This window comes from Acipenser ruthenus, chromosome 25 (genome assembly GCF_902713425.1).
Source record: "Acipenser ruthenus chromosome 25, fAciRut3.2 maternal haplotype, whole genome shotgun sequence".
NCBI lineage: Eukaryota > Metazoa > Chordata > Actinopteri > Acipenseriformes > Acipenseridae > Acipenser > Acipenser ruthenus.
In genome coordinates, this window is record NC_081213.1 from 5302572 (window position 1) to 5441777 (window position 139206).

General features: G+C 39.9%; 3 protein-coding genes across 7 annotated transcripts; 2 read left to right on the forward strand and 1 right to left on the reverse strand.

Annotated features, from left to right (window-relative positions):
- The first annotated feature begins 5388 nt into the window (after nucleotides 1–5388).
- On the forward strand, nucleotides 5389–60190 carry LOC117414028 (ribosomal protein S6 kinase alpha-1-like). 5 transcript variants are annotated; one of them, XM_058999362.1, is made up of 23 exons: nucleotides 5389–6138; nucleotides 12877–12915; nucleotides 36938–36991; nucleotides 42270–42386; nucleotides 43568–43649; nucleotides 45892–45972; nucleotides 46648–46727; nucleotides 47130–47236; nucleotides 47888–47925; nucleotides 48823–48965; nucleotides 49690–49760; nucleotides 51336–51424; nucleotides 51653–51717; nucleotides 52325–52427; nucleotides 53140–53270; nucleotides 53544–53669; nucleotides 54012–54101; nucleotides 54776–54934; nucleotides 55706–55867; nucleotides 56019–56095; nucleotides 56668–56785; nucleotides 56923–57060; nucleotides 57283–60190. In XM_058999362.1, the coding sequence occupies exons 1-23, from the start codon at nucleotides 6076–6078 to the stop codon at nucleotides 57403–57405; spliced, it is 2256 nt and encodes a 751-aa protein (XP_058855345.1). In that variant the 5' UTR covers nucleotides 5389–6075; the 3' UTR covers nucleotides 57406–60190. The 5 variants fall into 5 exon arrangements, with proteins under 5 accessions (XP_058855345.1, XP_058855346.1, XP_058855348.1 ...); XM_058999363.1 differs by lacking the exon at nucleotides 36938–36991 and having other exon boundaries at nucleotides 5390–6138; XM_058999364.1 differs by lacking the exons at nucleotides 5389–6138; nucleotides 12877–12915 and adding an exon at nucleotides 36145–36262.
- A 6923-nt stretch (nucleotides 60191–67113) lies between these two features.
- On the forward strand, nucleotides 67114–72511 carry LOC117964025 (TMF-regulated nuclear protein 1-like). Its single transcript, XM_034906218.2, has one exon. The coding sequence runs from the start codon at nucleotides 67418–67420 to the stop codon at nucleotides 67910–67912; it is 495 nt and encodes a 164-aa protein (XP_034762109.1). The 5' UTR covers nucleotides 67114–67417; the 3' UTR covers nucleotides 67913–72511.
- Nucleotides 72512–121085: 48574 nt separating this feature from the next.
- LOC117413613 (terminal nucleotidyltransferase 5A-like) lies at nucleotides 121086–127551 on the reverse strand. The gene is made up of 2 exons (XM_058999645.1): nucleotides 126982–127551; nucleotides 121086–122701 (listed from the first exon to the last, which is right to left on the reverse strand). The coding sequence occupies exons 1-2, from the start codon at nucleotides 127135–127137 to the stop codon at nucleotides 121688–121690; spliced, it is 1170 nt and encodes a 389-aa protein (XP_058855628.1). The 5' UTR covers nucleotides 127138–127551; the 3' UTR covers nucleotides 121086–121687.
- Between the last annotated feature and the right edge of the window lie 11655 nt (nucleotides 127552–139206).

Sequence of the window (139206 nt, forward strand, 5' to 3'; positions counted from 1 at the left end):
GACCACCATCACAAAGCGCTGTGATTTGTTTTTTAAAAGAGTAGACATATCTTTTCCAGCGTTGTCTCAGGAATCAGAGCACAAACAATATCACTGTAGAAAAAAACATGTTACATACACAGCCAATATACAAGATTGCTTTTGTACATGTAAAATGTTTAGATCTGGTACCAGTATTTTTTATTTTATAATTCTCAACCACATAAAACATTATTTTTTTATATATTAGAAAAGTAGCACTATTTGATTGTATGAAGCTGACAAGGTGTTGCTAGTGAAATCAATAAATCTAATCTGGTAGAAAATAAATGATAATAAATGATAATTGATGCAATAATGTGTTGTATTCTTATTTGAGACAAGCTAAAGGTGTAGATTATGGGTGTAGCATAGCGCCATCTTGTGTAGCTAACTTGAAAAGCAGTCCACGTTGCACACACCTGGAAGGGGGGGTCCTCTGAGCTTCGTGGGGGTTCTACACAGAACCATATGACCGTTCCTTCGCTAGCATAATATATAAAATGCACTCGGGACCTGTGTGTGTTTTTTTCTTCTGTTAGCAACGTCTATTTGAAATCAAAATGATAATACCTGACCCCTTGCAGCTGAAAAGTGATAAAGCAGCTCTTAGAATGATTTGTTTATTTTTTTAAATTGCCCTCCTTTGAAACTGTACACACTTTCAATGTTTCTCTTTCAATTCAGTTACAGATGGATTTTTTAGTGAATGCGTTTGCTTGTTGAATGTTTTTCAATGGTGTGTGACTAAAGGTTTCATAAAAAGTAAACTGCTAATTTAAAGATGTAGTGCCCGTTTGCTTTTAGTAGTAGTTTTAAGCTAGACACATTTCAACATGGTTCTTATATAAAAAATACATTTCTCTTTGCCTTCCTGTAACTGAGCTACAGCAAAGTTTGCAAGTGCCATGGCAACATGAGTGGAGTGTTTGAGTAATAGACCAGAAGAAAGTAACTGTAGCTAGATGAACAGATTGTCAAATTGTCAAAACTAAAATTCTTTGGATTTTATCAATTAAGGCATCTTCATATTTTGAAGTGCAAAGGCACATTTTAAGACCGGAACAAAATAAGAAGAAGAAAAAAAGAAATACTGGCAGGAAGTTGCTTGCTAGTTTTATAGGCCCTTGATACTTAGCCAGTTTAAAAGGTCTGCCAGTTGCTTAATTTTACCTTGCAGAGTCCAAGCTAAGACGAAGCCTTTGGCAGGCTTTGTTTTTTTTAATTAAAAACAAATAGTTCACCTTTGTTTTCCTGGACAAACACACAAACAATACATACAATATGTAGCATGCACATTTGTTCAAATGGACTGTGCCTTGGTGAATCTTGTCTTTCAGTGGAGCACTTCATAGTGCATGAAGAGCAACATGTTTCAGCAGAACGGAATGGAAACTCTAGCTGTCAGAGAGCTCAGCTCAGATTTAGTTTTGCTTGGGGTTCACCAGATGTTTAGAGCTGTAGTGTCAGTACTGAAATTCCTCACATGCTTTTCCTGTGTAGGCACGCCTGAAGAAAGCACTGAGCCCTTCTCAAACTATGTGTAACCACAGATCTGCGATGATAAACTAATGCAAATGCTGTATGTTTTATAGCGGTGAAGGAGTGAGAACCAAGGCTTTCAAATCAGATCTTAGCATTAGCAACATTTTGCTTGTTTTTTTTCACACTTTTTATTGGGCATATGCCTGTTTGTCAAATACAACGCTGTAGATTAAATGGCTAAACGGCTCCTTCCTGGAACCTTATCACTTCCTATTATGTAAAGCAAACATATGCCAGCAGTCTAGCTACAATCAGATGAGCACAGGAAGTGATTAGGTACCAGGAAGCATCAGAGTAATCTATAGTATGGGACCAGTGATAATGTTCCTATGCTATTAAGAGGTCAGAAATGGATTTTAAAAGCTGGGTTGTCATTCTTTTAAGTGTCAAAGTAAGTTCAAGGGAACATAAAAATCGACAAACGCCTGCAATATGTAGCAATATGTGTACCTCACATTAATGTTAATTACTCCTTAAATGGGATGCCTGATGTGTATTCTGTAATATAAAAAGCAGCATCTCCCTGTTGCAAATTAGTTTCAGTCATGATGGGCAAGACAGCAGATCTAACAGACTATGGGCCATATTTTCAAAGAGTTTACTCCATTAATAATCTCCTATTTTTTCAAAGAGGTAAAACACCTCCTGTTAATTTTACAACACTAAGTTATACATTTCAAGACCTTTAAAGCACTTTGTTTTGTTTTTCATTTCATAGAATGAACATTATTTTTTTTTCTCATTTCATAAAACTGGAGTTAATTAAAGAATGGAGGAAACGCTTTGGAAATATGCCCCTGTGTGGGCTGATAGCTGGCTCTCTGTTGGCAGGTTGAACTATTTCTAAACTTCAGAAATGTGTGAGGAACACAATATGTCAATAGTGAACAATTGCTATATTGATGCAGGGTCATGCATCCACCCCAGAACAATTTAAACAGCTTGCAGTCTTGTCATGCTGAATGAGGCTGCACATTGTGACATTCTCCGTGATCTTTATGGTGAATGATAACTCATTTTCTGCTTTTTTACAGTACACGGCAACAGACAGTTCTGACACTAATATTTGTTGACACAGTTCTTTTCATTTTGACAGCTAGACATTCTGTTAACAGGACACATTTCAGGAACAGTAGCAAGTTGTCCAATATCAGACTGTAAATCAATGGAGGACAATGCTAATCAATGCAGCTTGATTTTCCTACACAGTCAGATAATGTTAAACAGGTGAGACTCACAAAGCACTGACTAGAGAACCAATGCCATCGAATTATCTGTTGCATTAGTAATTGTATTTTAATTTATGCAATCTCTAGGCAACCTGACATTTTCCTGTTAAATAAACAATACCGGCTATTTGGCAAAATTCCTATTGTTTCTTTAATTAGCGTCTGGTTGAATACATAACTTATCAAACACTAGAAGCGAAGCATTAAATATTCATAGGCTGTAGCTGCCGGAGTATTCACAGAATTATATTTTATGTTTGCTCCCTGCGTTATATGTAATAGAATGCAACATTCTATGCTGCATAGCTGGAACTTTTTTGAATCACAGAACAGCAAAACAGTAAGGGACTTTTGATTCAAAAGCCTCAGTATCATATCTTTAAAGGAGTGATACAGTTTAAAAAGGATTTTGTCTAATGAAGGTCTTGCAAGTTGGCCCAGGTGTTCTCAGGATATTTACAGTCAAAAGCCCACCTCTGCAATATTCCTAGGCAGTGATATGCATCCCTAGCAGGGAATAATAAGAGGTGAAGAAAAATGCATTGGTCCTTTGAGGAAGCCTTGGTTATCACGCATTCTCTCCAACTGAAAACAGCACACACACAGTCGCTCTGTTAAGCACACAGTTAATCTCTGGATCTCTGAGAGCGGAATGGAATCTCCATTGTGAACACCCTGAGCTCTGTCTCCTATCTCCGCTGGGACAGAACCTCAACTGAAATCAGAGCTTTTATTTGTACATCGTGTAAATAAAAGTGCTGAAATTCACACATCTCAGTTCTCTGTGTCTACCTTGGGAACTGTCAGAGTTCAGGCTGCCATATCAGTCCTCCGTGCTTCATTGTGGGAGCTTCTTCAATCTAAAGCAGTCAATATATACTGAGGGCCCTATGAGGCAAGTACAAAGACACATATCCTATATAAACAAGAAAGAAGAAACAACATAGTTTGATTGGCCTGTAATATTGATTGTGTGGCTATGGGGATGAAATAAGACTGCCATTGTATCGCAGTCTGAGCCATTGTAATTAGAGCATCTTAGCTTGCTACCAATATACTTTGGCAAAATAAACGCCCATTAAAATGTGGAATAGATCAAACTTCTATGCAATGGGAGTCTTATTTCCATCCCAGCTGAGTTCAGAATTAGAAGAGAACTTGTTCTCTTGTGGTATACTGTAGAGCCTATCTAGATGGCCCTTATTAAAGATTAGGGTGATATAAGAACAAAACAAATGTATTAAATGAAAGGCGGCCATTTGGCCCATTAATGTTTACCCAGTTCTTTGTCAAGTCAGGTCTGAAAGGACCCCAATGATTCAGCATCAACAATGTGGTCTGGTAACCCATGGTAACCCCTTCCACACCCTCACCACTCTGTGTAAAGAAGGGTCTCCTACCTGCCTGTTATAAAAATGATGATTATAGCATAACAAGGTGTTTTAAAGCTTATTGAAGGTATGGTGAGAATGTAAGAATTGATGAGCAGGCTGTAATGCTAATGCACCCGTCCTGACTGGAATCGACGAGGCAAAGCGTCTGCAGTGTTCATTGTTCTAATCTTGTAAGATTAAGCTTCTTTCACCATGAGCTCCCGACCCTCTCAGTACTGCTTGTGATTTGACAGTTGCAATTGAAACTTGCTCCAGCCCTCTTTTTTCCCATGTTTGGTGTGTGTTAATGGGGTTTACTGTGCAGTTCCTGGAAGACAGAAACACAACATCAACACACTGAGGTATTAGGAGTTCTTTGTATATCTCTCATGGAGGTCTCTGAGTCCATTGTTGATTGCTGTGTTTGTTGTGTACCTAAGTGGCAGAAGCAGAACCAGTCAGTAACTGAACAGTAATTATAGGGATAGGATTTTAAAGTGGGCTGTGTGATTATTTTATTAGATGGGCATGTATTTTGCTTTTGGCAGTGTGGGCTTTTGGTTTAGCATAATGTGCCAAAGGTTCATATTTCTTTAAGGTGGTATTTGTAGGTTGTTATATGATACATATTTGTCTTTGCAAATAGTACAGATTCTTAGCTAGTGATAACATACACTTCCTGGCCACTTTATAAGGACCTGTAGCTAATATGGGGTCAGCCCACAGCCTACTATCATGCCTGGTAGGCTGTTTGCACAGTGCTGCTGGAAGTGTATGTCCCAACACATGATCAACCTAATTTGCATTTATAATTAAGAGCTATGCCAAATCCAGTTGGGTAGACAGGTCCTAATAAAGTGGCCATAACGTTTCCTAGCAGTAAGATTAGCTGGCCACAGTATTAATATGCCAGCACACTGTTACTGCAATTGGTTACCAGTATGTATTGGTTTAATAGCATTTCAAACCATTGGCGTGTCAAAATACCATTTTACTAATAGCTCAAAGCATTGTAGCTGCCTTTGTGCTATCATGGACTCCATCGGAGTTGTGATGCATCGGCATTGAACATATAGGTTGTTTTTGTGAATGTATCTTTTCAATTGCAGACTGGTAATACGCACTCATAGTCAGTTGTTGATTGTACCACTGTGCTAATTGTGGTAATAAACCAATTCAAGGTAGATAATTGAATTTAAAAAACCTTTTTCAAAGTAATGTATCCAGCAGACCAGAAAAGGTTTGCAGTTTCTCCTGAAGAGGGCGACCTTGGCGGCACAGCGTTACATCAAGGGGGCTGGGTTTAGCGGTGCACGGGTCTGTCACTACTTGCTGCTGAATGCAGTTCGGAGCGCCACGGAGAGACGCTTTTAGGCGGCACGGGGGGACTGGGTTGGAAGCAGAACCCCGATGAATAAGCTTGGTTAGGATACAGAACGCACTAGTCTGTGGGGAGTCGCGTATTGCAGGGAAATTCTGCGGACAGTGGGTTAAGAATTTAAGAAGAAAAGGCTAGCTAGGGATTTAAGGTAGAGAGTTTCTTATCAGTGCATGTGCTGTGCAATCAGTTAAAAAAAAAAACCTGCCTGTACCTGCAAGGGAGAGGCAACCTAAAGCGGGGAAAGTGCGGGATAAGCAGCGAGGTTACACGGGTGAATTTGCCAGAGCATCGCTGAGTTAAAGGGGGAGACGCCAGCGTCGTTCATACACAGGGATTATTATTATTATTATTATTATTATTATTATTATTATTATTTGTAAACGACTGAATTGTGGGTTTGCGACCATCACGGTTGCAGGATCCGAAGGGCACCTCCTCGTACAAGCTGTAAGGTATCGTTGTTTGGGCAGCTGGAAATCTCGCTCGATTGCAGACGTTTCCGTGATCCTAGCTGTAGATACCGCTCAAGATGCCTCTTGCACAGCTAGCAGACCCCTGGCCCAAAATGGAGCTCATCCATCTGGAAACTGAGGTAAGGCAAAATACAGGTCACACATACGCTAAATCATTTTTGTATTATTATTATTATTATTATTATTTTTAAATACGTTTAAAATGTAGCACGCTTATTGGAATGGTCACCTGGATACAGGTAAGCTACATGTGCAATGGCAGAGCCACACACGGCATAAACATTTTGCGAAGTGTATTTTGTTGAATCCTAAACCGAAAGTCCATTTGGCAGTGTGTGTTTGGCTGTAGTCTGCCGGGTGAGGAGGGGGGACAATATGTGGTTTCTAGTATAGCTTGCGCAACAAAGCTATACCAGAAACCACATATTGTGTAGTTTTAACGAACTCAGTGGGGACCTTTATTTAATTATTTATTTTAAACACCTGGAGAAATGCAGTTATGAGTGTGCGATTGGAATTGAAGACTGGAACTGTTTCAGTCTGCAGTATACTACCATACACACTGTACTGAGCGAAAGAAAAGCATTGTGCATTATACATATGTTAGGAATGTGCCTTCTGAATGTACCGGAGGGGTCTTTTACATCTCCTAACATGTTACAAACGTGCCTTTCAAAAGCGCGTACAGTCGCTCCTTGTCAGATAATTGTAACATTGTGATATGATTTCAGAAGTAAGATATTAAATGCAAGTCTCTACTACTAAGTTCCCATCTATAAAAAATATATTTGGCATTTCACAAGAGAAAACATGGCATGTGTTTTTGAACTGTCATTTACATTTATTTATACAGCGCCTCATAACCACAGTATCTCAAAGCGCTTTACATATCGGTTAAACGGACCAAAAGCATGTAGTATCAAACAGTAAGAATATACAAAAGTAAATATAGTAATAATGATATCAATAATAACAAAAAATTGAAATAAAAACAATAAATTAATATGAACGACCGATAAAGCACAATGTCTAAAAACAGAAATAAACAAAGCAGAAACAATTATGTTTGAGTCAGAATCATTTTGCAATACACAACTTGCTGTGTGACTTGTTTACCTGCAGTAAAGCTACAAGTATGAGTAAAAAGGAAAAAGTTGCAAAAATGAAAGATGTGTGTGGTCTTTTCCCCAGGTAAGCCCAAACTGAACAGCGACTATATATGTTGAGGATTTCTTGTAGGGCTGCAAGCAATGTAGGTAGTTAGTATAGTTTACTGTATCTCCTTCTTTTTTGATACTGCATGCATTTGGTCTGTTTAACCGACATGTGCATTGTTTTGAGATACTGTGGTATGAAAGGGCCTATAGAAATAAAATTAATTGAAATTGTAGTTCAAAAACAAATGGTGACTCACATGTTTGCTCTTGTGAAATGGCAAATATATAGTGGTAGCCTCTGCAAAGATTAATTATGACGGTCTGTTTAAAATCACAGTAAAGAGCTGGTTCGATTTTTTTACAGTTGTTTGGCATGAGCACATTACATATTTACATATTGTTTTAGTCGAGACTTGCGTTTAGGGTAATATCTTACTTTTGAAGAACAATCCTATCGCAGTGTTTCAGTTTCCTGACCATGTGTGGCTGTAAGCACTTTTGAAAGTTTGCAACATTAAATGAGATGTAAAAACAGACCATTGTTTATAATGCAGTTTATGGTACAGCACTTAAGTTTTCTGTTGGTTTGCCGTTATCAAAATCATAGCCCACTGTTGGTGATGGAAATAAGACTCCTATTCCATAAACAGCTTCACCCATTCTAAGTTTTTCTGTGAGCTTACACAGTGTGCAGGTAACAAGCTCAGGTGTGTCTTATTAAACTTACAGTAGTAAAACCAGGTATGGATGAACATGCTGTGCAATGGGAGCCTCATTTCCATCCCTGTCTTGGAGAAAGGTGGTCTCCAGTATGGCTGAACTTGGCTGTTGAAAGGCCACAAAACTGTGACATCCTCGCTTCTGGTGTCCACGTTGGCATGGAAACCGTGAATGCTTGGAGATCTCTGAAATGATCCGAATTGATTTGAGTAATCTGGTGGAGATCTGCATAGGGACCGGTACACTGCAAGGCGATACTGTGGGTGGTGGTGAGTGAATGCTGCAGAGATTAGAATGATCAAAGTTCATTCAGTATCCAGGAGTTTATTGGACAGTAATATTTATTGGCAGGCTTGCTGGTAATTTGTCTCTCTGCCAGGTTATTTTCTGGCGAGTCACTCCCACTGCAAGTCAGTTTGAGTCAGTTTGATCAATGACAGCCAACTGGGTGTGTTCAATACCTGAAAATCGTATTGTGTGTTTAATGCAGAAAGATGTCTAAACTACAACTGTCTTCTAATCAAAGCTATTGCTTTCACGGGATAAATGGGCGTCTACACACAGTGCAATGGTGCAACACTTAAAAGGTGTCCCTCCCTTTTAACCTCTTGAAGAAAAGGGACCCTTTCTGACTGCTAAACCCTGACACTGCTGGGAATCTCTGTGCTGTATGGACCTGTCTCTGCTTGGATATAAAGGTTTCTAATACTTTTACATGAAGCATAGCCATTCACTCCATTAAGGATATATTGTGCTGTAGGTAGACATGTGTAACGTTTGTATTCAGCAGCATGCTGCTGAAAAAATATTATATTCCAGACCATGTCCAGCTTGCATGCTGTACGTTTACAGTACTTCCAAAAAACCAGATGGAAATCATTCTCAGAATTACTTGCACTGTTTATGCGCAGCCAGGGATAAACTATAGAATATAGTAATATTAATGCAAGGTATCATATTCTAGGATAACATTTAACTTGAATCCTGAAACACGTGCTCAACCTTTTAGCCACACAGAGCTGAAGAAGTTGACTTCATTAAGCTACAGGCACGTATTCTATGCACAAGTGAAATGGCCAATTACAGAAATGTTGTATCGCGTACATGCTGGAAATTGCCATTGCTGCTGACAATGTCTAGAATCCAGGTAGCGGTAATGAAACACTTTCCTGTGTAATTGTCACTTCTTTTGATAACAGCAGTACAAATGGCTTTTTTTAATGACTTTTTTCAAATGCAGCCTTCCCAGTCTTGCTGTTTATTTATTTATTTAAATGTGTGCGTTTAGTGCTCCTTAAAGGAGAGGGGAAACGCTGGCTATAGCCAGGGACAATCCTTACACAGCTCTGCGAGTGTAGCTCAGTTCTGACCTGAACTCCCCAGTCCTGGGTCTTTCCCAAGCAGTACCTGAAAATGTTTGCTGGTGTTGCGATCTTCAATAATGATCTTGCTTATAACAAAGAAACTATTTATTTGCTGATGCATTTTTTAATTCTGTTTATAAAATACTCTTAAGTACCCCCCACCCCCCCGAAGAGTCTGCCCAGACAGTTGAGCTGCATCATGGGCAGCAGTGTGGAGTAGTGGTTAGGACTCTGGACTCTTGACCGGAGGGTTGTGGGTTCAATCCCCAGTGGGGGACACTGCTGTTGTACCCTTGGGCAAGGTACTTTACCTAGATTGCTCCAGTAATAACCCAACTGTATAAATGGGTAATTGTATGTAAAAATAATGTGATATCTGTAAAATGTGAAATAATGTATAATGTGATATGTTGTAACAATTGTAAGTTGCCCTGGATAAGGGCGTCTGCTAAGAAATAAATAATAATAATAATAATTTTCAGTAAGCATGGTGTTCTAGAAAACCTAAGCTGCCTAGTGCAGTCGTCAGGCACTGTGGTTAGAATACTTACAACCCCACCATCGTCCTTCTAAAGAGCTGAGCATTCGTTTTGTTTATCTCATGCAGGAAGGATATGGTAAAGTGGTCAGAGCAATGTAATACATTGCTTACTCTAGTCTTTATTTTGGGTGTAACTTAAAGCGATACTTTATCTATATTTCATATTGATTTTTCCTGTTTCTGCTTAGATTAGTATGTGCCATTCTTGCACACTATTGTAGCACAGATTGCTACTGAAGGAACTCAACACATTTCCTGAAGTAAGGAGGGGACACATATCAGTGTTGCACGTACTTCAGTACATGGCGCAGTGTTGTGCTTATATGCTTCCCCATCTCGTCAGATAATCAGCAATGAGGAGCCTTTTCAGAGTAAATATTTGAACATTAAGCATAGCAAATAACGATCTCAACTGAATCAACAATTGAGATATTTAACAAGTGCAAAATGAAATCTTAGCAAAATGTAGATATTAAAGGTGTGTCACTTTGCTCCTATGGGGGAGAAATCCACAATTGGGCCAACAGATGTTATTGCAATGTTGAGGTTTCATTATGGCATTGGAAATCTGTATGTGACTTTGTAATATTAATATTACATACATTATATATTAATATTACAAATCATCTCATGTGCCTTAGGCACAGTTCTGCTGAGTACAGTTTATCACGTAAAAGGCTGTTTTGCTCGGCTCATTGAATCCAGTCTGCACATGGCATTTTCCTAAATTAATTTTTTGCCCTATAATATGTGCATATATATACTTTTCTCTTCCCCTCAATTGTAGTTATTTCCTCAATTAACTAGAATTTGTGTTAATTGCATCCACAGGGTTCATTATCCGCCTTTTAGATGCTCTCAAGTCTCGACTAAAATCTTTGTCTATGTTAAACTCTTTGGAGAGGGATATTAAAATGGCTCCTAGGTATTAAATCTGTCCTTTGCTGTAGGCACTGTAGCAGGGAGGTGAAGCAGCTCAGCAGTGTTTAATTTAGACCTAACAAATGATATACTGCTCGCAAACCTCAAATAAAACGCAGTGTTCGATTGTATCATTCCATTCTGTCTTGGTTGTACCAAGCGTATTGACATGAGCTGTATTATCAAACTAATCTCTGACATGCTTGTATGCTTGTCATGTAAAATCAGATATAGGAAATGTTCACTTTCCAATGGAGCCCAGACTTGTGCTACTGTGGCCCCAGCTGGTCCAATGAGCTTCAGCGGAATCTTGCAAGGCTGAACTTGACCTCCCAGGGGTCAGTGGTTTGCTGACATCCGCTGTTGAGCTCCTGGATATAAAGAGAGAATTGGCTTGGCGGTGGTATTGGGGAGAAAAAGGGGGTGAATAAAATAAAATAAAAAACATACATATAACATAAATGTGTAAAGTACGTCCTTTTCAGGTTGTATCTCAGTCAGTAAGTTATTCCTACAGTGTGCTTAGAGCGGCTTCAAAACAACCCCCACCCTCCAAAAAATAACTGTAGAGGAAAAGAAGTTCTGTCTAAGTAGATTACAGTCGTTCAGTTAATTAAATATCCCCAACTGAATAAACTGATCTGTGAAATTCAAATTAGTGCTGTGCTGTAGATCGCTTTTATCCCGTCAGTAATTTGTTTTTCTAATCCGTGTTCTGTGGGGAAGGGAAGATAAACGGGAACTAGGCCACGTTGGCGCAACTGGAAATGTTTCCACACCTTGATAAAGCAACAGGGCATTTAAACGGTTAGGATGGCTTTAGGCGCCATTGTAAAGATCCCACGAGCGTACATGCTGTGCCGCACAGGCACTGACACCCAGCTTAAGATGCCAAATCGATAAACTTAGCAGTCGGATTGTGCTGTTACTAGTAAAACAAAACCTTTGAATTGCAGTGACAGTACACAATTTAGTAATTGGTCCACAAAATAAATTGAGCCATAAATGATGTATAGTAAAGGAACATCTTGATCATAATGATTTGAAAGTACAGATACCTTGTCAGTTAATCCATATCTTTTGATGTAACAGTTTTCACACAGGACTGGGTGTTATGTTTTGCCGTTCTCTCACCAGATCAGTTTCAACAGCTCAGTACTTGAAGACGGTCTTCTTTCAGCACATATTATCTCCAGTTCTGAATCTGATTAGGATTGCTATTTCTACCGCAGTGTTGAAGCATTCAATCGAAATCAGCATTTATTGCGTGCTACTCTAATACATAGAGGTGTGTCGGTACTGTATGCAGTACAGTGCACTGGCCTGAAGTCATATCACCTTGAATTTTGATCTTGAAAGCTAAACTGCCTGAGTTTAGACCTCCAAAGAGAGCCTGTAAAAGGTGTCCAATCTAAAGTTAACACACTGATTGTGTTAATGTCTTTTTCTAATGAAAGAAGAAACAGATGGATGCAGCTCGTTAAGAGTTGAACCTTCATAAAGATAATGGCACCATTTGGGGTGTTGCTGTCCTTGGCTTCTCTTTACATGATGATGTACGTTCTATGGCCTGGTTACATCATACCCCCCCAGCCCCCCCCCCCCATGTGTTTTGGCACAGATGAAACATTTTCTTTTTTGTTTTTTCTTTTTCTTGAATGATCCAACCTTTTAATAGGATCATATGACCTGACCTGCAAGAGGAGCTCTCCTTTCCTTCAGTTTCCATATTTCAGCTGCAGAACTGACCTGGTGTACTGTATACAGCTACTCTGTTTTATATCCATGTTCATCTGATGCTATTGTTCCACTTTCGTTGTACTTCAAAGATCTGAACAGTAGCTGTGTATGCATGTCTATCAAAGTCACTTTTTAATTGGGGGGGTGGTTGTTCCACAGGAGGGCCCCGATATTATTGTTCACAGACAGTTGAACGGTCCAGTGTCCCATACAGTTTCTTTTAACATATTTCATAATAAAAACTTTTTACCCCCTCCCACTCTACAGGGGTAAATGTGCATTTACAAAGTTTTGGCAAGTGTTTGCTCCTGTGCTTCTCTAACACATACCTTTCCTTTACCGGTTTGCCCATTGCACAGGCTTTGTGTGGGTGGGTGGGTGTGTATCCTAAAGCCTGTTCCTTTCTCTTTACAGAATGGACAGGGCAGTGTGGAAGACGGTGTCCAACAAGAGGTAAGGCTCAATAAAAACCATTAGTGACTTGCTGGTGAAAGAACCCTGCTTCTAGTTGGTAACATACTCCTGTTTCAATGCTCTCTCTCTCTCTCTCTCTCTCTCTCTCTCTCTCTCTCTCTCTCTCTCTCTCTCTCTCTCTCTCTCTCTGTGCCTCTCTGCCTCCCTCTCTCTCCCTCTCTCTCTATCTCTCTGTGCCTCTCTGCCTCTCTCTCTCTCTCTCTCTCTCTCTCTCTCTCTCTCTCTCTCTCTCTCTCTCTCTCTCTCTCTGCCTCTCTCTCTGTGCCTCTCTGCCTCCCTCTCTCTCTCTCTCTCTCTCTCTCTCTCTCTTTGAACTGCATCCATCAAGACATTACGTCTTGTCCCTTGTGAAACAATTCTACTTTACTTCAGCAGCAGATATAATTCTATGTTGTTTCAAGTGTGCCGGCTGGGGCCCCCGATCTCTCTGTATTTTGTGTCAAGTGTTTTGTTTTCCTGGCTGCTCCTTTGACCGTCTGGGTTATATTACGTGCACATTGGTCTCCCTGCGAACGACGGCAGGAAGAATGTTTAAAATCCAAGTTAAAAGTGTGACGTGTGCAATAGCATTGTTTGTACATTAAACATAAAATACAGACACTTTACAAGAAGCAGGAAGTCTTTTTGTTTTTATTTATTTATTTATTTATTTTTAAGCCTTTTTACAATGTTGATATTTTAGAAACCGAATTGGCTTGGTATTAGAGACTGTACAGCTAATGCCCGGTCATCTGCCGTGTGGTAGTACCCTGCAATGGAGCTTTCTGATTGGTCGATTAAAGTTCTGAGGTTTCTAATTGGCATGAGCGATCTATTGCTTTTAATAGCCAGTATTGGTGTTTTTCACAACCTGTGTCTTGATTTTCAGAAATGGACTGTCAAATCACTTTCAAATAAGTATATAATCGTGGTTGTTTGCCCTTTTAAGGGTTATACTCGGTCTACAGATCAAGATCTCGTACAGTGAATGAAGAAAACAGTAGCTGTATAGATTGCATGCTATGTGCAGTGGATAAAAGCAGCAAGTCTTGTCTCAGGGGGTAGAGGGTTATTGGCAGTGGTTAAAAGGAAAGCCGGGAAGTTGCATGAGCTCACCTTTGTATTGTTTTCAGTGCAGCCCTTTAATTAAAGTGTTCTGATGAGGCTTCTATGGCAGGAGGCTGGCTTTGTTTTTCTCTCGTTCTCAAAACATGAGTGCTGGTTTTCTAACGGTCTACATTTTTAAATAGAAAGTAGTTTCAGATATAATTTTCATTGATTTTTTTTTTTTTTTGTGATGTTTTGCAATCATGCTGACTGGCTCTGTTGCTTCAATATTGACTGCTCATCTTTCTCTAGGTCTGTCTCTACCTACCTCCTGAGATTGTTTGAGCTTGTCTGGACGATCCTAATGGTCTGGCACCGAACAGACTTGATCATTCCATTCAAGTCATGCGACAAGCGGAACTATTAAATCTGCTGGCCCTCTCTCTGATACAGCCATATGCATATTATCTTTGTTGTATCAAATGGCTTGTATGATTATAGCTTGTATCAAAGGCAATAATTAAGATAAGTCGAACTGTGTTTAATACAAAATATATTGCATGGTTTGCTGTGCAATGGTCATTTTATCTTGTTACACAACATACAAAGTATAACCCCTCAGAACATATTGTGCTGTGAACAGCAAAGCATAATAACAAACGTGCATAACGTGCTGCATAGTGGGGCTTTAATTTACCATTCTCCCCCCATTGGGCAGCAGTGTGGAGTAGTGGTTAGGGCTCTGGACTCTTGACCGGAGGGTTGTGGGTTCAATCCCAGTTTGGGGACACTGCTGCTGTACCCTTGAGCAAGGTACTTTACCTAGATTGCTCCAGTAAAAACCCAACTGTATAAATGGGTAATTGTATGTAAAAAATAATGTGTTAAAAAAATTATGTAATATCTTGTAACAATTGTAAGTTGCCCTGGATAAGGGCGTCTGCTAAGAAATAAATAATAATAATTAGTAAAAAAATTATGCATTCAGCATTCCCCGAAAACCCATTCCAAATGTGATTGGATTTCTCACTGTGTGGGCTTGTTGAGAAGCAAGGGACTGCTGTACGCAGAGTATTATTATTATTATTATTATTTGTTTATTTAGCAGACGCCTTTATCCAAGGCAACTTACAGAGACTAGGGTGTGTGAACTATGCATCAGCTGCAGAGTCACTTAAAATTACATCTCACCCGAAAGACGGAGCACAAGGAGGTTAAGTGACTTGCTCAGGGTTACACAGTGAGTCAGTGGCTGAGCTGGGATTTGAACCAGGGACCTCCTGGTTATAAGCCTTTTTCTTTAACCACTGGACCACACAGCCTCCACAGAGTAGCCGGGATGGAAGCTGTTAGATAAGGGAAATATGTACAGTGTGCTGTAGAGATCTGAAGGCTCTTGAAGGATTTCTTTGGTAATTAAAAACAAATATTAGCTGTGGCTGGTGTTCATTTTCTAACACCCAGTTAAAGCACCGTAATGATTTGTCCATTTAAAGCCTTTCTGCCTTTTCATTCTTTCAAAGACATTACCTTGGAAGCCCCAGAATAATAAGTCTTATTGGTGCGGCATAATGCATGAAGACTCGCACAGAGTGTTCTTGGTGTATCTTTGTTTTATGGAATTCATTCTTCTGTTGATTCCCCCACTGAGATACGTTTAGTGGCACTAAGTGGCTCTCCTGGTGACGGAAAAAACGAATTTAAAAGCAGACTTTTTTATTTCAATTCAGTGGTTCCACTGCAGACAGCCATTTGCACAGGGGGTTAAACAGAGGTTTTAATCCAGCTTTAATAATTCAGCAGTCCAGATAATGCCAAGCATTTTCATAGTCTAGGGACCCAGCAGTCTGTGTCTTTTGGATACAGCCAGAAGGAGTGGTCAGCAATAATGTATTTATAGACCTTCTTATCAATCATTTATAAGCTATCCTTAATCTAAAGCGTTGCCAATCTTCCATTTGCCTTGCAGTAACTGTATATTATCGCTCTGTGCGGAATGCTTCCAGTTTGTTAATCGCAAACAGAACCCGAACAAACCTGATTTTGTGTTTCCAACTGTCAAATGCAATGAAGATCTAGTGTTGCAATGACTTTGAAGGTTTGTCGGCTACAGGAAAACCATTCAGTTCTATTGTGGGGGAAACGGCTTCATTAGTGAGGTATTATTGGCATTGGAAAGATATTAATGTTTAGAGATGTTCAGTGCGGCTTCACGTTTGTGGGAACACTTCACATTCCTTGTACACTGCAATTCTTGAACAAAGAAGGAAAAAAAATACAAATACTCAATCTAGCGTTTACAACTGCATGCCTGTCTCAATCATTTTGGTTGTGAATGCCTTCAAAAACCAAAACCACATGCAGACACGTTTACTACTGTTTCTATTGGTATGTCAGCGGTCATTCAAGCACATTCAGTCATTCTGCTTTGGAGTGCTGGTTTAGCTTCAGTGGATAAAGTAATATATTCTTATTATATCATAGATTGATCTATGATAGGCCTGCTTTCAAAGTTTAAAAGGGGAGAGGGAGGGGTGCTTTGAACTGTTTTGAAAAGCTAATCTCCTCAAAGGTTCACATTTTTCTTGCACTTCCTCATTGCAATAATGCTCTCCATGGTTACCAGTCTCGTCCCTCGGCCCTCTCGTGACGTCTATAGGGGTCCAAAAAAATTAAATCAATGTGATTCAATTGACACACACAAATCGTGTAGCTATTCCTAGCAAATCAAAAAGCCAAGTTTCAAAATGTCTAATTTCTTGATAAGTGTGCATGGTAGACTCCCAACTGACAAAATTTGAATAATATGAGTAATGGCATTGCTTATGTATTTTTAAATTAAAACATGACTTATTAAAGTATTAACAGTTGACACTGTATCTTGTGGTATAAGAGCCCTCTTGTCGAAAGAAGACGCTCTAATACCATAGGAGACTGGGTCAACAGTTAATATTATAGACAAATGAACCTGCATTCAGAATTGCTGTGAGGGGTCAAACTAAATGGATGATGTTGATAGCATTACAATGTTAAATGAACACTGAAAGCTTGTGCTACATGACATGAAGCCCAATGGCGGATGTTTTGAAACTGGGTTCTCAAAAAGCAAAATGCAGTAGACAGCAGGCATTACCTGGTCTAAATGATCTATAGTACACATCATCATTTTAAATGGAGTTCTGCTGTAGACGTGCACCATGTGAGTGAGGCAGTGGTGGCTTTGCAAAGCTGGTCATTGGCTTGTCCTGAGTACAGTATAGTATCACATGTGAATTCCAGGCTATCGAGGTAGTAGAAATGTGTCGAAAGAGAAGCCTCTGACACAAATATTTTTCTGTGCCTTAAGCAGTGACGAATGGGAAGACGGATCACTGAAGCCGGTCCAGTTGACACTGTGAATACGTTAAAATCGACTGCCTGGAAGGTTACTGCTGCTGCTGGTGCATTGTCATTGTTGCTCATGAAAGCAACAAAGTGTAACAGCATTACAGATCAGGCCTGTAGAGTGAAAAACGATGATTATCTATCGTTCACTTCAACCTCAACACATATATATACGTTTATATATATATATATATATATATATATATATATATATATATATATATATACACACACACACACAGTATAGATAGATATAGACATATATGATCTGTTAAAGCATGACATCCAAATGATGATGCTTTAGGAAATAATATACCCGCTCCAGACAATAAGTGATTGTAATGAGACTACAAAACAGATCCGTAAATAATTGGTGCAATGTAATTGAATTTCAAATCTCATTCAGTTATCGATAACCATGGATCAATTGTAGTACACATGTAGTCTCAGCACCCTGCACTGTTGCTATCTCGAATACAGTGCAGAAAAATTATTCTTACATTTCGGCACTAACCACTGCATTCAGGTATATCATTATTGAATCATTTAGTGGACCCTAATGCTCTGATTGTGTACTGTCACTTCCTTTATTTTTTAATCTTATAGATGAATATACTCTGAGATTGTAAGAACGCTCTACTGAATGAGCAATACATTACACAATACTGTATGTGATAAGGAGCTTGGGACCTATGCCAAAATAGGAAGTAGTTCTCATATTGAGCAATTAAAATGGCACACCAAAGAATTTTTTTATTTTTTTTAAACTGTTCTACAATGCGACATGAATGCTTTTCTTATTGCCTTTTAAAACATTTTTTTTTATATACTTGCCTGCTTAATGCGTGATTATAAATTGCTTAAAACTATCCAGCATCACATAGTAGTCCTTAGTAGGGCCTTCAAAATAGATGAAAGTTCTGAAAAGCCAGATCAGGGACGTGACAAATTATTGTCTTTTGTTATAGTCTCTGCACGAAAAACACCTGCCTCACCAATCTTGAAACTCATTAAAGCTGTCCTTTTATTGAGACCCAGTACAGCGTGTAATACCAGTCTTAATTCAGTCATGCTAGATTCCTGTTCAAAGCTGGAAATAGAGACATACAGTGATTCTGCTGTCTGAAGGACCTGGTTTCATGGACAGCTCTTCATAGCAGCCATAAGGTGTATTTGAAAGCTAGGGAACAGACAGCTGATAGCTACCTTAATGTTTACATCAATTCCTAATAGCAACAGATCAACAAAACACCTGAATATTCTCGTTTAATTGCTGTGCGAAATATTTATTCACCTGCATGTGCCTCCCAGCCAAACGTTGTTGGTCTGCAGTTATTTTAGCTTACAAACGATGGATGAGAAATCAGTTGGTGACGGTACATTTTGTGTTGTGTGCACTGTAGATGTCATACATTAAATACATTACCAGGAGAGGTAAACCCACACTATTTAACCCCTGTTAACAAGCAGCAACCAACTCCTTTACACCTCATACACACTGGCATTGATTGTAATTCCCTTAGTCAACTCATTCAACACTAAACCCCCATCCACACTGATGGGTCTCTTATGCGATTTCTAATGAGTTATAATTTGTATGTAGGCTGTCTCTCACAGCTTCCCTTCACTGTCCCCTGACCCACGATGACATCTCCTGTAAGAGAAGCCCAACGCTCCATGTATAATACATGCCCCTCTGGTACTGCTCTTGCAGCAAGGATTTTGAAGTGAAAGGTCCCTCTGGGTAGCACAGCGGCAAACGCGTGCTGCGTTTCTGTGTGCTTTATTTGCTGTAGTGTCATTCACATATGAAGTGGTAGGCGAGCATTGATTTAACCTGCAGCTACAGTAATTTAAAACGTTATTTTTTTTTTTGTGTTGCCATAGAAATGTTGATAACCTTTTAATGGATATAACTGGGTCCCCTTCTGTTTTTATTTTTTTCCATATAGATTTCTAAGATGCACCTCGGTTTAAACCGGCGCTTCCTTGTAGATAGTATGCTGTTTTATGACAAAGCAAAACCCAGGCAATTTCCAAATAAAATTGCATATCAGCATTAAAGTCAAATCCACTGCATAAAGGGGACCAGCATTGCTCAGTCAAGTCAATGGGGTCCAGTCTGATTTGGGTTGTTGGATTGAATGAGAAGACCACGCTAGGGTTTTTATGGAGACCTGGAGTGGTGATACAGTTCTTGATGCTGCAGACCCTAAGATAAGATATCCTTGGAAAGAAGGCAGGGTAGATAATAATGCTTACAAGCCTCTTGCAGTGTTTATAGAAGCTATCGGGCAGAATGGCGTTCACTAGAGTATACACTGTGGTCAGTCTCTGCAGTACAGCACCTCTGATGATGACTTCCACAATGCAGTCAAGCTCTTTTTTCAAAGAAGATCAGTTGGAACGGGAGTTTCACTGACAGCACCCTGCTGTGCATTAGATGGTGTTGGCACTCGCTGATATAAAAGCACTTTGGTTAATTCTAGTGTACGTTACATATCTATAGGAGGCAACTAGGACTGAAGAGCAGCTCCTTGTCAAAGCTGCTTAACACAGATGCGGCAAAAAATAAAACAAAAAACTTTATTATATTAGTATAATTTTTTTGCAATAAAAACAAGTTACAGATGCGTCTTTTTCCATGAGCCTGAGCTGCCAGTGTAAGTAACAAGCTCAGGTGTTTAATGAATCTTCTTACTGCATTGACAGTGTTGTGGCAGGTGTTTGAATTTTATCCAACCCTAGTACTGTACGTCCTCTGCTTTGTTTGATATGCCTGAATGTAAAAGTTCATTTGAGAACCAGGCTGATTTTTACAATTTGTTTGTAGCCTACGGAAATGGAGGATAATGGGGCTACTGTATGCCAACCATACATCTGATCTCTGTTTGCAAGGCATTTAGTTTTTATTACAGTCTCCTTTGCCATCTGCATTATTGCTTACAGCCCTAATATAGTTAGCTGCAGTTTTAGTTTTATTGCTGAAATATTGCAGTAACAAGCAAATGTCATTTAGCCAGCAAAACAGACTGACTGATTCTGCTGATACGATTGTACCTGGTGTTGAACTGCGTTTTGCAAAGCGCTCGACGGCAGAATGATAGCCGTTAGCCGAGGAGGACGTTGGAAAGAAAAAACAGTCAAGGGGGGAAAAAAGAAGAATGAAAAATAGGTCACTGAATTATAGAAACAATCTCTAATTAGAAATTCCTAACTGACAAGGCAAGAGCCAAGCTTTGAAGAATAACAACTTGCATGAGGAGAGGGAATTCTGTTGAGCTGCTCGCTTTATCTGTGCGCTTTTAATCTGAGCAGCGTTTTTGCTGAAAAAGTTCATATTTTTTAACTAGAATTATTTTTTTCTTTCTCCCTGTTTTTTTTTCTCTTCATATTCCAGGGTTTTGTGTTGTCTTCACAACCAAATACTAGTCCCCTTAAGAGGAAATGAGTGTGTGTTGATTATTGCACAAACTTGAGCCTTTGTGAAATAGGTCGCTTTTCACTCCTTGCTGTTCATTACATAGGCAGGGGACATGAAATGCAGGACTTAAGTTAGTCAGGTGAATTTACTCTTTTGGCAAACAATTTGATTAGAAGCCTGGTTCATATAGAGACGTTTTTACACATACAGTACAGTATTTCTTTCATTCTTTGTTAGTCATGCAGCTTCTTTCTTCATCTGTTTGTTTGTTCTTTTAAATGTGATCCACTTCAATCCTTTAATCTTAAGCCGACTGCCTTTATTTCCACTGAAAGGAAATGATTCGGAGGGTTTTAGCTTTCGCTGTCTTCACTGCTGGCTGCTGAAGGGAATTAAGTAAAAGGATTATATACTCCAGTATGGCGGAAATGCACATTAACGCATCGGCGTGCAGTATAAACTGGTTCTCGACTGGATCAGCCACATCAGGTCTTTTTGTCTCTGTTAACTCACTGTCTCCTGTTTTAAATAAGACTTGCTGCACTGTCATTGAGAAATCAGTGAGCCGTGACAGCCTAGCATCTATATCTCAAGAGAACCTATCCTCGACAATCACCCTAGGTTGTGTTAATTAAAATGCATTTATACTTTTAGACTAGGGTAATACAAATAAAAAATAACCTATAACAATCATTGGTTATTACTGGAAATATAAAATGCTACCGAGTTATAATTTAGTGTTCTACTGTTTATGAGGGCTTAAGGTATGGGTTACTTGTATTCATTACATGTGAACTGAAAAGCACATTCCTCACTCGGTTATTCTGCATCCATAAAAGGGTGATAATATTTGTGGCACTGCTTTGTTTGGGCTTTTGCACATATTTGAAGAGAAGGCAAATCTCCTGCAAGCTTCACCAATCCTAGCGCGACCAGTAGCATTCCTCACTTGACCGGGAGCGATTGTCAGCAATGCTTTATTATTGAGGTTGACTCGTCTCTGCCTGTCCCGTCTTGCAGTGATGAAGCGCTGGTGTCAGACTCGTTTGAGACTCGGCAGAGTGTTAAAGGGATGCGAGGGTAATCCATGTTGAAAGATTTCTTCTTTAACCCCTGCTGTGCAGAACTTCGCTGAGCACTCTTTCAGTGCTTTCTTGATTTGACGAGCCTATCTATATCATTAGCAAGAGCACAGTGTTATTCTGAGATCTAAAGACCCCTGCTGATAATTGATTATTTAAGGCATCTGCATTTTAAAAGATCAAACGGTTTATTTTTGTGTAAAAGGTTGCTTATCTTTTACGACTTGTTTCACACTCTGATTAGAACTAGTCTTGGACTACCTAACGTTAATTTAGGTAAGGCAGTTCTAGATTAGTGCGAATCTGGTTCTATTGTATAAAAATTACTCTTGGATTATTTTTATGGTATAACCTGTTTGCTTTAAACACTTATAAATATTTTAACTGTAACCCTGAAGCTGGACACAGCTGCAGCTCTGCCAGAATGCAAAGCAGTTTTGCAGATTAAATTCACATTTTTGGCTAAATTTATAATGGGAAAGAGTCCAACTGCATTGAACTGCCGTTTTATTAATTTGATGTTAAAAACAGCTGTGTTTCAGTCCCGGTTTTGGCACAGAAACATGAACTAGTTGAATATCTGCTTATGTCCTGATACACAAGCTGTACATTCATTCTAGGTTAGGTCTGTTGTAGGTGTTCTGTAAGGTTGCCCCTGGCAACAACCTTGGTGTGTAGGCCCTGGTTTATTTCAACCCTACATGTGTCTGTAGGCTTAGCATATTCAGTGAGTAACCCCTAGAGGATAGATATTATTGGCTGTAAGCCAGGTGACATGAAGACTGACCCAACACAGACTTTATTATGTAAAAATTATACATTTTACACAATGCATGAATTACATTTAATTCATTAAATAACAAACATGCTACCATACAGAAGAGCATGTCTCTCCTTTCAGAAGGGAATTGGATTGGGTGCAGGCTATTTTGTTCTTGAGAGATTTAATACTGGATTATTTTGACTCCTCTGTCAATGCCTTAAGACTGACGGCAGAGGGAATAGAGCCAAGAGGAACTCATTGGAGGATATGTAGTGTCTAATTTAATTACACAGCATGCATGTCAACAGTTGTCTTAACCTCCAAAGTAGCCAGCGTTCCCTTTTTTTTATGAAGAATAAGATCTTACTGTAGAAACATTTACACATGCATACTCTCTATAGAACCATAATCTAGCTACACCACCTAAAATCACATCTAATTATACGGTTTGCGAGTACTGTCAGGAACCAAAGAGAATCCAACAAGCTGTGCACCAAAACACACAAGATTCTTGGAGACTCTACAAGACTACTCCCAAAGTTCTCGCCACCTATTTTTTCTTTAAGGCTGGAAATGGTTAAATTCCTTCCCTCCTGGCCTCGCAGGGATGTCCCCACCTTGTTTCCTCAGGGCAAATATTAACATACCGCAGAGTAGCGCAAAGGGGAATGCCGAGTCCAGCCCACTGCTTTAGTTTTGATCTTACTGTGGCTGGTACCAGGGTTTTGTTTCTAGTAAAGACATGATTCATTTTAGTAGTGCAGCCAGCAAACAAACTAAACAAACAAAGTGTATGCATTATGGATAAAAACAAATGAAGCTCTTTTTAAACGTCTGATGTTTCACATTTAGTTTAACCACTAGGGACACCAATTAATACACCCGCTAATTAATAAAGAGTGATATTTATGCTGTAGAGTCCTGCCGGCATATTCCATATTCCAGTAAAAAAACTGGTTGAAGGAATCAGCCTGAACTCCTCCTGTTACTACCAGCAGTAGCAGGGCAGGTGTGAATCCCAGGCTGTATGCAAGAAGGTCTTTTGAAGCTGATTGCAACAGTTTGGGTGTTTTCTTGAAAAAAACAGTATAAGAAACAACTACAGCATGAAGCACTGAACCTTTTGAGAGTTCTCCATAAGAAAAACCAACAAACTGGAATAATAAAGTTTGACCTTTTTTTTTGCCACAAAGTGAGGACTAAAAAAACTTGGAGTACAGTAAACACAGCTGCCATCATCAGTACTCATGCTGAACCCCACTTCCGAGAAGCACACAGATACAGGTTCTTTTAAGTCAGCCATCAGCATTTTTGACTGGAATGTGCACAGCGGGCATGTGTTTCTGCAGAGCAAGATTTACTCCCGGGCTGTGATCCAGGACCTGCACTAGCAGTGCTTCCAGTGCCTGCAGGAATGCAGCAAAAACCTCAACTGCCTTTCCTTGTCTTTTGTAGGCCCAGGGGGCCAAAAATTGGATTTTGGTCAAACCTTGAAGACCCACCTGTATAAGAAAAACATTAACGTGTATGAACAAGGTGGAAGCTGAGAAAAAAAGGCAAGGAACTTGACCTATGTTTGAACAACAAACAATGCAAGATATTTAGAACTGGTGGGTTATTTGCCCCACTGTGGCAGTGTCGTTGTTCTAGCTGCTTTCATTGCAGTAGCTGTGGAGCGCGAGGGAGTGAAACAGCGTGGTTTGTGTCGTTGGGTTTACAGTTTGGAGGGTAAAGGTTGCACTGTTTGTTTCTGCAGCGCTGCGTGGAGTAAGGTGGAGTGAGAGCAGTGCCGGTGAAGGGCCAGGCAGTGGGAGGGCTTGGCGGTTAGTATAGAAAAGGCTTCTTGCTAGTTTTTATTCCCTTTTTAAAGAGTAAGTTGCTTTTAAATGCCACGATCCCTTCTATGGTGTGTGCAATCATCATGAGGGGTTCTTGTTATTGTGATCAATCAGATACTGTTTAAAAAAAAAAAAAAAAAAAAAAGGAGAGAGAGAGATCTGTGTTCAGCTGCTTTCAGTTCTTAGTTGTCTGTCCTTGGCAAAGTGTCTTTATGTTATTTAGCACTGGGGCCCTCTACTGGCTCTTGCTTCTATAAAAACACCTTAGCTGGTCCTAGACTGTGTTATATACAGTGTGTCTATGGCAGGCAACTACTGTAGAACTGAAGAGCAGCTCCTTAACTCGGGGCACACTGACTGATCAACAACAAATATTTTAGTTATTGCAAAGAACCATTCGAATAGCTCCAAACATCATAAAAGTAAAAAAAAAAAAAAAATCGACACTAATTACACTACTCTTAAATATTATTCTTTTTTACAAACATGTCTATTTCAAAATAGGACTTGAATTTAAAATAAAAATAAAAAAAGCTCTTGGATTATTTACAGCATGGAAAACAAGTCCTGTGTATTATCCTCACTATCTACTGTATAGAACTGTGCATAATTTATTTTGTAAAATGAATGTATCCTTCCTGTCCACCAAACATTATTAGAGGTGAGATTGTGTGTTGAGTCCCATTAACAGGACGCAAGGAGAGAGAAAGAGAATATGAATGGGTATAAATTGTATTGTACTTTTGGATTTTAGCAATGGAATGGTGACAGCGCTTAAACGGTTATCAAGGAAGCCAGAGCTGCTGTAATCAATCGGACCCTTGGACCCTGCAAGAGACAGAGAGAGAAGGCAGGGCTGTCTGTAACATGAACCCGTCACCACTGATGAGGGAGCAGACAGGGCTGCATTATAGCTGTGCTGTGGAGGGGTGGGGGTGGACAAATACAGGTTTTGATGGTGCAGTTCTGCCTCCCCCAGCAATATCTGAACCAAGAAAAAACAGGCTGGTTCATGGTTTGGGCATGCATTTGAATCAGCAAGTGATTTTAGAGTGCGTGGTAGCGTGCATTATCTCAGGGACGGTCTGTCCTGTGTCTTGCCCATTTGTTGATTTTCAGTTTTCTTTATTGTCCACTGCAGACCTTATCCTAGCCTAATGATCTGAGATTACATACAGCGGTAAAGTAATTCTCTGTGCTATTAAAGATGCCATGTAGATTTGGGGATTGACCTTGTAAATTGCTTGCTCAGAATATTTAATACTGTTTAGGGTTATGGTGAAATGAAGTAAACCTTTTTTTGTTGTGTAGCCTGGAATGTGACTTGTACTTGGCAGTGTATAAAACTGCATTCTTGTGGGCGGTTTTATGTATTTTTTCCCCCCCTCGTACTATCCAATTAATTTAATATACAGGCCTACATATTTTTTTTTTTTTTTAGATAATTCATGCACTCAAGCTCTTGTGTCATCTCGTTTTAATGATGTGAAAAAAATAACAGCCTTGTTCTACATAAACCGAACATCCTAATGTAAACAGACGTCTTGATTAGATTTCTTTTAGTTTTGAAGTTTTTAATATAATGTGTGTGAGCATCGAGCAATACCATTCTTCCTGTATACGGGATTGACAAACCCTCCGGTCTATGGTGCTGAACAGTCAAAGGATGGCTAGTTTGACGTTGAAGCGTCAAAAATGGTTCTACAGCTTTAATGTTAGTTTTATAAGGTGTCATAAGTATTACCAAGCTCAGTACAGTACAGTGGGCCAGTTTCTCAAAACGTTTTCTTCCAAATCGCCATTAGCACAGTATCTGAAAGACATTGCATTTCCAAAACCAACAGCAAACCCACTCAAGTCCACCACGAGCCCCTAAATGAATTAGTGTCACTATAGGGGTGCGCTGTTACTAGTTACTCCAACTCGGTATTGCTTTTTCAGCAGGTGTTCAATAAATCGATTCAGTAACATGTATATTTCAAAACAAGAAAATATGTGCGTCACTCAGTTGACAATTGAATATCAATCGATGGCAATTAAGTTCTGCATTGAGTGTTTTAAAAACCGATTTGGAAAATTTATTTTCCTCATCCAGGGACTGAAGCAAAATGTAACCAACCAGCTGCTTTCCTGATTTGACTGACATGTTGTGGAATTTGGAACATGCTTTGACCTCGCAGATTCTGCTGAAGTGGAATACAAGGCATGCAAACTGAAAACTTTCTTTAACTTCAAGAGTTCAGTGGATAATCAAGAAAGTCTAGCATGTCTGCCTGTTGTACATCCCTCTTAGACTCGCATGCCTGAGAGAGAGGCACCTCTTGAAAGTACAGGTTGCTTGCTGCCTTATCAAATTAGGGCATCTGGTGAGATAAGCAAATACACTTGAAATGGAAAGCCGTTCAGTCGGAAGTGGCTGGAACTTGCTGAGTTGTGCAGTTCTGTTCATAATTAGAAAGCTGCACTGCGTTCGTTTAGTTTCGTTTCATTAGGAGGAATTTAGAGGGGCACGGTGGATGTTTTTTGTTGCCCGAGCTGTAATCCAGTTTTCCAACAAAGCTTCTTTCTTTCTTTCTTTCTTTCTTTCTTTCTTTCTTTCTTTCTTTTTCTTTCTTTGGGCTTCAGCTGTTTAGAGAAAAAATATTTCATGAATTTTTTAAATGAACAGGCTGTGATATTTGGGACATTTGTTAGGATTCAGAGTTTGAAAATTTCACTCAAAGGGGCCTGGGATCAGTTGTTTGTCTTGTATTCTGTGGTGCTCGAAATAAAAATGTGTGTACGGTCCAGGATTGCTCCCGGTGAGTAGATACAGCTGTCACTTGGAGACCACACAATTCTGTTCATTTATTTCTGTGCGGCAGCTGCAGTTGCTAAAGAGCAGAATTTGCTTTACAAAGAGAGAAATTCTGATCTACTTCAAAAGCCTATCATCTTATTATTTTTTTATTTTATTTTTTACCAGAGGGAAAATACTCATTGACTCGTGAAATGCACAACAGTGTTTTTACAAAAAAGAAAAGACGATGGAAAAGCATGCCAAAACACTGTCAATCAGCAGTGAAGAGAGACGTGACCGAGCGTTCCTCGGTGAACCTCCAATTCCTTTGATAGAGCGTCAGGAAATTGTACTTTCTTTGCTATGGAATGAACTACCAAACAAAAGCGTACATATAGTCTCAAAGTCAGATCTGCTGTCTTGGCCATCATGACTAAAACTGACTTGCAACGGTGTGATGCAGTTTTTTTTTTATATCTGACAAAATACACAGTGTGAGTGACTGCTCATTTGCAGTGTTTTGCATAACATTTTGGCTCGTCGGTTTAGTATTCAGAATGAGCACAGGCAGTAATCTTCATCACAGTATGTTTTGAGCCTGTGAACATTATGAATTGAGTTCACAGTTAAGTCGAGGGTTGAGTAGGTAATGGAATGGATTTAATTTGTTTCAATAGAAGCGCGGCACTGTCAGTAGTCCAGACCCAGCTTCCCACTCACTCTGAACGGCCGCTGCGACGAGTCCTTTCAAAAGCAGTGACCTGTCTCGTCCCGCTGCCCTTCACTTCACACCCATGGGTCCCAGCAGAGCCATCCTGTGCAAACTTGAATCGACTCTCCTCAAGAGGAGTGAACCGCAAGCGCTTTGCAGAGTTAGCCTCTCCCAGAACTGCTTTTCCTGCCGCAGCGTCGCTGATAATACCTTAACTGGATCGACTATCTAAATGGATAGAAATAGAGGCCCTTATGGCACAGCAGCCCAAGCGTATGCCCGATACAATTCCCCTCATGTTAGTTGGAAACACTAAATTCTGCATGTATCATGATACACGTGATGCTTTGTATGAGGAGGGATGATGGATTACTTTGCTGAAAAGATACATTTAAAAGGAGAGAAGGGGAGCAAGCATTCATGGACCATCATCACAAAGCACTTTACAGAGGTAGGCTGTGAACTGTGCATTATATGCAGTCACAGTATTGATTTAACATCTCATCTGCAGGATGGCGCACAAGGAGGTTAAGTGACTTGCTCAGGGTCACACAGTGAGTCAGACAGTGGCAGAGGTGGGATTTGAACCGGTGACCTTCTGGTTACAAGCCCTGAACTTTTAACCACTGGACCACATCGCCTCCTCAGAGTTGATGAGTCATGATGTATTGATTCACAGTGCTCATGGGTACCACATTCAGTATTAAAGCCATTTGGGCTCCAGGTAGAGTGGTCAATATCTCATAAGTTGAGAGAGAAAGCTAACAGTACATTCACAATCTTGAAACTCTCTTGGCGACCCAGTCCAAAATAGAACCTAATAAAACATTTTGAATGTCATTTTAGTAGTTTACAGCCAGGTACGACAGTAAACATGTCGGTGCTCTGGATAAGGGAAAATATTTTTCCAATCAGCTTTTAAAATGAATTGCCATTGATTGGTACGCTGTTGTATGTAAATGTTTTGAAATACACACACCAATGACTGGATTTATTGAATCTAATTGAATACCTGCTTATTAAATACTTCTTAAAGATGATTCCAAATATCAAGTTTTTACATGTCCCTATAACTCAAGTTTTCTGACCTGTAGATAAATGATTTCTGTTAAGTGTCCTCTTTCGCTTCAGGGCACCTAACTGTTGCTGCAGTCAATTATCTTCCAGGTAATGACTGCTGTGTCGTTCATGCGTGCTTTAAACAGAACCCTTTCTGATTAAGTGTTATTATAACAGACTGCTCTCCAGTAGAATCAGAACAATAACTTGCATCCCATTAGCTTCTGTTTCCTGCTGGCTCGCACTGTCTAAATGTTACCCTGTTTCCTCTCCCATGTTCATGCTCTGTAGAGCAGACGTTTAGGAAAGTGAGTGTGAGGCACAGCTGGGTTTCTAATACCTGATGCAGTGCCATGTCCCCCGGTGGCACACATTTAGATGGTCTGTTTGATTCTCTGCTGTTCGTGTTCAGGTGAAACAATTTGGTTAGAGAAACAAGACAAAAAAAAAAAAAAGAAATCGTCCTATTTATAATGCAATTCCACCACGAATGCTGAAAGTTCCTGAAGACAAGGCTGTTTCATCTGGATGTACTTACCTCAACAGTAGAAATACACATAAATAAATAAATAATAATTGGAGCTTTTTGCAGCACTAAACAAAAGAAAGAAACAAAAAAGGAATATAAAATGTCCCCGTGGGAACCACAGTAACGAAATGTTAATAGAAACATGCAATTATTATTATGCATGCAGCGAGTAATGGAAGGGTTGTTATCTTGTGGAAAACAGTCAAACCAGAACCTTAAATGAAATGCAGGAAGCACTGATTCGGGCAGCCTGGGCTTCTTCACCAGTGTTCTGTGTTTTAATACACCGCTCTTCTTGCTGGCTGTCAAGGTTAACTGAGACATTTATGCCAAAAAGCATTTGTACAATGGGTTGTCCTTTTGTATACATACAGCTATGAACAAATGCTTTGCTTCGCCCCATGGAATCAACTCATTTTGCTTCATGAAGTTGAATAAACCTGTTGAATAGTGTTACATTAACATATTGAATTACACACTGCTTTGTAGCTTTCCATGTACTTAATGAAAAACTGAAAAAAAAGAAATGTGACATTTCAAATCTAGCATGAAATACTGTACTACTATTATGGCTTACTGTATGAGGAGAAGCAATCCCTGCCGGTTTCCCATCCCCCACCCCCTGGAGCGTCAGAGCCAATGTGACGCCCCCCTCGGGGTCCCCAGCAAAGTTTGGCAACTTTGCACAGCCTGGATGCGAACTGGTGCCATCCAAGCTGTGTGACTCATCCTGCGCTCCCAGAGGCAGCGCTTTAACTGGATGAGCCATCCCTGGGACCCCCTTTTATAATTGGACATTAATTGAGAGAGAAATAATAATTGTACAAAAAAGCTGATCTGTACAGCAAGGTCAAAATACTGTGCTGAAGAATTCTCTTTGAAAACCTTTTTTTTTTTTTTTTTTAATGCAGACTGACAATAGAATCACTTTCATATCTAGTATGTGGATTTGGGTCAAGGGGCTGCCATGGAAACCACTTAATGAGTAAAGGGCCAATACAGTGCATCTTTGTAACAGCATGGGTATAGTATAATCAAAGTGACAAGGGCAGCGGTGTTGAGAAAAGTATGGGAAAATTTACTGTGGTAAACTTGTATAAGGGAGGTTGAAATAAAATGGATCAAACAACACAGCACTACAACTGCACACCTCGGGGTTGCAGATGAAGGGGGCAGCAGCAGCAGGGCTCTGGAGTCTCTCGGCACTCTTCATCTTGACATTTAAAAGCCGTTCTGCGTTATTAGCTGACACGCTTGTTCTCCGCCTATAGGGGAATGCGCTGATGCTTGATAGTGTGTTCTCTTACCGTGAAACTCTGTTACGTCAAGAGGATTAACAGAAGCATGAGTCATCTTCAAGAATGAAGGCTTCTTTCCCACTTGTCTATTTTCTTTATAGACTGTATAGGGTAAAAAAAAATAGATATTATTCTTAAATGTGAATACCCCCAATGACCTATAGTTTGAAATATAAAAATATATATAATACCATTCTAATGGAGCCATAATAACGGAAAAAAAGAAAAATTGCTACATTTCTGACAAATACTGTGGTAACAACTACACTCTGACAATGCTTCAGTAGTGTTCTGCTCATTGAATGTGTTTTTTTTCTGCATTTTGACTGTACTGACTTCAGATTTTCCTTGCAGTCTTTTCAAACCTGTTAAATGTGTATTGGGATACTTCAAAAGATCTTTATATGGCTCCGAAGCCATCTTAATGGAAAGATGTATCTGAATAAGCTGTACCTACCTTTTTAACCTCTAGGTGGTGCTGTGTCAGTGTTTCAAATACAGTATTTCAACAGCGGGTGGGGCGTCGAAATTGAGAAATACATTTCCTAAGCTGCTTCAAGGGTTAAGGAACAGCACTGAGCTTGTTTCATGTAGACTGGGTCGATGCCTCAATGTCGGGAGCACTTGGGGGGGCTTTGTGACGGAGGGGAATCCAGGAGAGTTTAAAGACCAGGCTGTTTTAAAGACACTACTTGAAGCCATCTGCAGCCTTGCCTTCACGACTGAGAAAATGGGAAAATGTTGCGCTTCATGTTACAAAGTGCAGCCTTTTTGCATACAATTGGCTTAAAAGATTTATCTAAACCCGGGGTTTCCTAATGTGTTGCAATTTTAGTTTGGACTACTCCCAGCGCAAAACTAGTGCAGACACATTGAGGGACCTCCAATCGCATTTGTATAAAATCAAGAGCCTATTGGACTAGAGCCAATTACAATCCGAAACGTCTAGAAGAGGCTCGGGTTGTATGATAAAAAGTGAAGATTGGTGCACCAATCAGTTATCTAGTTCACGGACTGCAGTGCATAAGGGTCCCGGCTGTTTTAATGAGGACCCATAAACCAATGCATTTTCACAAATTTAAGCTAGTGATATTTAAAACTGCAGTCAACACTTCCATTGCGCAATGGATTGAGATCAAGGAATTGTGGTAGCCACGAAAGATGCCTGAAGTCTGTGGTCATGCTCTTAAGTTGTTGCATGGCTGATGGGTGCATCATTGTCTACTCAGATCTGTTTTGACTTGTGTTACCTTCTGGAGGTGTTATGCTGGCTGACAATCATTCAAACTAAAATGGGAGATAATGCAACAGCAACTATGATTGGCTGACGTACAGCATTGGGTTACCTTGGAAACATTAGAACTGGTAGCAGTGAGCGATCAGGCCATTCATTCAAAGGTGCCCATTCTTTAATATCTTCCTTTCTCCCCTGTTTTCAAAGACCTTGAGTATGAAGAGTTGTTGTGTGTGTTTTTTTTTATTAAACCATAATCATCTGAGAGATGTAATTTGCTCCTTCTAAAACTGAACAGCAAAGGATTTGTACAAAAAAAAAAAAAATATTTAAGGATTTTGGTGACCCAGTTTAATATTTTTTTTTTCCCCAGTCTTGAATAATTTTCTGACATCTGAAATAAGTTTTCTTTAATGAGCCTGTTCTGAATCACATTAAAGGGGATTTTGAGTTGTACTGTACAGTGGGGATTTGACCTTTAAGCATATTGTACAAAGTTATACAAAGGCGTTCTTCATTTATTTGAAATTGAGGGTGGTGGTATCTCTGCACAACAGTACAGTCCAGTGAGATTGTAATGGTGAGGACAAGCAATGCTGGAGCGCAGTGTGATATGTCTGTGTGCTTGCACATTTGTAGGTGCTTTACAATATCCGTTTTATCAATGATGCTGATGGACTGTAAAAATATCAGCAGTAAACAAACTTCAAACCAGATAATAATGGAGTCAACTGAAGTCATTGTTACACTGTTTAGTGATTCCATGCAGATAAATACATATTCCATGCAGTATGTGATAATATGTTGCTATTGGTTACCATTGTAATGTCATAATTAACAAGAAACGGTTCCTTTGTCCGTGAAGATTCTGTGTCATGTTTTGTGTTTGTTCCACATGTTGTTGTATAAAAATATTTGTGACAATAATAACTTGCTAAACACCTGTGCAGGAATGTTAACTACAGCACAGATGAGAATCGAAGAAAGATTAGGACTACTGGTGTATTGTCTAAAATTGAATTCTCTTTAAAATGTGATTTGCTTCTGGGTTTTTTTTTTTTCTTCATTCTAATAGGTTTTTAACGGTCCGATAAAGAGAATGAATTGCTGTGCTTTTTTGTCAACTTTTTTGGAATGGCTGTCTGTGCATTGACAAGGACATTGAGTTAGTAGTCGTAGTAGCTCATGTTTTGAAGGACATGTGATGGTTTGCTGTGGTTATCGATTATTCCAGCAGTGATTTTATTGCTTAGTGTTTTAATGCATAATTAAGATTGCGGTTTACAAAATTCAGCATTTTCAGATTCCAATTTTCAAATTGGAGGTCTCCCAATCATAGTATGGTCTTAGCGCTCCACCTAGTGGTCAGAGTGTAAAGACCGTGAACAGTTTGCCGCTCTGTGTGTTGCAGTAAGGTGCACTGTGCTTTTGATGTGACCTTCTGAAATGAATTTAAAGGCTCACCACACATGGATTTACTGCGGCTTTGTGTGTAATTTGTTGCAGAAGTATTTTCTTAGTCCAGCTGATTCACTTGACCGCTTGAAAAGTGGTAGTGACTGCATGAAAACGAAAATCTTTAACCTCCATTAATTTCAGCCCGCTTTTGTCTGAGTCATCTGGCTGAAGAGACTCTAATGCTAAAACCCTCTTTGCTGTAAAACTGTCTTCTAAATGAACCTGTACTGGGGTCTTATGTAAAGTACCAGCAGAAAAGCGTGAATGGAGAGTTTCAGGACCATTAATCCGCAAACCCTAATGCACATGTTTTCTTCTTTTTTTTTATTTAATCATCGCCAATGGTTGTGGTGTTATTTGCCTTGCTGTCGTATCATCTGCGGTTGCAATGCTGTTTCAAAGTCAGATTCTGGGCTGCTTCCACCCGTAACATTCTCATGCAGATTACCAGCTCACCCACAGTCTCTGCAATTGTCCAGCAGAGAATATAAATAATAAATAAAATGAATAGATCCATTGGCACAGATATTTGCTGAATACATTTGCAGAGTTCACATCAACATATTCCTGTCTTGCTGTTCTACATTTACAGCACACTGTGAGCACTGATAGCGACATGACAGTGCTTTCAGCACGAAGACAACCCTAGTTTCAATGTCAAAAGTGAAAAGAAACTGCTGTACTGCATTTGAGTGGATTTGTCTGTCTTGTATTAGACGTCTGCTGTTTTGAGATTTCAGAAATCTGTATATATGTCTATAAACATTTTTTTCATTGTGACGCACACTTCATTTCCCATACGTATGGTGTTGGTTCATTTTTCTCAGTATTGTAGTACCCCACGTTTCCAAAGTACGCTGTGAATCTATGGTTTTTGCATTGACAGTCAAACTGTAATTTAGCAGTAAACCACCTTAAACCTCTTTCACATTCAAAACTGCTGGCACTACCATTTAATATCCTGGCTGTATCAGTGGTAAGAGGAACAGATACTGTTAAAAGAAACATGCAGACTGGAGCAGAGCTGTGCTTGTGTACCAGTAACAGTACTCTGTGTGTTCTCAGACAGTGTACTGTATGTTTGTCAATCTGGAAACTAGTCCTTCTTGCTCTTCTGCAATTTGATGATAAATATACTGTAGGCAATTTTAGAGTTCCTGAAAAGTCAATTCTAATAGTTCTGGCTCCAGGCAGGCTCCAATGAGGTTTCCCGTAAACTCCCCTTGCCATAGTCCTGGGCCTATGTCATGTAGAAATTGCTGAATAGTGCAGTGGTTTTGTGTTGTGAATTACTGTAAACCGTAATTATATTATGTCCCCTGGCAGCCTTTGTGAAAGGAAGCTGGGACTGCAGCAAGAGTGGGTTCAGAATCTGTGTCGTTTTATTCAGTAAACTTGCAGCATGCCGTTGGATTTCTAGAGGTTGTGTTAAGTTCCTTTCTTGCAGAACTTACTGCAGTGTCTATCAAAATGCATACAGCAAGTGAAATAATAATGATGCATTCCTCCAGGTAACAAATCCTCAATGGATTATTAACAAAATAATATCAGGATCCGAATCGGTAACGGACCATTATTGGCTTTCTCAGTATTGGTCCAAAAAAAAAAAAACCCAATCGATACACTTTTCATTTGTCGCCAGAGTGTTTGAAAGCCAGGGCTCCAGAGGTGAAATGCATGAAAGAGTAATGTACGAACATATTGACCTACAGCTCATTAAAATGCCTCCCTTACAGGGATGGAAAGGGATGGAAACTCCCATTGCATAGCAGTTTGATCCATTCCTGGTTTTACTATCTAATAAGACACCTGAGCTTGGTTCCTATACACTGTGGCTAATCAGGCTCATAGTGAAACCTGGAATGGGTGAAACTGCTATGCAATAGGAGTCTTCTTTCCATCCCTGCAGTTACAGTGGAGGGTGAGCTGATATTGTAAGTGCAGATGCAATGAATTTTTTACACTGTGGTTTGTTGGGCAATGCAAAACATGTGACTGTGAAATGTGACTTCCTCTTTTTGCAATGGGAGTTTTATTTATAGCCATGGAAAGTATAATTTGTACTGCATTACATTTTAGAAAAAAAAAACTCTACCCTATCAAATTACATACATGTACAGTAAAATGGGTGTAATTTTTATTCCAGGCCTCACTGATGTACTTGTTTCCTTTGCGTGATGCCTTTTTGATACCTTCATTGATAAATTGTTATAGAACGGTTGTTTATTTTTTCCCACCACATACATTGCAAGCTGTTTTGTAATTGGAATTGTCCACCAGTATTGCCACAGGCTTTGTATTTTAAAAATGAACATGAATACCATATGCAAAAGTAATCATTTGCATCCAGGTTACAAATGACCCTCCAACCCCTGTAGCGCACAACAGAACTGGTGAACGATTGAGACTTGGATACTGAAATGGGGGTAGCACATTTATTAATACCGTATGTTTGCTTTTGAGGTGGCTGAGGAAGTATGACTAAGCAAATGGTTTTTATACGGAAGTTACATGTTTTCTATTTTAACAATTGCCAAACTAGAGGAGGCTACTAGCACAGGCTCTCCTTCAGGCATTGTACACCATTTGCATGTGGGTGGGTGTGTGTGCGGGTGGGTGTCTGTTTGAGAGGCTCAACAGACAGGACAGTTAGGCAGGCTGAAGATGACATGGGAGGTCATGACTGGGTGCTTTTGAAATGTGGAGTTTACTGTTTCGGACCAGACGTCGTTACCGTGAGGCAAGTCCTACTGTATCTTAATTATAATATCTTATAGCCCATTGCTATACGCTACTAAAATTTGTATTACCCTGTCATTATCCTAAAAGGGAATAGTGTGGCAGCCATAAGCAGTCAGTCTGATGCTCCATTATGTAAATCTCAATAAGTGATTTTCTTATTTGTATTTTATTTATTAAAGTAGGTCGCCTGAAATGACATTTTGTGAAGTTTTTAGTTAAGGAGCTTTAACTGAGTTGTGGTGCAGCTGTCTTCAGATCCTAGTTGTCTGTCTTAGACACATTTAACATGGGCTAGTTCAGCCAAAGTGACTTTTAAATTCGTAGCACCAGCAAAAAGGAGACTTGATCCAAAGTAACTCGAGAGCTAGACGACGCTGGCTCTTACTTCTACAGTATAAAAACACTGTGGCTGGCTAGCATATGTAACATGTGTCTATGGCAGCAACAAGATCTGAAGAGAAGCTCCTGAACTATAACCTTACCTTAACCCAGACTAGAAAAGAAATAAAAAAGAAACAGTATTTAAGTAATTGCAATAAAAAGGTCATTTTATTTGTAGCAAGCACACAGCAAAGACATGCATTGTCGCGGTTACAGTATGGTCCTGTGTAATCTAGAGTGATATTTTGTCTTGCTTTGTGTACTGACTTGTGTTTCCCCAACCTTACCACAGGATAAAACAGACATAACTTGGATAGAGAAGGACTTTGCCAATATAGCCACCACGGTAAGCTATATAAATACTGTATATATTGTGGCAGGGCAATTCCTTGCTTGTAGATAAATGTGTTGGTGGTTGGCAGGGATAGGGTTAATGTCTGTCCCTGCCTGATAAATGTGTGTGTGGCTGAGTTTGCACAGCCACAGGTGTAATGAGTTTGTCACCCAGGTGGGGCTTGTCACTTAACACAAGCAGAAAACCAGACATTTTCTGTTATTGCGCATGCTGTACAAATCTTGCAAATAATTGTTGTTCGCTTTAAATCCAGTGAGTAAAAAGCACCTGCAAAATGCAGAATTGGTATTTAAAAACACCAGATGCAGCAACGTATTTCCCCTAAGATATGCACTGCATTCACGTGGCCTAGACTTACAAGTTATTTCAAGTTTTTATCAAAGTTTGACCAAGAACCATCGTTTTCTTGACCTCAGACTGCACCTAGGAACTGTGGTTTCATAACACTGAAGTAAAAAACAGGGGCAGAACTTTCTTCACTTGCACTAAACCTTTGAAAATGAGGCCCAGGGCCTTTCCCTCCATAGTTAGTGTTGTAGCAGTGTGTATTGCCACCGGCTGTCTAACGCAGAGTCTTCCAGCAGGGGGCAGGCTTGTATACAGTACATGCAGCACTGGAAAGGAAACGGTCTTACTCTTCCAGTGCTTTATTATCTGATCGATGTTTGTTTCACCTTCACCTGAGATTGCAGTGCTGTGATCTGTACTTCCTCAGGAATGCTTTGTAACAAGCACACATTCTCCTGTCCGTGGTGTGTCTAGACCAGGGCTTCTCAAACTCGCTCCTGTGTCTGCTGGTTTTCATTCCAACCGAGCTCTCAATTACTTAACTAGACCCTTACTTGAACTAATAATTTGCTTAATTAGACCCTTTTACTTGTTTTCAGCTTATAAACAGTTGCAGTTCACGTTACTTATCAAATGTTACCGCTAACTTGAAATATGCAACTGTTCAAGAGCTGAAAACAAGCAAAAGGGTCTAATTAAACAAATTATCAGTTCAATTAAGGGTCTAGTTAAGTAATTGAGAGCTTGGTTGGAATGAACCAGCAGCCACAGGGGGTCCCCAGGACTGAGTCTGAGAAGCCCTGGTCTAGACTCTAGTGTTTAAAGAGATACATTATGCTCTATAACAGGGGTGCTCAAAGCTGGCCATTCCCCTCAGGGTCTTTGTTCCAACCCTGTTCTAAATTGTTTAATTAAACCAATTAAACTTCCATCCAGGCCCTGCAGTAATTTATATTGCTGAATCTCACCAGTCACAGACAGTCTGTCGTGTCTGTAGGTTTTGTTTTTCCTGTTTTTTCTTCATATGATTCAACAGTATTCAGCGTTACTAAGAAGCAAAGTGAAGTGCTGTTGATAAATCTTTTGGCTAGTGCTTCTGTTCGTGTGAGTGTTACTCTGCCTTGCCACTTCATTTCATCACCTGATACCCTGCCCGGTTAAGCCACAGCAGAATTGTTTCAAGTATTTTACAGCACTGGGGATTTTCTCAGGGTAAACCCCCTGGATTCCACCAAACATCTATCCTTGTTCTGGAATCACCTCTAAATATTCATGGGTGATGCAATGGGATTCCCTGGTGCTATAAAATCCAACTGTGGTTTATCAGAACGCTGTAGTTGGATCAGATCGGCCTCTTGGTTTCTTTCAAATTTTTTGACACGGAAAAAAAAATATATATTGATGTGTGTTTTTTCTGTTTACTATTGGGGAGTTGCTCACTTTTTGGAGGGTGGAGAACGAAAGCGTGTCCACCGTCTGTTTTGACGGATGTGGCTCAGTAACTTTGTGAAGCTGTGTGTGACTCTCTTTGCAGGTTCATTATTTAGGTCATAAACTTACACCATCTGCTGTTGCATCTTCCTTCCCGTGTGCAGTGCAGAGGGGAAAGAGGCCTGGTGAATTTTGTTGTGCGCTCGTTTGTGTTTTTTTTTTTATTTATTTATTTATTTATTTTAAATTGGGTGCTGGGGATGACAAGGCTGCCCTCTGGGGAGGGGGGCTCCAGGGCTGGCAGGGAGGGAGTGATGGAAAAAGAAAAGCGGAAGTTTAAAGTCAGAGGGTCCTTCATTTTTTACTTGTTCAGGAAACCTCAGTCCAAGCCTGTAAGAAACACCCCGGAGCCTGACAGCGTCCCGGGACCTGACGACATTGAGAACTCGGTTAGTACAGACACCGAAAGCGGTTTGAGTTGATTGGGAGCAGTAAGGGGCATGCTGGCTGTCTGCTTACTTTAACTTGTAAGCTAAAACTTATCAGAAAGTGGGGTCCTAATTACAAAGCTTTAACTGAAGTCACTTGAATAGCTTTTGCTGATTTTCATGAATTACAAAAAACTAAAATGATATTCCTGAAACTGTTTAGACTTTTTTTTTTTTTTCAAACACTGGCAGTATAGAACAGTTTCATGAATATCAATATTCTTATTCATAAAATTACTGTTTAAATAACTCCTGAGGTAACAGCTTCATGCATAGGGCTATAATTTCAAGTAAACAGAAGTCATTTAAAATATTTTTACTGACGTATTGTTTTTAAGCTGTGGATGTTGATTGGAACTGCGTATTTTAAAAGGTGCTCAGATTTTTCATGATTTGAGTAAACCATTATAAAAGCTAAACAGTGTAAAGCAAAAGTCAAAACCACCCCAATGAATGCAGGTTTTTTATTTTTTTTTAATTAATTGTAATTCAGAGTGAGTGTTAACATTTCTGGATGAATCATAAGTCATGGTACACTACATTATGCATATTATTAACTGCAAACTTACCATTATCCACTTTATTTTATATATTATGAATGAATAAAACACAAAATCATGAGCTTTTTAAAAAGTGTTTGTACAGCTGAAACCTTTTGTTCAAGAAACCAGCAACAGGCTACTGTAAACAGTTTGATGAATAATGCACTGAGAAAGACATTAGTAAATACAGCTGGGTTTTCTTTGATTGTTTTTCAGGGCTCAGTGTTTTAACTGAGTGCAAAAGTTCAAGTTTGAGATTTCTTCAAAACTAGAAGTGTCCGTTCAATCCTTTTGGGTTGTCCAGTGAGGCATGTGATTCTGCTTCTTCTTTAAGGACCATCAGAAATTAGAGTTTTTACTAGCGTCTCTTTCGCTGCTTACAAAAATAAATCCGAATTCCTTTTGGGTTGTCAAATCCTGCAGGTTATTCTACTGTACATATTTTGAGACAATTGCTTTCAGCATAATTCTGCAATTTGTGAGGCTGGAACATTAATGTATTTAACAAAGCACTTTACTGGTCTAACAAATGTGTTGTGTTGCATGAATTAATACATGTACTTACAAGAGTTCGTACAGTGTAGTGAATGTACCTCTATTTGGAATCCCAAAAATATATAATAGCACACACTGTACTGTATAAAGGCAGTCTTGATAAAAGACATTGTTATTGTATCATACGCATTAAAAACAACTGCTCATGAGACTTTTTAAAGCTGTGGGACATGTCTATATTGTACAGTTAAATCTGAATGAACTGGACATCTGTGTCTGCTTATTCAAGATGCCATCTACTTGTACTGGCGAGTGGTAGGTGTCCTTTCTTGTCAGAGCAAATTGTGCTCGGTTCAGGTGAGCGTACATCCACGATTTTACTGGGAATGGTTACTATAGGCAGGGGTGTCTGTTTCACTTGACAGGTTTGATGGTCGCTGTTGTAATTTTGAAAGAAAAAAAACAAACTCATAGAGTGTGTAGTGTGTTGTTTAGGCGTTGCTTCTCATATTAAAGCTCTTCATTAATTCTCTGTTGTAATATCCTATTTCTAGAACAAGCCATATCCTTTTTAACAGTAAACAGCTCGTATTTATCAGAGCCGGCATGTTCCTGTTTTTGGTTTCTGTTGCAGTTGTGTTTGCATGAGCTCCTCGCCAATGCTCTCTGGTGCAGGTGTATCAATGCAAGACAAAGGAAATGAACCAGTGAGGTTGCGCTCCGCTGTTTAAGGAGTACTGCTGGTATTCTGAATGCTTCTGGGTTTCTTTTCTCTCATATTGGGTTGTCAGTCTTCCCTAGCCTTTACCTTGCTCTTAGCTTGCTTGTCTGGGGTGTCTTAAGAGCTGGGAATAAAAAGCCTTTCTCAGTCCATTCAGAGCAAGTTAAATTGTGATCTTTTCAATTCTACACAGAGTTCAAAGGTTGTATTATCACATGATTTGAATGGAATGGAGAAGGCTAGTCCTGGCATTTAGGATTCTACAGACAAGCTCAAAGACAGATTAATGGCCGAATTAGAGAACAATGGTAATAATAATTTAATATTGGAGCAGCAGAACCACTAAATGATTACAACCAGCATGAAATAGGAAGGGGAAAATAAAATCGCAATTTAAATTGAAGCTACTTACCCTCTTAAGTAAGGTTAAAATGAGGGATTAGTGTTTTCCTTCTATTTGTTCCACAAATGTAATTCCCACCTGGGCTTCACACTTCAATACAGACCATAGCAAACTACCACTTTGAGTCCTTGTTCCTAAGCACTTGTTCCAAAGTTTTTTCCACAAACCATCAGTCTCTTTATAGCAGACCTGGCTTTTCCGGCAGTCCAGGTTACAGTATCTGAAGTGTGCTGTGCATTGGTGAGTTTATTCTGAGGGGAGTAAAGTGCAGCAAACTACTAACTTGAAACTAGTTCACTTCTCAGACTGTGTGTCTGTGCCTAGGAAGAGAAGAGTGCTATTTCACATGTGAGGTGTTAAATGTGTGTGTTTCTTTTGTGAGAGTCCTGGCACAGAAGATGTTTATCGAGTTCTGGTTTCTCGCGGTGCGTAAATAAAGGGCCTCAGGTATGTGGGCGATTTGTGGAAATGGTACTCTGGTTAGTAGTGTCTTATATCAAAGTCAAATATGGTTCCACTACATACAACAAAGTCTTAACAATAGTGGAAATGTAGAGTGCTTGCAAGTTTTCCCTTTTTCTATGGCTATTCTAGAGCAGTGGTTCTCAGACTTAATTACTTGGGACCCTCTCTGAAGTGGCTTTGGTGGTGTGACAGGAATTTCTATCAATACTTAAATCTAAATTAGTATTAAATTTAGTGCTGCTTGTTATGTGCTACCCAAGTGGTTACCAACTTTCCAAATACATTTTCATTGCTTTTCATTCTAGGGTTTAAACATTGAAGAAACTAAACCCCTCTTTGCATGTAACCGGGCAAGGCAAGCATGTGTCACTTTGGTCCCGAGTCTTTTTAGTTTGCCGTTGTGTGCTGAATGTATTTACTGATTTTTTAATTGCAGGACGATGGCGTTATTAAAGAGATCAACATCACCCACCATGTCAAGGAGGGCTCGGAAAAGGCAGACCCTTCTCAGTTTGAGCTTCTTAAAGTCTTGGGTCAGGGATCCTTCGGAAAGGTGAGCCACCCCCCCCCCCCACCCCACGCATTGAGGTCTGGCTGTGGCAGAACTACAGTAAATACCACTGCCAATTACATTCCAGCATAAAGCAGTCCTACTCACTATTGGTGGTTCCACTCCAGTTCAGTCCAGGTGGTTAATTGTTTCATCAAACGTCTATGTCCAGTTAAACTATCGGTCACCTGGCTGGAGCAAGGCTTGCAATCCCTGGCTTTTCTATCTCCAATCAGAAGTGTGAGGTCAAGATTTATAATGTAGATGCAATGATACTGGTCAGCGATTTTTTTAAGCAGCTCTGACTGAACCAAATTGATTTAAATCTAATAAAATGCAGGTTGGAAAATTGAACATTTTACTCCATATAACGTGATCTGGGCAGCCTTATTTTTCTATAATTTTGACATCAAAAGTTAAAAGCCTGTATTTCAGAAAACCATAAGCAACCCAATGATGGTGAGGGGGCGGAAAATCACGGCACTTAAAATTTTTTCAGAATGGATTTGTTTGAATAAGCAAATCTCTGCTGATTCTTTTTACAGAGGAGTAAAATGCACTTATCTTGCAAAACGACAGAGAGAATTGGTTTTTTAGAGTGCAATTTGAAATTGAGAGCTCCCTGAATGAGACGCGCGACTTTCACAGTTCATTTCTTGACAGTGATTTAGCGTATAAATTAAGCAAATTAAATGTTCTGAATTCAAAATGTTTACTCCCACAAGAGAAAACTTTTAGTTCTGTTGTTTTATAGTACCACTTAAAATCTGAGGACAAAGATCTTTGAGTTTGCCTCTTTAGAATTGTTTCTTTTCAGTAGGGAAATAATGTGTGTGGGAGGCATTTTGTAACATTTTCAGTAAATTAATGTTTCCACATGTCTTTGTAATCAAAAGACACTGAAAAATACAACTTTTATTAAATTTCATACAGTTTCATATTCATAACTTTGATGCCAAGAAAAAATTCCTACAAAAACATATTAATTTGGTTGCTTGTAATTCAGCTCGATTTTAATAGTGTGATGCACATGCCTGTTTATGCCCACTACTCGAGACTACAGCAAACAACTGTGTACAAATAATTGATAAGTGATTTTTGTACAGTTTTTCAGTGATTCCAGATGTCACCCTCTGTGTCGTCTTGTTTATACATATTCTCCCTCTTATGTACTGTTTTTCCAGGTATTTTTAGTCAGGAAAACCACCCCACCAGATGACAAGCAGTTATATGCCATGAAGGTGCTGAAAAAAGCCACGCTCAAAGGTAAACTTTGACTATCAGTACATGTATAATATTCAGAATAGTTTTTCTATATTTGTTTTGTACTGCACCCTTAAGTGCATTATGAAAGTTCACCCTTAGTAAAAGCATAACAAAGTGTAGTAAGTCATGGGGAAAGCATGGTAAAGCATCTTTGAAAAAATTATGGCAAACCATGCCAAGTGCAAAAAGCAAAACTGTAATTGTGTGGAAAACTGCGGTAAACTTTTGTAAGTGATTTCCTGTGGCAGGCAAGATGCACGCCAACATCTCTACTTTTTGGGAAGGGCAATGCTCATAAGAAGTCAAGGAACTACTTAGTCTGGTGGACAAGGGTGTCCTCGGCTCACTGCGCACCAGCGACCCCTGTAGTCTGGCCGGGTGCCTGCGGGCTTGCCTGTAAGCTGCACAGAGCTGCGTTGTCGTCCGACACTGTAGCTCTGAGGTGGCTGCATGGTGGTTCTGCAGTGTGAAAAGAAGCGGTCAGATGCTGGCACACGCTTCGGAGGACAGCGGTGAGCTGAGCCTAAAAATAATTGGCTATTCCAAATTGGGAGAAAAAATGAGAAATAATTGGCGACCTACTAAATTTATAAATAAATCTAATTTAGCAGCGTGTTACAGTATGTTAGCTACCGTCAAACTTTGCTGCATTTGGTTTTTAACAACTCTTAGAAAGCTGCTGAATTTGGTTATTTTCAGTAACAAAAAAAAAAGGAAGCATACAAAAATACTACTGAACATAATAAAAACACAAGCTAACTGTTATTAATATGGTCCACAGTTAATAAAATACACCTTCACATTTAATAGAATTGTTTGTGGTCTGGTTCGAGTTTGTGTTTGGTAGACAAATGAAAACTCAGTGTTGATTGGAACAACAGAACCTGAACCCTGCAAACACCATAAAATAGTGAGAACAAATATACTCTAACTGAGCCTGTGCTATAGGTTCAATTGCCAGCACAGAATGATGTGCCAATGACCGACTGCAGAGCAGAGCTCTGTACCAACCATTAATAATTATAATGAAGCATCCTCTGTCCAGTCCAGTTAATTCATGAATAAATGCATTCATTATACCCATTGAACCTGGAATAGAGTCTTTCAACTGATTGAATAGACTGGTGTTGGAGGGGGAAGGAATGTTTTGACTATTCCAGCTGTTGTCTGGGCAAGTTCCCAGTAATATTCATCCCAACAATGTGATTTAAATATCTATTGTTGGTGGCGACAGTTCCTGTCTCTGTCACCCTGGTGTTGTGCAGTCTTAGTTTCTGTTTTGTAAAAATAAAAAACTCTAGAAGTTCAGTGTAAAGTCTTCAGATTAACACCTCCACCCCTTTTGCTCTCTTTCATCAACAAGAATTGAAGCCATCAATGCAGGTATTCATTTTGAAATTGGGAGCCTTTTGATTCTTGGTAAGATTTGACCGGTCTTTGCCATACCATGGATAGGAGTTTGATACTGTGACCACGGTGGATTTCAGTTCTATACTGCTTACTTAGAGTAAGCAGCAGGGTTCCGAAAAATGTAGAGTTATACATCCCCATGTGTTGCTGCAACTGTTTAAATAATGTTAACATCTGGTCAACTTTTTACACTTAACTTTTAAAAGCTCTTTTCAAAAGGAGATGCTTGCATTGAAGGAAGTGGTTGGAAACCAACATAGTATACAGTACTTCATTTACAGTCAGCGCATATATACTGAGGTATTGTTTGTTTGCATGAAGTTCCTGTCTGTCATATCCCCCCTGTAAAAAGCTCAGTCAAGTTGCAGATTTTGTTTGGGGTCCCACGGGGATTGTTGCATTGGCCTTTGCACTGCTACAAGGCTAAGAAGGAAAATGAGCAGCTTGAATAAAACAAGATTGAGCATGAGTCATCCCACCCAGGATAGTCTAGGCTTCCCAGGCTGGACTTTTGTCTCCAGGGTTCAGCAGCGATATAACATGGGATTAGTGGATAAAATTAGGTCATTGACTTCAGGGAATGGGTTGATCTTTGGTCATCCTGCTCAGGAAGGAGGGTTGATACTCTGTACTGTGATTTTTTTTTTTTTAAGGTGGTATTTTGTACTGTGATATTTTGTAACAACTATAAGTTGCTCTGGACAAGGGCGACTGTTAAGAAATAAATAATAAAGTTGGGTTGAAAAACAGATGTCAGATTTATAGATAGATATATAAATAAATGTAATTTTGTACATTTTATTCAATACATTTAGTTTTTTCTTTACTGTAGTGAGGGATCGAGTCAGAACGAAAATGGAAAGGGACATTCTGGCAGATGTGAACCATCCATTTGTTGTGAAACTGCATTACGGTGAGTGATGGAAAGCATGCTGAATTTCATTTAAACAGCCTGCTTGCTTGTGCTGAATGCTGGATTTGATCAAATTACAGAGAGTCATTGCACTACAGTAAACTGATAGAGTACAAGTGTAATGCCGGGATGGAAAGAAGACATCCATCACACAGCAGTGTGATCCATTCCTGGTTGTACTATGAGTTTAATAAGACACAGCTGAGCTTGTTACCTAAACATTGTTACTAATAAAGCTAGTATGTGCAGCCCTGTAATGTACTAGTTTGTTGCTTCTGTCTGTAGCATTGTCTAGTCTAAAGATCAAAACTGAAAACGACCCCCCACTATCTGCAAGGACTGATTCAAAAATAGAATACATACTTGAGAAACAAACGGCTGCTGTAAATTGACACATCGCGTGTACATTTCTATTTTAGAATGCACACTCCTCTAAAACCTATGGGGGGTTAAGTCTGCAAAATGCAGCCTACAGCCTAAGGGCACCCCCATGCATACAGTCTTCTTTGTAACTAAAGGAATGACTGAAGACATGACTGGTTTAGCTCAACTAGCTTGATGCATTGGCTACCACACTCCCACGTCTATTTACACAAACTTGTGGGACATTCTGCGGATCCCTTGGTCGTTATGAAAAGAGAATATTGATTTATTTTTCCCATTGTTTCTTTCCAGCTTTTCAAACCGAAGGGAAGCTCTACCTTATCTTAGACTTTCTCAGAGGAGGTGATCTTTTTACCAGGCTCTCCAAAGAGGTATCGTTTACCTTCAGTATTCATTTTCATTAGGGTTCCTAGACCCTGTGAGCCTGTCTGCATAAGTAAGGGAACCCCTTTCAGCAATTCAGTGAAACTACAGTACAAGTCATGTGCAGTTGTCTTGTCTGGCTTTAACACTAGACTTTGTACTGAAGTTTCATGTGTCAGAATATCAAGACACTCTGAGCTGAAGAAAAACCTTTTTAACACAGTGCTTCAGAATTAAACAATTGGAACTTAACATTGCGTTTGCTCTGTGTTAAGGTTCTAGAACTTCAGGAGCTACTCTTTATTTCCTATTGCCTGCCCAGCACCATCTAGAGCACTTTAACCTGTGAGATTCTGACAGAGAGGCAAGCCTGCTACCCACTGAGCTTCCACCACTGTTGTCCCCTGCAGGTGATGTTTACAGAAGAAGATGTGAAATTTTACCTGGCAGAGCTGGCCCTTGGCCTGGATCATTTGCACGGTGTAGGAATCATCTACCGGGACCTCAAACCCGAAAAGTAAGTCTAATACTGTACTGTGCATTGGAATACCTTGCTTAGTACTACACCCTATAAGATTTCTGTTAGTAACCTATATAGTTTATTAGTATTCTCTGTACTTTTGATGCTAGGGATATTAAGACATTTTTATTTACATATGTTTCTTTAATACTTCTATAGGCTTCTATCCTAACCACAACCCACATCCTAAATGCATCTTGTTAGGCTTTTCCTGGTGACCAAAGGTTTGAAATACTGAAATTGTCAACACAGTTATAATAAGGGTTTGGATGAGAGGTTTGGGGTTAGGTGTTAGAAAATGGCGTGCCAAAGGAAGACAGCAGTCAGCAAGGCGGATGATATATCTGTTTCAGTGTTAAAGTGGCTGTCGCTAACACAATAATTCCAGGAATCACATTTGTTGCGCACTTCCTTTGGCTTTATAGATCTCGAATGTGCAGTTGTGAAACCTAATTTAAAACTGCATGCATTTTCAATTTAAGATAATTTATAAATGCAATACATATAAAGAACATACAGCATCGAAACTGCACATTTCAGCGAGCGAGCGAGCGGAAGGGCACAGCTGGGAAGATTTACTGCAGTTCTTTTGTAAGCTAAAAACTTTGAGTGGAGCATTGGCTAACGTTTCACATCTGCTTGTTTTAGTATCCTGCTGGATGAAGTGGGACACATCAAGCTTACAGGTAAGGAAGTAACACACCCTCTTTTTAAACCTGGTGCTTTTTCTTTGGGGAGTTTTGTATTGTTCTTTCTGACCACTAATGATGAAACTGCATGTGTGCAACCTTGAGTGATAACTATCCGAGTACACAGGAACACAACTAGTTTCCCAAGAGAGATGAGCAATATATATATAGATATTTTTTTAAAAAGGTTGCTTTCAGGATACATTTGTGCACCGAAGTCCACAGCAATTGCGATAATGTTTGTATCCAAAGAAGAGCTGAGGCTCTCGATTTCTTAAGCCGTACTTTTTTAAAATTTTTATTTAAATTTCTTTGTCTGCCTGGAGACCTTGCGTTCAGGGGCTTGCTGTGAACCTGGCTGAAATAGCGATTTTTGAAATCTCTTGCCCATCTTAACTTGTGTGTTATTCTACAGGGACAGAAATGAGACACCTGTTGCATAGCAATGTCATCCATTCCAGGTTTTACGACCAGTTTGATTAGCCTCGGTGTATGGGTAACAAGCTCAGGTGTGTTCTGTTACTCCTGGTAAAACCAGGAATGGATCAAACTGCTGTGCAATGGGAGTCTTATTTCCATCCCTGTTATGATGAGCATATTTTGTGTGTGAATTCTATTTTTTTCTCTCATGATTATTTGCAATAAATACTGGCAATAAAATACAATGCATGAGGAGCAATGAGAGAATAAAATAAACACCAAACCGTGAGCGTTGCATATTAAAGAAAATAAACTTAATCAGTTTCGTAATTGTGAAAACTCCTTTGTTTTTAATTCTCTTATTGTTACTTTGTGTTTTCAATGGTGTTCAATACTTCAGTAACACTTTTTTTTTTTAAATTGAAAATCCTTATATGCCTGTGTACTGAGTTCCAATGTGTTTCCTTCCTGTAGACTTTGGCCTGAGTAAGGAGGCTATCGACCACGAGAAGAAGGCCTTCTCATTCTGTGGGACGGTGGAGTACATGGCCCCAGAGGTGGTGAACAGGCAGGGGCACAACCACAGCGCAGACTGGTGGTCTTATGGGGTCTTAATGGTATGTATGTTTGTATAAAAATAATGTATTACAGGTATGGAAGCAAGCCCTCCATTGCGTAGCATTTTGTTCCTTTCCTGGTTTTAGTAGAGACAGACACACCTGAGCTTGTTACCTATACACTAGGGCTGATCAAGCTCATATTAAAACCTGGTATGGGTGAAACTGCTATGCAATAGGAGTCTTATTCCCATCCCTGTATTATAAACCTTGCCGATCATTTTAGAGTCAGGTTCCGAGTAAGGCCTACATATTCCAGTAGTTCTTAGAAATCTTTTTAAAAAACGTCTTCATACACAAAAGCATTTTTTGGTTTTGTTTCTAATAGCCTTTAATATCCAGCTGTCATAACCTGAATTGACTTTGCTGTTCGTCTAGCAATTTTATCTAGCAGGCAATGCCTGCTGTGTAGGGCTTTCATATTACATGCGTCCGATTCCCAGGGAATGGACGCCAATGTGTACAGTGTACTAAATATCATTCTTTTGTTGTTTTTTGCATGGCTTTGTCTGCCTAGAGCAACATTTTTTAAATTGACAAATTATTTTTATTTAATTTAGTTCATACAGTAGTTTGATACATTGCAGGAAGATATCTTAACACACAGTACCAATCCTAAGAGTATTTGAGCGATACAAATAAAATAGAGAAGATACCCCGTGCTTTATTGAAATCCCAGGTTGCAACGTGTCTATTGAATGTTGCTTTTTGTGCTTCTTTACAGTTTGAGATGCTCACGGGTTCCCTGCCGTTCCAAGGGAAGGATCGCAAAGAGACAATGAACCTGATCCTCAAGTGAGAAACCCCTTTGTCCTGCAGTACTGATAGCAGCCAAGCCTGTTCCAACTGGCCTCATTCAGCAACACAGAAAGATATAGACTTGTTTATTGTGCCTGAAACAGAGCAGCACAGGCGGCATCACTGGTATCAGTTAATGCCTTGTGGGTCAGTCCTTTTAGCCTTAAACACGGGCCTGATTGGCCATGAATGAGAGTGGCTGCCTTTTCCTGGGGTATGCTGTGCCATTATTCGAGGGCTTGAACACTGCTGGGTTCAGGCAGACGTTTCTGAAGGTTGACATCCATCAAGTACCAAAGGTGTTTGATTGGGTTCCTATCTGGAGATGGACTTGGCCATAGTAAAGCTGAGATCTTTCCACTGGGTGTCTGACTGTGCTCTGTGTGCTGGTGTTCTCCAGTGGTAGGAGTTTGGAGGGTCCCTGTAGTTCAACACCTAGATGCATGAGGGCTGTCTAAACACATATTGTATTCCTTTATTCTCTTCTCATAGTTGAGGTCTTTCAGACTATATGCTTTATTCTGTGAATAAGCACAATTTACATGAAAGATGCACCTTGTTTGCTCCAGTATTGTACATTTTTTTTTATTTTGAGTGGATCTGAACTTGAATCTACAGCTAATAGCACTGAAAACCAGTGCAAGCCTCTCCAAGTATTTCTATAAAACACCTTAAGAGAATTGACTCTTGGTGAAATGAAGACAGAATTGGCATAGCAAATGTGTATGTATGAGGCATTTCATTGAGGACCATTCCATGAAAATGATACTTTCTGTCAAACTATCCATAGCACACCAATGGCATGAAGTCCAAGATTCTTGTGGTGATATCCTAACACGCAGAATGCTGAACAAAGAAGTCTCGCCAGTATTCTGATATTGATGGCCTCGACAATGTAACAAATCTTTCAATGGAATGACCCATGATTGATTAATTAGAGACTCAGCGATTGGAAACAGGATATTAACTCAAGACTGTTGCATGCTGTGCCAGCTGTCTGTTACATCAGTCATTGCACCAGGTTGCTGCTACAGAAACGTTTGGCTTCCTCTGACCTGCGCACGTTTTCTCATGCAACTATTTCTGTTTACTCCCCATCAAGCTTTGTGAAATGTCTAAAGGAAATTGCAGCATATTGACCCACATCCTTACTATAGTGCTGGGACAAACATGGGTCTTTTCGTTTTTTGAATATTCTCTCAAAATTCAAACAAATATTCTTTAATTTTGAATTAGCTGGCAAACAAAAGTGTAATCCTGTGCCATGTTACAGTAAAACCATTTCCCAGGAGTAAAATAAATCCTATACCGCATCAAATCACCTAGTAAAGAAAGGAGAAGAAACACTGTTCCGCCTAGTAGTATGGGATTCCTTTCAGATGTCATTTATGCATTGGGTTCCTTTCAGCATATTATGAATTTTAGAATGAACAAATGCAAACGTGGTCATTTTTGCCACTGAACACGTTTCATTTCAAGTAGTGTTCCAATGTCTGAATCTTTGTCCCAGTACTGCTGTGTCACAACCTCTGGTTAAACCTCTGTTTTATTTCTTTGCCGCCTCTCCTGCAGAGCGAAGCTTGGGATGCCCCAGTTTCTGAGTGCTGAAGCTCAGAGTTTACTGCGAGCTCTTTTCAAAAGGAATCCAGCAAACAGATTGGGTAATTATCTTGATGTTAACTTGTTCCAGCAGGGGTGCTGTAACCATCTTTTTGTGCGGAATGAAGCAGAAAATAACCATGTTCCAGAACTGTTGGAAATGGTCTTCAGTGTTGTCCTAGTGTTTCGTTAATGGTTCTTCTGTGTCTCGGTTGTACAGTGACCAGAAAAAAACATATTTTGAAATGAAAGTGAATTTCATTGTGTTGTAACACAGTTTTGATTTCTAGGAGCTGGGACTGATGGTGCTGAGGCAATTAAACGGCATGTCTTCTACTCAACCATAGACTGGAACGTAAGTGTGGGCTTCAGCAGTGTTGTCGGTCCTCCGCCTTTCATGAAAAGAAACACACATCACTTAAACCATGTATAGTTTCCTGTTCTTCCTGAGAAAACAGTGTAACAATGGAATTTTCAACTTGGGATTTAGATGTTTAGGGTTTCTTTTGGTCGCGCTTTATTCTAAGGGCTGTTTTTATGTTTATTAACTGTTCAATAACAGTTAAACAGCCAATAAACATGTAATGTACATTATTTTCTGTTAACTTATGTTAATATATAATAAAACTGCAAACACCAGAGCTCTACGGATGATCAATACCCAGTCAATCATTTGCTTGAAATCGGTATCCTGTGTGACATATCTAAAGAAAGACAGCAAGTTTGATGCCACTCACACCCAACACATGTAGAAATCCTGTTACTGTCGGAGTCGTAATGATTCGTGTATTGTAACCTCAAACAGCAGGAGTAGTGTGCCTGTCTGGCTGACAAGAAGGTTTCAAGAAGGGAGGGAGCTTGTGCACCTACATCTAAAATCTGTCTGAATTCCTTCTGCTTTAACTCTTTTTATAAAACAGGCACTTGATTTCTATTTCTCTTTCTGTTCCCCCTTTTTACAGAAACTGTTTCGTAAGGAAGTTAAACCTCCGTTCAGACCAGCTGTGGCCAGGCCAGATGACACGTTTTATTTTGACTCCGAGTTCACTTCCCGGACACCCAAAGGTCTGTATTGCTATAACAGGAGACGTCCCACCAGCAGGCCGTCCTAGAATAACAAGCTGCTTAGCCACAGAATATATATATATATATATATATATAGTGCATGTCTCTGTGGTGTTGATCCTCACAGCAAGTGACCACATAGTGTTAGTGAGCGCAGGCATCGTAGTGCTGCACCAAATTCTACAGTCTCCCATCTGCTAGGCTAGCTGCTTGGCACTTGCTGTGCAGTACTGGATTTTATCTGGACCCTGATTAAACTAAACTGACAGATAACTAAAACCACCCTATCCTGATAAAATCCATGTTGATGGCAGCTGTAGAAACCAATGGTTTAATCACAGTTTCATGATTAAGGCCTTTTTATTTAGTATGGCACAAATTTAATTACTAATCTGAACAGGGTGTTGGTGTTGTCCGAACTGGTGCAGATTAGAGTCTATGGGACTTGAAACTGTCAGTAAGCAAGTGATCATGTATATTTTTCTGTTCTGTTAGCACTTTCACTGCTACTTTGTTTCAACCTCTAGCCATATCACAAGATAAAGACTCCGTGCTTTGAGATGGCGTCTTTTACATTTGGTACACATCTTGATTCTTTCAGTGATAGCGTTGTGTTAAAGGTGTAGACCAGTAAGAATCAAACCATTCAGTCTGCCCTTTTCACTGGGGGACGATGCCTTGTTTAGTGATGTGGGTGTTTTCCCCCCTGCAGACTCGCCTGGGGTTCCTCCGAGTGCTGGGGCTCACCAGCTGTTCCGTGGGTTCAGCTTCGTAGCCACAGGAATGCTGGAAGACGAGGGCAATGAAGTGCAGGAACTGAAACCCCTGCATCCTGTGGTCCAGGTAGAACTTGAACTTGTGTTGGAACCCATCGTTATCTCTGCCGAGATAAAACTAGAGAAGAGGTAGATTAAGGCTGTAAAAGTTTCCATGTGGAAATGGTAAATGGTAAATACTGTAGCAATAAATCCTAATAGTTTTTAGTACAGTTATTTTTTTTTTAAATATAGCTCTCACGCAAGTGTATGTTGAACCGTGTGAAACCTTAGGTGACACGTCATGTATACCACCTCTTGTAAACTATGTATCAAAAGCAGTTATTTTTTTTCTTTGCAGCAACTTCATGGTAAGAACCTCCATTTCAATGACGGCTATAACGTGAAGGAGGATATTGGAGTAGGATCCTACTCTGTCTGCAAACGCTGCGTGCATAAGACAACTAATACAGAATACGCTGTCAAGGTGAGTCCTTTCTGAAAACTGCTTGTAGCACCTCTCTCCAGTCATGGGACATTATATATATATATATATATATATATATTTTTTTTTTTTTTTGACGACTTGCATACCAAAACACACACACACAAATACCCCAACACCACTATTAGAACTGCCAAAGTTTAGTAAAGACATTAGTTAGTAAAGTCTAATGCTGACTACAGTTTTTGTGCAAATGTTTGTTTTTGTTTGTTTGTTTGTTTGTTTGTTTGTTTTGGTGGAAATGCTGGCCTTGCTGTGATTTTTGATGAGTGTATATATTTGTAACCCTGAACTCTATCTCCCTTTTACATTCCTCATCTTCAGATAATTGACAAGAGTAAGAGGGACCCTTGTGAGGAGGTTGAAATCCTCCTGAGATATGGGCAGCACCCCAATATCCTCACACTGAAAGATGTGAGTAGTGTACAGTTGTTGTTGTTGCTTTTTTTTCATGTTTGATCTGAAGATGAAAGGGGACGTACTGTACAGCAATTCGTATTTAAAGAGTAAGTTGCTTTTTTTTGCATTGTTACATTTTTGGTTCTTGGTTCAGTCAGTCCAATAATGAGTTATCATTTCCCTCTAAATCTGCCTTTTACCCGGCTTCTATAATGTGAGTAGGTGGGGCTGACAGAGCTGAAAATATATTTTGTCCTATTAATTCAGTGGCATGAGGAAGACTGTTACCCAGCATTTAGGGTTCTCCAGACAAGCTCAAATTCAAGTAAAGGCAGATTTAGAGAAAAATGGACAGAACCCAAAACGAATGATCGCAAACACCACAAAAAGCAAGGGAACAAGAACGGGAACTAATGTTAAATCAGGGATGGAAATAAGACCAAATGGACTGGTTTTACTATGAGTTTAATAAGACACACCTGAGCTTGTTACCTACACAGTGTGACTGATCAAGCTTTAGTAAATCCTGAAATGGGTGAAACTGCTGTGCAATAGGAGTGTTATTTCCATCTATGTAAATAACTGTCCCAACAGTGGGTGCTCAGTATTGTAAACTTGACCCTGTGGGCATTGCCTGATTGTCTCCCCAGTAACCAAGCTGTCTTTTCTCTCTCTCTCTCTCTCTGCAGGTGTACGATGATGGGAAGCAGGTGTACCTGGTGACAGAGCTGATGAGAGGAGGGGAGTTGCTGGATAAACTCCTGAAGCAGAAATACTTCTCTGAGCGCGAGGCCAGCGCTGTCCTCTACACCATCACGAAGACTGTGGAGTATCTCCACTGTCAAGGGGTAAGGGGAGAGCACTGTTTAACACTGCTGTTTTCTTACTGGTGAGATCACTTACAACCGTCTAGTGGTTAACAAGCAGCCGTTTCTTGTTGTAGTAGAACAACACTTTTTCTGATACAGATCTGTGTATTGTTTGCACAACTAGAGGAAGGAAGTGAATCACAAGATACAGTGTTGTGAAGAGGAAATTGTATGGGGTCTACTGGTGCGGGAAATTAGAAGAAAAAGAAACGTTTATTTTGATTATAGTGGATTTACTGTAGAATTACGTTTTTGTTTTTCTTGTTTTATTCTTAATACAAACTTACTAACATGTTGTTCATTTTTTTGTAATGGTTAATACATTATGAAAATTACATTTAAACTTTGGACAGTAGAAATAAAGAACTCTGAGACTGGGATAGTGCGTCTATTTCCTTGCTGTTGCATCTCACAGATATCCACTAGAGGGCAGATCGCTTCAGCACAGCAACCACTTTAAAACTTATAATGCAAAAAACTGTTGGTAGTGCAGGGTCTTTCTTTTTTTATATTTTATTTTTAGTCTTTTAATCAACTTTTTTTATGTTCGACGGTGAAAGGCTATTGGCCTGCTCTACAAAGTGCTTGGTGCAGAAAAAGTGGCAGTTCATAGAATCTCAGTCTTGGGTAGTGTCCATCTAAAAGGGAGATTTAGTTTTAATGGCAGCTGTCTTGCAAACTGATGCTTTGTTCTGGGAGTATTTAAAAGCAAAACCATACTGATCAGATGAATGCTTTTTTTGTTTCCAGGTGGTGCACAGGGACCTGAAGCCCAGCAATATTCTCTATGTGGATGAGTCCGGGAACCCCGAGTCCATAAGAATCTGTGACTTTGGCTTCGCCAAGCAGCTCCGAGCCGACAACGGGCTGCTCATGACACCCTGCTACACGGCCAACTTTGTGGCGCCCGAGGTGAGGCTCCTGGCACAGGCCGCAGCTATTTGTTAGGGACTGCAGGATGGAAATTCTGTTTTGCAAGTTGCTTAAAAAATATATATATAGACTGATCTTATTGACTTTCAACAATGCCTTTGGCTGAGCTGTGGTTATCTTTTTTTCCTAGGTTCTAAAGCGCAGAGGTTACGATGAGGGCTGTGATGTGTGGAGCTTGGGGATATTGCTGTACACAATGCTAGCAGGGTATGATGCATAAGAAGTCAATCTCTTTCTCATCTAGTGCTGTTACTGCATTAGTTATGCCTGGCCACCACAATAATCTTCTTGTTGTTTGACCTATATTTAACATATTGACGTTCTTATTCCAGAACCAGCTGTTGAAGAAAAACAGCTGCTTGCATTTGTGGTGATTAGTGCTGTCGAGAAAGCTGACCGCTTTGCTTAGCCTCTGTGGAGAGCAGCAGTCGGCACAAATATAAGCAGCTGTTTCTTTAATCGTTCCAATTGGAATGGAAAATTATTCCACTCCCACGTTGACCACCATTCATATATATTTGTTTTTAATTTTTAGTCCATTGAAAAATGTAATATTGAAGATTCATGGAGTGGTACATTTTTATTTAGCTTCATAAGGTAAATTTAATAATATTGTATTGAAAAAAATGGTTACTTTTCATGACAGTTGTTCCAATTCAACTGTAATATGATAGAAGTACTTTCTTAATAAAATATAAGGTGACAAGATCCTTAAAAGCCAGCAGCCCACCTCCCCCAGCACGACACCCCTTCAAGCCCTGTCTACTCCTGTCCCCCAGATACACTCCATTTGCCAACGGCCCCGACGACACTCCAGATGAGATCCTATCCAGGATTGGAAGTGGCCACTTCAACATCAAGGGAGGAAACTGGGACACAGTGTCTGAAGCTGCAAGGGTGGGTGCTTACATTGTTGGGGTTTTTATATCAATGTGCAAATATGTGTGCAAGCAAATGAGTGTCTCCTTGGTGTGTAGGTATAAGGGGCTTTCTGTCTCGTAAGCTAATATTGTGGTCTTATGTCCTGATTTCAGGACCTGGTGTCGAAGATGCTCCACATAGACCCTCACCGTCGCCTGACAGCCAAACAGGTCCTGAAGCACCCCTGGATCATCCATCGGGACAAACTGTCTCAGAGCCAGCTTCAGCACCAGGACGCCCAACTTGTCAAGGTAACTGAAAGTGTTCTCATTTCAATGCAAGCTGTGCCTTGCCATTTAACTGTTATGCACAGTTAGTTCTTGGGGGGGGGGGGGGGAAAAAACCCAACTTTTTTTTGAAAAATAAAATGTTGTTGATGCATCGATTTTTATTGTCAATTTTTAAATGCGTGTGTGATAATCGGCTTTGAGGTTTGACGATTGCACCACTAATATTGATGTGTGTTGTTACAGGGTGCCATGGCTGCAACATACTCTGCCCTGAAGACTTCCAAGCCTACCCCTCATCTCAAGCCCATTGAGGCCTCCATTTTGGCACAGAGAAGAGTAAAGAAACTTCCTTCCACCTCCCTGTAAGGGCTTGAGCCAGGTCACCATGGCAACAGCTCCCTCCCCAACGGCCTTCCCGACAGCGTGCGCGTTACGGACTCTCAGTGTCGTTTTATTTGGCTTCATTGACAGCAGAATAGGAATTATTCATGAGTCAGTGTGGTTGTTCTGGTCTTTCAGATTTATAATTTATCAACAGCATGCTTCCATTTCAGTATGTGTTGATGTGATGAACACCTGCTTAAAGTATGCTTTTGTGTTTTCGTTTTTGTATTTTATTTTTTTTTTTCAAACAATGAACATTTATATTTTTTCTTAAGTTTTTTATCTTTTTTTTTTTTTTTTAAATTAGGCAGCATTAAGCACTTGTAGTGTCCCAGTTTGTTTTGAAACAGCACAAGGAAATCACTTTTAGTGATTGAATAAAAGGAAATCCATATAAGTCAATTTACTGTTCAAGGTTTTTAGGTTGGCACAAGTCATGGTCACTGGAATTTTACATGAACCACAAAAGGCGTCATGCATCAGACCAATGTAAATCTATATCTTTCTCACTATCTGCCTAGGTTGAGTTTGTTTCAGTACATTGAGATCAAGTCTTTTGGGAGCAACATTTCTTATCGTCATTTATTTTAAACAGAAATCCATTCAAGTTTGGGTTCTTTACATTTGTAGCTGTATTTTTTTGTATAGTAATCCTGGGGTCAAATTGTTTGTTTCAAATATATGTCTCTTATCATGATCACTGGGTTTGATTTTTGAATGCTGGTCATTATGGTTTACCAGATTGCAGGAATGATTACAAAATTGTACGAATTTTAAAGCTGTGGATTGTACTGTATAGTGATTGTCAAATTTAACAAAGAGAAAAATCAATGCAGATGTTGATGTGATCCATACTGTAATTTCAAATCAAATTCTGGGGTAAAACTATTGGAGCATTTTACAGCACTGGGGAATCCCCTTGAATTTCATCAATGATCTATTGGCGAAGTAACCACAGATAAGTGGGCGATTCCCTGGTGCAGTAAAATGCTGTGGCTCATCCCGGCTGGGTATAGGCTGGTCAAATCCAACCCTCAAATAGACAAGCTTTCCATGTATACATCAGTGAACTACAATCATGGCATTCACCCAAAAGTCTGTCCACTTGGTATTCGTGGTGAAGTCCAATTTAAAAAGGAATTGGAAATTAAAAACAGGAAGGGACCCCGACCCTGCTTAGTATCTTTTAGTTTGACCTCAGACATTTATATCAGTGTAACAGAGATTATTATCCTGCCTTTTTTTGCCAGTCGCTGTATTTGATCCTGTGTATACATGCATGTTTTGTTTTAAGAAAATCGTGATGGGTAACTTAAACTCCAGGTCCATTGTTGTGAATTCACTGACTGACAGAACGCAGGAGAAACCAGTCTGCGGTGATACGACTTTAGTAGGAAATCATTTCATGACATATTTCTTCTGCGTTTTCTAACTGAACGTGGATTACCAGATTCTGTTCCAGGGATCCTAACAGTATGCTGTGTACCAGTCATTCATAATTGAATGACCCCCTTTGTGCTTTTATATTCAGGGGTGGACAGCATAAACCATTTCAATCCAGTTATCCTTATCTGTACCCTTACTTGTTTAAAAGAATCCATACAAATCGCTATCCAGAACTATATGTATTAAACATGGAGTGGAATGAAGCTCAAGTAATGGCATTGTCCACCCCTGTTTTACATGGTGCCCATATACAAGAGTCTTTAGCACTGTGCTTTCCAGTGGCGCTGTGGCAAACCCGGATACTGAACAGTAAGCAACAACAGGCAGCATTACACTGTCTGAAATTGCATTGCAGCGTTTTGTAAAGCATTTGCAATAAGAGACTGTCACATTTCTTAACGCCTATAATAAAAAAAATCAAAATAAATGGAGCAATAATGAGACCGCTAGGTTGCACCAGTTATTACAAAATGTATTGGGGCATCTGTATCTTTTGCAGCAAGCATTCCTGCTGAGTAATTGAGTGCGCAAATGTGTCCTGGGCCAAAAGCGATGACACTTAACTGAAGGTCAGTGGTGTAGGTTGGTAAGGCTCCAGAGGAATGCACCATCAAACGGAGCTGTCGGAGACAGTCTGAGGTGTGTAACATGTGACAGGGGTCTTATTACAAACTGCTTGGGTTTTACAGATGTAACCAATACAGAAGGAGGGGTGCAAGCCTCCTCTCGGGTTTGCTCAGTAGCTGTAACTGTTCCAAGGCTCCTGAGCGCAGTGCAACGCTGCACACTGATGTAGCTCAGCTTTGGAGCAGCATCTGACAATGATTTGGAGCGCCCTGATTGGTTACCAGCCCTCAGCTGACCGGAGTTTCCCTTTGAACCGTGCCTGTACCACTGTGCATCAAGTGATACGGCTGTGACGATCCTAACAGCAATGCAATGCTTGCAGGTGACTGTTTATCCACAAAGTTTAAACTTTCAAAATCACTCGGTAAAACCAAAAAGAATACAATGATACGCAAGTTTCAGCATGTCTGCCAATGTCATTCTGTGTCGTAGGGTTCACGTTTTACCTGTTCCATTACCCACACACAGTTTGATTTATTGTGCCAGTGCTATTTCCATTACATCTGAAGGGACCACTATACTGTCCATTACCAGCTACCAATCTACAAGTTTGTGAAATTCTGGAGATTTAAATAAAGTTCTATCACTTTTTTTTTTTTCTCATCCTACAATTCAATGAACTTTTTTTTTTTTTGTCCTTGAAAATGCAGTGGAAAAGAAATGGTTTAAAAAAAATAAATAAAGTCTTGATTTAGTCCAGTTTTCTATATTTGGATGGAGTGTGCTTGTGAAGATGCTCACTGTGTAAATGTTCTGATGTATACATCCTGTTCTTTATGGTTTCCTAAGGAACCTGCAGTACCCGGATTTCAGGACGGTACGTTAATGTCTTGGTGGGGACTCGGGGCTGAATCAACTTGAGATGCCTTTCTATTAAAACTTTTCTCTATTGTATCAGAAACTTGTTTTTTCATTTTTCTATAAGCTTTTACCTTTACCCTTGAGTTCATGAACATGCTGGCTATTGGATAGTACCCATCGAATGGCTAGAGATGACCACGTTTTACATCTTTACACTGCTACTGTATCTATGGGGAGTGTTAAGTCGTTCGTACAAGGACTGTGCAGTATGTGCAACACTTCTCATGCAAATAGACTTGCTTGGGGGAATTGTATGCTTATATGTAAGATATGCCCATGTGCTTGTATGCAGGACTATTTTAGAAAAGAGATGATCAACTCTAATGGAGACCCAACTACTGTACAAGGCTTTAAAATGTGCTTTTATCCAATTTCCAATCACAACTAACGATGTTGTTGCAAGCATCTTATTATGGCATTTGCACTCATCTTCAGGCACATGGGCCAACATAGACGGAGTAAATGTATCTGTAAAGAATAAAACAATATTGCAATACACCATAGAGGCACTAGATGGCTCTGTACTTATACATATTTAATCTGCACTGTATACAGCTTGTAGTGAAATACAGTAAAAAAAGGGGAAAAAAAAACGCCTCGATCAAATCACAATTTAAAGAAAAAATCATCACCTAAGGTTTTAGGTTTTGCATTATTCTACTGGGGGAAAAGTAGTTCCTGGGGGAACTACTTTCCCCACAGTTCTACTTGTGAGGTGTAAGGATATTACATCCAGCATTGAGTGGTAAGGTCTGAGGCAGGTTACTAGGCAGGTTATCAGCTTTTACATTTTCAGGTCATTGACTCTTGAAATATGCAGTACAACACACTGGAAGGTATAGTGCCTGTAAGATATTTAAATATGGTGAATTTACATCACTCTGTCTTGTTCTGATGTAACAGGCAGTACTGCTTAATCAGGGGACATACTGCTGGTGTGTCTTTTTATAGTGTATCCTCTCCCCAGCTTCCTTGAACTCTAGTCTAACAGGAGGCTGAACCCCTTTGTCTAAAAGAAAGTATACTCTAACTCGGCACAGACAGGATCCAGCTTGTAACTCTGTTTACTGGCTTATTTGATCTCTCCTTTAAACAGGGAGCAAGCCTGGATTGCACTTCAATGTAATTTGAAATACTCTCCTGTTTACGAGGATATCGTGAAAAGATCTTTCTGAAATAAGGGAGGGAGAGATTCTCCCAGCCATGTGAAAGCTAGCATTAAAGATGGGTGAAGTACAATTTCAACAGGATTCACTGCACAAATCCCAGGCCATCAGACTGCTTTTATCCATGCAGGCGTCTTTTAAAAATGACAAAAGCTAATCTATGAGTTATATGTAAAGAAATATAAGAAAGTCAACAGATACCTCTCCATTCAATTATTCATAAGATTTTGCAGTGGCTGCCATAGATTCCATCTGCAGTCTACAGTCCATTCTGCAACTGGTCAATGCACAGAGGTCAGTGATCTCCTGTATGTATCACATTTCTGTATAATTACTATTTATAAATGATTTCACCAACCACTGATATTTCCCTGACAGAATATCATATTCACAGTCCCCATATTCTGCCTACAAATATTTTTCTCTGCAGTCTGAGATTTAAAATATGCACAGATCCGTTGGTCCAATTTTTTTTGTTTTATCCTGGTCGGCACCTCTGAGTAATATATTTTAATGGATTTAGGGAAGCTTCTTTACCAGCACTTTTACACAAGCTCTCCCGAGCCCTCGGTGCTGCTGAATCAATCTTCAATAAGTTCAGGCTGAGTAATGCATTATCATTTGGTAAACCTTCAAAGTCCTACATTAATCTCGAACGACCTGCCAGCAGCTGAGCTAGAACTGTGTCCAGTTTAAAGCATCTGTTACAAAACCTTGATTGAGCAGACTGGTGGTGTCGGTTACATAACAACACATGCATTAGTATTCTGAAGGTAGCAGGTATGAGTGGGAGCCTGCTGGGAGATACTGATTTCACTAGCTGTTTGTGTGTGTCTATGATGCCTGCTCAGATCTTCAATGTTTCTGGATTCGAGATACAATAGAAGTGCACCCCCACATATTGAAGAGATTAGATTTTAGGGTTTATCAGATACATATTAAACGACCTCACATATTTCTATAGGGATTCCTATCAGTACAGAATCACTATATCCTGTGGTTAAACCCAGCATCATAAACCCACTCAGCCATTGAGTGAAACTGACACCAGCTCCTACGTTTGGAAATAGGTGTCTGTATTTCTAAATAATAATATCCAGTGTCTGATTGTTTCCAGACACTGTACTGGAACTTCATTCAAAGACACTCAACAAAATAACTATTCCTTTGAAATATTTCAGACCATCATAAATGGTTATATTACGCTGAAATACATGGTCTCTTGGAAATTGGAGTCGGACTTGGAAACTTTATCTGGGCATGGTCTCTATTATCATTACAATTCCTATCGATGCCCAGAGACTCATTTTTATCATTTAAAAAACCCATGGCTAATAATATTCTTGTTAAATAGTCATCATCTTTCTGCTCTGGGTAATTTCAATCAAAAGTCCTTCTGAACTTGTTTTTAATCTCCATATGCGTGACTAAGCCCACATATATTTAAATATACAGCATCAATGCAGTCTGCTCCAGTGTTCTGCCGCAGTTAGTTCACATCCTTTCGATTCTGCTTAGTTGCCAGCTCCAAGCAAATCAAATGAAACGGAAACCTGGTTCAGCAGCATTAAAACTGCATTCTCAGCAGGAATATGCCACCATGACGAAGGCAGCATGCATCCCTCAGCTCCGTCTTCAACGACCTCTCTGAGGATAAGGTATCCCTCCAGGCTGTCCCTGCTCCCTGCAAATAAAGACATACCTTCTATTAGGCATTCCCTCCGAGCCAAGCAATTCACCTTTTGAGAGAAGCACGTTTCATTTTACTACTATAGATTTTACAGAGATTTCAATTGAAAGTTAACCGATTTCATTTTTGTTTGTTTTTTTAATAATCAAATTGGCCCAAGGTACATTAAACATAATAAATGCAACCTAAATAAATAAAGCCTGCACTGAAATCACACCTTAAATCAGTATTTTTAGAGCTTGTGTTTAAAGTTTTGAATTTACTGAATTCTTTATCAATAGTAACACATCGCTAAACTGTAATGCACTGTAATATCTTTAAAACCTGTTAGTGGTGCAATAGGTTGCAGATTTTCAATTTATTCTGACCATCTGAAACATGGGCCGGGGCAGAGGTAAGCAAGCCTTGCCAGATCTGAGTTACATCGAATTACAAAGACGCACAGTAGTCTTGTCCTGTAGGAGTCTGTCAGACTGCATGCAATTTAAGCATGAAGCCCCCTAGGTCCTTATTGGGAAAACCAGGCTACTAAGACTGTGTTTGTAGTTCTGAAATTGGAACGTTTTCCAGTAGGAACACAGGAAGAGAATGGGAAGGGGAAGTATGACCAGTATAGTGTTGTGGCAGGTGAAATAGGAGTCGCTTGAACCAGAGAGAAAGTGAAACCTGAAAAGCAAAAATATCAACAGCAAAACATACCGAAATTTTTAGTAAATAAGAGGTTGGGGGTTTAAAAGTAGACCAGTGTGCTGCGGCCTATGCTTTCTTGAAATTAAAAAAAATATTTGGCATATTTAAGCATCCTAGAATCTTATTTCCATAATGAATACCCGGGGCCTGACCACATTAAGTCTACATTACCTAATGTGCTATATATTTTGTTCCCCCATTCGGGAGGTAACCAAAGCAATGCATACAGTATTAGATACACCAGATCAGATTACTGAGAACAAAAGGTTAATATAGGACGCAGAACTTTAAAGAAATGTAATAAATAAAAGGCAGATGCTGAGGTCAGCAGGAAATGGGGATAATTAGCTGTGCTGCAAACATCAAGGCTGTATTCTGCTAGCTTTATGACATAATGTCCTTTGCACACAACTGCTAAACTACGCTTTTGATTGCTCGTCAGATTAATCGGAGCTGCAGTGATTTCATTTGTTTTGGGACAGCACGAAGAGTCAACAATTGGAAGAATGAAAGCAGGTCACTAATGCAGTAATCCTCTGTGCAGCCGACTCTTTCTAACACCAGATGCATTGTGGTGGTTCAAGTCCGGCTGTAAGAGACCTGAAATCCCCTCAGAATGAAAGTGTGATTCAGTTATTTCTCTAAAGGGGATCTCAGTGGAGCATAACGTATTGTATTTCCACCAGTGTCCGTTTGGGGGGGGGGGGGGGGGGGGGGTCGCTGAATAGCATTATCCATCAATAACAAAATGCTGAGACGGGTAGATAAGTGTTTTGCTAAATACCTATTTTTGTTCAACGTTTTTTATGATATTGAAGATAAAGGGGTGTCCAGGAATAAAAGTGGGGGGCAACATTTCTAATTACAAAATTAGCTTTAATTATGGTTATAATTCCAACAACTTCCTGTCTAACTGTGACCTTCCTAATAAAGGGATGTCCCTACCCTGCCCTCCCCCCCACTGAGTGTAGCCTCAGCCTGTTTCCTAAAGGCATCCTTAAACACCCACTGGGACCATCACACCCCTGTAGGATGTCCATGTCCTCCCAACCCACTGCTAGAATTACGAGCAATCAAGCAAGTGCAAGATTGTATGGGGAAATATGGTAAGCAATGAACCCCAGTAATCTTGTACAGGAGAGTAGTTTGCCGTTGGTTGCACCACAGGGAAAAAGCCCTCCTCTTTCTCCTTTGACTTGCACTCTAAACAAATGAAGCTCGGAATTTGGAATCAAAAGTGCATCATATTTCAAACCGTAAGCTGGCTTTGCATCACGAAAGGAGCAACAACTGAATAACTCATTTCTATTATAATTAGTAAGATAACAGAAACAAACTGTAGTCACATAGTCTCTGAGCCTACGAGAGTATTGGGGAATTAGACAGAAGGGAAGAAGGTGTTTCTAATAAAGCGGCCACACCTTCAGTGCTTATATAATCCATCTTGTGTAGCAGCGTTCTGTTGTAACCCTGGTACAGCTGCCAGGCAATGACTGAAAGTATCCAACGTGTCAGATTAAGCGAATCAAACATTTTGTACCCCAGTTTTCCTAAAGGAGCGAGGCTTAAGCTTTTCAGAGCATTATCATTTAATTACAACACCATAGCCTTTAAATACTAATTGATTTGAAAGCCTGTGAAAGCGTGTGAACTGTGCTCATTGTTCATGGATGTGCTACCTCAGAAAAGGTTTGTCGCAGCCTGTTTTCTATTGCCTGATGTCATGGTTACAGGATTTTTTTTATTTCTTTTTTAATATATTTTGTGATTAATAGTCCAATGCTCTAGCCTGAATTATTGGTCTGCGTTTTACTCTAGCAACAGGGTGGCTGTTGCTTGGCAACAATCTAATCTGTGAAAGGCTGGCACATGCCACCAAAAAGGCTTTTATACTATTAGAGAGGGTCGTCAAGCACATAATAACTTCTAAAACCTACAGTCACTAACTTACTAACATGTTTAAAAATGTTGTTTTCTGTTAATAGTTATTTACCAGTAATATATATATATATATATATATATATATATATATATATATATATATATATATATATATATATATATATATATATATTAACCTACTGTAATTCTATACTAATAAAAAAAATAAACCCTGATCTCATTTGGATGTGTCATATAATCCTGTACAGATGTCACACTTCTCATTCTAAAGTTAGAAGTCATTTCTATGATTTAAAGTAAGTTACATTATTATAAATCACATCATTTTGCCCAGTTTGAGCAGCCACACTGCACAAGGATACACAAGAGATCACCTACACACAACGTATTAACTACATAGGTACTACAAGCCCTCTGTGCCTTGTGGAAGCTGCAGTAACCAAGGCTTGAAGTGATTGTTCTCACTTCTAATCAGTGTTATCACTGACGCCCCTTTTATGTTGAAGATCTCTTAGGTCTGTGCGTGTTTTCTACACACAATGATGCAGATAATTAAAAGACAATGCTCTAGAAGCAAAAGGTTTCGATACTTCCTTCTCAGTTGCACGACATTGCTATTGTTCAGTCATGTGATCAACCACACAGGAAGTGATGAGATACCAGGAAAACTTTTGTCCTGGAAAATTCTGTTTATTATGAATTACTGTAGGAAAAAAAACAGGCAAAGAAACAGAAGATCTTCAACATAGGTAAAGAGGGGACAAGAGATGATGCTGCCAATCAATGAGTGCATTGTTTTGTAATCTATTTGGCGTGCCTAATAATATACATATACATTTTTCTGTAGCAAGTCACCGCTGCATGTCTTTAAATGTAAAAGGGTTGATGACCATGTTTAAATTATTAGTGAATACAATTTTAAAATAACTTGTATGTCTTCCACATTGACGTGGGATTACCTTCCTGTTTTGTTGTTTTCCTATACTCTGCGAGTCACTGCTAGTGTTTGCTCGTGCTACTATTCACTGTGTTTCCACTCCTCTGTTTAACGCGCCTACAGCAAGAATTATGACAACCTCAGGGGCCTGGCTGCCAGAAATTGAGCCAAAGTGCCGGTAATCTCAGCACCTGCTGGCAAACAACAGAGCCCCCCTTGAGACCAGCTAACTGACGTCAGGGCCAGGTTGCTATTGGCAACGCAAGGATGACATAGGAGGCCTGAGAGCTGCGATAGAGAGAGAGGGATAGAGGGAGGAGCAACATACAAATATAAATCATTCAGCATTTTTTTTTACAAGAGAAGGCAGTTTATAACAGCTACTGAGCAGCAGGACTGAAGGTAGAAAGAGAGAGAGGCAGGGCTGAGGCAGAAGGCGACCACTAAGCAGGCATTAGTCTTCAGCAGAACTGCCAATGGCAGTCCAGCTCCTTGAAGCTCAATCCAGCATCTCTTATTAATGAATGGACTGGAGCAGCGAGCAGTGCCTGTGTGTTCTGTTTCCAGAAGACTCCGCTCTGCCAGAGAGAGAGAACAGGGACCGGGGAGAGAAAGAAGTAATAGTGAAAGAGTCCCAACAAGCTTTGTTGAGGTGCCCAGCCAACTGCAGCAACCATGAAGGGCCAGTCTTCTGACCCGGTTCACCCAGAGGCTTCGGGGTTCAAGAGCAAGTCCTCATCCCGGCGGTCCATCTCCCTGGGCGATTTCCGTCGCCTGGGCGACCATGGCAGGGCCGAAGCAACGGGAAGGGTGGCAGGGGCGCCCACAGCCCCCTCGTCCAGGCTGGTGACCCCCAGCTCCAGCATGGAGTTCGAGGCGGCCAGACGGAGGCTGCTGGAGGTGGAGGAGAGGCAGCGGGTCATCCTGGAGATGGAGAGCCGGCTGCAGGAGCTCCACGATGTCTTCGTGCAGTCCGAGCAAGAGGTGGCGGAGCACAGCGAGCTGGTGGAGCGCATCTCTGGTGCTGCCCAACAGGGGGAGCTGTATGCCGCAGAGAACACCCAAACCCTGAAGAAGACCCTGAAATTCAAGAAGCACCGGTCCACAATCGTCTTCGCCTCAATGCTGGGGCTTCGAACCTGCTTGCCTTGGCCAGTCAAACTCAAATAACCCGGGATCAGAGAGCTTCAGGACCGCTCTCGTGGTGGAGGGGTATTCTAGAACAGAAGGTTAGCTAACCAGCCTTCTTTCCACTCCTGGTCTCCACAGGTCAGTTGTGTCTCATCTCCCAGGGACAGATATAATACCTTTCTTCAGCCGCTGCATTCACTCAGTAAGGCTTAATGGTTATGTTGTAAGAAATAAAAAATAAAAGGAGGAGGCTTTGGACTCAAGATCATCTACAGTGCTGAATGTTAAGATAGCCACATTCTATCAATGCGGAGGCAGCAGGTTATGTAAAATTGGAATTGCAGTATGTAACCAGTGAGGCATGAATTCTCTGTACTTTTGAAAACACACTGGTTGCAAGCGATTATTGATGAATACTGCTCAGTAAAGTGACGTACAGTAGTAAAAAAATGTTACTAGTTCTAAGGGCTATGAAGCGGATGTATAATTTGTATTTAACTGGGAGATTTAGTTCTAAGCATAACATGACTGAGAAGCAGTGTCTCTTTTCCAATGGCATTTTTACTTCTGGGATGGGGCACAGATTTGCAATTTGAAGCTTTTGTTAAAATGCTTATGTCATGGTAGGGGTCAGATGCTTCGATGACTATCCTGTCCACTCCGTGAATCACTAAGCTGCACTTCCTTCTGAATGTAATACCGAACCCTCAGAATGTATAAGGATTGCATCGACCGCTTTACCTGCAAGGCAGGGGGATCTGTCCTTGAGTTTCCATCAGCATGTCCTTTCAGTCAGTTTTTTTATACTCAGGGGGTACTGAGGGATATTTTTGGCTTGCTGTGTCCCACATACACGCACCGGTGTCCTTGTTACTGAAATAACTTCCTCTCCTGAGGTCTGTTTGTCCTCATTTTCTAGACTATTCAGTAAAAGGAAATGGGCATAAAGTACACTTCAGAATACAGGTACATTGACTCTCCACGTACTCTTTTTGTGCAATGTACAACCAAATTAAATGATCAGGAAATTTGTTAAATACAAGTTGTTAGTGTATGGAGCTTCATCCTTACAAATAGCCAAATGATGTACTAAGTGTATGTAACAGATATCAAATAAATGGTAACTACAGCGTAGCTGCGAAATCAACCTTAATTCTGCAGTGTATTCAATCAGGGTAGCACTTTATTCAAAGTTTGAGTAAAAACAATGTGATTAAATGGAGTGGACAGTGAAACCTGAAAACATTAACAGTATGACTGTTTGCTCAAGGCAGCCACTTTCATTGGCTAAATCTATAAACTAAATTTAAAAGCTGAGGATCTCTTAGTTCAAGTCACTGTCAAGTTGTACTGCGCCTTGAATAACATTGTAATGAATGTTAATGTTAATTCATCGTATTTAATTGGTTATACAATGATGGCTGCCATCTGGAAGAGAAGTCTCATTGGGGCTCATTAAGTTTAAATATGAATGTGCAGCATGTCCGTTTGCAATCGCAAATAATATCTCTGAAACGCTTGCCTTTACTTGTTATATAATCTCCAGGTTCTGACTGCTGTGCTGCAGGTACCACTGAGTTTTTACTTTGCACACAAAGTGACGTTGCATTGCGATAAAGAAAAAAGAGCCAGATTGAACTGCAGCTTGTTTAATCTTTGAATGCGTTTGTTTTACGAGCTCAAGCTTTGTAATCAACAAGATGGCTAGTTTTAGTATTCGAGGTTCAGGCTAGTCGAATTCAAAACGAAAGTAGAAATATATCAAATTAAAGAATGAAAGATCTTTGACCCTCCTAGTCTCCGCTATGGTGACGTTTTCATTTTTGAATCACAGTTTGCTCTCTCAAACTGCATTGAGCAGGAACCCGCTTGCAGAGGGAGGGGAGGGCAATTATTGGAAAAGCAAGGAGAACAGTTTCCACAGTGGGGTTGGGGAAACAGCTAGGATTACATGTGCTTGTATACAAGAGGGTGGAGGCCCATATTCATTATTTGAAAGGAATTTCTCATATGAGGAGGGGCCATATGGACATACTTGGATTTTACCACTGTGGCAACCAGACAGCTAATATTTTAATATCTCTATATAAAGACATAAACTGTCAATGCTTTCAGCTGTATACTGAAGTGTTTATGCTGTATAGAACTGCACAAATTAGTCACACTGATATCTGGCGCTCCGAAACATTAGGCAACTTGTATTATTAGTTGCTATGCTAATTTGAACGACTCCCAGCTGTTAGAAACGGCAATAGCGATTATTTGAGCTTGTTTAAGAAGCAAACACGATGACAAACCGTTTACTCCATTATGTGGTGTTTGTCTCATACTGTACAGTACATGATAGGAGATATAGCTTTAATATATGTTGCACATACATTGTGATACAGTAAAAACTGTTTTTATGGTAAACTGAACTAAGCTGTCATCTGCTCTCAACCAGCCAGTAAGTGGATGACAGAGGAATCCTAAATAAGCAGTGTGTTATCTTAAAGGGATACTGTATATAATCTACATGTGCCCAATGCTAACTATTCCCTGGAAAATTGCTTCTGACTGACAGTGGGGAAGTGAGGCAGGGAAGCATATTAGTGGCGCACAGTCCTCACCTATGGGTGTTAATATTCTTTGCAGCATCACTTCCCCACAATCAGCCGCAAGGAGTCTTTTCAGAAGTCTGGCTTATTATACAGGTAATGAATGAAATATTAGGCAAATGTAGATGATGAAAAGTATTCCTTTAGCAGCCATCTCTTTGGTGGCCAGTCTGAAAGTTTAAAATTGCATCCTTTCATAATAGCTCTCATAAAGCATAACGTTTGACATATGTATAAGCTATATTGTTTTTTTACATGGGACTGCTTAATAAGTATATTAATATTAAAACAACAAATGACAGGACTGCAATTCCATATCAAGGATCCGGTGAAGACTCTTTCCTCTGTTGAACGATTTATTCAGCTTCCTCAATGAAATAATATATCTGTTGGATTCAAAGTAAAACACCAGTAAATACTTTGTTTCCATTTCCCGAATCCTCGCTCTCAGACAGGTGCTTATGTACAGTTATTCATGCATGCATACAGATTCAGCCAGATACACACACGTTGTTTTAATATATCTCACAATGCTGCATTGCTACTGCTGCTGCCAAGGCATCATGTTTCATTTCTCTTAACAGTAGCACATTTTAGTAGCAAAAGATCATTGAGGATTATTAAAAAGGGACTGTTTTAGGAATGTTTGGTTAAGGACTGTTGTTTAAGCCCATCAACTTAATTAATTAATTTAAAAAAAGTCCTTTAAACTGTCATTAAACTTTTGTGAATCGGGCCCAATGAAGGGATGTTACAATCGCTTATGATCTGTACCCATGAGGTTTAGATAGGAAACCTTATTTTAAGTTCCATATCCTTTTTTTAAAAAAAATGATAACATGTATATAAACTTACTTACATATAATACACTCATACACACATACTGTAGTGGGCTTGTAATGGTGTAGGATTGTAATGCATTTACGAGCACTCAAGTGCACTTCAAAAAGATGATCATCTATGACACTTTTCCCTAAGAGATTTGTGCACACAATTAAAAAGTGGCTAACAAACAACATCAGCCTGAATGCTGAAGCATGCATCATGACAATACTTCAACTATACTAACAAAAAAAAATTATAATAATAATAATAATCACTTGAAAATCCTATTAGCTCCTGGTAGAATATTTTAAAAGTCTGAATACATTTTAAAAACAATTGTTCAGACAAAATATGATTTTAAATCATAAATAGTTTAAATCTGACCAGGGTTGCAGATACTGTAAATGCTGACCAGGCCAGGATCACGTCAATTGGAATTGTTTTACTTGGTTTATTTTGTATTACTGTTTCTATGATTGTTTTAACTGTTTTTTTTTTTATCCTGTCTGAATGATTTGTCTCTTTTTGACGTTGCTTTTCTGATGTTATTTCTTGCCGTCTTCTCTTGCCAGGACCCCTTTGTAATGTAATGTGTATCTCAAGGGTTATATCCTGGTAAAATAAATACATTATGACATTTGAGATACTGTACAGTATGGACTAGATTCTCAAAACTATTTACCGGTACTCCAAATCTTCATTAGCATCTCAAATCACTGAGTTGCTTATTTTTTTATAACTTTATTGGGTGTGTTATTACTTTGAGAAAAAATCTAATTACATTTTGGAGTAAATAGTTTTGGGAATCTAGCCCCATGCCAGAATTGTGCTGCATTAAAAAAAGTCCAAAATACTGTAAAACGTTGCCAGTGAACCCTACTGTAAACCTGTTACACTGATGGTCTGGCTGTACAGGGATGTGGAAACGGTGCAGCTCCTGTAGGTTATAAGCTGGCAAAGAATTGATGTGGAATTTAACACAAACCTGACTGGCTGATTCCTAAATGTACAAACACAAAGGCTGGAGTGGGAGACCATTGCCTTGCTTAAACAGACTGCGCGTCTGTTACCATACGTAACTGTTTCTTTCCTGACGCTGTTTCTCACTGCTCTCACAGCTCTGTACAGCGGCACCCACAACTGAATGTGCACTGTCCTTTGGGAACCGCTAGGTCTGAACCTGAACAAGATGTAAATAAAAGCTATCTGAACCGTCTCAGCAGCAGTTTTGCGTTTTCATTGATGTGACCCTAACACCCACGGCCTCTCACCAGCACAGACTGCCACGTTACGTGACTGTTTTGCATGTTAAGATCTGAACCCAGGCTTCGAGACGTGAAAGGCAGCAAAGGCCAGTGAATCTATTCCTGGGTGTAAAGAGGCACTTGACTTCAGGTGGGCTCAATGGACACACTGTAAAGAACTGTATGTAGGGTGCGATCTTCACAGTTCAAAATAACCAATCCACAAGCTTCTTGCAAGTAAAATAAAGGTTTTTATTTGGAGGTGTTGATCAACGAGCACAAACAATCTCAATGCAACTCTGCAAATGTGACAAAGTCACAGAGATACTTTCCCAATACAACTCTGTAAATATGACAGTTTTAGAGAGTACAAATACATTCTCCTCCACTAGTACCAACAACCAGAGATCAAGCCTTGTACTAGATCTGCTACTTGGGTGGAGAAATGCAAATTAACTTAATTTCAAATATTACTCTTAAAGGGGTAGGCTATACAATAGACAGAGGTTCATTTCAACACGCTGACCTTCAGTTCTGAGCACTGGTGAGTAGTTGCTGCTGTATGGGAACATAATTGGATATTTTAAATGAATAGGAAAAATAATAGACACCTCAAATAAGACAAACATTTTCCTTTAACGTAATGCCACCCAAAATAATTAAAAAACATGTCTTCTTTCAAAACTGCAGACCAATATAGCAAATGGAAGGGCACAATAGGTGTGATTTATGGAATTATTTTGTTAGCTGCAATACCATAACAGCCAGTTTGCCTTGCCAACTTTCAAGTACTATGCAAAAGAGCTACAGATCAGCATCAAATGTGTTTTTTGTTTTTTTCTAAAGGGCATTGTGTCAACTATAAGTTGATCAATTGACTCTCTAATGCCAGTGCAGTGAGCCAGAGATCTGCTGTAGCGTGTTTATAAGCTCCTTCTCAAGGGCTGGCTCTGGTTTCTATAAAAGCTGCTTTACTATGGAAAATGGAAAGGAAGGTAAGGACATCAACCTACTGCACTTATTTCAAACGATCTTCGTGGCAATCAAATACGTTAACAAGGGACAATGTTTGCACAAGGACAGCTGCAATAATACCAGTCATACTGGTTATCAATTACCCTGCTACCAAGTGAGACCAGATTCTCAAGGTATATCTAGAATTGTGACAAGCTCTGTGTCTCTAATTACACTTTAATTACCATGTTATTGCAGTTACCTAATTGCATTATGCAAATACAACTGTATGCACAAATACCAATTAATTACAACTGTAGCTGTCTAAACGTGTAATAACAAACCAGCGTTTCTGTAATTATTATGCTATTATCATTGCCCCGAGATGAATGCTCTGTAATCATTTGATCCTTGTCTTCAGCAGCTCTTTACTCAGTTATACTTGCAACCGAGACTGCTGGACCTATGGGGGGGAAAAAAAAACAGCGTTAATGAGATTTGAAAATGTTTTTTGTTTTTTTTCCTGAATGCAATTTACACACGCTGTTTATCTGAAATGTTCCAGCCAGCGCTTGTGTGAGCGTGCATCGTGTGACACAAAGACATCCATTAAACCGTTAGCAGCGGAGAATTGAAAAGGATCACAGGACTGTTTTTCTGTAAAAGGTTCTAATCTACCATTAAAGATGTCGCTTTAACCCAGCTCAAGAGCACCTTTGAAAACCAAGGGATTTAGTCTCTGTAGTGCTGCTGAGTCACACACTCATTGTAATCCTGTGTGCTGAGAGCAGTGAGGACCTGGGGCTGGGACAGAGGTTGTGTTGTTCCAATGAAACAGCATGTTTCTAGTTTCCAGCTGCTATTATACATGCGGTTGTGTATTTGCAGGGCAGTGGAGACAATGATGGCTGTGACAGACTTTGAGCATGCTGTATGTGTTTGTGAAAACTGCTGTGCACCCATTAGGCCCGAAGGTACCTTCTTTTCTTCTCAAGTCAACAAAATCCAAATTTAATGAGGTGACATCATTGCCTACAGGAGAGCTGTGGAGTCAGGCTGGCTTGCTGCTGAAGCACTCTCACGGCACGAGAGTCTTGTTTCAATCTCCTGCAGAACAGGCTGCTGCTTTGTATTGTGCCCCAGTAGAACAGGCTTGCTCTGTCTTTTTTTCCCCCTCCCCTTTTAAATACTCTTGTTTGCCTTAATTCTATGTAATAATGCAATAAGATGCATGTTTAAATCCCGGCTCACTCACTGACTCACTGTGTGACCCTGAGCAAGTCACTTAACCCCCTTGTGCTCCGTCTTTCCAGTGAGACGTTGTTGTAAGTGATTCTGCGAGAGAGCAAAAGGATCCAAGTCACGGCAAAGGAGTACAGAGTCGACTATCAGGATTGTTTCAGTCTCAATTTTTCCATCTAATCTAATTCATTTGTGACAATCTGTTACTCCCATTTGAAAACTATAAGACATGAAAAGACTTTTATGTGAGATTTTGTCACTGACACGACAGCCACCAGTAGCATCTCTTGATCCTTCAATGACTCAGAATCCAGCAGTCAGATTTCTTGTATCTGATCTAACAAACACAACACAGACTGGACTGTTAATTGGATTGTTTAAACACAGTGCTATGATATCACTAATTAAAGCATTGCTCAAATAGTATTCAAGCCAGGTACATTTAAACCTACCCATCTTTGCAGTCTGTGCTGTGTTTGTTTAATAAGCACATCATTAAGAAATACTACAAAGAAGCCATGTTTCTGAAAGCTCTTTTGAGGGCTCGGGGGTGGTTTAAAGGCACAATTGCTAGGGTTTACAAATTACCCTTGTGTCATTTATTGCATTGGTTCCCGACTCTGTCTGGCCTCTTGTTTAAATCACGTCCTAAAAATGATTTTGGAAAGGTTTTGGCTCACCAAGATTGACAGCAACATGGAAGAATGAGACTGGGAATCTTTACATCACTGATAATCTAATCTCACATTTATACTGTAGGTTAACTGTGATCTCTTATGAATTGGGATGAATGTTCCCAGCTGCTTTTCAGCACAAACAAATCTGGAGTTAAAAAAAAACAAACAAGAATGAATTCCGCTCTCTCGACCAGTAGTAAGATTATTTTTTTATCTCTGCTTTTCAGGACAGTAAATGACTAAAAAGCTTTGTTCTGCAAGCACGGTTACTCAGCGGCACTGCGTGGGTGGAGGTCACTGTAGCGGAATTGAAGAGCCTTGTTTTTAATTGCAGCCAGCTTCATTCCAATATTAAATATTGAAATATAGGGGGCGGTGTGTGTTTTGGTTCATGTTCTATTGGGTTTCATGCTTTTTTGTAATAAATAAAAGGGCATTAAATAATAATCCTAATGCTTTTTAATTGGCAAGATAGAATAATAAACCTTGCTTTCAGTGTAATTGCTTTCTATTGCTGAAACACAGCAGTATCCAGCCTGGTTATGTCAGATTTTGGGATTGGTCAGTATGTGGGCAGGTGTCATGTGATCTACAAGACCTATTTAGGCTGCATGAGTGTAGTGTGCAACTATTCAGCAACAAGCATGGGGCATGATAGTTGGTGCCCAAGCAAACGGGTCACTCCATTAACACAGTTTGGATTATATTTCTTTCTTTTTTTCTTTCTTTCTTTCTTTCTTTCTTTCTTTCATATAATTTTGCCTCTCTGCATGTCTCCCTTTCTAAATATATGACTTCCTTCCCTTCCGGCAGCCTTTACAGACAGTATGGCAGTGAAATGAAGCATGATGCCAAGGGAAAAGGACAGTGCAGCAATAATAGCTGCAGATGAAAAGCTAGCCAGCAGGGGGAGATGTAGATCTACAGCAGATGTCATTGGGAGCACTGCAATTTGCAATATTGTGCAGAGAGAATGGAACACTGTGAAGACACTGGAGCCTACTGGTGCCTTCCAGAGCTCTCTGTGTTCCAGTAGCGACAATACTGTTGATTCCCATCCTGAAACAAGACAAACAAAATCAGCAAAGAGAATGCAGTGTTTAGTATGAAATGATATTTGACAATAACAGCTGATCTATGTTGAATGTATTTTCTTTTTATGACATGTGCTAGCATATGTGTATTTTACTGGCCTTTGCTGAGCGTCTGTCTTTAATGAACATCCATCAGTATTATAGGACAAGATAATTCAGTGCGCCCAGAAATGATGGAAAGAACACAAATGTCAGCAAAGAGCTTTTTTTTTTTATTGATGAAAATTAAATTAGTAAAGAAAAACAATGAGGATAAATTGGAACAATAAAATAGGTTTATTGCACTGGGTGTCAAAGAGAAGGTCTATCTGCCTATATCTTTATGACAATGCAAACATTAGAAAAAAAAAAAAGTCCTGTAGTTAGAATGCAAAATACACATAATAATTATGCAGTTAAATACACTACAATGCATTAAAAAGTTACTGTGTCCAAAACTGTAACAGTATAACAAAATGACACAAGGCTGTTCAAATGAGAAGACAGGGATGCATACACTACTATATACTACTACTAATAATAATAATGTAGTTATAATATTAATAGTAATAATGTGCTGGAGCAAGAGTTAGTAGACTGTGCTGCTTGTATAATGAGAATTGTGGAATGAAAGTTCTGGTGTAAAGGCATTGTGAACGACCAGGCTAGTTCTCCTGACTGGAAAGTCACACTCACACAAAAGAGTTTAAACACAGGGAGGAGTGCACCTTTGTATTTCTCTAAACAAAAATAAAGCCTTGAGTCTAAAAGCTCTTGAACCTGACAGGCAGACTGACAGCACCTTTTTTTCTGACAGCCATTTTCCTTTCCTTTCTCTGGGCTTTCTAAAGCCTCTAATATGAGTTAAATACACAGTAATCTCTTAACTGACCGGCCAAAACAGGGCCTCAGTTTACTCCATTCCAGTCACTTTCTCACATCCCTGGAACTGAGGCATGGCAACACAGTCATGATCAGGTCTTCACCTTTTTCATCATACTGACGACTCGAATTTCGAGTATGCAAGGCAAGGAGTTAAATCCCTGCCCATGATAAGCGCAGCAACCGACTGATTTGAGAATCGATCCATTGTATTTATATTGTTTGCTTGGCAGCTGGAAGCTTGAACTTGGTTTCCTACCTGGGTTTACCATTAAGATTACAGATAAAGACTGTATCTTTATACACGTCATCAGTCTTTGATATATGGTTCCGGTTATCGAATACACACATACGGAAAATACAACTGATTACTTGTTAACCTTCCTTATCGCTGTAACCGAACACCCTCAGAAATGATCTGTTATTAAGTTATGTTTGCTTTTTGCAGTATTTGAATGAGAAACGCGAGAATGTTTGTGCAGCACCATGTAGCGCTGTAGTGTGCCATGTCCTCCTTTGCTCAGCACAGGTGTAAAGCACAATGGTATCACAGGCTCTGAAAGCCCTTCAGGTGGTTCATTCTTTTAAGCCTGCTGCTGGGTTACTTACGTTTACAGTAGATGGTGACACATAAAGCCTAGGTCTTAGTTTTATATTTTTCAAGAGTTCAGGAGCTGCTGCAATTCAGGCTACATCAATCACAATTAACAATCAACACCATAAGAGTTGCATTTGGATAAAGTTTCCTTTTGTATTGCTGGCAACACACAGCTGTGCACTGCTGTGCTTACTAAGATACTATGACTGTGGCAGATCAAGCTTACATTACATATGGCTAAGTCAGGCTAGTCACAGCACCTTAACAGGAAAATGTAAATAAATAAATACAATTTAAGATACTTATATTTTGTTGCACTTCTTCCAATTCTAATGAAGTTAAGAATTCTCTCTCTCTCTCTCTCTCTCTCTCTCTCTCTCTCTCTCTCTCTCTCTCTCTCTCTCTCTCTCTCTCTCTCTCTCTCTCTCTCACTTATAAACAAACACAGACATAATTATCAGTGTTTACACAATAATTATCAATCAAACTATTCCCTTACCTAAAAAAATACACTTACATAAGTGAACTAGGCTATGACCTGAATGGGTCAAACTGATAAACATGGACATTTGTGGACAGTACTGAAGTATACAAAACGATTCACTTCCAGAGAGGAATAACAATTATTGCTTTACGGCATGCAACTAGAAACTTCACCAAACGGATGTGGAGTAGCAGGTGCGGGTTCTCTTCTGTGCCTCGGAGCCAGCTGGCAGACTGAGCTCTGACTGTCACAGCGCTGCCCTCCAGGGCAGAGTCAGCACTGCCAGCACATCCTGCAGCCCTGCATTCCTCACCCGCATGCCCTCCACAGTTCAGAGGCTTGCGTCAGCCCAGAGGCATCAGTGTATTTTCATTTGTTTGTCATTGTCACGGCACGCGCAAAGCCTGCTCTGAGGGCTTCAGTCTCCGGGGATGCCAGTTCAGCACCTTGTATAAAACTCAATAAAACTTGAAGAACGGAAGTCAGCTCTACAAAGAAGGAATTTGTATATCATAACAATGTATGGGATTCCAGCTACTTGCTCTTTAAATGCCATTGTACTCAGTCAAAAAAGAAAACACTTGCATGGCCTTATCTCTGTTTGCTCATACACCTTCCTTTTGTACAGCACAGCAGCAGAGCTCAATACACGTTGCAAAGACACATTATATCTTGAAGGGTTATGAACCTCAATCTAGTATGCACTTATATATCAATTAAAATGTGTTTCTTAATACACTGAAATCTATCCTGGTGATAAAGTACTGTGCAAATTGCACATTAAAACCCATTAAGATTGCTGTTTGAAGTTTTCAAAGGGAGTTTATCTGCTTTTCGAGTATATGGACATTTATTTTGACTGAACGAGCCATCTCTCAAATGCAATGGTGCCCCAAAATGTATTAAATGTTTGGGGAATTATGAAAGTTGAGAGGTGCGGGAGGTTTAATCAGTCTGAGCAGAGACCAGGGGGCTAAGTTTAATAATATAATGGGATTTTCTTTTCAACTAAAGACGGTAGTGCCCCTGTGGGAAAACAATACATAGATACCATACATAAGTTGACAGAAGTCATATAAAGGTGCGCAGGGTGTCATGCAGTTGGGAGATCCCAAATTCCTGGCTGCGCCAAGTTGACTGGGCATCTGGTTTGGGCGGTGTTGCATTGTGGGGAAAGTAATTGGACATTCTAAATTGGGGACAAAAACAGGGCCACTGCGAACAGGTTGTAGTGCCAGTGTTATGGCAGTCTGGGTCAAAGGGGTTACTACAGTCCGCAAGGTTCGGATAGTTAATTCAGTTCCACCCTCTTTGCAAAATGTCGTTGTTGTTTATGCAGAATTGCTCAACACTGCCAGTATTAGCATAAGCATTGCCATAATAAGATTATGCTTGTTGCCAGCACTAAACAACACACACGTCCGACAGGGGTTGAGTTTCATCCTCTGGATTAGCTCTTGCATAAAGATATCCCATTGGGGTACTATTGGTGTGTTACTCAGAAACTTTAGTGTGAAGAAGTCTGAAGCAGAATCATTAGCAGACTATAGCAGTAATAGCAGTGGCAGCTCATAAGAGGATCCAGCACCTGTGTAGTACTGTAGAACCCCAGTCTGGAACACACTGGGAATGGAGGTTCTTCTCAAGACTGTCTGTGACTTTAACATTCTCCTCTTACTCTTTTGTTTCAACTGTTCCAGCACCTGGGTCCACTTCTGAAAGCAAAAATGTTCTTCATTGTGATTTTGTAAAGAGTTTTTCCCAGAAACAAGATACGTTTGCTGGAGTATTGCTTTGAGAAGCAGTAATATTTTATATTAAGTGTCTCTAATTACTGTGTATTTACATAGTAGTTACTCTGTTACTTACATAATTATAATATTGTTATGCATAGTTACAATGTACTTCATGTGTAAATCTAGTTGTACACAGTTTTTTCAGAAAATGGTTAGGGTAGGGTTAGAGATAGGGTTAGGGTTATATCGTGCAAAAAGATTTACACATTAATTGCATTGCACATTGTAATTGAGTGTAAGTACACATGTATTTACTAAGTAACTACCATGTAAATACACAGACATTAGAGACATTTAATGTTTATCTGAGAAGCATGTTTCCAGAACCATTTTGCTTATGACCAATCAGGATAGACTTTTTCAGCATGTGATACTTCAATGGGACTATGCACAGAGGGCAACTTCCACAGAAAATAAATCATTTTATTGATATGCACACTGACAATGTCTGCTCAGCATGAAAAGCAAAGAACACCGTATTCATAATGATCACATATTGAAATTGCTTCTTAAAAACTGTTCCCCTGAAAATGTTTCTTGAATATTTTTGCAGAAACATGTTTATGGAAACATTACGCATACAGAATAGGACATTAAGCAGGTACGAAATTATGAATATTATGACAATATAGATGGAATAAAATATCCCTTTAAAAGTGCTGCTGGTCCCAAGGTAAGGAGGTGGAAATGGCAAACGTTATTTGCAATGGAAACTGCTGGCCTTGAAGACATGCCAACCAGGCCTGGAGGTAGTGCTCTTCAGCCTTCCATCCAGAACAGAATTGACAAGATAATGATGGGGCCCTGCTCCACACTCAGAGATGACATCACAGCAGCAAATTAAGGGGGCACAAATTTACTGCAAGTCTGCAGAGTTTCAGGAGAAGGACTCTGGCTTCAGCTTGGTAACTGCAAGAGTTTTATCTGGCACTCTCAAACGAGCCCTTTGAAAAAAGCCATGTGTAATTGAAATATTTATACAGGAGGAGGAGACTATTTCAGTCTTCTGCCCGACAAAGACAACTGATGATCGCAAAGGAAAAAAAAACAAGACGCAATAGCAGAAATATATATACACAAAAAAATATGTGTACAACTCCCTGTATATTTCATTTAAGGTAGGCCTATGTATGCAAGAACAGTATATTACAATCAAAAACAGTACTGTAGATGGACTTAAGCATAACATATTGTAGTGATCCTTGGGGCTTAACCCTGTAGAACTATATGACTAATTGACGGGGTGATTGGTCATACTGGTGCCCATAGTTGTGACCCTCGTTTCCGGGCTGGATCACAGAGGCATCCTCGACAGCTGGGAGTTTTTGTGTGATCCAGAGTTATGGAGGGATCACTGTGGGTTATTGGGTTGCTTTGCTTTTCATTGTCGTGCAGGGCAGCCTTGCAGGAATCTTTAGGACCATGGCTGGGCTGAGACATTAGGAGTTAGGAGAGGATAGATATCAGAACCAGGTGGGGAGTTAGATGTGTATCTGTGTTTGCATGTGGAGGGGGCTGAAGAGGAACATTGAAGGCAAAGCAAGGGCTAATTTAGCTAGGAAGGGAACTACAGTACTGTACGCCTGCGCTCCAGTTGTTGCAAACTTTCTTCCTATAAAATCCCCAGGGTGAGACACAGGTTCTCCAAAAAACCCCACTCTAGACCTCCTTCTGTTTTTCTTGCTTTGCTTTGCCCTGTTTCTTGACAATATTATAACTGTATAATCCATAATTAAATATACATTCCATTATAAGAGTCCTTGTCATGCTTCCTTATGCTTTGTAGTGCTGTACCACGTCCGTGCTATTCTTTACTCAGACATGTGAATGGTTTTATGGTTTACACAGTAACATGAATTAAAAATAAGAAGAGCGGAAAGGAGACAGAGACAGGGGAAGAATAGTAGCATTCACTCTAGAAATCTCAGTAAATATACATTGCTGCCTACAAAAGAATGAATGACATATGGTTAAATATAGGCATGGAATAAGTTCATACCATGTCTACTAACTTATCCTGTGGTTTATAGCAAGCCGGCTATTTCACCCCATTAGCTATAGCTTCATTTTACCTCCACCAATTTGTTTCGTAATTGCGTGCTGTGAATAACCATCTTAGTAGAGAAGTTTGTATAGCAATTGTGAATCCATTTTCTTACCTCTTATTTGATCAAAGTTGCTACAGCTCTTGGTACTTAATCTCGGTAACATTTTCCATGAAGTGTCTCTAATTACTGTGTATTTACATAGTAGTTACTTAGTAGAGACACATGTACTTACACATCATTACAATGCTATTATGCAAGTTAAAATGAACATAATGTGTGCATCTTTTTGAACAACATAAGTACACAATTGTATCAGAAAAGTTACCTTGTATGTGTAAGTACACATATATTTACTAAGTAACTACTAAGTAAATAGACAGTAATTAGACACAATACAAAGTGTTACCCTTCTAAGCTCTCTTGCACCTTTTCAATGCTTACCTACTGCATGCTTTACCATGCTTTCACTATGCTTTATTAAACTTGCTTTGCTTTTACTATGGGAAACTTTTATAAGAGAAGTAACAGCATTTACAATTTTTTTTTTTTAAATACTTCTTTCTGTGGGGTGACCAAATTTATTCTGGGCTTCACAATTGTACTTGTGTCTTTGAAACCCCACACTGAAAACGCATTACTTAAGTGTGTGTAACGATGAACAATAAATCACAACAAACACAACTCTGGTGTTTGTTTAAGCCAAGTGCTGCAGGCTGAGCTCCCAGAATCCCCTGCTGCTGTTCTGGTGCTGAGGGGAGCTGCTCTAATTAAGCAAGTGAATCTCCGGCAGTGGGGTTAATGGAGTTACTGTGTTAATCCCTGCTTGTGCTCATTTCTTTTTTTTATTATAACCCTTGAGGTAAACTTGCTAATCCTTTTAAGGGTATTTTAATTTTGTAGCGAATGAGACCTGCTCTTTTCTGTAAGGCGTTTCTAATGAGAGTCAGCGAGGCTCACAGAAAGTGTTTTATTGCAGTTGTGTAGGTGCCAATGGGACACAATTCCAGAAGAATCATCTTGGCTCTGTCCAGCTGTAGGAAACTGGAGGATGCAAAGGAGATGGTACAGCCAGCTGGCTAGACCCTAACTCTGAGGACACCCAGCAGACCTGCTAACACACTGCATCACCAGCAATGACTGTACAGTGGATTTGGAATGAATATTCCACAGGGGTTCTGATAATGATATAGCTTCCCATGTGCTCCCCCTAGTTCAGAAGCCTTGCAGTGCCGTTGTAGCGCTGTGTGAGGGTTAGGCACAAGCAATCAGGCATACCAGGCAGCCATTGAAATAGTGATGCTACTGAGCATTTTTATTTAACAAAAAGAAAGGAAAACTTTGTGTTTATCCTGGAAAGGACTGTAGTCGATAAGGGAGGAATAAACACTGCCAATAAAATACAAAAGAAACATTGTAAGTATCTCTGCTTCTGAAGTATAGGGCCTTATTCACAAAACATTAAGTATGGTAACGCTTTCAAAAATAATGGCTGCAAATTCATAATGTATTCCGACTGAATACCACAGGAGTAACACCTGAACATCTTCTGCACTGAAGTCATTCATTTTGAATTCAGCCCTGTTAATTCATGTGGATTTAATTATCCCATGTTCCTTTGTAACAAATGACGTTAATCACATGTACAAGGCATCACTTCTCACAGGAGTAATTCATCATGATTTATACATGTGATCAACATAATACGTTACAAAGAAACATGGGATGAATGCGGGTAATTAAATACAATGTGTTTCTGTTTTATATGCTATGCTTTGTGGGTGTATTTTCTGTTCCTTCTGTTCAAATTGGGTACGTTCTCAATGTAAAGACAAGGGCGTGGAATGTTACTCATAATGACACATTCCTTATTTAGGTATGATTTATGGGGGTTGTCAGTGTCTTGTAATCTCTTGTCGTAATATATCTTATTAGCAGGGTCTGTCAAATGCATGACTTGTGACTATATGTATTAGAAGGACCAAGAAAAGGTACAGAAGGATGCCAAGCTGTGCTGGTCTTTTGTTTGACCAGAGGAAGAAGAGAAGATGCTACACTCTGCTGTCTCCGAAACTGGTAATTCTGCCTTTTTTGTATTGCATGCTGATCTGTCTAATAAAGCATTAAACTGACTAATTGTTGTATTGAGCCAGTTATCACATGTCACTGTAATTATAAATCACAGTGTGGATTACATATTAGCATTGATTCACGCTAACATGCACCCATAATGACTTGTTCAAACAGGATTGAGTAGTTTGAGGTTTTATTTTCTTATTTTATATGTGTGATGTTTGCAATCCTTCTGAGTGGTTCTGATTGCAATTTGTAAAAGTCAGTGCCAGCGACATCTAGTGATCTACAGTGCTGTGCTGTAGATGGTGCTGCTCCTGGAACCCAGGTGAAAAAAATCATAGTATTTGCAATAAGAACCACTCTGAAAGATTGCAAACATCACGAAAAGCTAAAAAAAAAAAAAGTAAAGGAACAATAAAAAAATGAATAAAATGCAATTGAAGCTACTAACTCTCTAACGTGCCTTTCCTCCCCCTTTATTCAGTGTTTAAACTCATCAGCAGGCACGCAAACGTCTTTCAGCTGACTTTTCAAGCTGGAAACCTGATTTATTGTAGCCTAATATCATTCCAAGAGCCGAGAGGAAATCCTATTTAATGCACCAATGGAAAATCCCTTCCCTGTGGATGGAGAAAGCACTGGCCACAGGTGGTAATCGCAGCTGAACTGTTAGAGACAGGATGGAATTAAATTCTGGACTGGAATGGTATTTTGGTGCCAGATGTGGCCATCCCTGAGACGTTGAGAAAGACGTTTGAAATTGAATTTTATACATTTCTTTCAGTATTACTACAACAAATCCAGTCGCTGAGGGATGTATTGATGTAAAACCACCCCCAACACACACACACAACAATACTGTAAATATTATACTGAAAAGCATGTTGCACAGATACTGTCAGTGCGCAGGCTAACATCAGCGGTAGGTGGTGAGTTTGTTAGTGTTCTGTTACAACTCAGTGTGTCTGAACCGATGACTGACAGGACTAACAGATGCAGTGAAAGTCAGGAAGTCACACTGACAGATGATATCAACACATCGCCCTGCAGTTAAATGCCACTCCTTCTCTCCCTCACACCCCGAGGTGAGATGATGGCCATGTGGTGAGCCTCCTGATTGATGAACACAGCATATTCCCGTGGAATCCACTTGAAAAAGCCATTACTGCAATTGAAAAAAGATTGCCTTGTCAATCAAGCTGGGTTCCAGTAAACTTGCATCAGTTTGGCCAGTCACTCTGAACCCAGAGTTGAACAGATAAAGAAAAACTATTATCTAAATTGAGGCACAAGAGAAGACAAGGAAAACCGGAGAGCATCATGTACCTCTGCTACAAGTCTACTTCCACATAAAACCCCAAAAAAGGAGCTGCGGTTGAAACCTTACAGTGTCTGGACAGCATCTACAGTACTGAATGTAATGGCATGGATCTTTTAAATGTATTTATTTATTTTTGGGAGAAATCATTAGGCTTAAGTGCTGTAGGATGAAAAAAATGAACAAAAGAGCCTTGCATACAGTATAAGAAACTTGTATGAGCATTTTTGTTTTATTGAAACCAATGAAACCTCCACCCAGACCCTGAAGTAGATACTGATATAATTGTACCTGTCAAACCTGCAGTGGAATGCCCCTCCAGGACTGTGATTGGACACCCCTGCATTAGAAATACAACTATATGAAGAGCAGTGGATGAGCTAATCCGGGCTGTGGAATTACTGCCCTGTCACAAGGGGGAGAATGCTGAGCTCAGCACGGCAGGGCAGGGCAGACAGCTTAGCAGCAGAACCTGGAGCACCAGAGACTCAGAGATTGGGCTGCACTGGAGATTAACCCACTTCCCAGATAAATCCCAGCTGATGGCAGTTTTCAAAGCACTGAGATTAAGGTGACTGCTTTCACTCAGAGGGCTCGTTTGTTTTCCTTGGAAGCTCTAGTGACCGCTTTAAGATTTGTCCAGCACAGTGCACCTGATTTGGATACATTATAAAGCCCCATGTCCCTTCACATTGTTCTGGGCTGACAGGTGCAGTTTGTCTCAGTCTGGGAGAGCGAGATCTTAGGCAAACTTTAGCTACAATTCTGCTCCTAAGTAGGGACGGAGAGAAAGGGGAGATGAGATTGCTGTACTGTAACCGGCCTTGTCCGTTTTAGATTTATGCACAACCTATGCTGTACGAAGTTGGAAAATATGCTGGACTATGCATAGTTCAGAAATGAATGTTACATGAATGGTGATGACCTGTGTTCCTGTGTGTGAAGCCTGTGTCCCATTAGTCTACAAACTTTGAAGCATGCTGGTAACAATCTGTATAAACCAGAACAGTGTATGGGGTGCAAGGCAGAATGGATGTTCGGTAGTACTGAGAGTATGGTCCCTGTATCAGGCACAGCCCTCTCAAAACACCAGTTGGAGATAAAATGGTAACAGCTTAGATTCAACTGCCTATAAACTAAAGACAAACAATGACAAGTAACAGGGCCAGAGAAAATCTTTATTTCCTTAGTGAAGATGGGGTGCTGTTTAATTTCAATGCTTCTTAATTTATTTTCATATGTTTGTGGTTGTCTGGATTTTTTATGGCACCATTAAGGCATCTCGTCTTCTTGGATAGACATCAAATGTATAATCAGGTGGTATATAATATTCCTGGTATATAATATTCCTTGCTCATTAAAACCTGGATATTGCCAACTGATAAAACACAGTCTCATAACTCTGGCAGTAAGGGAAGAAACCGTCAAAGCTTGTTTGAAAAAAAGAAAGATCTCAAATGCAACACCTTAACAGGCCATATAAACTCCATATGTTTACAGTTCACGATGTAAGGTAATAAACTGTGACTGTGTGTACATGCTTGTGTGATGTTTGCGCACACCCTTTGAAAAAAAATAATGCTACTGCACAAAAACAAGTGAACACGCACCTAATATCTTGTACAAATATTATCTTTGCAATTAATGAGCTGATAGGGAAAGGTAGGCCAATATTACTGTTTTGCTTCCTCGGTACTGCCCTTTCAGTAATGGAGTTCACAGTGTGTCTTGATCTTGGCAGAACCCCAAATGGAAACTCAAATATAGTGCTCATGAACCTCAGGGCTTGAATCCACCAATTTGTTGGGCTATTTTTTTGCAGGCCTCTGGAATATTGAGATAAAATATTTTGCTTTAGATAAGATGAAACAATGAAGTGTGTGTTGAAGTATTTACTACTCACAAGCATTGTAATCAGTACTATTGGAAGCGAGGAGTCGCACACGAATAAGATGGGGGGGGGGGAGGGAGAAAAGCCAGGTTTGTTTTCTATTACAGAACTCTAAATTAATTTGCCATTATTTACCGCTTAGCATCACAATGTGGTAAACTATCTTCCAGGCTTATGTTTCTTTAATAAACAATTTTCTTTATCCACAGCCTCCCCCCCTCCTTTGTTAGCAAGGAAAAATGGGCACATCAAACAAAAATTGTGTGGAGCGGGCATACCAGAATTTATTAGGCCGGTTTCATATCCATATGTTAAAGTAAAATATGTAGCTTTTTTATTTCTATTGGTTGGTGGAGTCCTTTGCACAGTAATTAACACTTTTCCCTAAGCTTGGTTTTTACAGTACTTTATCATCCCTACTATGCTTGTCTTTGCCAAAACAGATTTCACTATCCTTTTAAAGGGGCCCAGCCCATCCACTTTTCTCCACCATGAAAGAAAGATACCTGGAGGTGTGGCCCCTCCCCTTTTCTCCTTTCACGGTTGCTATGGTATCCTGTCATATATTTCTATAAGGGTGGCCTTGTCTGTTCAGTAGGAACTCCTATTCCCCATGAGGTCAGACCTCAATGCTCTTTAATCAGGGTTCTGTGAGTTGAAGATACTGGAGGGGAGGGGAATGCAAACTGCTGCAATGGACGCATCTGTTTGCTGTAGAGATGCAGTGTATACAGTCACAGTCACACTCCAAAGCCCACATGACTGGGGTCAGCTCAAGTAGCATGCAACTTTACCCGAGTGCATCAGTGCGTCTCACAAGATCAGCAACCGGGAGACCCTTTTCATTACTTGACAGTGACTCTGCAGTCTTTCGCTGCAGCAGCAGAGCTAGCCGTGTTTATAAAATGAAGCGCACCCTTTTTAAACAGGACATCAACCAAAAATACACCAACTGTAAAGATCATTCAGGATGGCTGTTTCAATGGCTGTGGGTATGAAATGTCACAGTTTTCTTCTTGATTAGATTCACTGTGTTCCACTCATCTCGACCGGGTGACTTTTGAAAATCCAGATGTTTAAAGTATGTAATATGCCTCTAAATGTAATAAATACATCAGTAAGAAATACCACATAGAACATATGTGAGATTTCTTAAATCCACTGGGAGCAGAGTGGGGACAGGGGGGCAGGTTAACGGGTACACTCTGGTGTACCAGCTGTACTTAGATAGAAAGAAGACACGTTTGAGGAGAAGGGTGTTTTCAACTTGTGATTGGGCGTTTTTAACTGCTGTTGTTTTCCAATCTGGTAGATGGTTGGAAATTAGGCAATCCTCCTGGAAAAAACAGGGTAAAAATGCAGAGGGGCCAATTTTCTTGAAAGATATTGTGCAGGCTAAGGACATCCATTTACGAAGAAACCGTGAAAGAATGCAGATTCCTGAACTACTGGCAGCTCAACAAGTGACCTGTTTAGAATACAAGAAGAAAAAGCCAAAACTGAAGTTATCTTTCCATCATCGGCAGACACAGGGCAGGACTACACCCTGGATGGGACGCCAGTCCATCGCGGGGCAACTAAGAGAGGCCAATCCACCTAGCCAGCATGTCTTTGGACTGGGGGAGAAAACCAGAGTACCCGGAGAAAACCCAGACAAACACGGGGAGAACATGCAAACTCCTCACAGACAGACCCCTGAGGCCGGAATCGAACCCATGACCCTGGAGTTGTGAGGCAGCAGCGCTAACCACTGCACCACCGTGCTGCCCAACTGAAGTTATGCAAGAGTATAGTTATGTAGGTGTGTGATATTAATTACCTTAATACATATGCATAGCGGTTTCTATTATATCTCTTAAGTGTACTGTCTATAATAAATGTGTACTGTAGTTCAATGACAAATGTTTCCACCCGTTGAAGACATTGAAAAAGACTTGTAGTCGAAATGCTTGTCATTTCATTAATTAGGATTCTTTTAACATTTCACAATGTGTTGAGTGTTTAGTTATGATGGTGCATCCTGTTGTCAAAGTAGTACCATTCCACTTCATGGCATGACCATTATGGTGCTACTGCATTGCCACTGCGGATCATTTGAAAGGGCATGTGATACAAGCAGAAGAGCAAAGGGTTGACGCAGTTTTCATAACTGAAAAAATATAATTTGTGATGCTCCTTGTGTGAACATGGCATGGTGCTTTCCTGGGGAAATCCAATAAAACATTTTTTTTAATCTAGCGTTAGCATTCCCAGACCCCAATAGCGCTACCACATCAGCGAACCACCAAGACAGCGAGCGGTACAGAGAGGGTGGCTGTAAAGTTAAAAAGACTCAAATCTACAGGTATGTTTTTAATTTGGTGCCCCAGGGTTTTCCTTTTCATGAGTCATGTGACGAACGGCCTCCCAAATATCAAAAGCCTCATTAAGCTTGTGGGGTTGGTTAAAGTCCAGTGAAACTTCCAAAGAGGTGTTTTATTGTTTATTAGGGGCCCAGCAGACAAGCTCTGTACCTGCTCCTGCTGGGAAAACCAAGACTGTATCCTTGAAAGAGCCTGTGGTTGGTCACACACTTTGTCTTTGCTTTTAGAGTGTTTCCAAGCAAAGGTTCTCCAGCAACAATGGAGTTTGTTGATGGGTGTACCTGGCTACTTCCTGTCTCTTGCTGGAGACAAGAAACCGACATCATATGGTTAAAGGAGACATTGTTGAGCACTTATAGATAGCAAGGGTCACTTCCCTCTATGATGCAGCCATACAATCCTCTTTACAATGGTCTACTGTTACTGTGAAACATTGCTCTACTGGAAAAAGTACTTTTAGGTTGTCAGGTTATACTTCACTTCCTAGGTCAACCACCCAGCTTACCGACAAGCTTTCCAGCCAGTGACACGCTTTGACCCCAAAGTCATTGCTCAGGTGAAATGACCTAGGAAGTGTTACAGACTACATGAAAGTAAGCAATGATAAAAAATAAAAGAAATACATGTGTGTTAAACATGTGCTTTGTTCAAAACTGCACACCTGAGACCAGCATTGTCAATGGAAGTGCATAACACTATTTATGGAATTATGTCATTAGGTAAAACCCTTTCAACTGGATCAAACAGAGATTTTATAAGAGATTCATTTTAGAGTTTAAAACATATTGAATCCAAGCTGATACACATGTTACAGCTTAACTATTTTCCACAGTATATCTGAAACCAGTCTGTGTCCTGTATGGCAGTCCTATTACATTAGCAGGCCAGTCTCATTACCAGGAAGGCTGTCCATTGGCCTGGGAGGCTGATTCAGTCCTTGTGCGTGGCACATGTTTCCTCACTTCTTTGTTTTGGATGAATCTGTGTTTGGAGAGTGACTCATATATAACTCAATGAGCCGCCCTATCATTTTCATCCACCGAATAGCGAGAAAGGATCCAAAATATATACTGAGAACAGGAAGACGATGCTTTTAAAGCTGTTCTATACTGCTTCAGTGTCTAAATTGAGTTAATCGTCTGGGTCTTTGAGCCAGGAGAGATGTCGATACTAGAAACAGTCGCAACTGCACTGCAGGAAATCCAGGAAAATACATGGGTGTAGTCAAGCAATGTTTCTGATGTAATTCACATGTGTTATGTAGGAATCTTAACACCTTCATAAAGGCTAAATAACACTGCAGGAGCGCCAGCCAGTGCACTGCTCCCTGTGGAATCTCCAGCGAAGATCAGCAACTTTGCACAGCCTGGATGCATACCTGCGTTCCCCTGATAGCATGACTCACCCTGCACACCACCCAGCTGGGGACCTTTAAATGAACACGTTATTGTCAATGGAATGATCCATCTTGCATAAGGCAGGCTTCAGGTATGCAACCTGAAATACAGAATGGGTGGCGTAGTCGGCAGGATAGAGCCATTTATTTTAGAAAGAAGAGAAACTAAACTAAAAGTTGGTTGCAAAATATGTATTTCTTGCTCAGTTAAAGAAAATTCATAAAAAGTGCTTATGGTATTATTAAACCTTCTCTCTCACACACAAAAAGAAAGAAAGTAAACGTTTATAAGATATAGTTCTAGCTGCTCACAGAGGTTTCAGGAAGCTGACCTGATTGTTCCTTATCATATTGTTTTGTTAGCATCTGCTGTGCCTTGTGAATAAAGGGTTTTGGTAACACAGCAGAACGTTACATTAAAACCGAAATATAATTAAAAACATCTGCGCTGTTTCAGACACATTTATTTTTCTTCTGAGATGTTCATCAACCCATACAAATATTTATCTGCATTTCCACCGCTTGTTAGGTTAAGAAAAAATTAATCCAACAGAGTCCTGACTGTTTAGTATTTCGTTTTCCCTGGGTATACCGATTATTTCCTGAACCTCTCAACGTGGTGACACTTTCCCCGATGTTTTTAGGGATTCGGGGTCATAATGTCCTTAACCTTATCTTATGAACCCAACCCTATTCCTAACCCTGGTGTTAATCAATGAAACTTTAGCCAAACTAGCTTCAAACGCATCTTTTTCCTTGACTTACGGTTCATAGAAGAAACCCAGACAGGAACCCTGTTCTTCACAGAGGAAGCCCAGGACTATCCCCAGTGCCTTACAGAAATAATGAAAGACCCTTGAAGTGTGAATCCACCCCTAGTGATATCCAGTTCATGTGTAGATAATCTATCTTATCTAGCAGACATTTTAGAAAGAGCTTTGAAACAGACTTTCAAGTTATAAGTGTAAAAAGTTGTCAGGGTGTTAACATGAAAAGAAAAATGACAGGTACGTTATTTAAACAGTTGTAGCAACACATGGGGACGTATAACGCTAGATTTTTCGGAAGCCCGCTACTTATTCTTTAATGGACCCTTTTCACTTCTCAGTTTCTAAAAGGCATTTTAGGCAATTGATCCACATCAGATCTTTGCCACCATGTGCTAACAGGGCTCTTGTTAAACTTACTCTGTACTGATAGGCATGGAACATTTGTCTGTTTGATTTTCTGGTTGAACAATTGCCACATCCAAAGGATTTTATTCGGCTGTTGCCAGTAGAATATATCAGCCAGTTGCACATTGGTGCTGATTGTACGACATGATGCAATGGACAGTGTGTTAATGCCACTGTAATACAATTGGTATGTCCAATCGGCAACCAATTGGCAACCATTGCCGCTTAGCACAGGACTACATGGCATTGCCAATGGAACATAATTTGGTAAGGCGTCTTCACATGTTCCGCAGAGTGCTGCTCGTATTAGGTTGCCAGTATTCAGTTTGGATTATAAAGTTCTTTGCATGAATGAGGACAGAGCCTGTCTTTGTTATTGTGGGGCTGAGCTGGGATTTTCCAGGGCAGATAGAACAGCCCAGGGTAATGACACGTGCAGCAGTCCCATGGGTCTTCTATTACCGTGACTCAACAACATTCCATTAAAGCATCTGAATAAATTACTGGCCTCTGTTCTTTACCTGCTCTCGTGAAACGTGGTGTTGAATTGCAGGGTGTTTGCTGTTCTGTGGTTTTCCCCTTGCTCTGCACTTGCTTTTCATTTTCCATATGGGAGCCTTTAAAACCTAAATTGAATTAAGAATTTCCCACAGAGAAGAATTGGTCTGCTGCCATGCTAACTCGGATTGTGATGTCTGTATGTCTCCGAAGCAGGATTTGGTTCAGTGCTTGGATAGGGGAGACCTCTAAGGAATATAATTTTCTGCAGTTGCTGTTCTGCTGTTTTGGGTTTCACTCCCCTGTAGTGCACGCGTGCGGGAGGGGTTTAGGACCAAATGCCATTGGGGGATGAGTCGTGACATTGGTCATTAAGGAGGCAGAGTTAAAGAGAGGGTACATTTCAGAGTCAAGTGGGGAGCCAGGGAGAGAGAGAATGGACCTGGCTGAGAAGAGGAACATCTTAAGGGAAGCAAGGACTGAATTAGGGAAAACGTCTTAAGTCTCAGATAAGGCCCTGTTAACAACCAACATTTTTAGCTTGTAGACCAGGTCCAGGACCTTGAGCACTGGGTCATGTTACCTAAGAGAATTGCTCACTGTCCCATCCCCTATCTGAGACAGCCCATTCAGGTCAGTTCAGTGAGAATGCAGCCCAGCAGGCTGAGAGGATTGCATTGCTTTGCCTTAATGTTGCCATGATTATGCAGGGAAGTGTACCAGAGAATAATACCATCTTACCCCATTCCCATGATAATCAACTCATTCCCACTGGTCCACAGACTCAGAAATGGGTCTATCTGACGTATTTAATTCTTAAATACAATACTTGTCTATCCCTAGGATATAAAAAAAACAATGATACACCTGTATCTATCTCTATGTTTTTTTGTATTGAAATCCCTGCATTTAGATGACTCTTGATCAGTGAAATGGTACAACTAAGCCTGTCTAAGCCTTCAAAAGCTGGCTTGTTAAGTCGGGATCATCCTGTGCAAAGATATCATTACTTACAGTTTTTACATAGTGTGACCCCTTTATTGTCCCCTGCTGGGACTTCATGTATCTTCATATATATCGAAGGGGTACATCCATCCGCATGTACCTATATCACACTTTAGAGCATATACAGTATCTAGAGATCTGCTTGTCCAATTTGGACAAAACTTGCTCAGGCCCTTCTTTAGCAGAAGTCATTGTGTTTATCTTAATCTCTTTATTAAGGCTATTTGTCAGTCCATCTGTATGTCTGTATGTCACACTTACAATTTCCGCTGGACGGACAGACAGACAGAAACAGAACTGACGCTGACACAGAAGAGCAGGATTTATTTATTTTGAACAGCGCACAATAAGGGACTCTAGCCAATACCTAGCCAGTGGTACTAGCCACGGCCATCCATACACAACAATGTACAATATAGGAAACAGAAAAACACAACTAAAAATAACTTCTAAAGTGTTCCCGCCAACACACCCTGGCTCTCTATACTTTAAGGTGGGATTTAAAACGCCCTATCTGTAGTATTTTGTATTTAATCATATCCTGATGTAACTATCACTGACACTGTTATCTGCTGTATTATTGAATTGTATTTTGTCACACTTGTACTTGCTCGAACCAAAGTCATTGTATTTATCCTGCTCTTAATTGTATTATTACTTGTACTGTGATACTTGAAATGTATTTGCTTACGATTGTAAGTCGCCCTGGATAAGGGTGTCTGCTAAGAAATTAATAATAATAATAATAATAATAATAATAATAATAATAATAATAATAATAATAATAATAATAATAATAATGTTCCCTTTAGAACAAACTGAAATGGAAAACCCAGATCCCGATTCCATACTCGGTGATCCGTGGTTAAAAACAGACTTTTTCTTTTTTCTCTTTGTGGCTTACAAGGCGCCTCTGTTGATATAGTAGTACAGGCCTGTTTGTTCCCTGCTCTCTGCACAGAGGAGTGTCAGGGGCTCCTTTTCATAGCAAGACTCTCCGCTGGAAGACACCCACCAGCCGGTCAAAGAACCGCAGCCGTCCAATCCTCAGCTCGAATCCCTGTAAACAAAACTGTGCTCTTAGTGTGTCACAGGCTCTTAGTGTGTCACAGGAGGAGCCTCTGGCTCTCTCCTGCAAACACATGCCATCCTGTCACAGCTTACTCAATTGTGACAAAGCGTGCTACTGACCTTCTTTAGCACATGCTAGTGAATGTATCGTAATCGCTGCGTGTCACCTGTCTGTCTGACATCAAGGGGTTTATTCAGAAGCACAAAACAAATCTAAAAAACAACTAAATAAATAAATAAATAATTCATTAATACCGTAAGTTACAGGGTTGAGCTCACTAAATTGTATATTATAAATTATGAACTATGGTACATGTGACAGGGTAGAGTCACGGCCCAAGCTGCTACCGGCAGGAAGAGAGACTCAGAGTCAATAAGCTGCAGTTAAAGAGCTAAAGCACACATTTATTAAATACAAAACAAATAAACACAGCACCAGGGCCAAAATGAAGTTAAACAAACAAGCAAACGTAGACTGGGCATTCACCTTCACTACTCGGTGGCAAACAACACAGTTTCACATCGTTTCACACACCTCCAAACAGAGGATTTTGCTCTTTGATTCAGACGGGCAGTCCCCAGTTAGCACTCAATCACCTAAATGGGGAATGGCCACACCTATGACTGTTGGCAGGGGCAGAATTAACCCAACCTTACATTCCCACACATATTATTTACACAAGCTGGGCTTTTGCCCTGCCACAGTACACCAAATAGCTGTAATAGATGTATTTCCATTAGGGGACTCACAAATATAAAGCATGTGGTGAGTGATCTCTTGCAGCCTGCCTTCCTCAATTGTAAACTTTTCCTGTTTATTGAAGTAAGTAAAAGACACTGTCCTGATATGTAAAACCAAACCTCTAACATATACTGTATGTGTGTATATATATACTGTATATATATATATATATATATATATATATATATATATATATATATATATATATATATCAACAGAGTTAAACCTCAGAGCAAAACTAACTGAGTATTTGTCATGAATTCTTTTGAAATAAGCAGGCTGCCGAACACACAGATGGATTTATAATTCATTCCAGGGGGGGTTGGGTCCCGCTATTTACTGTAAATAAGAGTGTTCTGAAAGCAGACTCTGTTCCCAAGCCATGAGGAGCTCTTGCCCCATGAATATTAATTCCTTCTGGTTTTCCAGCAGCTGCATCTTGGTGACTTTATAAACAGAAGGGAGGAAGGTTTTTTAATTTTTTTTTTTCCCTCTGGCTTTTTCGGGCCTCTAAGGTCGCTGTGTGCTATGCTTGCCCTGTGAGGGAGGGACAGGGCTGTGAAACTCCCGTTATGAACCGTCCCATTACAGATTCCTCCCCCCCCCCCATTCCCCCCCAATACGGACCCCCCTGGGGCTAATATGATTGCTTCGATTTGAATTGAATTACCTTAATTGTAATTTCTGCGTTCAAAAAAAGTTTTATTAAATTTATAGAGAAATTGCACATAATTGGGTGTTCTTTTATTTATTTTTTAAATATGACCTATTTAACTGATTAGTTTTGCAATAATTACAAACCACTTTTATATGTACTGTTCTGTGTAAACAATGTAAACAATGTCAATTTAATTTGCAGTATACAGTATTTACTAATAACAGCTTATTGTAGTTATTGTATCTATCAAGAAGTTTATACCAAAATCAATGTTGGGACATCATAGAAGCTGGGAAATAAACTGGAGTTTGGCTTGTCTTCTTAATATAACATTTACACTGGGTGTATTCCAGAAAAGTGACACAGTCTTGGGATTGTTTGTAAAATGCTGATTCTAGAAACTAGCAGAATAATATTCATATTTGTGGCTTTCTGCTTACAGCTCTCAAGTGTGTTTCTCCTGCAAGTCGAAGACAGGGCATCTTTTTACATTGAACTAACAAGGGTGTATACGAGAATGTCAAAAAGCAATCTATTCCACATCTGGGTGTGTGAGTTTGTCAGATAAGTTCCTTCTCTCGACACATGCAATTCCAGACTGGAATGGCAACATACAACACATTTCAACAGGACAATGGAAACAGCTAACTTTGAGGTTCAAAAAAGAAATAGTTTATCTTGGATTTTCTTCTGGTTTTTTTTTAATCAAGAACAGCTCCGGAAGCCTGTATCCAAAATAGAGGAAAACAACAGGCAAGCTGGAAATATTTCAAAGTTTACAGCCATGTGTCACAGGACTACATTTTAGAATGACTTACACAGAATACAAGTGTTTTAAACAATAAGAGGCAGCCCTGTAGCATGTATAAAGACATGCAGTCAGCACTCACATATCCTACCCTATAAAATGTTGACTTCAGTGACGGTTAAACGCGCGTTTGTCAGCAGGGCTTGAACTTGGCTGTTATCTTGTCTGGAATCTTGAGTGACAGTAACTGTTTGAGAAACTCGAGAGTAAACGTTTGCCCTTCTTTCATCTCTGTACTTCTGCTCTAATCTGTTTGTTAAATATTTGTGTTTTGGCCGGACCTGATTTCAGTTTGTTCAGGGGCCGTTCCCTGTGATCTCCTAACAAGGGAAGCTCAGATGGGCTTTTTGTTTGATTTAGCAGCAGAGGGAGGGAGAGAGAGAGCAGCTGTCTGGCCCACGCCGGAGAGCACTGGCTTGCGGGCAGCTCCATCGTTCTGAGTAAACTCAGGCCAGGAGAGACAAGACACATTGCCCATTGAGCACCCATCGCGGAGAGTATAAAGTTGGGATTGTTCGTCAGCGGACTGCAATGTCAGGAATGCACAGCTCCAGTTCCTCTCTGGGAAAGAGGCGAGAAGGAGGACATTCCTTTCCAGGCTGGACTGCAGCCAGGAGTCATTTAAACCAGGAGCTAGCCTCTCACGCTGGGATCACCCCCACTCTCCCTTTCAGAGCCTCAGGACCTTCGCAATCTAGAGTAAAGGGGTACTTCATAGTGACATTTTTACAATTTATTACATACTTATCTGCAATCTAACCTGCCTACTATCACTCCTTTTAATTTCCTCCCTCGACCATATTGAAAAGTCTCAGCCAAGACGTAATGGGAGTCAACAGGGACAAGCTCCTAATACAGTAATAATACGATTTTGGTTATTAACACACCCCATAGATTCTGTAGTTTTGATTTGTGCTTATGAAATCAAACCACTGTAACTGGAAATCTTGGAAAATGGTCAATATAAGCAAATTAGTGATAGTCTAATTTCATTGATGTCTTTAATAGGCCACACACATGCAATTCATTTAAAACAGTAAGAGAAAAGGAACACATAGCCACACATGGTAAGATGCATGATACTTTTTGGAAAAGATGCCTTATTAAAGCATAAAGAGGTCTAAGATTTTCACACGGTGCCTATTGTTTCTGTATCACTGATTCCTGACCGAAGTTTTCATGCAGGTAGGTATATAAAGGATATAGATGTCAAATCTTGAGGTGTTCTAATAAATTTGCGCTGTACTGTATGGGCTTCAGTGCAGTGCACCACTAATATGCTTCCCCATCTCACTTCCCCACAATCAGCCTGGAGAGTTTATTCAGAAGCAATTATTGTTGGAATGGTTAGTATGTATGGCATGATTTATGCAGAAACAGCATTAGAGAATCATACAAATCAATGAATTGTATATTAAATTAAATATTAGGAAACGTAGATAATATAAAGTATTCCTTTAATTTGTATTTTTTTTTAAACAAGCTAACAGTCAAGAACAGTTATTGAAATATCCAACTTTATTTTGTTCCTAAAACCAACCAAAATAATAATAATAATAACAACAACAACAATAATAATAATAATAATAATAATAATAATAATAATAATAATAATAATAATAATAATAATAATAATAATAATAATAAATAAATAAATACATAAATAAATATTGTGTTGCTTGCCCGATATCACAAAGGGATAATCTAGGTGCTTGTAGTGTTCCTAAAAAGATCTTTATTTCCTTTAATGTATTTTTTCTGGTAACGTATTTGTGGTTAGACTTCCCAAGCTCATCCTACCAGTTTACCTTCCAAAACAAATCTGCAATGCTACACATCTGTGCCTCTCCGTCATTCTGAGTCCAGTCATTTCAAATACCTCGAAAACTGCTGGCTATTGGAAAATACAGATGGTGTGTCACCCGATTCTGTTACTAATTGATACTGAAATAAAAATGCAGCACACACTGATTTGGGGGGGGGGGTGTGCAGTGTGGTACACAGTACTCTTTAATGAATGAATGGCAGATAACGTCAGCCTTTAGTTTAACCACTGGTGGAGCTGTTTTGAAGTCAAGATTTGCTTGAGCTAGGCAAGCTCTATTCTATAGCACTGTGGCCAGTAAAACTCTTGTTCTGCTTACTGGTTGTGCGCACTGTACTGGTGAAAGTGATTGCTGGGTGATATGGTAGCTTGTGGCACATTAACTTCAGCAAGGCAGAGTTTAACTTGCTTAAAACTGAGCAAAAAGGCAGTACATGCGCATAGATAATAAGACCTGTTAACTGTTTGAAAATGTTCATGTTTGCAATGCAAGAAATAATGACTCCCTATTACAAACACATCCATCTTTTGAGAATGGACTTGCAATGGGTCTCTTGCTCGCTGCTAATGAGTTAGTAATGCTGACATCAGCTTAAGACCCGTTCTTACCTCTTGGCTACAGAGCGTGCCCTTTATTTGAAGCATATGGTTCACAATTCAGTGGCCTGAGATTCCAGTTCATTACAGACTGCTTCATTACAGCATATTTTCTCAATAATACTTGAACTGATACTATTTTTGGGGTGAAACTGACTAAAACAATCAGTAAACATTGTTAGGAACGGAAAAAAAACATCACTTCACAATAAATTGGTGTTCACCAACTCGTGTTGATCTGCTTTTTGGCTACACATATGACAGCCCTAGCAAAACTTTAGTTAAACTTTATGATTTATTTTGAAAGAGTCCAAAACATCTTTCTGACCTCACATGTTGTTTGTGAAAGCACTTTTTTTTGTTAGTGTTTAACAAGCAAACCGCAGCAGTCTGCAAGCCTGTATTCTCTGATTCATTTAGTATTTAAAAGGTCAGCCGGCTCTGCTCATCAGAAAGGGGGACACGTGTTCCTCTTTAAATCCCGGAGCGTGAGGTCATCTTTTAAATCACATCTTTGAACGCTCAGATTACCGAAACAGTGCCAAATTAAAAACAGCCCTGCCGTAAAAAACAAATTGTGCTCCGACAGATATGTTTACGATTTTAGGGGAAAATAAAAAAAGATTAATTTTACTATTAAGAAAATAATGAAGTTAGGTGAAGTATAGGTAGGGGTTATTTAACACTTTGACCACTTGGACTTTGACCAGGAAGACGAATTGAACACATCTACACAGTGATTGCTCTTTACCCAGAATTCTCTTGGAATAGTGTGGAGTAGTGGTTAGGGCACTGGACTCTTGACCAGAGGGTTGTGTGTTCAATCCCCAGTGGGGGACACTGCTGTTGTACCCTTGAGCAAGGTACTTTACCTAGATTGCTCCAGTAAAAAAACCCAACTGTATAAATGGGTAATTGTATGTAAAAATAAATAATGTGATATCTGTATAATGTGAAATAATGTATAATGTGATATCTTGTAACAATTGTAAGTCGCCCTGGATAAGGGCGTCTGCTAAGAAATAAATAATAATAATAATAATAATAATAATATCTTTTGTTTAAGTCACATGATTGTAACAATGGTTAAGAATGCTCCTGAAATAACCATAACTACCAATTTCCCTTTCTCTAAACCTCAGGCCAGTAAAATATACATATTTCAATTTCTTCAGCCGTGAAGCTCTAGAGACAAACTAACATAAATCCTAATGTTGCTCCGTGTGTACAGTCTTCATTCCTCTGGTCTAACAAAGGGTCTATAACAAGCCTTTATATACCTATCCTGTGGCAACATCATTCTTCAACAGTGTAACTGTTTTCCTGTATAGCTTGCTACCCTCTTGGTCCATCTAGTAAACATACTCACAATTCATGCATTTGAAAACAGTGTCTGTTTGAACAGGCTGATAAAAGCGTTCTCTTTAATCAAACACTGGCTGCTGGCCAGCTCAGAGAAAAAAACAAGGCTGTGTATTATCAGCTGACTGCCCTGTATGTGGGCTGAGTTTGTAGCTTAAAAGGTGCTGATAAGATGTCTGCACCTGTGATAAGCAATACTGCCTGGGGTGAGAAGGACAGGAGCCCACAGAACTCTGGGATTTGTAGTTTTCTCATGAGTGACTCCTCTCCTCAATTACTTTTTTCATACATCAGTGTTAAGGTGTTTGACTGTGAGTTCAGAAGCTGCTCTAGAGTTCTAGTTGCTGCCATGGACATACAGTACATGCACCTATAAATATTCAATAAAAAAATAATACTTTTCAACACTACAAAATGTCTTTTAACATATTGTTGTCTCACAATGCATAGTTTTAAAATATATTATAGAGGCTGTTATTATTATTATGATTATTGTTATTATTATTATCGTAACAATGTTTGTACCATGTGCAGTATTTAATCATGTGTTTTACAATAGCTATGATTCACCTGTGATTTACCTACACTGCAGTTCTTTCACAACAGCACACCACAGTAAATATTTACAAAGGCCCCCTTCCTGTTTTCATCACACCACACAGGAAGTGCTGCGCAGTTCTCATGATAATGAGCTGTGTGGTGTGCTGTTTTCGTTTGGGGTTGGATATTTCAAGGTAACAGAGCAACACATACCGTTTGTCATGGTATTAGGCTATAGCGCCCCCACACCGAATGAAGAGATTACAAACTGATTGGGTAACTCGTAAAACATGAACTGCTTCCAGTTTATATACTGCTGTTGTGAATTAAATGAGCTATTCAGTAGGCCTTATCTCAGGGATATTGTTAACCAAGTTTACAAAACTTGTTTAAAATGGTTTCCTCTTTTAAAATGTACCCACAGTAAATCTGCAAGGAAATGGTGCAGTTTTCTCTTGCTTTTTCCATGGGTATACTATGCACAGTTTATTGTGTTTATTGATATACTTCACCATAACTCCCAGTATGTATATGTTTATGGTTGGTTTGTTTTGTATTTATCCACTGGTCCACATTTTTTTTTTTTTTTTACTTAGTAACAAATAATGTATTAATAAAACACACTTTTTTCCATTTTCACTTTGGTTTTATTAACATCTTTAATTAAAATAAACATACACACATATAAGAAAAAGGCATTGGAATCTGTAAGTCGCACTGGGTAAGGGTGTCTGCTAAGAAATAAATAATAATAATAATAATAATAATAATAATCTTTCAATTTTTTCCAATTCATATACTTATTAAAAACGCCATTACCTAGCAAATGCACTGTTGCTTGGAGTGCAGGGTCAGTCCTGTGGGTGTGGTTTTAGTTAATGCACTGTTGCTTGGAGTGCAGGGTCAGTCCTGTGGGTGTGGTTTTAGTTAATGCACTGTTGCTTGGAGTGCAGGGTCAGTCCTGTGGGTGTGGTTTTAGTTAATGCACTGTTGCTTGGAGTGCAGGGTCAGTCCTGTGGGTGTGGTTTTAGTTAATGCACTGTTGCTTGGAGTGCAGGATCAGTCCTGTGTGTGTGGTTTTAGTTAATGCACTGTTGCTTGGAGTGCAGGGTCAGTCCTGTGGGTGTGGTTTTAGTTAATGCACTGTTGCTTGGAGTGCAGGGTCAGTCCTGTGGGTGTGGTTTTAGTTAATGCACTGTTGCTTGGAGTGCAGGGTCAGTCCTGTGGGTGTGGTTTTAGTTAATGCACTGTTGCTTGGAGTGCAGGGTCAGTCCTGTGGGTGTGGTTTTAGTTAATGCACTGTTGCTTGGAGTGCAGGGTCAGTCCTGTGGGTGTGGTTTTAGTTAATGCACTGTTGCTTGGAGTGCAGGGTCAGTCCTGTGGGTGTGGTTTTAGTTAATGCACTGTTGCTTGGAGTGCAGGGTCAGTCCTGTGGGTGTGGTTTTAGTTAATGCACTGTTGCTTGGAGTGCAGGGTCAGTCCTGTGGGTGTGGTTTTAGTTAATGCACTGTTGCTTGGAGTGCAGGGTCAGTCCTGTGGGTGTGGTTTTAGTTAATGCACTGTTGCTTGGAGTGCAGGGTCAGTCCTGTGGGTGTGGTTTTAGTTAATGCACTGTTGCTTGGAGTGCAGGGTCAGTCCTGTGGGTGTGGTTTTAGTTGCTGATCTTGGCTGGTGACCCTCAGGGAGGGTGAAGGTGAAGAATCAGCTGGGGGTGATTTATCTTACCGAGCTGCAGCGACCAGTTCCACGAGTCCAGCCAGAGACCTCCTCAAGACCCATGTGTTTACACTGCCCTTGTAACCCTCCTACTACTCTGCACTGGACTTGCCTGACCTCAGCACCATGTTACTGGAAGCTCAGCTGATGCACTATCCTTGCACTATTGTCATTGTCATTATAGATAGAAATTGTCTTAATCCTGAATGGTTACTTCTTATCTCATATTCTAGTAGTATTTGCTTTTTCAGTAAACTGTATTTTTATATTGTTCTTGCACTGTAACCTTGTATTGTCCTGTAACACCTGGAAGTCACTGGATAAAGTCGTCTGACAGATAAACTAAACTAACTCTCCAGGTGTCACACATGCATGCTGGCTTACTGCAGAAACGATAAACAACTGCTAGGGTACAGTACTATCATGCATGTCATTACACAAAATAACTAAATCAGGAGCTCATCAAATGATGTGTATTTCAATCAGATCGCAATTCATCTGCAAATAAGGAAAAGTAAAAAGAAAAGCTTTGTGAAATTTCGATATTGTATTGCTAGTCTGGTTCTGGTTGAACGTCACTAGTTTACACTCTGCACTCTTTGTACATTCGCTCTGTTTGCCTCATGACAGCAAACATATCTTCCGCCTACACAGTGAAGCAGGTGCAACGTTCGGTTCAAGGTAGCACTGCTCTCATTTTATTAATGCCTTACATGTTGTTTTATAAATGGGATTTTGCAGCTGAGTACAGATTTGACTCCTTACACAATTACTCTGCTTTCTGTTTTTAACCAGTTCTGTAGCCAATTGCACGTCCTCCCCTCTGTTCCTGCTGATTTGAATTGAAGTATCAGTCTGTCGTGGGGGACTTTGTCAAAAGCAAGGATATATCATAATCCCTGCCATCATCTACATTGGCTGCAACATCTGTTTATATATATAACGATTCATTCTTGTGACGTCTGACATCCGTTGAAGCCTTAAGGAATTAGAAATGAGAAGCTCAATATCAACTACTGGGCTAATCTTAGGCAAAGGTACACACACGGTTTCCTCTGTGCCCCCACTTTGCCACTTCTTCACAACGCAGGCTCTGAATCAGACATGTGTCTGAACTTCCACCCTGCTGTGTGTGTTTGACTTGGGTCTTGTTACTTAACTGATGCATCATCCATAACTTTAAAACACTCAAGCATTGAGGTATCTAGCATCAAATACCTTTTTTATTGGTCCTCGTGAATATTTTCTTATTGGATACCATATGATATGTTGGGCTTTACCCTTACAAACGTTTACCATTTAATGCATTTTCCTAGTTTTACCAAGTTTTTTACCATGGTTATACCATAGCGTACACTGGTTTACTGTGTCTTTTAATATTCTTTACCATACCTATCTGGGCTTTATAATGCTTTCCTATGCTTTACCAGGATTTTACTGTGCTTTATTACACTTTGCTATGCTTTTGCTATGGGGAACTTTTATAAAGGTATGTATGTTACCCAGCCTGTAATACACTCTGAAAGGAGCCCAATCTATTACATTAACCTCAAAGCAACACAAAGCCACCTTTTTCCAGCTGAATTTTTCTTTCCTCTTCAGGTAATGGTTTTATCTGAGCCAACATTTGGAGGGAACATTTAATGAAAAGATAAACACGACAGCAATCTACAACTTGCTAAATACACAGCACTCACAAAGGGCCCTGATACACGGGTCAGTGATTAATCCAATCCCTCTTTTATCCTTTGAATGACACTGAATAAACTCTGATAGAACCGAAATGCCTTATAAAACCAAAAGCTCGGTCTGTACCGTTCCGTACTGAACAAACTTGAATCTGTCTTGCAATGCTTTTCCATTTACCTGCCTATTCTCTGCCATTGTTCCTGTAGTGGTTACTGGCAACTGAGTTTTGATAATAATTTAAACGCCATTGTTATTAAAGAAAGGGCAACACAAGGGTCTCTTTATTTAGTGTCAGGTCAGGTCATCATCCAGAGTTTCTACTGCGTATCACCAGGGCCCTGCACCTCAATTACTTTGTGAATAATATAATGATACTCTTAACTACATTCATGTGATATTACCATGAGGTAGTTATCCAAGACACATATTGGTGTTAGCTAAATATTTAGTTATTTTACCCATGTTACATCCCAATTTAGGAAGTCCAATCATGTTCCCTTACAGCAGCAACTCCCCACAACAGCTCAGGAGATTTGAAAGTCAGTGCGCCAACAGCTGAAGGACTTCTGACAGGTGCAAAAAGGTATGATTTTTCAAGCAGGAGGGGTGAAACGTGCACTCTGATTGGCTGGAAGATCCTCAAGATAAAACACAAAAATGCCGCAATGTGATTGGTCGAAACAGTCTAAGAATGATAAAATACTTTTTAACCACTCGTAGATACTTTGAAAATTGAAATGATACAGTATTCATACCTTGATAGTAATTCTTCTTTATGTTATGAATACAGTTATATTGCTTTACGCAGGTTTTATTAAGGATCACGCATCTGGTGATGTATTATGACTGGGTCAACTTCAAATAAAGGTTTTTACTAAAATATCAGCATCTGTATTTTAATATATCTATATATATAAAAAAGAAAAACTTTCACCTTTGCAGAAGATTGAACATGTTTTATTATTTATTAAGAAAGGTTCCCATCAGCTGTTTGTGTGTTTTTGGTGATTCATCTTAAAAATATTGTTTGTGTCAAATGTAACGACCATCAAAAGAAAAAAAAACATATGAAATGTATCAAATGCCCAAATAAAAGTTTCTCAGTGTACTTTCAAAGAAAGAAACCAGCCTTTTATTATTTATTTACTGAACTTGACAGTAAAAAATTAACAAGTACAAAATCGCATATGGTAACAGAACTCAGCTGGTTTAATTGATGGTAATTTCCATAAATCTTGAATTTAAATGTTACAGTGTTTCTGAACTCGATACTTGAAAAGCAGCCCACAATCTCGCCACACTTTCCTATAAAAGGCTAAGATTGTTGAAATTCAATGGGTTTTTCTTTTACATTTTTATGTCCATTTTGTATCACAAAACCTTAACTGATTCGTGGTAGTTTCAGGTACCACAGCTTTTGCATTTCCTTTACTATTGTAAGGTGCTTGCAATCATATCATATTTTTTTCCACACTTTGAGCTTGTCTGGAGACGTACCAGGACTAAAACAGCCTCATGCCATGCAAATCACATTACAGTGTAACCTTTCAACTCTGTCAGTCCCGCCTACGCTGTATAATAATCTAGTGCAGTTGGGACAGAGTTGAAAGGTCACGTTGACACATCATTTGAATGGTTTTAATTAGGTTGTTCAGTCCCAGCATTTAGGATTCTCAAAGCCAGGTAAAGGCAGATTTAGAGAAAAACAATATTGCAAACACCATAAAAAAAAAGTTAGGGAAATATTGTTAAAATATGAAACTCCCTTACACCCTTAGAAAAGTTTACCAAGGTATTTTTGCATGGTATTTTCCATGGTTATACTCTGCCTTTAATATCGTTTAACCTGGTTTGCCATGTTTTTAAAAAATGCTTTAGCATACCTCGTTTTTTCGGTGCTTACCTATGCATTACCATGCTTTCACTGTGCTTTAATACACTTTGATATGCTTTTACTATGGGAAACTTTTATAAGGAAAGTAAAAAAGGCTCTCAAGGCACTAATGACAGTACAGCCGTTGTCCACCACAATTTCACAAACATTAAAAACGTAAGAGAATACATTTAAAATTAAGAAATGAAAACAATAATATAAAAAAAAAAACTAAATAAAACATTTATAAGTTTGCTTCCCAGCTTCTCCACAGTGTATGTCTCAGAGAAATATGATTGGATTGTGATTGTGAACCCACAGTCAGGGATTTATTGCTTAGTAGTATAAACATGTCAAAACATGACTCAAAAGTCAGACAAGCACCCACATTTGCTGCTTCGGTGATACCGTATGTGTTGCCTGTCTATCTTAATCCAGCCAAGGCAACATTTGGAATTGAGAACAAACAGGAGGCCTTAGCCAGAGAGCTGCTGCTCGAGTTATGAGATGCAATAACCATATTTCTTGGACCTGATCCACTTCATATTTCCTCTACGGAGCGCATATGAAAACCACCCTGGAGAAAGCCTCTGTTGCAGCAGATTGCCCTGCTATTACGATTGCATCCACTGCTTTGTTCTAAATACAGCCCCTTTGAGATTGCCCCTGCACAGACAATCCTCCACATTAACACTCCCCGGCTGGCTGCTCAACAGAGCGCCCTGTCCATATCGGGACTGACGAGCTGGCAGACCTACCTTTTGACAGTCACATACATTTTGGAAACTCAATGTTGCTTTGGTGCTTACGCACTCATTAGTACCGATGTAGCCCACTGCACTGGATAGGCTGTAGATTCAGCTGAAAAAGTTGTTGGGTTAGAATGCCTTAGTCTACAGCCTAAAGCCATGGAGCTGGCAGGTAAGTTAAAACTCAGGCTGGAGGTAAATGTGTAAAGGTAAACGTCTCAGTGCCTGAGGATTCAAGTAACCACAGACTAATTATGGTTTTATTATTAAACAGAGGGCATTGTAGATTTAATACAAACTGACTCAACTGCAATTCATGATGTCAGTATAATAATTTAAGAACCCCAGTTTGATTAATTTACAGAATAATGATGGTGTAATTGGCAGTAAATGTTTACATCTGTATAAAGAGTAGATTAGAGCCTTATTAGTAAAAATCACTGGTAACAGCCGTACGATAATATGACTGCATGTGTATTAAATGAACACGACCTTAGATATCACCTCAGAGCAGTTAACCCTAACCCTAACTGTAACAGTAACTCTAACCCTAACCGTGAACAAGAACAAACCAACTGACAAAATCAGCATCTCAAAATGGCTGACAGAATCCGCAATCGCCGCAGCAATCAATTAAAACAAACTATGAACGGAGAAACCAGAGCAATTCATCAACAAGCTAGGTGACATGAATAAACCACTCAAGCTTTGCTCTCGAATGTTTATAGTGGCGACAGACCACCTTGGTACAATTCCAGCCTTATACGTACAGTAGAGTCTACTTGACACCTTGTATTAAAACATTAACTAATGGTTAACTATAAAAAAAAATGTATTACAGCAATTAAACAATAAAATTCTGGCCTCACCAATTGTGATTGATGAACTACATTACCTCAGGAAGCTAACTACAGGTAATCCAAAGTTTGGTGAAGAGAGACATCAAAGTCAGCACCCAGAGGCTTTCTGTTTATCATTTCAGCTAATTTACAATGGCAACCCACCAAACACCCAGGGTGGCGATAACAGGATTTCTGTTTAATTTCCTGCAGGGCCGGGACTCAAGGAGGAAGCCTCGGGCCCTGTGTTTTCCTGATGTTGTTGGTAACAATATCTCTTTTTTCACATTATCTTGGTGGGTTCGCTGTGGTCCCAGGTCCGTTCTTATCGTAGACAATGTTAAACAGTTAACAACAGCAGGCCTGTCGTGCCAGCGACGCCGGCATGTAGCTGCTCGCTCTGCCACTTTATAAAGGGATACAGTCAGGAATTGAGCGAGCCCTCTTACTGTTAATGGATTTCAAAGGTTAAGTAGACTCCTAGTCTGCGCTGGGTTTGTTTAGGAAAAAATGTCACCGTGAAGGATGCAGTGAAGGCAAAGTCATGGTTTACTCTCAGTTCGTATGATTGATTTGTAGGGGCAAAATCAACGGGTATGGTTCACTGATGTAATAACATGACAATACATGATTTTCAGAAATCATAACTGGGTGCTACAATCGTAATCACAATGGGAATGCAGACGCTAAAATGATGTCCATTTGGTACCACAGTGGCAACCGTTATCACAGTGGTATAAAAGCAAATTGACCTTTAATCGTCATTATAGAGCAAATCTAAAAATAACTAACACACTTACTGCACTAAAACCTCTGGAGCCTGCCTCTTCCAGAAGCCAGTTTCAGCATTACAGTTTAGGGAATTTAGTGACATTTTGCTAAATGGTTGTCCTTTCATGGAATATCCATCAGTACTTAAACCATTAACAATCACTAGAGATTAAGGCTATAGTCGCTATATAAAAAGGCTTGCTGAAAGACAGATGGAGTATTTTAATCTAAATAATGACGCTCCCCAGGGTTGATTTGTTGACTCACTTATTAAACTGAATATATGCAATAAAAATACAGAGGAATTAGGGGAAAAAAAGGTTGGCAGGATTAAGACCCAAGACTGTTTAGTGTTTAAACAGAGCCTCATTGTCACCTAGTTCCGTGAAAGCGTTCCTATCACCACTGCAAAGGGATTTTAGGAACATCTGCCGTTTAAGGACTGATAACAGGAGTTAAAACATATGAATGTGCGTCTGTTGCTGTGGGTACAGCAGATGCACACAGCAGATGGAGTCGGGGGCAGACTGCACTTCAATCACAGTTAGGTATTATTCTGCTCTCAAGTATCTTGAGATCTGGGAGCCGTCCTTACTTGCTCCTTACGCCTAGAGGAAGGAAAACAAGTGGTTCCACTTTAGTTGTTTTCAATGAGTGAAGCACTAGACTTGTTCTTGTGGAGCTCGGGAGAGAAGCCAAAGGGACATGCAATGGTATTTGTTTTTTTAAAAGGAGAAACCGTAACATTAATGTTAACTGCTTGTGAGTGCTAAATAGACCTTGAGTTATATTACTTGTATGTTTGATTCTCATGTAGTAAAATAACATGTATTTTTTTTTTTAAAGAATAACTCCCCTTGGCTCATATGTGTATTGGGCTATTTGAACAGCGTTCCTGTTGTAATGGATCTTCTCATAGTAGATGAGTTAATAATACTGACATCAGAGTAAGACCCATACTTGCCTCTCGACTATACACCTCTTTAGCTGAATGGTAAGATATTAGTCTATGAACAGTGAGGTTACCAGTTCACATCCAGCTCTTGCCTCGCTATTCTGTTCAATGGGTTGAGATGCCAAACCATTACAGTGTGTCTGCTCGGCCAGTATCCCTATACCTCCTTCCAGGGGACAAACATTTTAATCAGTGTTGACATTCAAACAGCACAAAAGTAGCTATTGTCCAGCTGAATTGCAGTTTGATTGATTTCAGTACAAATGCACATTTAATAGAAGCACTGAAATAATCATTTGACTGTGTGTTGGTACCCTAATAGATTCCATTCTCCCTCCCATAGCCCCACACAAGCAGGAGGTGGCAGTGAGTCAGAATCCTGGAGACAACCTTCACACGCTATCGTTGAAATAAAAAAGGGTGCTGGTGGTTTGCTTTATTTAATAAGGCCCTGGGAGCGCCCCGCTCTGATTCATTGAAGGGGCGTCTGCATTTGCTTGTTTGCATTACGAAGTACCTCAGTGGTTAGCTCGGAGCCTGTGAGAGTATTCATAAAAAAGGGCTTGTGAACCTAGTTTTTATAGACCAATTTGTCCCAGTATTGACTTATTGGCTAGACTGGGATAGGTCATTTGTAGCCAATGGCCTCATATCCTTTACTATAATGTAAGAAAAATGATCACAGTATTCTGCAGTTATTTTTTTTTTTATATTAATAAGAACATGCAATTTGAAGATTACGTGACAGGTTGAAAAATGTTAGGCATATTATTATTATTATTATTATTATTATTATTATTACTAAGGATGATTGATAATTGCCCTTAATGCATATATAGTAGAGCTCATCACGCTTTATAATTACTCTCATAAAAGTTTATTATGGCATATTTGTATTTTACCATGCATTCCCCATGCTTTCACTATCTATGTGTTGATCATGGTTAACCACGATTTTCACCTTGCTTTATCTGTGATTCATGTTCCTTGCCTGTGGTTTTCACCTGGCTTTTGCGATCCTTCACCACACTTTGCTATACCGTTTTTAAAAGACTGACAATGCCATGAAGAGCAGGCTCCTGCTCTGAGAAAATAGAAGCAGCTGCATATTGTACCATCTGTAATGTCAAGCATTCTGAGTAAACCCATTAGCCTTTAGTTAATGGGAACTGAACCTTTCTCCTTGTCATCCCACAGAGGTAACCCATGCATTTCAAATGTACTCCACAATAAACTACAGTGAATAAACCACAGCAAACAACCAATAAAATTAAAAGCCCAAGCAGACATACAAAAAATGTAATTGGTCAGCTGCTAACATCCGCCTAGCAACACATAGGTAGAAATCCATCATGATGCAATGAGACGACTCGATTTGTTCAGCAGGAAAGCAAAGCTGTGACTGACAGGTAAGAGAAATGACCCCAGACAAACCAAACTGGCTGCTAAAACAAATATAAGGCAAACTTGGTGAGAATGTTTGTTTAGCTTCTTTTTTTTTTCTCTTTAAACAGTGATAAAACACACAGAGAAAAGGAAACGTACGTCCGCTCTTCTGTTTATCCTACAAACACTGAAAGGACAAGGACTTATTTTGCATTCACTTCCCCCCTAGTTCATGGTGCATTGTAGTGTGTTGCAAGATAGATAAAGCATGGATTGGGAATTCTGTCTTTGCTGTTCATTTGATTTGAGCTCTTTTCATTATTCCTCAACACATCAGACCTCCAGAAGTGTTATTGTTGGCCAATACCAGAAAGAACTGGCCAATTCCCTTTTCATATTTCATAAAAAGGCTAAGCCTAAACACAGAATTTTGCTCATCTACAAAAAGGGGGAAAGTAAATACAAGCTCTAACTGTAAAAAAAAAAAAAAAAAGCTGTTTGGGATCCTTTAACATTGTTGACACCATTAAAAAAAAAAAAAGTCCAGGGACGGTGCACAGTTGGCCACTCTGTGCATGGTGAGTCTGCAGTGTGAAAAGAAGTGGTCAGCTGATGGCACACGCTTCGGAGGACAGCGTGTGTTCGTTTTCACCGCTCCAGCACAGTGGTGAGCTGCGCCTAAAAAATAATTGGATATTTTAAATTGGGAGAAAATACAAAAAAGAATTGTCAACTACTAAATTTTAAAAAAAAAAAAGTAACAGCAATCCTTAGCCATATGGTCACCCCATGTGGTCAGTCATTACTTAAAAAATAAAATATAAACAAATCTAAGAACTACGAAATTGGTTAATCTGTTCTGGACGAGGACTCTGCACGACCGTTCTCTTGTAGAGAACCTCTCCGTGTTTTTATAGCCAGCGGTCTGTCTGTCTGGGTGAGTGGGCCTGTCTTCTGAAGGATCTCAGCTGCTGGCCAGCATGGCAGCGGTCCAGTTCAAACCATGGAGGGGAGCCACTATTGAAACAGAGGCTGAAGTGTCTCAGCAGGCCCAGAGAAACTCAAAGATTCAGCATGAGAAGACTGCTGCAGCCCCTGCTGCCTTATAAATAAAGTACAGCAGCACTAATCAGCACACATTACGCATGCATGTCCAACACAGCCATCATTAGCAACTAGGTAACTAGGCAACAGTTAGGTGTCTCGAGATCAGCAATTTAAAAGATATACTGAGAATTTAAAGAGAAGTAGTTGGGAAAGTCATAACTAAGTAGTAATGTGTCATCAGATTGTTTCATTATGATTTGTTTCCTGTATAGGCTGAGATGCCAGTAAAGTACTTATCCATTATGTAGAGGTAATGACCGATGCACTGGAAACGTATGCTAATTAGTATATCATTTTAAAGCATTACTTATCACTCCTTCAGCAGATCTAAATTGGATGCCAAGTCACATGAAGCGATTATTTGCAAACCTAAACAGTATATACAATATATATAAAAAAAACATTAGTGCCAATAAACAGTTTCACGCATTGTAGATGGATACTCGAACTTCATGCCATAGATTCCTGCACACGAGGGTGTAAATAACTGTGCTGGCTCTGGTTATGAAAGACATTGCTTTTCATATCGGATTGAGAAGAGTTTTTCAATAGGTGAATACACTTCCCCACCTCCAGCTCTGCTTTCCTGGTTCCCATGTTGTTTTCTACCACAGCAGAAGGGCTTTGAAATCTACTGTGACACAAGTGAAGGCATGTTTTAAATGGAAAGTAATGTTCACATCCAGCAGTACAGAGACTGCGCTAAAATCACAGCAGTGTAAGAAAATATATTTTCATTTCTTCTATAGCTTTATTAACATGCAAAAAAAAAAAAATCAAATTTGAATAAAAACATACCTATATCAAAATGGAATAATTATTACAGAGAATAAGTAATTAGCATATTAATACAAATCCAACAGGATCAGATTTGATTATCCATTGATAGCTGAAAGCCTTATTTTTCCATAAAGTCGCATGGTACAGTTAAAGTGATATGGGCATGGGTGGATGAGGATTCTTTCACTCAGAGATGCATGAATTAGGGTTATGTCAACAATGCACAGTGTATTTGCTATACGAGCGCAATCAGCCCAGTACAATAAGCCTTGCAGAGCAGCTGTCCTGACCTCTGAGGCACCATTTCAAGTTCAAGTTGCTAAGTGATTCCAGGTGTGAAAATCTAAAGCTCACATCTCTCTGGGAGCTGGCTCGCATTCATCAGTCTTTCAAACCATCTTTCTTGCTGTCCAGATGGAAAACTCAGATATTTCTAACATCTGGAAATAGCGATTTGTGTTTATGCGTTCATAACACCTTATGCTAAAAAAAATCCATGTGTTTTAATAAAGTTAATAAGCTATAATAAAGTTGTATATTTATACGTTAAATAATTTTGTATTCAGGGCTGCAGAATAAATCTCATCTTGGAATCTATCTTTTGCAGTCATTTTTGTTCGTACTGGAAATATGCAGGCAAACTGCTCAATTAAATACACTCATGTTCTGCATGCGTGATTCAATCGCTCATCTCTTCTAAATGATTATTGAGCAGCTGTTTCTGAGCACACATGACAAAATAAAGGGTAGCTGGTAGGCAGCGTTCCTCACTGTGTCAGTCTTCAGGTCATACCTTGGTTTTGTAGTACCTGTCTGGCTTCTCAAGTGCCTTCTTTTGCAATGCCTATATAATAGGTGTTTTCAAAACTGCCCAAAAAAAAACATTACTAACCAATGCTCCGGATCATCAGCTCTACTAAGCTGGTATACACAGGCAAAGGCAGTTCTGCAATGCAGCTGAGCAGATCATAGATAAAGTCCCCCGAAAAGCAATCACAATAACATGGAGCAATGGGCTTGTTTTTGGTTATTAATGCATGGTAGAACCTTTGGTCTAAATTCTGAAATGTATGACCTGTGACCAATGGGATCTATCTGGAAAAATAGCAAATGCTACTGTCCAGAAACTCACTTCTGAAAAGGCTTGCTAAAGCAACAGGGTTTCAAATAGGATCCCAGATTACTTTCATTGTGGTATTATAAATCATGATGCCACTGAAAACACCAGAACATTCCAGTGCATCTTATTCTGTCTTGTGCGTTCTAATTCTAAATTCTAAACTCATGGATAATGGCACCGCATTCTTTTTTATGTTCATATGTACCGTTGATCCTGTCTCTTATGGTGTCAGGTGTCTTCACGTTTTGAACCTTTTGCCCACCTAAGGAGCTTACAGAACATACCATAAGATACATGGTCCACTGTGCAGACCAATCATTTAACAGCAATGGCAACACAGTGGACAATAATTCTGTTGCCATGGAAATAAAACATACTAAAATACTTAAACATATAAAATACTTACTATATTACTCAGAGCCATCACAAACTCACAGTAGGGCTACACCTTTTCCTTTCGAAATAGGGGCACCACATTATAAACTCACAACTACAGGGTTCAAACAAATCAGACTGATCTGTAATTCTGTTTTTAAAAGCAGACTTACAAGGGCAATAAAACCATAAAATAAACCTACATTTCAGTACTGCAAGCTATGCCTGAAACGAACCAGAGTCTAAGCAGCTACAGTACATTTCTGGAACTTTTTCAAAGCATGTCACTATTGGCCTTTAAACAGAAACCCAGTACCAAGAGTAGCCTTTGTGAGTGCAATGCTGACAGCAGTGAAGAATGTCGAGATTCAGCATGGAAGTGAAGTCTCACCTGGTTTCTGAGCTACAATTACTTTACATCATAAACAAATATCAGTTGTTTGTTGGAAGGCTTTGTTGACCATGCACAATCTGTACAGATTACACTCTGGCTTAGAGAGAAGATTGTTTGAGAGCTCACTCATAGGGTCACCAGGATATGAAAACAATATACAAAGTGAATCTAAACCACAAGACAAATACATTGTTTAAGAAAACGTTCGTACCAAGCTGCTCTTCAAGGAGCTTCACAAAGGATTCAAGCCCGAGCAGCACGGAGGTGAAATCCAAGCGCTTCACTCCCCAGCACCTCCCACCCTGCCTGGGCTTTTCGTAGCGGACAGTTCCCAGGTCTCGCCCTTGTTCTTTGCTGTGTCTGCAGAATCCCAGCATTGAAAAACAAGGCTTTTGTTCACTCCTTTCAGCGAGGGCCACCTTGTTTGGTTCTAGGGTGAAGAATTTCATGGAAGCCTCAACACTGAGCTTGAACAAAACCAGAAGGCTAGGGCTACAGTTGAGACAGGTACTGTATTATGCACATACTGGGTATTTTTTAACTCTTTGCAAAAGTACATAAATATAATGGCTTCTTCCATTTCATTTTAAGTGGCACTTTTGGGGTTTATTACCTATTTCCAACATGTTAACACATGTTATTAACTTTGTTTAAATGTCAGTCTCGTAATCAAGACCACTCTGTCCCCAAGAGACAGAATCACATGTCTCGCAAGCCAGCATACATGCTATAGCTATGCGGTTCAAAGACGCTTCCCTCCTGCAACAAAGCTGCTGGTTTTCTGTTCTTATGTTAGCTATTTACTTCAATCAGATAATGCGTTTTTACAGGATGCACCATGATGTTGACAAGACCAGTCATCTTTCTTGTGTCAGATGTTTCAGAGCTAAAGTTGAGATTGTTTTTGGTTTTATGAACAACGATGTGAAGAAAATATCACGGATAGGCCTACGTATTGTGTAACGTGGGTAGGGTTCGTTGCTTTCAGAGAGGTTTTTTTGCAGAATAAATACTTCGATTTCAGGGTGGAAAGCAGGGGCGGCTGGTGTTCTCATTGGTGGCTGGGGGATGGGGTTATTTCAGAAGATATGGAATACTGGGCAGTCAGATTAAGGTATACGTTAGCAATTCGCAGGGCCAATTTACTGCCCTTGACTAGAATGTTGCTTGCCCCCACCCCACTGGTTATATTCTATGTTGCCATGGAAACAGAACGCTATATTGAAAAAAACATATCCTTGTAATGTTCATGTACCTACATAGGGGGCTTCCTACTGTACATGCATTTCTGATTCACTTCACCTCCGGTAAGTGGGTGTCAGATGATCGACACTCAGCTTACCATCTGAAATGTCTCCAGCAGCTAAAAGGTGTGTCCTGCATTATAGTATTTTGTGCGCTCCTCCGAAATAAACACGAACAGCCCTAAGCAGGGTGTTCTGTAGGTTTGTTATGTTCTGTCTTTTTTTAGACCCAGAACAAAAGCTGCTATACAAATCTCCATAGCCATCAGGATTAAAAGTCACACCTTAATCCTGCTCTACCTTACAAAGGAGTCTATTTTAGACCCAAAGCTAATACACATCAGCATGACAGCTGTACAATACTGCCCTCAGTGTCATCCTGTTTTAACTGATAATACTCTATTCTGTTTGAAGTACAGGATGTTTGAATGCTATTGAAGCCCAAACATACGTCTCAAATAGGTGTTCGCCTACACACATTTTCATTTACAAAGCAGCTGGCCATGACATATAACCACCCCGTTTATAATATTTCATTGCCAGCAGACAAAGAGCACTCATTTTCTTGTAATCTTGTTTCCTGTACATGGGTCTCGCTTACTACTCTTCTTTGAGGTGAAAAAAGGAAAACTGTCTTGTGGAAGTGAATGACTAATATTCTGTTAAATAATTCTGCACCTGTAAAAGTGAACCATGCGGCAATATAGTACACTATGTTTTACACATCAATGTGCTTTATTATTGTTGTAGACTTCATTACACTCTAGACATTAATGTTTCTACAAGGTATGCAAAGCTGTTTAGTTACAGTACATTGCTCCCTGGTCAGGGAACCGTCTTCAGTAAGAGTTTAAACGCAGTACCTTAGTATCTTGATTTCAAGCACGTAATTGACAGTTAGGTAAGATAAACATGTTCCTGTTTTGCATATAGGGTTTTTGGGGGATGCTTGATAGTGGCTTTGATACTATTTGGTATGTTTACTTGGATTACGTGTGATCTGTGATACTGGAAAAGAGACTTCTGATAGCATGGCTCTCAAAATGAAAAAAACGCATGCTATAACTGTGGAACACGTTTCTCAAAAGTTGAGAAATGCATTGATCAAATAAAGAGGGGGTATGTGTAGAAATCTATCACAGTAATATAGACAGCACAGGATCTGTAAAGTGATGTGCTTCTTGTAAACACACCAGGGTGTTCGATAACACAGCAAGCTACTTTACAAGGGGAAATTGCAAAGAATAGAAATAAATGTACCATCAGATACTCAGAATACAGTGGAGGTAACGGTGGGTGGATTTCTTTCCTGCTTACATTACAGGCCCTCACAACTCTTACAGAGAGCTCACAAAAAAAAACCAGCAGAGCTGTCAAACCCCAATTACTGAGATTAGCTGATTGCCCTCATGTACGTTCAGCCATCTCCACCCTTCCCCATCTCGCTCTGCTATAGTGTATTCAGCAATTACCCTGTACAAAAAACGTCAGTGTTCACGGAGAGAAGCCGTTGAACTTTTAATAGAAACATGCGGCATCCTAGGGCCAGCGAGACTGGTGAGCACAACTTATCCCCTAGTGAGCGGAGATTAATCCTGATCACAAAACCACCTTGTGGACAACAGTCATTACAGTGAGGACACTTGAGTATTCGAAAGCAACACGCAAAAAAATACTCTTCACAAACTACAACTGAAAACATGCATGCATAGTATTATACACGGTCATATAAACTTATTAAAAAGACAAGAAAGCATTGACTTTCATAAGGTTCTGCCATCCCATCATAAAATATGCAACTGGAAGAGATTTAGTCTAGCAACACAAAAGGAAAGCACATGGGTTCTACATGGGAGCCCTAAGAGGGCACCAGGGCAATTCATCTAGCGATGAAATAAAAGCCATGGCGACCCATCCATTAATTGTTGCTTCTCTACAATTAAGCATAACTGATGAGGCCAAGGACTGTGCAGGTGAGGGCTGAGGTGCATTTGCAGGGCTACTGCATGGAGGGAAGCTCTGCTCGTGTTTACCATACCTGACTAACCAGCACCATTATCCAACACCATTAGCAAAAAAAATATATTTTTAAAAGCTTATTTTTGTAGTTGCTAATATCAGCCGGAAGATTCAAGATTTTAACTGCAGTATGCGGTCTTTCCTGGGCTAACCCAACACAATCCACTGCTCGTCCTCCAAGCTGCACAATGTCTTCAAATTCCCAGCGGTTTCTCACTCACACACAAGCAGTGCTTTGTTTCTGACCCGTTGTTTGGAGGCTACATTCCACACTGACTCCCATTCCTTGCAGTGCCTGACATCACTATGCACTGCCAGCAGCTCCGCTACTCTGCAGTTCTAGAAGGATGTAATGCAATCTAGTCTTAAAATAACCCAGAAGTTAAGGGGGGGGGGGGGTCTTTTCCATACCCAGAGGCAGCCCTGCCTGTTGACGAGTGACAGGGTTACATAAGTTCACCTCCTTTAAAGGAGACACCCAGCAATGTTCTGAAAATAAATAAATTACAGGTTGCTGCAGCCTCCAGCATTCAATCACTTTTTTTAAAACTAGAAATTGATTCAGGGTTGCAGGTTCATTTAAAAACATACCGCTGACATTATCTCTGCGAGCTTGGAAAGAGTGAGGTTCACTCCAAAAACAGAAGACCTCATGGATACATTTTTAAAAAGATCAAGAAAAAAAATAAATAAATAAACCTCAAAGTGGGAGAAAGTGCAAGAGCAATAATATCATTAGTTTGTTTGAAAATGTTATTCACTTTTGTATTCTTTAAGAAACATAGAATATATAAAACACACAGGACTTCAAGCTCAACGGTTCAAACAGAACCGTGTGATTGAAAAGGAACACGTATCCTGCAGTTTTTTCCAGCCAGCCTCACGCAGGTAGCAGTCAGGCACCAACGGACAGGGCCTCCAGCCAAATTTATCTCACCATTGTGGGGTGCGTTCATTTTTTATTATTTTTCTCCATTCAGGGTTTGGCGGCCTCGTCTTCTTGGGGGGGAGGTGGCTCATAGCCATTTCCTATCTGCGGCACTGGGATGGATGTAACTGCTGATGTATTTCCAGCTGGCCTCACGCAGGTAGCCATCAGGCACCCACGGATGAGGCGTCCAGCCAAATTTATCTTTCACTCGGGCCCCGAGTGCCCTCGCAGTTCTTAAATCATCTGCAATTGCGATCATCATTCATTCATAGCGGATTCTCCGTGCTGAATACAACGGTTTGCAATTACCTGCCAACCCACATCCATCATCACTATACAGTATAAAGCAATTCAACTCTTCATTACCAATCTTCTTTTAGTACGACGGTTGTGCTAAGCTTTTATACTCCTTTTGAACAGACTGACGTGGTGGAGGATTTGAAAAGGCTAAACCCTTATCAGAGATTAAGCACAGCACAGAAACCAGGATGAGAAGACAGCTGGAAATGGGGTTGACGCACAGTTAGGAGCTCAATCAGCTACTAGCAATTGTTCCAGCAGTAACAAGCTGAATGGCCTTCTCTCATTCATAGCTTCAGTTCTTAAGTATTTAATGGTCAACTGACCTTTAGGCTAATGCTTGTACTTTAAGATCCAGTATGGTTACCAAGAACCGCGTACCATTATCTCCCTTATGTAAAATACCCCAAATTAGTTTTAAATCATTACTAAAGGCATTCCTTTAGCAACTTCTACCAAACATTGAACCTTGCTTATCAATATTATGGTAGTTATCCATTGCCAGCTCTTTTTTTTTTTTTTTAAGTTTTAACTCTGGATCCATTCTGTAAATGTCACCCTTAGAAAAGGAATACTTTTTGCAAGAGCCACTAGGAGAGGTTTGTAGATTTCATGTTAAAGGTAAGATTCATCTGGTTTCACAGTCCCCGATTAGCATCAAGCTTGCAGGACCCCACCCAAGGAAACATTAGGTAGTTCAAGAGTCCAAGCCAGTAGCGGTTTGTGTAACCAGTCTATGAAATGTAGATTTGCTAATTCTAAAATGGAGAGATCACCACACTAGGAAGAGCTGTGGCTAAAGCAAAGGGGGGGTCCAATCACAGTCCTGGAGAGCCATTCCACTCAGAGTTTAACACAGAATACAAATAACTACTTCAGAATCTGGATGGAGGTTTAATTGATTCAGTTACATTTAGAACAGGTTTGGAACAGCCAGCGTTGCACACCCCTGGGCTTAAGTAAAACTGCTCCTGTATTGAAATTGTTTTTAAAAGCTGCTTTGGAAGAAGCACCACACACACACTTTTTTTCAAAAAGTTAATAAATGCTGGCAATTTCCACCCTGCAAGCAATATAATGAAATGTGTTGTCACAACAAAAAGCCTCCAATTTAAACGCTTACCAACTTAATTTAGCATACCTTCAGGACACGAAAGCATTCAAAACATTAAAAAAAAAAAAAAAAAAAAAAAAAACCAAAAACAAAAACCATAAATCAAAGTTATTTGTTTTTTTCTTTAATCATTTGAAAAGGACCTCAACTATCCCTGAAAAGAGATTTACAGCAACTTAAGATAATAAAATCCTTTTAAACAGTACAGAGTTTACATTTTTTTTAGGCACTTTGAATTCACAGGATCACTGATGTTTTTTACCCCCAACCCCTTCCAGAAATAACATTTTTCATTTAACAAAACAACACATCTTTGGTCCTTCTGGGTGGGGAAAAACAAAACACAAAAAAGCCCATTTATAGGCAGATTTATTTAAACCACAGCCTGAAATTTTGTAGGCAGCACTGAATCTCCTATAAAATGCAATTTCTGCATTGATTTTATTGATATTTAAAAAAAAAAAAAAAAGTGCTCCATCCCCTTTCCTTCTATAAAAAGGACCACAAGGCTCCCAAGCTTCTTCCCCATAGAGGCTTAAACATTCCTGCTGCTGGCTCAAAATCAAGATATACAGCAGATGACGTTCAACCAGGTGAAAGACATCACTTTGGAGGAAATAAACTTTATATATCAGCAACACGTGGCGGACAAAACTTAAGCCTTCCCTTCTCTCCCCTGCCTAGTCCCCTCATCCCCCACACTCTATGGTTTAGTTACAAGGCAGCCAAGTCCGGTAGGTGTTCCTGCAGGGCTGCAGGTGTGCAATGTAGTAGTTGTTGAAGTTTCTGTCCCTGACATAAGGCGCCGGCTGGTAGTAACACGTGACGTTGGTCACAGTGGGGATAGCGTTCTGCTCCGCCAGGGCACGGAGGGCCAGCGTGGCAATGAGGTTCAGAGTCTGTCGCCGCTCATGGCCCATGAGGCACACCGTGCTCTCGTCGACCACGCTGTGCAGTGTCACAAGGCAGTCGTAGCGCTTGTGTTCCATACCCATGAAGTGGTTCTGCAGGTAAGCCTCCAGCTTGCGCTGCTGCTCCGAGATGTCCGGGAAGTCTATGAAAAAGCGCGAGCACATGTACCGCTGGAGGGATTTCATCTCCGCCTCGGAGCGGGGCCGGAAGCCCCTCACCCGCAGGTCGCAGTACTTGAGCAGCCCCCCTCCTCGGATCTCCTCCGGGCTGCGAGTAGCAATGATCTTGTTGCGCAGGTGGTCGAGGGCCTCCTCGAAGTCCCCGTACATGCTCTCCCCCAGTATGGTGGGGTGGAAGCTCTCGGACATGGGAGTCTGGGAGCACTTGTCAAACAGCAGGAGGGAGTCCAGGGAGATCTGGAAGGAGTCCACGCTGAACTCAAACTGCCGGCGCAGGGAGTCCACGAATTTGAGCTCCACGTTCTTGCCCGTGTTGTTGGAGAGCGAGATGAGGCTCCAGCGGTCCGTGTCGTTGCACACCTTCACCAGTTTCTGCACGTAAACCTCCTTCAGGGTCAGGGGCGTGATGCGGTCCTTGTTGATGCCGGCTGGGAGGAAGTCCAGCAGGCAGTCCAGGACCACGTCCTTCACCAGCCGGAACTCCTGGTCGGTCGGCAGCTCCAGGCCGAAGATCAGGTCGAGATCCTTGTAGCCCAGTCCACCATCCTGGTGCAGAGCGTGGCTCGCCGCAGAGCCGTTCAGCTTCACATCCCGGACCACAATCCCTTTCTCCTGCAGACGGTTACGCACCACCTGCAGACAGGAAGAGAAAAACCTGAGTGCCAAATTTTAATGATCAAACACTTAATAAACCTTCTCTAAATAACTCAGGGAGCTTGGTGAGGATAGCCCTTTCCCACTTTGCATGTAGGTCACAGATCAGCAAAGATAGTATCTTAGTGTTAACTTCGAAGTCAGGTTAAAAAATCACGTTAAGGCACGCGCAAGTGTGCTTAATCCTTAAAGGCATGCAGTAGATTAATTTCTTATTTTTCAAGCAACAGTTTACCGTAAAAGGACCAAAAAATTGTAGTTTCAGTTCCAAGAAAAACAGGACATTGAGGGAAAACAGTGCTTCAAAAACAAAGCATAGAGACAGATAAAATAAGCATACAGATAGAGCAGGCCTTCATGAACACAATCCAGACCCTCACTAAGGCCACTCCATCACTGGAGTGAAGAACTGTCCCCAGCAGACAGACGTCATGCTGCAATTCAATCCGAGGGGTGCACAATTGAGCAACACCTGCTTCAGATTCTCCACTGCTATAAATAGCAGCCAGTCTATACAACATCCGAGAAAACAAAAATCAGACTAATCCCTACGAACAATTCTCAGTAAGGCAGACTCAAGTATCCAATTTCTCTGCAAACAAAATGAGCCAGTTTACAAGCAAAAGAATGACAAACTGCTATTAAAAATCAAGACACTCCCGATGAGAGAAAAAAAAAAAAATACACTTTAGCCATTTCAAATTTTAAAAAAAATAAATAATTTGCTGCAGTCACAGACAACACGGAATGTTAAGTGCTGCCACCTTCTGGCCCTCTGCTGCCATGGCACTATGCCAGCACAAGGATCTTTTCCATTGGGAGAAAAATATATTATAAAAAACACCACACAAAACAAACCACCACACACATTCTTCGTCAAGCCAAGAGGCTACAGTGGAGCTGCATCACCTTGCCCACCATCTCAGACAGTTTAACCCAGTCAGCACCAGGTCACATGTTCTGCAGACTGAGGCAAGTGCACTGGAAAGTAGATTTTTTTTTTTTTTTTGTACAAAAGCAAATCAGAAAGGCCTGAACTCTATGAAAATTCAAGGCAGCTCTTGTGTTTGACATGCGATATATTGGACATTTAAACAGTCTGAGTAAGACCCCAGAGACCAGAACCCCCCCCATAGCCCAGATGGTTTCCCCTTTAAAATGAGAACAGTGCAAGCAGCACAAGCCAGCCCAGCTTCTGTTTCAAATAAAAAAGTGGTTCTACAAAACCAGACCAGGACCCTCCCACCCAGACTGCAAAGCCACAGCTGCCAGCGGCACCCTGACCAATGAGACAGGCTCAGCCAACCACCCCGCACAGCAACAGACACGATCCTAGAGACACACATAGCTGGATTGTAAACCACTCTAGCTATCCCACTTCTAAAAGAACTCTGCAATCTGGAACGATACAGGGAATAGTTGTGATAAATGTCAAGCTTCCAATAGGAGATTCGGCCCCAAGCCATTTGTACCCCAAATACATTCAAAACAAATGGGCTACAGATCAAACAGGTATCCCAGTTATAACAGAAGTGATCTGCCCCTCTCCCATCCCAAAAACTTTAATCAGGCAGCAGCACTTCAGAAACAGATCCTCACCCAAACCATTTAGGAAGAATGAGCCTTTTGGAGCCCTGTTCTGGCTGGCCATATTAGCGGTTTGAAGAACTTATGCTGTGTGTTATTCCACCCCCACAAATTTGGTAGTTAAATTCTCCCTCCCCAAAATTGATTTTAAAAACAGTATCACATTGATGAATTAACTGCTCCTAGAAATCAAGTTCCAAACACCCCCACCCCTCCCTCCGCAGTATTCAGGGAGGTTTAGTCTAAATCTAGAATGATCCCTGGAATTCTGCTCCAAGTCAGGCAAGCGGTCCACAGGCTGGCTGCATGTGCTGCACTGGAGCCAAGCCACGGAAAGACGCCACATAAAACAGGGAGAAGCGCCCCCCATATACAGGCTCTGGAATGCCTGAAGCAGAGAGAGAGAGACAGCAAGTGGATACACGTCAAAGTGCCTCTGAAGGAATGCTGCTTTACCTGCGAGAACACGAGACATCCTTCACTGCATCCAAAAAGGTAGACAGATATACAAAACGCTGTGTGGCATGGGAGGGAGGCGTCTAGCCAGTGACACAACCCAAGTCTACAGTTTCAATATCCCAATCAGTCTGCCTTACTTTACACAGTACTTTGAGTCACAATGAGTTGTCCTATTTAAAACAAGCAAGATTATAGAAACTGACATTGCAAAAATAAACCTTAAGTCTACTGCTTTTAGATTTAAAACAATGCAACCTACTTGATTGTGTTGAAAGATTTAATCTATATCTAAATGCTGTCTTTCCTATGACACTCCTGCTATAGAAATGCTTTTCTCTTTTTTTTTTTTTTTTAAACCACACCATTTGCAAGATACCTGAAGGATCTTGCTACAAGTTAAGGAGACAAAGATACTGGAATTTATTTTAAAATCTTAGAAATTAGAAAGAAAAAGCCAGACGCCAGAACAAGACTGTGCCTGGAGCCATAAACACTGTCTTGAGATTTAAAAGTATTTTTATTAAAACATGGAAGATATGAACAGCTGTCAAAGTCCAGAGACGCAGCTGTTACACTGTAGTTGTGAGCGGCGAGCATCAAGGGGTTCTGTGACATCACACCAAGAGCAGAGTAGTTCATAAAGCCTAGAATAATCAATTCTTAACTCGCTTCAGCCTGCCCATTTAAATGCTTTGCATGGGTCAGGTCACGGTTACTGGTAAATTAGTTCACTTAGTCTAATACCACAAGAACTTCAACTTTCTACTTTATATTAGCCACTAGATATTAAGCAGGCATAACGTCGATAAATGATCCAATTACCCCAACTTCCCTTTAATCGTTCTTGTAACCGTAAAAGGACTTTTAACGATGTTCATGTTCAGGCAGAAGGCCCGATCTAAAATTCTTTTCAGGTTACAAAATTAAAATGTGGGGGTGGGACTGTATCCCAGCTTGACCAATCGTGCTTGAATATACAGTGCAATACAAATAAATACAGCTTTTGTATGACAGTGAACAGGGTTGTGGGACGCTGTTGGCTTCGATTTTATTTTGTTAGTTGTGCAGTGAAAAAAAGTTCGCGTTTAAAATGATACACATCTGCTGTAATGAAGCCCCAGCGAGTGTGTCAATACTTTACGACTACGCAATAAAACACAGCCTAAGCTTGCCAACACAGTAAAATGACACTGACCCATTTACAGGATTTCGCAGGAGATGGATTACACGCAGTTTTTTGGGGGGGGTTTTAAACTTGTCAGAAATCAAGAGGCTCGTTGCAGTTTTCCACCCCTTGCTTAGTGGTTGGCCGAAAAGCAACCCACTGCATCTTAAATTTATAAATGCCAGACCCGATCACCAGTAGGCACACGCAATATACACAGAAAGCAGCTTAACACTGCTGGGAAAGTGTTGCTTCTCGTGCGGGGCTTGGATTTCTCAGTGCAAGTGTGTTAGTTAAATTCAGAACACTATCTAGCTATACTGTCGGTCACGCACATGCACAGTCCTGAAGCTAACACAGTTTCCCTGTTCTACCGAGACGCATGAACTGCGTTTGTGTCCTTCTGACTTCCCATACCGCTCCCCCTTGAAATGCAAGCAAAGCACTTCAGTATTGCTTAATGGATTCATTTGATTTAAAAAGAAAATCCCAATAAAAAGGTTGACGCACTGTACCATTTAAAATGCACGTGCAAAACTAAAGTTACACTGCGTCTGTAAAGTTATCCCACGGTGCTCGCTGTGTAGAAATTTGAAAAAAAAAAAAAAAAAAACGTATACTTTGAACGAAGAGGATTTGCGCAGACTCCACAGAACACCGAGAAAGCCTGGTTCACATTCAGTTAATCGTAGTCTAGAGATTATACGATAGCAAAAAAATAAAATCACAACTCGCTTTCTCATTTGATTCGCATCATCATTTTAAAATGCATGCGATTTTGAAAAATTAATTATTCTATCTGCGTCACAAAATAAACTGCGAGTACTGATTAGATTAGGGTTACGCGTGCAACTAATAAAGCAATGACTAATATGCATGGGAACAACAAGAGCTTATTTATGTAAGCGTGTATTTATATACACCGTTCTAATATAAAACAAAATGCAAGTTACCAATAAGTGATCCTATGTATATGATGACACATGCATTATACTGAGGTTTACTGTAAATTACTTTGTCCGGTGGGTTCTGATGCCAGCTTACTTACCTGCACAATTTGCCTGGGCTGGACAGAGAGTGTGGGGAAATTACCCCGACCGTGAATAGGAACAGTCTCCCCGAGAATCGAGTCCAACCGCTGCACCTGCGGCCAAGACAGCACGCTGAACCGCCTGCTCTGCTCCGACACAGCACCGGAGGACATAGCGATCAAAACAGGAAAAAACACAGAGGCAACTTTTACAAAACGAGTGAATGACAATAACGATAACCGACACTGAAGAGAGACGTCGATATATTCTGCTTGGCGAGTTGAAAAAAAAAATCACAGCACTTCAATTCTGGCAACTGTTCTGTGCTTCGCAATGCAAGTTCCGGAGAAGTTTCTAGAAAACTAGGAGTATACTGATTTGGAGTGTTGTCAGCGGCCTCGCATCAAGTTTATACAAAAAAACTACTTAAAGTAGTACGATAGTTAACTGTTGCACACAAATTACTCTTTACCCTTCAACCAACTACTAGGAAACTAATCTCTAAACCAGGCGTTCCATTTTAATCCCATGTAATTAGCATACGACCTCGCTATTGGCTACTCTCATTGCTGTCTGAATTATTTATCGAGAAGGCAGTCACTAGAGTTTGACGATGCGGGTCTATAAATACGCACCAAACTCTGCGTCAATTGCATACACGGTTTTGATTGGATGCACAGTTAATCCATTATTAAAGATACACTTCAAAAATGAATCACCCAATCTGCCAGGCAAACCTGTATTTTTCTTCAATCCACGGTATTTTAAAAACATTCTCATGCTTGTTAATTATCCAACATTTGATATATGATATTAGAGTACAGAGAATTAAAACATAGGGAAGCAGGTTTAGATCAGTATACTCATCAATCACTGGAGATAATTCATGAATAAAAGTACGGTAATTGATAAACTGAAAACTCTAGGAATTAGCCACATTACACTATATATCTTGTCCTTTTTCGTGATAATGCACGGTAAACCGATACGTTATGTAGCTACCTTGAACTAATTTTATTTAAGAATAACAATGTATTCATGTGTTGGTGATATCTATAATTTCATTTAATTCATATTAGTTTATGATATGAATAATGGATTCAAGGTAATCTGAAATCTGTTAAGATTATCGCACTGAGTGGAAACGTGTCTTTCCATTTTTTCCAGTTACCTTTCAGATAATATTGTTAATGGCGCCGATTATTTTCTGGCTGGATAACCTAAGCAATCACTTAATATAAAATGCAAACAACAGTGTTAAAAACTCTGGACGCTGATATTAATACGTTATGTGTTACTAGATGTCCTCCAGGCTTTAATTTCATGTATTAAAATGTATAAAAAAAACAATAATAATAATAATAATAATAATAATAATAATAATAATAATAATAATAATGTTACTTTAAGTGTATTTAATCACATATAAACTAAAATAATTTCTTATGCAAATCATGTACCATAATCTATATATAAATTAGCTACACGCGAAACGGGGTGCGCTTTTTTAACATGTAATCTTCTGAACATGCAGTATACAAATATATTGCGGATCTTTGTATAATATTAATTAAATACAGTAGCTGTTGCAAGCCCGTGCGGTGTGTCATGGCAGAATACGAGTCATAGCTTTTCTCTGCTCATAGGTACGTTCTAGGCAGACAGGCAAACAATGGGACGTCTCTTAGCAACTGTCATTTCACTGGGTACGCGCATCTGGAGCTTCATTTCATGTTGCCTGCTATATACACGTGTAACACAGGCTAGATCGGTCACAGTGCCTTTATATTAATGAGTGCCTGCACATCAGCGTAGTGCCAGGAACGCTGAAAGGGACTTCTATGATGGCACTATTGCTGATCTAGCCTGCATTACATATATCTATCACAGGCAGAACCTGAAGAGCTCGGGTGAAAACATCTTAATCTAGATGTATTAATCAATCCTCATGTGCAATTAGAGACTCAAAGGGAAGAGTGCTGTGTGCTGGAAAAAAAGAGAGAAACCAAATCGAAACTGTGCCGCTTCTGTTTTTTACTTTCAATTCAGCTGTGTTTTACAATGCTAAGGATGAACATCCAAGTCATTAAACTACATTCACAGCATGTGGAACATAAGATCATAGCAAATAGCGATGCAAAGGGTGTATCTCAAGGTGCCTTTAATAGCTCCGTCCTCATGACATCATTACTAGGTAAGCCATGAAATTAGAATTGTGTGACCTCACAACAAACCTGTGCTAAAGAATGGCCATTAAAATGTTTCATCACAGTTGGTTGTTTTTCTTATTTTGACACAATCAATAAATTCTACTTGTAAATGTGGCATAATTTGTTTTTGGACACATTGACAATGGAGGCACCTAATCTGGTGGTTTCAGCTCTTCCAGTGAAGATTTCAACAGCAGATAGAAGAACACACCATGACGTCGAGCAAGCCAGAGCAGTAAGAACATCTCAAGAGGTACGAGGCGAGGAGGTGGGACTCCACTTAGAAGGGGTTCCGTCTCCATGGAGATGTGCAGCCACAGCCATGATGTCAGCATACTCCTGTTCCTGTAGCAACCCCATCCTGCGCCTCTCCAAGCAGCTGCTTTCAGTGAATAGTTAAAAGAGACAGCTGGACAATCCGCCTGCGTCATCCTGCTATAAATAATGGGCAACCGAGTCAGAAGGTCTTTCATACATTAGAAAAATGTTGATCTCAAACATGAATCTGCAACCCTGCGGCATTTTTTTTTTTGAGTAGCTGCAGACCAGCCATGCAATTGAGCCATTTTGAATATCCAGCTGATCTGCAGTGTTGCATAGCTGGTTATAGCGCCTTAAAAGAGGTGGTGGCCCAACATTTGTTTTTTAAACACCTGCCTTATGTAGCACATTCTTATTGACTATGTAGATGGCATCACCGACATCATTGCTTTAATATATAAAGTCACAATGCAGTTTCAATCACCCTGGGCTGAGAAGCAGAGCTAATAGACTGTGATGAGAAGGATGATGGTTGGCGCTTGGTTGGCAGTTGCTTCCCTGTCCGAGCCTGCACTGTGGTTTTAGAACTGTGATGGCAGCATGGCATTCCACCACAAAACAACACCAACTAATACAGTTCTCAGCTTACTCATAAGCGTTCGCCAGGGAGAGCGAGGACTTCTCTTTGTGTATTGTATCCAGATCATGCTCCCTCCTGCAACAGTGAAACTAGAGTATTGTGCAACAGAAAACTATTCAGCTCCTACAATTTCTGCTGGAAAATGTCATTTATACAGATGATATCATGCCCAAATGCATTCGACCATACAGACCAGGAACCAGCGAATGCATTGACAATGCCATTCTTAAAAGGAGTCGGCCAATGAGACTCAACAGAACATACGTTTTTTAAAACGTCAGTATATTTAAATCAGAGTACTGCAAGAGCAGAGCAGTTTAAAATGTGTACATTCATGCTCTTGAGGTAAGAATACACTTTCATACAGGAGTATGTTATCAAGGAGGTTTGAGTGACGTATCAGCGTTGTGGATTTTACCCCCCCCCCCCCACTGGAAATCTGATAACGATACACTAATGTCACGATACGATACGTTTCAGTGTGTATCACACTGCATGTGATGGTCCTGCTAGTCTGCTTGTATGATGCATAATAACATCAAATGATAATTTCATGATTTTGTTCAAATACATTAGATGGGAGAGGGAGAAGATGTGTTCATACTAACTACAAAACCTATTCTTCATTCATGGACCCTCTGGCGAACTACAGCGAGTTATGTTGCGATTTTGGTGTTGAATCACAATACAAAAAATACTATTACGATACAATATCATGTAAAGAAAGTATCACGATTCACCGATACACAATGAATCGTTACACCCCTAGAAAACAGAGCAGCTCTCCAATGGTGGGATGTCATGCAATCAGGAGGGACAAACAGCAGGAGTTGTGTATCGAGTTAGACAGGAAATAAACAGCAGCATTCACAAACCTAATGCAGTAGCTTTCATAAGAGTGATAGAGTGAGATACCGAGTATTCTCAGACAAAGCCTTGGGCTAACAACTTTCTAAGTAAACGTGCATGGAAGTGTGAACCTTCTACATATATACACACAGAGATGCTGTATGAAGAATGAAGACATCTGCTGTTCATGCAGTTTCCCTGGCATTTTGCTGGAATTCCCTAAATACAGGTGTGCGATACAGGGGAGTTGGTGTGGGCCTTGTGGTAAGAGAGGTGGACCAGGAGCCAGGAGATAAAGCAGGTTCCGAACCCCAACTGTGTCTTTGACATTAGCTGTCGAAATTCAAACTGTACCCCCTGTACCAGGCCTGTCTTATATGGCGCATTGAAAGCCAAAGTATGGCTTTTGATTCAGCTGTAAAACAAGTAAGTGAAAAGTAATACAAGGAAAAGAGCTATCTGAGAGTTTATCTGAGATTCATTTTCTTCTCTAATCATTATGAGTCAGGTTTTATGAGATCTAAATTAGAGGTAGGTTCTCCCTTCTGGTCAACACAATCGTGTTTAAAATCTAGACTTGACTGGCAAAATGCCGCAAGGATATTGGCATACGACTTGAACATTTTATTTGAACAATAGAGGTTTAAAAATATGAAACTTGGTTGGGTCTACCTGATGAACGACAAGAGACAGAAACTGTCACACTCCCATGCATCAGTTCAACCTGTTTAATATCACTTCTGCTAATGTCACCCTGCGCTTTCTCATCACACTGAAATGTTCCAGACAGGTTACAAGGGGAGTCAATTGAGAAATGTACCTGAGCTAGTACCTTCAAAATGTTTGTCTTCCGAAATGTTTGGGGTTGATATGATTGAACTATAACTGGCCTGGACTTGCTTCAGCATTTCTAGTAAGGGAATCGCCTGGATAAGATCAATCACTTTGTTTTTAAGTGAGGCAATCCAGTGTGATTCCACAGGCTGTAAATCATTCTTGCTGTGATTTATCTCAACAGGGTCTAGCTTGATGAAATCGACAATTTTGTTTATTTTAAGTTTTACTTCATATTTTTGATTGAGCATCAAGCTCTAAATGGCTTAAATGAAGATGAGAAATCAGTCAATTTAACATGCTTATTAAATTTGTTATAATTTACTGGTTTAAATCTCAAGTAATCAGATGATTCCATCAGATTGAAATTCATTGGAGATAATTCATTTCCCATGGAATAGCAATAGGGTCAGGCCATGTGGTCATTTTTCATCTTGGGATCCTAACATGCAAAAAATAACCATAGATCAGGTGAAACAAAAAGGTTGGTATAATTTATGTGAGGAAATAGAAATGTTCCAAATGATATCCCAGGCCACCCTGTGTTTATTCAATAACCCTGCCACGATTTCTGGCAGGTAAAGAGTTAAGCCTTAAGTCAAGTATTAAAGTCCTACTTCCTGGAACAAGAGTCGGTGTCATCTCTGCATGTACAGCCGCAGACACCCAAGTTTCACAGTCTATAACAAACACAACCCTACACACCCAGTGACCTGCGTCAATTGCAAAACAGTAGCACTTCTTCAAAATACTGGCGCCACTCAGAGGAAATATGAACTTTTCAGTGCATGAACAGCACCAGGGCCTGGGGGGGAACTACTGCCTGCCCCTTTGAGGAAGCAGCTCCTTGACTTGCTCGTTTCGGGGAATTCTCTTTGACTGTTTGATGTAATGATTTGAATGCCTGCGATTCCTGAACGATGACATTTTGAAGCTGCAGCACTGCATTCCTGGTCTGGTTTCCTTTCTAAAATAAGTTCTTAAAGATAATTGATGATCTGCAGTTTTATTCCTACAGTACCTTTTGCAATCACATTCTATACCTGAGTGAGGTGCATTCCCAATTCTACTTTACATTATGTTTTGATTGTATGGGAACGATATTAAAAGTAACCAGAATATATGAATATTAATGGCAACACGTGTAAACTGTAAATCAATGTCCATGTTTAAAGAAAATTTAGCTACACAAGTTTAATAACAGCCAAAGGTACAGGTATGTTGGAAAATATTTTTGAGTAACTAAAACATAAACTTCATCTTCAATATACTAAATTAGTCAACGCTGTCCAAAAATGGTGTGTTAAAAAACAACAGATGTAAAATGGCAAATCTGTCAAACTTCCCTTATAAAAGTCCCCCACAGTAAAAGCATAGCAAAGTGCGGTAATTGAGAGTGAAAGTATATAAAGAATATGAATGACAGATCTTGAGGTGTGCACACAACAGTACATTTGATCACTCTACAAGAACAAAGAATGCTCGTGAGGATGACCATAAATAAAAAAAAAAAAAACCCTTTGGGGTCTTGTGTGTTATTTGACCACCCTCACACATGTAAATAAAGACAACATTCATGGAATGTTCTCTATATGCTGTCTGTGTGTGTGTGTGTGTGTGTGTGTGTGTATATACACAGTATATAATTGATTCTAATGTAAAAACCACTCCAGCTGCACTGGGTCCAGCTGAAGAAATACACCCTGAACTTCAATAATTAATCCGTTTGTGTACATTTTAAACTTCCCTTACATATTTGACATATATATTATCGTTATAGAACGATACTTGGCTGAACTGCAGCAAGCGCCTTTAACCTTTAAGGATGTTGATATTTTAGGTTCTCTAAAAGAACCGCCCAAGTAGAGGACGCCCCCGCCCGCCCCCAGGTCAGAGAACGAACCTGTCACTGTCTGTCAAGCCCCTAGAAGTAACTAACTAAACCCATATCAGGTCTCAGCAGTGGTTTATTCAACTTAACCAGGCCAAAACAGGTTTCTCTTTTCAATACAAATGAATGACAGAGGCACCTCGAATAAGCAACCACCTGTCTAACACCCAACAATGTTTAGTCTTTTTGGTAGCTCTAGATCCATGCTGTATTTGTACTGCAGATCCATGCTGTATTTGTACTGTAGATCCATGCTGTATTTGTGCTTTAGATCAGTGGTTTCCAGCAGGACCACCAGGTGTACCAGTAACTGTGCGATCTTAAATGGCTGTTGTAAAACAGAGCCGGTTTTTTCTCACTGAAAATGTGACGGCATCATCTAGTTATTTGACTAGAGTTCACCACAATCAACAACACATAGTGGCTGCTTTGGTTCCCCATCAGTAACTTTGAAAGTTCACAACAAGTACCTCTCGTCATCATTTCTCATTTCTCTGTGATTCAGTAGTACAAACAGCTTGATACATTGCGATTAAGGGAGCACTGTGGTTGAGGAATCACACTGTCATAAAGAATAACTGCATGTGTACCACTTGCAAGCCTGTATCAGTACCACAGGTTGAAAACCACTGCTCCAGATCATATTTCTGACTACAAAAATTCAAAAGAGAAATTAATAAACACTAGGGGGGAAAAAAAACACCATTTTGGAATTCATAATAAATAACACAAAGGTCTCTCCATGTCAGTTGAGAAATGGAAACTTTAACAAAGCATCTGGGCAGGTCACCTTTTGTAACAAATAACAAGGCAGTTATCAGGGAAGATCAAACAGGATCTTGTATTTGATCTGCTCGGAATTCTTATCTCCAGTGACTGTGCTCTGTTACATAACCCTAAAGCTGTAATGATAAGGTTTAGCCGCATGAACACCCAATACATTCCTGAGATTAACTGCTCATGCACTGACTGCTTAGGGAGCTTTCTGAGTGGAGGTGTGGGCATAGCGAGATCAGGGAAGGGTAACACTGGCCCTCCCAAGCAAGGTGTTGGGACATACTTGTTTTTACATTCAGTGTCACAAAATGAGAAACAAACACACTGAGAGTGCTTAAGAGAACTTGGAGAATATTTCCTAAAACAAAACAGGAGTTCATTAAAGACACCTTTTGTTTAAGGGACTTTCCTTTTACGATCAGTAACATGAACTGTAATGACATTTCTTTTAGTTTCAAGGTCTAAACACTGCATTATAACCCCGGCCCCTTGCTGTCACATGACACAGTTCATATTTATATCAAGGATATAAATATATAACAGTCATCTTTCCTGTGTGTAAACATCACCCCAGCCACACTGACACAGTACAAGATAGAAAGTTATACAGACCAAAAACATATCACACAATCCGGGCTTTAAGTTTGATACATAAACATTGACTACTCTTCCGTGAAAGAAGTATTCAGATGTTTCTGAAAATATTTTTTAAGTTACACAAACAGACTCATTATAAACCATTAATTTACAACGTGTGTCAGCAGAGAGATACTTCATGTTTACAGAAACAGAACTGCAATATAAACGCTTGTACCTCCAGACCTGAGCACTCATACCCTTACTAGTGTCGATAAATTCATAGCAGATATGCTGTGGCAAAGGTCATGAATTTCTCAAGTCAGGGATTTTCTGTCACACAGGGACAGTTTGTGTTGTGAGTTGAAAAGCCTGAACTGTCCCAAACTGTTCTGGTGTACATGGAGTCATATGGTAACCCTAAGTGTATTAAACTGTGGCCCATACTATTACTAGTATGGGCCACAAAATTTGGTGTATCCTGTGTTGTCCCTATTGCATAACCCTATTGTTTTGATATTGCTATTAACATCATGGGTCAGAAGTCACCTGTGGGGAGACACTCAGGCATTTACATTATGTTACTCATTTCAATCACAGCACCAGCACTGCTGCAGGAGGGCGCATGATTTGGATACACTAATTATCTTTCTCCTGATGAACGCTCCTGATTAAAACTTCAGAAATGTATTCCCCAGCCGAGTTACAACCCATGATATGTGAATAAAAAAAAACATCAAAACAACCGGCCTTTCATGCATGGAATATTGAAAATTGTACACTTTTTTTTCATTGCTTTATTAGGGAAAAAATGGCATCCTCATATGAGGGCATCATGCATTGTCATCTGCCTCCTGTCCTGATATAAAGACTAGAAGAGATTTGTTTGTTATTTTGTATCTGTGAAATGATTAATGACTCTGAAAAATGCATTCCTGCGATACTGACATCACGGGATACAGCGAAAGCAAAGCAATGCGTTTCTTGTAAACACGGCAGGGTGTTGGTGACACTTTCAGTCTGGGATCCCTTTGGTTACGTGACTAGGAGATGTAAAACACGGGTTATAAAAAACAGAACGCACACTGCAACAATGAGGCGCTGAAAGTGTTTACTACCTGATAACACCAGCTGTCATAAAGTTACGCAACATTCCTGTGTTTTATGGTTGCTTGTGCATCAGTCTAAAAAAAGGTTAAACAAAACAAAAAAACAGAAAAATGCACTGGTAGACAGGATTTGTTGCGTATTAGACAGACCTATATGTACAAGGTCAATTTTCTTTTCAAAATGTATCTATCCTCTTTAAAGACTAATTTCCGTACATATGTATTATCACTGGACATCCTTAGGGTTCTACCTTGTACTGCTAGAGATTTCAACATGTCTCAGGATATGATAGAAACATAATATATGAGACTTTTTTTTTTACTTTATTTACAGGCTTAATGATTGTAAGTGCGTGAACACTGGAGAACAAAATGAAAACTTCATGGAAGTAGTTGTGACAATGTAGTTGGGATGGATACCAAACCTTGTGATCACAGCTATTTTCTTTATTAATATTTCGATAGAGACGGTCAGCTGAAGTGTATTGTTAGTCACTGGTTTTTATCCCACCCAGCTAAATAAATAAACCTTTTTATGCTTGTGTCCCAAATCAATAATAATGAGTCACTCACACAACATTTATTTGTGTTTAAAGAGAAGGACAACACCTGCAATGTGTGAGCTTGCTTGAGGATCTTGTTTTTTGTTTTTCAAAAATTATTGTCAATTTTTGCGTTGAGGAATTGGCTGTATATGTTTGTGATGGTATTTTAACTAAAAGAAGAAATCTCACTTTGTGAAACTGTGCATCCTGTGAATTTTAGATTGTGAATCCTTCACAGAGGACAGTTGCTTTGAAAGCTGACGTGTTTAAGATATGTGGCCTGTCCGTATTCCTAAATCCTGGAGTGAGCTAGTAAGAAACCCAGCAAGAAAAGAGGACAAATGAACCATAAGCTTATATTTAAACTGTAAAATTCACAGAGCACAACACTGCTGTGTCAAATTCAACCTCTCTGGATAAGTATTCTGTGTACTCGCAGCTTCCTCGTGGAACAGGACCAAGCTATTTTAAATGACGACTGTTGGTTTTCATAGACCTGTGTTATTGTACGCTAATCTGGCACTAATCTGGATGTGTTAATACATTTCCCAATATGCTTGACACACAGCTGTTCAAACTGGGGCAATTGCTTGTATTCAAATCTTTTCTTCCCTGGGACAGCTCCAACTCACACATACAGGAAATTCTTGTTCAGTGAATTTGTATTATAAGAAGTACTGGTAATTTACAATAAGCGACTGCTATTGGCAAGTAGAAAAATACATAGTATCAGGAAATGAGTTTAATGCAAGTTCGTTTTATCGGGAATTGACTGTTTTATTTTACTTTAAATTATGTTTAGTTTTCAAGACTTTATTTTCACTTTGAATTGGGTGAAGCTCAATTCCTGCCACATAGATTGTGCAGCAGGTATTAAAACTTGGTCCTGGTCTGAAACATCCCAGTTATCTTACATAATGTATTCCTCTTTTTGTGGAGTTCCTGACTTGAATATACTGTATGATACAAAGTGCATTCTAAAAGGAATGGAGTTTGCCAGTGGATATATCTTCCATTCTCTGGCACCTCAGTTTTGGCATTCCCATAGTTGCTAGAAGGTTTAAAAAGTCCAATGCACCTGCTACTCCACTGCCTTGATCTGCAGTCCTGTACTTCTCACAGGCTGTGCTCCTGTCGCTCACATGATGGCAACTGCTGGGCTCTAAGGACTGCAAGGGCTGGCGTCTCAGACCTTGACTAGCGGCACCCCCCGTGTGCAGAACAGGAGCCAAGATGGCACTGATGCAGCTTGACGTGTGTACAAGGCTTTCTGACCCTTCCTCACTTCAGGGAAGTTCGTTTGGAAAACTGCAGCCATGTCTGTCCTCAAGTCCATAAGAAATAGTCATCACTCGAAAGAAGCATTTTATGAAAATCATTCGTGCTTTCTGTGACACAGAACCACCTGCCAACCAAGCACCTACAATCGGCCCTCTCTCACAGTCATTTCTGCTGTCTTGCCCATCATGACGACAACAGGCCTTGCTTGCACCAGGGAGATGCATCTTTCATATGTCTCATTTCAGGGATACTATTATTGGCATACTAGATATGTGATAGTCTAGTCTATTTAGACAGAAGTGAGTCTATGAGGCTTTTATTTCAAATTCCAAAGCCCGATTGCTCCGTTCACCTATCTTGACGTTTCTGCCCCTGTTCTCTGTTTCTGCCCCATCATCTTCTCTCTCCCAGGGTATCAGTTTGGTGAGGGATCTGCATGCTGCCTTGTTCTTCAGTCCCCTTTACCACAGATTCCACACGATTAGCTAAAGCTGTGCTAATCGCATTCCCTACATATACTGATTCAATTATTTGTCAAGGGCAATTACACCAAGCTGTCAGAAGAAATTGAGGCAACAGACTCTTAATTATACTGCCTAACACAATTTTGTAATAACTGCTGTATAATTTACTTAATGAATTACGCAGTGCCTGATGTGCTAACCAAGGTTTTAAAAATCAAACCTCTTTCATATTCTGCTTCTAAATGACATTTATTGAAGATCTACATGTACTGTCCATTTTTGTAGACAATCTGAATGAATACTGTTTGTTGCATTGTGATTTCTTTCTAGGGAGAGGAGTTGTCATGGTAGCAGGTAAATATAAGCAGGCTTGGGTTTATATATTATTTTTTTAAATAAATAGTATTTATAGTTTGAGCAATTGTAAATCAGTGTTTAAAAATATTTTATTTCTTTTTTTCTTAGTAATAACTATCTGATTAAAATATATAGCCTGCTTTTACATCCTGATTTGGATACAAATGAAAATAGGAGAGACTGTCTGTGCTGCTTTTGTTTTCCCCCTGAATACATGTATGAAGACACGCACCTGTGTAAGAATCTGTTGGCAGCACCCACAATGCATTAGACGTCATTAACCTGAGAGCTTGGCACAGTTCTGACAGCCTTAAGACCAGCTTTAAGATTGGGCATCAAGAAATGCCTATAGTAGCAAAACTCAGAACAGGATCTGAAGGTAACAGATTGTTTTTTTTTTTTTTTTTTGGTTCCTGTTTTCTGTAATTCAAACCCCATTCGAAAGAGA

Excerpts from the sequence above, each read along its gene's own strand:
- LOC117414028 (XM_058999360.1), top strand. The coding sequence starts at position 38,980 with ATGACAAGGCTGCCCTCTGGGGAGGGGGGCTCCAGGGCTGGCAGGGAG. Across the intron at positions 53,670-54,011 it reads ATACAGAATACGCTGTCAAG|ATAATTGACAAGAGTAAGAG; the intron begins GTGAGTCCTTTC and ends CCTCATCTTCAG. Across the intron at positions 55,868-56,018 it reads CCAACTTTGTGGCGCCCGAG|GTTCTAAAGCGCAGAGGTTA; the intron begins GTGAGGCTCCTG and ends TTTTTTTCCTAG.
- LOC117964025 (XM_034906218.2), top strand. The coding sequence starts at position 67,418 with ATGAAGGGCCAGTCTTCTGACCCGGTTCACCCAGAGGCTTCGGGGTTC.
- LOC117413613 (XM_058999645.1), bottom strand. The coding sequence starts at position 127,137 with ATGTCCTCCGGTGCTGTGTCGGAGCAGAGCAGGCGGTTCAGCGTGCTG. Across the intron at positions 122,702-126,981 it reads AGCCCAGGCAAATTGTGCAG|GTGGTGCGTAACCGTCTGCA; the intron begins GTAAGTAAGCTG and ends TCCTGTCTGCAG.